Source organism: Falco cherrug, chromosome 6 (genome assembly GCF_023634085.1).
Source record: "Falco cherrug isolate bFalChe1 chromosome 6, bFalChe1.pri, whole genome shotgun sequence".
NCBI classification, from domain to species: Eukaryota; Metazoa; Chordata; class Aves; order Falconiformes; family Falconidae; genus Falco; species Falco cherrug.
In genome coordinates, this window is record NC_073702.1 from 28,301,682 (window position 1) to 28,422,039 (window position 120,358).

At 43.3% G+C, this 120,358-nt stretch overlaps 2 protein-coding genes across 3 annotated transcripts; both read left to right on the forward strand.

Moving 5' to 3' along the window:
* The first annotated feature begins 5,695 nt into the window (after window positions 1-5,695).
* Window positions 5,696-59,185, forward strand: TAF1B (TATA-box binding protein associated factor, RNA polymerase I subunit B). Of its 2 annotated transcripts, none has more exons than XM_055713873.1 (15): window positions 5,696-5,790; window positions 6,722-6,820; window positions 7,320-7,407; window positions 10,375-10,472; window positions 10,761-10,856; window positions 11,464-11,593; window positions 14,993-15,149; window positions 22,005-22,104; window positions 43,610-43,757; window positions 45,865-46,042; window positions 46,349-46,395; window positions 49,121-49,211; window positions 49,661-49,731; window positions 51,868-52,093; window positions 56,268-59,185. In XM_055713873.1, the coding sequence occupies exons 1-15, from the start codon at window positions 5,773-5,775 to the stop codon at window positions 56,458-56,460; spliced, it is 1,740 nt and encodes a 579-aa protein (XP_055569848.1). In that variant the 5' UTR covers window positions 5,696-5,772; the 3' UTR covers window positions 56,461-59,185. The 2 variants fall into 2 exon arrangements, with proteins under 2 accessions (XP_055569848.1, XP_055569849.1); XM_055713874.1 differs by having other exon boundaries at window positions 5,717-5,830.
* On the forward strand, window positions 56,279-108,226 carry GRHL1 (grainyhead like transcription factor 1). Its single transcript, XM_055713875.1, has 16 exons — window positions 56,279-56,382; window positions 68,568-68,754; window positions 71,779-71,849; window positions 73,418-73,808; window positions 74,622-74,698; window positions 75,523-75,679; window positions 76,194-76,305; window positions 77,291-77,385; window positions 90,253-90,411; window positions 96,054-96,141; window positions 98,369-98,508; window positions 99,914-99,951; window positions 100,054-100,142; window positions 101,941-102,026; window positions 103,795-103,859; window positions 105,052-108,226. Exons 1-16 carry the CDS (start codon window positions 56,378-56,380, stop codon window positions 105,164-105,166), a joined length of 1,875 nt encoding a protein of 624 aa, XP_055569850.1. The 5' UTR covers window positions 56,279-56,377; the 3' UTR covers window positions 105,167-108,226.
* The last annotated feature ends 12,132 nt before the right edge of the window (window positions 108,227-120,358 follow it).

Genomic DNA, 120,358 nt, shown 5'->3' on the forward strand with positions numbered 1-120,358 from the left:
ACCAGTCTGAAGCAACCATTAAGGATAGCAATAGATATCTCCTGTTTACCAAAACAATGTTTGAACAAAAGGGAAAACTACACCCTGTTAAGCATAAAGGATATGCTGGGCCTGTCTGTTAAGAATGACTTCTCGGGTTGTTTTCACATGCTACTTGCTTTGTAGCATGCGTTGGGATATTAATGACTGTTCAGCTAACAAGGATTTTGAGAGTGGTATCTTTTTTGAAATGTAATTTAACTTGGAGCTCTACTAGTGTGTAACTGATTAAAAAAGCTTCTGGAGCTGAAACTTAGCTCATTGGAAGATGGGTAAAAGCATGTAATACTGCTCAGTGTTCAAGTCCTGCTGGGGACTCAGTTGTGTCACGACTCAATAACCAGACTGATTACTAGTGGATTACCAACCATTTACCTCAGCAATGGCTTCTCCAGCACCTGGAGAATGACTCCAGCAACACAGTCCCTTCTTTTTTCTGTGAGTTTCTTTAGATATTTAAGGTCTACCACTCACAGAGACTTTTTAATATTTGTGCTTATATAAAATTCATTTTTAAGATATCATCTAATGACAGTATGTGCTGAAGATAACGTTGCTGCTGCATAAAGGTACTAAAAAAAATCAAACATCTCTTCTTTCGGTAAGAAATGGATGGTATCTGCATATTGGTACTGACAAGCAGCTCAGGCTTCATCATGAGAAATGATGGGAGAGAAATGGTAAACGAACCTATTGCAACCTCAGAACCAAGACCGCTCTTTACCTCTGTGCAGGAACAATGACTGGTGAATACTTCCAGTTATGTCTTATGTCCATCGGTGGTCCCACCTTTGCTATTTCTCTGCTAATGGAGCATGGGCATGTATTTGGGCTCTAGCAATCCTAATTCTCAATGTTAACGAATGACTGCAAGAGAAAACAGGCCTGTGACAGAAATCTACACACCATGATTCCAAAACTTATCAGCACTTTTGAGGTCTTAATTAATAATATGCTGAAAAATTCCCTGTGAACCCTCCCCCACCCCCCCCACCCCCCACCAGGCTGTGTAGGACATAACAAGTTCATCCCTTTGCTTGCCTGATTCTGCTGATTTCATTTTTCTGACAGTCTTACACTACTGCCTGCCACTGTCCACAAGTGTGTTTCTTTGCTGCCTAGTTTTAGTCAGCAGAGGAGCTGTCTGATGCACTGTGCACTCACTGAACATGCGCAGATGTGCATGTTTACCAGATTAACAACCTCCAGGATCCCGTTGGATCTGAATTCCTAGCAGTGAGCAGCTGCTCCCAGCAGTATTATTTGGAGCCCCTTCATGAATCCCAGCTCCACAAGGTGGCTCTCGATTCCTTTAAAAATACTACTGTGTTTGTGGATTAAACACATCCAGGAATGATCTGGAGAACAATTTCCAGGGCTCTATGGACACACAATGCTATAGTGGAACCCAAGATCCCCTTTAGTAGTACATTGTGTATTTTTCTTTCAGTAAAGCTGGAAACTAGACGAACTCTAACCCTATTAAAGTATTACAATTTGAAGGAACATTTCACATTAGCTGCTCAATAAAATCTGTAAAAGGAGAAAATAAATTCATTATACATGCCTGGAATGTGAAATGGGACATTCAAATACCCACTGTCTGCTCTTTTCCTTTGTGGCTGCTAAGATCACCTTCTCTCCTAGAAGTGTCCTTCCCCTACTCTGTCTCTGTAGGATCAGGTTAACATAGTCACCCGGTACTAAGGGGTGCAACCTCTGCTACTATGGACAGAAAGATAGCAGCTTGGTGGTCCTCAGGAAAGAGATCCTGCCTTTGAAGGCCAGGACCCCCAATGAGGCCTTTACTTGACTCCAGCCAAGACTTCAGCATCCCCAGGCAGACCTTCCAAATCACTTGCTGACCACATGTTAGCACGGCTTCAGATCACACAAGGAGGTTGAACCCAAAGAGTTCATCTTTGGGTTCAACCTCATCTGAATGTGAGGTCCTCCGCTGTGGTCTGTATCTCCAAACACTCCCGGCTGGGTGATCATCACAGGTGATTACCAGCTCTCTGTGGCATGTAGAGTCACGGGCAAAAATGGAACAAGTGGCAACACAATGTACCCTTGTGAGACAGGCTGGGCTGCAGCACATGTGCAAAATAGAAGCTGATGGTTTCTATTTGATGAATTTGCTGATTCGCAAATCCCAAATTCGGTGCAGAAGACTGGATAAGACTGCCCTCCCTCCTGGGTGCAGTATTGCTGCTTTTGGTAGTCAAGAATTCAGTTTCATGCTCCCACATGTACAGCTTAAGAAAACCTGAGTAAACTTTGGGGGGGGAAAAATTATCTGCTTTCTGTTGTTTTGGTTGTTTGAGGTCATATTTTTAGGCTTTCCACAGCAGGGCTAGAAATTTATTTTAAAAATAAAATTGGAGAGCTGAAGCTGTATAATAAACACTAACTATCGCAAGGCAACGCTGGGTGTGTCTAAACTGTAACGTTAAATTCATTCTTCTTGTCGCTTCCTTTAAAGCTCCACTGAGCTCTGCCCCTCCCTGGTTATCCTCCCCTGCCAAGCTTGCTGCAACCCCTACGCTTTGCTGCTGTTCCCACCTTTGTCCCTTCTCCTGCTGGCTCCTTGCACAACTGTCTCTTTGTGCCTTTGCCTCCACCACCCTTCTGCTTGGCACAGCTTTTTCCCTTGACCCTTTCTGTAGTGTGGTCTCTTCTAAAGATCTGGAGCAAAGCCATCTGCTTTTTGTTTTCCTAATTTGCCTTTTGTTTTCTGTTTGTCTTAAAGCATGAGTTCTTCCACAGAGAGATGGTGCAAAAATGAAATTATGGGTGCTAATTAATGAGTTTTTTCTATAAACTTGAATCTGTTAGATCTGCCCTGTGTTCATCTGCACAATCTCTGGAGCAGTTGAGGTTGCTTTTCTGCTCTAACTCCTTGTAGTAAGTGTCTGACAATGGGTAAAGATTCCGGGGAGAATCTCTGCTACGGAAGTTTGTATCCTGGAGCCAGCACAATTTCATGAGCAATATCCCAAAGGAAAGGCCAAGGGACATGTCTTTCCATCCAATGTGTAGTTTTTACGTTTTCACATGTAGAAAGTCTGCAGTCAAGAGCCAGAAATGTGGCATCAGCAATAGAACTCGGTTCATTAAAAATTCAAATCAATGGAAACAACAGGACGTATTATTTATCTAAGCCTCAAATCAATCTGACTACTATGCATAATGATCTTAATTAGAAAAGTGAGCCAAAGCAGGAAGACAGTCTGTCTCCTGGCTTTGAAATTATCATACCCCTATCAGTACGCTTGGGTAACTTGTAATTAGGGACAAAGGTTACACATAATTTTGTATGCTGAAAAACCGGTTCTATACATGTCATTTAAAAAAATATTTAAGAAATAGATATTAAGGCTTGCTACCTTTATTGTGCTTTGATTTTTTGCTCCTAGATTACTAGCCTGCGCTAATGAGTTGATGGTCTTAAGAAATACTGATAGAAGCTTTCCATTTATATAGAGCCTGGACACTAGTAAGTAACTAGTAATATCAGTATTAGTCTTCGTACAATTTCCCTTCCAAAGTTTGGTAGCTTTTCCTACCTGTTTCACTTGCATGGAAAATGCAGCTCAGACAAGCAGAGTGGGCTGTCCAAAAGCAGAGTAAGTGCTTGCCCATTCAAAAAATTTACTGGCACATTACACCTGTATGCCGAGAATTACACCAATATAGCTCCCCATGCAGTCACCCACACTTTTCTTCTTCTTATTATTTTCTTGCTTACCTTCAACTGCTGCCATTGCATATGAAGTGTTCTGGTTTTGACAAATTGGCAGAGACCTGTGATTACACTTTCTTTAACATTTTTTTTGACTAGCTATTATTAGAAAACAGAAGACCTAACTCTGAGGCCCTGTCTCATCAAAGCAGTCACTTCCATGCCTAATATAAACAAGTTCTTCAATTTAGTTAAATCTACTGAGCAGGCCCAGTGCCTGCTCACAGCATCAAGCCACACAAGAGCACCACTCTCAGTAGGAACAATGCCTTATCTTTGGAACTGGAACACAACTCCTGTTTTATCACAGATACAGCTACCCTGATTTTTTTCAAGGTAGTATTTAATCTTAGAAATTCAGTAGAAAAAGATCAAACTCCTTCTGCCACACAGAATGGCCTTTCTTTCCCAGAACAGTATTTCCACAAACAAAAACCATGGAAATTAAAATCACAAGTAGGATCTGTTTCATCAAAGTATATGCTACATTTCTGTGAGGCTGACAATCACCTTTTTAACATGTCAGGAATTATATGCATAATGCTCTTTAATGGGTGTTACAAATGTTCATCCCACACTGAAAAAAGATCACAGTTGGTATGAGTAATAACTTTTTTCTTGAACATAAACAATTACCCTCTAGCTCTGTACATATCCTCCAACATCAATATAACCACAGCTGTCAAGGCAGCCTCACCTCTTTCTATGTATATTTTAGCTTTAATTTTTTCCCATGCTTTCACTTAGTGGACCTTTTTTTTTTTTTTTTTTTTTTAAGGGGCCTAAACCTGTTCTCCAATTTTGTGGGCAAATTCACTGCAATAACAGATCTTGGTGTTTACACCTCTTTAAACATTATTATTAGTGTGCAAGAAATTAGAGACCTACATCAAGATCTGGAGGTTTGGGGTTTTTTTTTTAATTGAAAGCGAATTTCAGATCATAGTTTCCCTCACTGAAGGATCTCCAAGCACTTTACATAGTTAAATGAGTTCTTGTGGCTTCCTTTTGTACGCGCAGTAGCAGCCCCCTTTCCAACAGCTTCGGCACAGCCTCAGCGGTCACCTGCTATGTGCACTCAGCCAGGGTGATGCGAAGGTGGGGATGCAGGAGCTCAGTGCAGAGGCCTGGCGGTGGGCTAGGGCTGAAGCAGCACGTGTCTCCTCCAGTCCCCAGGACACCGCAGCAGGGAAGTGCCCCACATCCCCTGGAAGCACCCATGTCCCTTCAATGAAGCGCCCTGTGTCCCCTCAGAGATGAGGTGCCTGTGTCCCCTCAGTGAAGCACCTTATGTCCCCCTCAGAGATGAGACACCCTATGTCTCTTCAATGAAGCACCCCATGTCCCCCCAGAGGGGAAGCACCCTGCGTGTCCTCAGAGGTGAAGCACCCATGACCCCTCAATGAAGCATCTAATGACCCCTCTGAGGTGAAGCATCCATGTCCCCTCAATGAAGCACCCTAAGTCCCCTCAAGAGATGAAGTGCCTGTGTCCCATCAGTGAAGCACCCAGTGTCCCCTCTGAGGTGCAGCACCCATGTCCCCTCAGTGAAGCACCCAATGTCCCCTCAGAGGCGAAGCACTCACCTTCCCTCGGTGCCACGCCCTCCCCCCGGGGCCTGTATGGGCCCCTTGGCCACCGCGGTGGGCCCAGCGCCAGCAACACCCCCCCGGCGCCACCTCAGCCCACAAGCGCCGGAGCACAGAGGCCCCTCAGCGCCTTCCAGCCGCCCCGCCGAGAGCTCTCCGGGGAGGGGAGACGGGACACGGCGGGACCCCGCGGCGCCCGCCGCCAGCGGGAGATGGCGATCCACCGGCCAGCTCCAGGCCTGGCGAACACAGCGTCCGCCCGCGGCACCCAGGCCGGGCGGGGGGGCGGCCTCGCGGCGGGCCCGGAACGCAAGTGCCGGGGCTGCAGTTTCCAGGCCGGCCCGCAGTGCCGGCACTCGGCGCAGTTGCCGCGGTGTGTGCCCAGGGGCGGCTGCCGGCATGGATGAGGAGGCCACGGTGGGGGCCGGGCGGCTCCGCGGCGCAGGGAACGGGAACGGTGGGGGCGGCTAGTTTCGCTGGGCCGGAGGGAGCTGGCGGAGCGCGGCGGCTGCGGCCGCGTGGGAGGCGCTTCCCCGCCGGGCGTTCAGCGGCTGCGGGCTGTGGCCGGGGGGGTGTCCGGCGGCGCTCGGCGGCTCCGGCGGGAGAGCGGAGGCGCCGCTGGGCGCTGCCTGCCCCGGCACGGCCTGGCCCGGCCCACCCTGCCCGCCGGGCAAGGCCGGGGTCCGGAGGTGGCGGGCGAGGCCCTGCCCGGACCCCTCGGCATGGCGGCCGTGGGCCGGGTGCTTCGGCCCGGCCGGGGGCCGTGAGGGGCCGCGGGGGTGCCGGCCGTGCCCGCCGGGCGTGCAGGGGGCTGTGCGTGCCCAGCACGCTCGTGGGGCGTGCTCCTGAAAAATGCCTTATTTTAATCTGTACGTTTCCCTTTTTTCCTCATCCTCCGCCGGTTTCTCCGGGAAGTCTCTCTTTCTGGCGGGACGGCTCCTCATCGACTTGTGCAGGCTTTCTTCGGCTGCACCCGTTTCTGCACAGCTCTGGGCATTTACCCTTCCTTCCCTCTAACGCTCTCGGCCTCCTGTCCCAGCTCCCATTTCCAGTGGTGCCTTTTCTGAAGCTGTGCCATGTGTGCACTAGGTGTGCGTTATTCTGCCCCATGTTCTCATGTCCGTGTACACAAGAGCTGATGCTTGCCAGCTAAAATTATTTGTTCACAGTTACCTATGACTGATAGCGAATGCTATCGTTAGTTGTTATCAACTAGCACTAACGTAAAAGGCCTAAATATTCATCTCTATGAATAATCTCAAAAGCTGAGCCAATAGCCTAGTGATAGTGCTGTTTGTTTTACTTAAACATGTTTGAAACTCTTGTGGGGTTTTTTTTCCCCTTTTAGAGAGATTTTAATGAGCGCTGCGCCCAATGTTCGGAAGTGAACTGGGGTCTCACTGACGGAGGCCGGTTTTATTGCAGATCTTGCCACAATGTTACTGAGGTAAAAAGCTAAGCTACTGGCCTTGGGAAAGGTTTGGTTTGATTGCTTCTTGGTTTTAAGAAAATACTAGGTTTTTTTCTTCTTTGGCATTAGGAGTTAAAAGACTCCTAATGAAGTTGTTGTTCTTTTTCATGCTTTACTTGACACTGTTTAAAACTAATGTTGCTTAAAATCACAAAATTTTAAATGAGCCACCTTAAGAGGCTATGTTGCTGTGGCTGTAGTGCCAGCATGCTGTCTAGATGCCTTAAAAGTATTGCCTCGGTATTCCACTGTGCTTTAGTACAGTACCAGTGTAGGCAAACCCTGATGCACATCACCCTTATGTTCAGGATAGTAATTCTGTATTTTTGCAATTTCTGAATGAGGAGTTCAGAATGTTCTGTCTCCCTTTAATTTGGAAATTTGAACAAGTTCCTCTGTTATGTTTATGGTGGGGCAATCTATGGATGTTAGGCCTGGCATTTTTTTATTGCTAAGATATATTCCTGTTTTGCAGAGAACTAGAGAAGTTGTAAACACTGATTTTCTTTGTAACGCAAGAGTCCAGACAATCTCCAAAGGTTTAAGAAAGAAGGAAAAAAAGGGTATGTATGAGCTTCTCTTTGTATTTTGCATAAGAACATCTGTTCAGCCGAGGTTTACCTAGCCCATTGTATCTCTGATGGTGACAAAAAGCAGATGGCTAGGAAAGACTGTAAGAAGAGGAACAAAACACACCTCCTAGATGCTGTCACAACCTTCAGTGGTCACTTTTGTTGACTTTCTGAGCCATAGGTGACCTCTGTGAGCCTGGTGGTGGGTTGTTTTTTGGATTGAACAGAGCTTTATGTTACTTGTTGCCACTTTGATTTGTGGAAGCTAATGCTCACTGAACATACTGGTGGAATGCATTCAGATGTGGTGATCCCTTTGTTCCTTCCTTGTGAAAAGTTGTCTGTCTTTGTGAGGTGTGATGGTGGTCCAGCTCTCAGAATGTCAGTATGGCTTGGATTACAGGTACTTGGCCCTGTAACCTATGCACAAACCTACACAGAAGAGATTTTGAGCAGTTACAATAGCTAAACCAATATTACGTCTTTCATCCAGAATCACTTCTATACTTTTAATTTCATGATTCAGAAGAGCAAGCAGTAGTCATTACATATTATGATACATGCCATAAGGATGTTATGGTAAGGCTGCTACTGGAGCTATATATGTATACTGTGATGGCTGGATAGATGTTTTATTGTTGTGGCCATTTTCAAAAAGCAAAAATGCATTACAATACCAAATGAAGCATGAGGTTAGCTTTGTCTCCAATACGGTGATCTATCTTTGCTCTACTGTGGTGGCAGTGGATTGCTATGTTCCTTCAAAAAGAACAATTGTGTGGAAGTGAAGGGAGGAATGGAAAGAGGAACAACCTTAACACCTTCTCTTGTCTTTATTCTGTATTGCTTCTAAAGTCTGAGCTGTGTACCACTTGGTGCTTTTTATTTCTCCTGTTAGGAAGGTCATTAGCCATCCCCCAGGCTTCTCAAGAAAGAAATCCTTAGATTTGCACAGTCCCTTCTGTGAGTGCAGTTACATTATATTATGGCAGCTTCCATGCATGAATAGGAGTAAGCTCAGTCTGTGGTTAAAGCCAACATCATTGTGGTGGTTTGACCCTGGCCGGATGCCAGGTGCCCACTGAAGCTGCTCTGTCATTCCCCTCCTCAACCAGGCAGGGAAGAGACAATACAGTGAAAGGCTCATGGGTTGAGATAAGGCAGGGAGGTCACTCAGCAATTACTATCACAGGCAAAACAGATTTGACTTGGGGAAAATTAGTTTAATTTATTATAGTTCAGATCAGAAAAAGCACTTTTCCCCACCCCTCCCTTCTTCCCAGGCTTAACTTTATTCCTGATTTCTCTGCCTCCTCCCCCAAGCGGTGCAGGGGAACAGGGAATGGCAGTTTATCATCAGTTCATCACATGTTGTTTCTGCTGCTCTTTCCTCCTCACACTCTTCCCCTGCCCTAGCATGGGGTCCCTCCCACGGGAGACAGTTCTCCATGAACTCCAATGTGAGTCCTTCCCGTGGGCTGCAGTTCTTCACAAACTGCTCCGGCGTGGGTCCCTCCCACAGGGTGCAGTCCTTCAGGCACAGGCTGCTCCAGCCTGGGTCCCCCATGGGTTCACAAGTCCTGCCAGCAAACCTGCTCTAGCATGGACTCCTTTCCCCACGGGTCCACAGGTCCTGTCAGGGGCCTGCTCCAGCACAGGCTTCCCGTGGGGTCACAGCCTCCTTTGAGCATCCACCTGCTCCAGCATGAGGCCCTCCATGGGCTGCAGGTGGGTATCTGCTTCACCTAACCTCCATGGGCTGCAGGGGCACAGCCTGCCTCACCATGGTCATCACCACAGACTGCAGGGGAATCTTTGCTCTCGTGCCTGGAGCACCTCCTGCCCCTCCTGCACTGACCTGGGTGTCTGCAGAGTTGCTGCTGTCACATATTCTCACTCCTCTTTTCCACTGCAGTTTGTTTGCGCAGATTCCCCCCTGCCCCCTTCTTAAATATGTTATTCCAGAGGCGCTACCACTGTTGCTGATGGGCTCAGCCTTGGCCAGCATTGGGTCCGTCTCGGAGCCAACTGGTATTGGCTCTATTGGAAGTGGGGGAAGCTTCTGGCATCTTCTCACAGAAACCACCCCTGTGCCCCCCCTCAAAAAAAACCCCACAAAAAACACCTTGCCATGCAAACCAGTTACAATCATTAAAGCAGGGCAGAAACTTTGGGCAGGTAGCTTCTAAGATGGTAAGATGCAAGGTGTGATTGGAAGGAAAAATTAGAACAAGCATGGAGGGAATGAAAAGGAAATTGAGAAATGCAGAGAAAATTTCTAAAACAAACAGCGTATAGAAAAGGAGTTATAAATATAGAGAGGTACGGGTGAAAAGTAAACATAATGTAGTCTGAGGGAATAGTGAATAGATTGGAGCAGACCCACTCCTTATGGAAACCATATTGTGCTAAGATTTGCTAGAAGCTCAGAATATCTGAGAAAGTTTCTTTCATTTAAATGTGTATGATTCTGTGAGAGAGAATGGTGTAGAACGGTGAAGAACGTGGTGATATTGGTTGGGTTTTTGCCTGACTCACCACTGTGATGCGTTCCAGTTTTCTGTGCCAGGGATGGGAAAGAAATGGTCATATTTAAGTTTTTAACGACACCTTCTCAGTTATTTTGGAATTGGTCACTTAACAACTCTCCACTGGATTACAAATGCCACACTGGAAGTTAGAGTGAAGTATGTTATTCATGGGAAATGTGTAGAGAGCACTGATTGTTCAATAGCTTTTCTTCTTCATTAAGACTGTGAATAAAAGGAAGTTAATGGAGTATTCAGTGTAGCTGGTCTATGCTTTAGTATCTGAAATTATTAGAGACACATGTCTCTGTCCTGTTACCAAGGGAACAGAATATTAAGTAGAAATAAGTGTGCATAAGGTTAAACAAAAGACCCAAAACAATACAAACAAAAAACCCCAACATACTTTTTTTTTTTTTTTTTTATTTAGATGGAGGGTATGAATGGTATGTTTGTGAAGGCTTTCAGCTTGTACTCAAGAAACAAGCTGAAGCTTTAGAAGCGCTAGGAGTATGCCCACAAATGAAGGTATGTAGGTGTCAATGTGAGTTGTACACACTGTGTGTCTGTTACAGGAGTTGTTAATTTAAAAGTCATTTTTAAAGTGAATTGAAAACTGCATGTTTAAAAACATTGAGCTTATAAAAACATACTTAGTTTCTCTGGTAATTTTAGAACATAGTTTGTAAATCACAGTTAATAAAATTAGAGCTGGAACATTATGCAGATTCCCAGGTTAAAAATTGCACTCTATTCTCTCAGCAATTAATGACCTTGTAAACTTTGTACTAATCACTATCCATTTGTATTTATCAGGATGAAATTCTGTGCACTTTTTGGAGGTGTTACCTTCAGAAGAGCAATCAGGCATATTGCAACAGACCAGCTGAGGGAACTGTCAAAGCATTATCAGTAAGTGAAAAGCTCAAATCCCATGAGATATGTGGTATCTTTTTAAAAAGCAGCAGCAGAAACCTTCTTTATTCAAGCTACATATCTATCTTGTGCTAATGTCACTTCAGTATGAAGGATTTCTTCTAAACTGGGTTCCACGTGTCCATTTTGTTTAATTTTTTTTCCTGTTTTGAGAGACAGTTACTTCTCTGAGTATGGAAAGCTGCTTATTTAAAAATAATGCTTTGTCTTGGCATGGATAGTCAGTAGATAGAGCAGAAATTGCAATACAAAATGCATCATCAACTACCATCCTTGCCTGTCTGCTCTCCTGAAGTTACTTATTTCATCAAGCTTTGATTCTGTATATTGCCAACTTTCTGGTCATTCTAGCAGACTGAAATGTAATTAATACTAGAAGTCTTTGTATCTTTGAGAAATCCCTTAAGAATGCTTTTTTGCAGGGTTTATGTATTGGTGATTCATAGAGAAAGTAAAAATGTGAACAGTTTGGGTTTAAACTTAATTTACTGTTGCTCTTGAATCTATTGTGCTTTATTTGGTTTCTTCAGATTGAAACAGCAACTAACAGTAGATGAAACGATGACTTATTTACAAAAAACAGGTATGCAACAGCAGTACTGATGTGGACAGCGAACCAGAGAGATCTAGCCTTCAGTTCTTGTCTGTCTCTGAAAGTGAGGGGGATTTACTGACTGATTGCAGCTTTGTCTCATCGGCTGGCAAGATCTCAGGTAGGAGCAATGAACTGAACTATCTGGAAAACATTTTTGTGTAGTTTTTTAATCTAAATAAATAAATATATTAAAAAATGTATTCATGTACAGTGAACTGGAGGAACTGGTTGGAAAGTGTGAAGTTTTCAGTCCTGTTTGCCACTAGAGTACTTTATATTCTACCAGAAACTAGATTACTTCCAAACCCCGCCCAAGGAGACGAACATTGAACAGGACCTGGAAATACAATGGGAAATGCAGGAGGAAGTTCTGTTTTATAATGAGTTTACTCCATGCATCCTGCTTGGAGCGATAAAATATTGCTGTTTTATCTGCAAAGCTAGATGTTCACAAACACAGCAGCTTTAAAGAATAAACACTTGTTTAGCTAATAGTAGAGCTTCCAGTCATGATTTTGATGGTGAAAAAGCATGAGTGTGTTCTTTTGTGGGGGGAGTATTTTTTTTCTATCTAATATTTAATTAATTAATATTTAGCTTTCTAATTTTTTTCCTTACAGTGTTTTTGGTACTTCTGTATCTTTTGTGTCTGCATTCTTTTTACTACTTTCCCTATAATGCCTATCAAAAATTTTAGCATTCCATCAGTTTCTCTTTTCTGGTCACAATATCAACCTGAAAATATTTACAGAATGCTAAACATTTTAATTAAAATGTTATAGAATATTGCAGTGTTTCATGCTACTTGGGCAAGTGTAATGCCAGACAATGCTGCAATGTCAGGTGCTGGAAGTACATTTCAAGGCACATTTGAAAGCTTTTGTTTGTGTTTTAAACTTCTGATAGGTTTTGTTTTTTACTTTATTCTTTGCTTGCCTTTTTTCTTTGTCTCAGTGTTTCTTTTTCCCCTGTTATGTGCTATCCTCTTTACGTCCCATTTCTGTTCTGTAATATTGCCTGTCTGCTTTCACAAGAATGCAATTTTGTTCTTTCATGTTTTTCTCTTTATTTTGTGAAGTCCAGAAATGGTAATTGTATCAGAAACTTGATCTGCAGCAATTAAAAAAAAATAAGACATTTTTAAAAACCCAAACAGAATTAGAGAGCGGAAAAAGGTGCAAAAATGGTGACACAAATATTTGTGAATATAATGCAAGTACCTTGCATCCTTATATATTTAAATAACAAAATTTTCAGGTAAAGAGTCACCTTATGTTTGTACGTGTAGTCAGTGGATCTTGGGTATTATACAAATACATATTATAGGAAGAGGAAAGAATTGAGTGAAAAATTCCTAGTGAAAATATTCCACTGATTTTTTTTTTTTTCCTTTTTTGATGTCAGGAGGAACTCCTTTCTTCCTTGGTAGTTCTGCCTTTTGGAGTTAAGTTTCTTAGAGTTTTAGAACAGCTAGACAGTCTTAAGATAGGCTGTATTTTAACATGTTCTTGGTCTGTTGTTTCAGAGGTTGAATTCAGCTTTAAGTAGTCTATACCAATTTCACTAAAAGCACTTGAAATTAGTCAAGGGTTCAAAGACACTAGAAGCACAAAATTGGTGAAATCTGGTGAAATCAAACAAACAAAGACATTATTTTGTATATTGAAATTTAACACAAGTAATACTAAACGTGTTTTAGTCAATTAGAAATTCTTGTGCAGATTCATAGGTTTCCTTTTCTGTGCTGTTTTTACTGAGCTGTTATTGCTACAGACTGGAAACCTCAACACCTGTTTTTTTCCTAAGAGGCTTGTCTAACCGGCAGGCTCCTTTTTTTTTTTTTTTTTTTTTTTTTTGTTATTTTTGTGCAGGGTTAATAGCAAATTCTACTTAGTGTAGCACTGAGATATTGCTAGAGAAGCCTGTTAAACTCTTAAATTATTAGATGTGTGTAACTGTGTGTTGTCATGCCTTGCATAAGCTGGAAGAAATAAAAGGAAATTGTGTGCCATCATTAAGGCCACAAATATAATGAGGATTATTTTAAATTGAGTTGAATGTGAATTTAATAGCGAAGATTCAGTCACGAAGCTGGCTTTAAACAGAAGCATCCATGTAAAAGGTGAAACCGTTGACTAAAAGGATTAACTGATGTTCCTCCTCCTGTCTCTGATGCACCTATACGTGACAGATGTCGTAGGGTGCTCTCATCTAGACCTTGTCTTGGCCTGTACCAGGTGTGTGGTGGGGCCGGTTCCTGTAAGGTGCTGCGGTGTCTGTGGTGCTGCTGGCCGCCGGTTTGGGAGCCGGTAGGTGGCATCAAAGACCAGTTCTGGCTCAGGAACACGGGATTTGCAGTGTCTTCATACTGCCTGTCAATGGGTGCTGGACCCCTACCACTGACCGCTGTCGCCTTACAGGCTTGGCTGTCACCTGCCAGCATAACCATGGAGCTGCCAAGCTCTCTGAAGTCTTAAACTGTTTTTTGCAGGCTTCTTGCCATGGCCCTGCAGCTCCCAGCTGGGGAGCTGCGGATCGAGCCATTGCTGTTCCTGTCTGAACAGGTGAAGAATCTGTGGGGAAACACAATGAGAAAATCTCTACAGAATTGATGTTGGTATTTTGTATGGTGGGCTTTAAATGCATTTTCATTCATCCTAGCTATGTAGAGAAGAGACAGTTTTGTGGTTTTAATTCCTCCTTTCCTGAACTCCCAAGTTTCACTGCTGAGAAGGTTCCTAACTCATAAATCACTCTACTAAATGAAATTTCTCATTGCTGCTTCTCTTAGCTTTTAGTGATTCATCTCAGTAAAGAAGTAGGGAGGTCTAGTTGGTTGTTGTTGTTGAATATTTTTTTCACCCTCTTCACCATTTGCTACATTTTTGTTCTAAAGGTGTTTCTTTGTAATTGAATTTAGGTTCTTTTAAAAAAAACTATCTGCATTTCCACATTAGAGATTACATGTACACGCCTTAACCTCAGTAAAATTTCTGCGATGTAAATCATTTTCTCATTAAAGTCCCAACTGTATTGAAGTTGATGTTTTAATCCCCAACTCTGAGGCATTGATTTAAGTATGTCATATTTTCCCTTGTTTCCTCACTGTTCCCTTATCTCTCAAATGGAAAGCAGTATTTCCAGCCCATAAGTACTGCTAGTTATATGTTGTATAGAAGTTAATGTCCTTCTAGAACTCCAGGTTTAAGTGTAGTTCCCCCAAAAATGTCGGTTTTGATGGGTACCAGAGGGAGTTTTGTCTCTTTGTGTGATCCACTGTCTTAGTCAAGTGAAGTAGCAGTTTATGAAACAGGTTGTCATCTCATATTGTGGTAGGTGAATACAGTAGAGTTAAGCTGTTAACTACCAAACTACTCAAAGTAATGATTTCAAAATATTACTGATTGCTGAACAAGGGTCCCTGTAGGTTCCTTTATCTTGTTTTCTGTATGCCACGGATCATGTGTATATCATATCAATTACTTATTTTCTTTCCTGTTTTTAACATAAACCCAAGAAAGCACCTCTGTGTGCTCTGGATCAGTAGATGGTAGTTTGTATTTAATGAAGAACCAAAAGGAGAAACTGAGGATGACGATGCCAATGACCCTTTCATTTTGTTACATGGCCTTACTCTGGTTGAGAGAACCAATGACGTTATCTGATCTCTTAAGGTATGAATACTCTCTTGTGAAATATTTGTTGCTTATATAAATAACAATTTTTTTAAAAAATTAGATCTCTACTATTGCTCTCTTAGTAATTTGTTCAGTAATAGTGAGAAGTTCTCTACATTTGGTTGTCTTACCTTTTCTTTGACATAACGATTCATGCAGCTGCTTTTGGAGAACAGTCTCCTTCAGTGATTGCAATGAATCTCGAAGATGTGTAAGGGATAAGGTTTTGGAGTTAAAGAAAGTTTTTACCCTTCTCTTTCAAAATGTCATAAGATTCACTGTATGGTCACACTTGCTATATTGATTTTGTCGGCATGCCAGAATAAATGACTAAACATTCTCCAGAACTTACAGCAGTGTCATCATACAAACAATACCAGCAGTCTATAGTGATCTGGAAGGTAGCTAAGTAGCTTCACGCAATGGAGTTGGGCAGAGAAATTAATGTAGGAAGCCCTTTTTTGTTTTCTTGTCTTTGTATCTGTAATTATCAGAGTTCAGAACAACACAGCTTTAAACATAGTAGAAATAAAATGTTCTAATGATAGGGTTTGATGCTAAATGGAGACCATCAAACTATTGCTGACAATGCAGTTCCCTTCTCGCCCCTACAACAAGGATATGAACACATTCCTTATTTACTTAAGGAATTAAAAATAATTCAGCAATATTTCTTGTTTGCAATAAATATTTTAAATCAGGCTCAAATAGTTTAAATTCAGGAATTCTTAGATTTTCCTTGGAAGACTTTTTGTATACTGATACTCCTTTTTAACAAGTGTTGAAATACTGGGTATTGCTAAAAAGATGGTGAAAAAATGTTACTTCACCAAAATTTATGGAACAGAAAGACTCAAGTAACTACATTGGCAAAGCAAACTGAAAACTTGGACAAAATAAAGGAAACATTGATTCAAAATTCAGTTGATACGGTAGATTTCAGTTCTTCAATTTTTATTTTTCAAATATATAACCTGTAAGCTAAAAGGCAAGGCACTGAGTACATCATCCCCCACCTGTGGTGCATATAACTAGTACTGCTGCTGAAGGTGTGATGCGTCCAAGGGAAGTTTACCCCGGAGTCTGATCTTCCATTGTGGCCTCTCTCCCCCTGGAGTGCCAGCTTCCACCTGTGCTTTTCTAGCTTTGTTCAAGCTTTCTGAGAAGGATGGGTATTGAAGAATCCTCTTTTGCAAGTACTTGTAAAACAAGGGGAGGTTTGTATGTCTCGAAGTACAGTATTTAATACTAGCTAATTTATTTCTATGCAAAACTGTGTTTAACCCTTTGATTTAACTTCAGGGGGTGGCTGTTGCCTTCATCGATCAGAATTGCACAAACTATTGCATATTTGCATAACTGGATATGCTGTTGCATAAAAGATGCTTGTAAAATGTTCAGCAAAATGCCACAGTATTCAGAATTCAAACTAACATCCTACAATACAGAAGTATTTATTGAGTAGATTAAAAACTAGTAGAACTCAAAGGTAGTTTTCAATAAGATTTGTTACTGACTACTGTCTTCCTAAGAAAATTCTGTAAAAGTGATAACTGTCATAGCATACTCTGTATTTTTGTCAATGATTAGAAAATAAATACATAAATCCTGTCTGGGATGTTTGCATATGGCAAAAATCCAACTAGTAAATTACAATTATGGAGCAGATGGTTCACAGTAAAGAATTATTGCTTAGCCCATCCTGTTTGGAGAGAAAAATGAATGATTAAACGTCTATTCTTTGGTTACTGTATCTTGGAAACTGTCTCTGGAAAGCATGTGAGGTAATAATGAGGCAAATACATCTGTTTTAGTATGGTGGTGTAGTCTGGAAAAAAAACAAACGCAACCAAACAACAACAGCAAAACCCCCCCAACTGTCAAAGTCAACTGTTAAGAGGAAACGTAGATTGTGTTGTTTGCATATTAATGGTATATTGTTGTATTTGGCACTTTAAAAATTGGAGACTGCAGAAAAGATCCAGGAAAATGATTCAGAACCTGGAGAACATCCTTTGTGCTGAGATCCTTAAGAGATGAGCACATTTGTTTCAAAGGAGTTAAAGGAATCATAAAAACAGTAAAAAAAGCTGGAAAAGGAGAGAGAAAAAAATTATGTACAAAGTATAGCACAGAAAGGCATAATCAGAAACTAATAATTGGAAATTGAAATAAGATTATTTGAATGAGATACCATTTAATTAGATACAATTTATGGGTATAATACTTTTAAAAGTGGGTAAATCAGAATGATTCAGTGACTTTAGATGCACTGAACGTATGAACTGAATTAAATGCAGAAAGTGATGTGTAAAAGAATGTAATTTGTATTGCAAAGTTTTACCATGATACGATAGTTATATAAGACCGTAATTACATTATCATGCTTCCCTCCCTACCCTTAAGGTCTTTGCCTTTCAGAAGTTTGATGAAGAAGGAGAAAGAATTTTAAATTGCATGAACTACCATAAAATACTTGTTTTCTAACTTCTGAATATTTAAGTTCAGAAAATCAGACAATGTTCACATTTTTGCATGCATTAAGATATGCAGATCAAAATAGCGACAGACCAGAGATGAAAACTATTCAGAGAAAACATAAAGCATTACCTTTTAAATCTTTATAGGCAAATTGTTTTATTTAAACCAGCTGAATTACAGTTGTGTTTAAAGTTCTGCCTTGTTTTTTCTTCAGTTTGGTTTTCTCCCTACCCTGAAGTCAGCTGACTGCTGCTCCTCCCTTGTGATACATGCTTAGGCACTATAGTAGGGCAATCTGCCAGCTTTTAAAGGATTTACAACACCAAAAATACACTCCTCCTTGCTACTTGACACACTTAACAGAAAAACACTACAATTACCTCCTCTGATAGGAACATTTTGGTTTAAAAATAGCATATTTAACAATCTTCTACTCAACATTTTGCAACACATTAAATCCTTTTCCATTGTGAAGAGGTTGACAGTACTTTGTATGCTGCATATTATTTATCTAAATAATAAAATTGTTGGCTTGCGGAAAAAGTTTCAAGATGCTAGATTTTGAGATTCTGAGAACTAATGCCTTTCAAATGAGGTTATACCTAGCTGTGCTGGCAAGACTAAACTTGTAATTGGTTTGTGGCATTACTGTGTGGCTTTAACAGATGCATCATTTCCTCGTAGCATGCAGAAGACCTAGGATTTTTTTCATACTTGTGCCTTACTAATGTATGCTGCTGCTGTAATTAAAAGAACATGGACTGTGTACTGTATCTACTAGTCAAATTTTCAGGCACTTCACTGATAGAACATAGTCTTGCAAGTGTTTTAATCATCTGTCTGTTAAATGAAAGGTTTGGAAGATCAGACAGAAGAAACTGAAGTGCTCTTCCATATCTGGGGTTTTGGAGTAAGTGTTAAAAACCTGAATCATCAGCACACTGTATTCATAACAGGGTATTTAGAATGTAAAAACAACTCTTAACCTGAGAGAAAAGCATTATTTTGTATGGAAAAAGTAATTTCAAGCTAGGAAGGATGTCACTATTTTTTAAACAGTTGCAATGCTTTGGCTTGGTGTAGCCAAGTTAGTGAAAACTTTTTTTTTAAAAAAAAAAAAAATATTGGTGGACATTGCTTGTTTCTTGCAGTTTAAAGATGTGGTTCCAGCATCAGTTTAAGCTGATGCAAGTTTCTGTTGCTATGGTCCTGCATAAACATTCCTGTTCTTTCTCTTGCCCTGAGTACTAGAATTAATCTGGTTTATGGTACATTAGTTGAAAAAAGTAGATCTGTAGAAAACTAATTTTGCAAAAGAAAGTTTCACCAGACATTTTAGTGCAGGTTAATTTGCTTCGTTGCAGTTCGTTTCCACCTTGTGCTGGCAGTAATGTTCCTGCAGTCAGCTGAGTCTGGAAATCTGTATGGTTGGGATCAAACCCTGGAAAACAAAAGACTAGTTCTCAATCTAATCCTTTGTTTGAGAAGTCACACAAGTGCTTTTGTCAGCAGGGAGGAGTGTGTGGCTAAGGGTTGAAGGGAGGGTGGGATTTCTCATTTCAGAGGCAGCAAGCTGTTGGGGTGGTTTGGCTGCAATCACCACTACACCACACCCGAAGGAAGGTCCTGATTGTTTGTCCTCTTCCAGGTGCTTCTGTGCTGGCTCAGTAGGTTGCTGCTCTCACTGTCTTGGTACCAGCTCTTCAGATCTGACAGCTAATCGTGTGATTGCACCTTAACACGTGTCAGCCAAAGCTTATCATCAGCTGAGCCAGTAATGGGTCACTGTTGCTGAAAGAGGAAGGTCTCGCTTCCCTTTCTTCTTTCGTCCTGCCTGAGTGATGCATCCCCTTCCCTCTGCCAACTCTTGCCTTTGCTGGAGCCATCTGTGAGCCTCCTTGGTTTGTTAAGATGATGGTAAAGAAGCCCTTCTTTCTGGCAATAGGGTAATCAGTGGTCTTTTGCTGCTGTTGTGAGTTACCTTTGTGGAAGAGCTGAAAGAGGGTAGATTTAGATTACCTATTAGGAAGAAATTCTTTACCGTGAGGGTGGTGAGGCACCGGCACAGGTTGCCCAGAGAAGCTGTGGATGCCCCATCCCTGGAAGTGTCCAAGGCCAGGCTGGATGGGGCTCTGAGCAACATGGTCTGGTGGAAGGTGTCCCTGCCCATGGCAGGGGGTTGGAACTAGATGGTCTTTAAGGTCCCTTCCAACCCAAACCATTCTATGATTCTGTGAAGAGGATGGTGAGCAACAGGAACACACAGCCAGAGCAGGAGGAGGGAAGTACTACTAGTTATGTTGAGCTTTTAGGTTGGCTGAACACGTTTTGTGAAACCGTAGCTCAAGTTTAAGTTCTTCAATTAAGTGAAGATGACCTTGACTAAAATGAGCTAAGGAACTGACATGCAGGCTGCTTAGCAGATCAGGTAGGATGACAAGGACAAGCAACTGGTGCTGGGTTTGGAGGATAACCTCGCCAAGTGTGTGGATCAGTGCACATCTCCACTCAGGGTGGGGAAACAGTATTTACACTGGCTGAGGAAAGCTACTGAAATTTTGTTAGCAGAAATGTACGTCACACAATTTGATTAGAAGGGATTGTGCAGTGACTTTTACCTTCTTGTTTAAGAGACTAATATGCAGAGCTTCAGAATGAAAAGTATTGGGCAATGTGATTTTTCAGATTGCTGTTTTTTCATAAATCATTATAAATGATGGGTTAATTCTAACTGAGAGAGGTTTGATTAAGAAATGCACTTTTCATTTTAATCCCAGTTTGAATTCAACTTTTTAATTAAACTGAAAATTCAGTTTAAAATGTTTTTTAAAAAAACAGAATGTAACTGTAAACTTTGCAGTAGCTAGCCTTTAAATAGAATTCTAGTCAACGTCGATAGATATACACTGCATAACATGATACAGGTGGTGATTAGGACACTGGGCTGGGAGAAGGAAGGTGAGCTTGTGAGTTGCTGTAGACTCGGGAGGGAGGTGAATCCTTCTCAACAGTGTCTGCTCTGTCAGTGATGACATTGTTCTGCCTTGCCTTTCCCCCCCAGCCCCGCTTTTTTTTTTTCTTTCCCCCTGCCGACACATTTTGAATGAAAGTGGCACGTTGCTGTGCTTTATGAGGAACTCGGTGTTTCAGCTTGTGGGATTGGATCCAGGTAGCGATTGAAGTGTTTAGGTACTGCCCCACACTGGGAACAGATGCAGAGCCCAACCTTATGGCCACTGTAGGAGCCCAGGAGGCACTTGCACAGTTTGTAGACTAAGAAGTTACTAACCCATGTAGCAAGATCAGAGAGATACTGTGCAGGTGACACAGCTGGCAGGAGACAAAGTGGTTGTCAAATCTCTGGTATTATTTACAGAGCAGAGTCTTCTCTGAAATGTTAACTTATGCAAGTTTAGTATTTTCTTTTAACAAAATTGTTTTGGAGAAGAGGAGACAGGCAGGCAGTTTTAGCTTAGTTCTATGGGAGACAGCTACTGTGCTTTAATCTGGAATGAGATCAGTGTCTGTTCCCTTGTGAGGACCCATACTTTTTCTGTGCTTGCTTCGCCTGGTGTCAGTGTCAGCTAAGCTGGTAGATAAGAGCAGGGGTTTGGTGTGGGGGTAGCTTTTTATCTGGTATCTGGTAAGTCCCATCATATATATATTTTTTTTTCATTACATATATATTTAAAAGTCAAGAAAAATCCCAAATAATACTGTCAATTTACAATAAAACTGACTTACCAAAGCCAGTTTTTAACAAAAAATGCATTGTTTGAGTGCAAATAAAAAATAGATTATTTTAGTATTTATCAGTATACAAAATAATTTCTATTCATACCCGAATAAGACTTTTTTAAAAAAATAAGAATACAGATGTAATTAATGGGATTTCAGTTCTGTGTGTCTGCTCATCATTCTGTGACTTTCCTCGCTACCATATTACCTGACTCCAACTCCTCCAGCAGAATGTGTGTGTTTTTAAGTAAAATTTACTTAAAGCTTTAGAATTTTGGAAAAAAAAGAAAAAAATTCCATACCATTCAAAGGAGGCTTAAAGTGGTTTCAGAAATGCAGTAGCTGAAGAATGTGCAGAACAAACTCCATGTAAGCATGTTGATTGTAAGCTTACTGCCATAACATTGTCATTTGTCAATTGTATCTGCGCTTAAACCTAAAGGCCTGTTAAATAGTTGAACGGGATTTTGTCTGATGGAGCATTTAGGGGTGTGTAACTTCAGATAGACTTGCTTAGGCAGTATAATACTGGTGTTATTTCAAATCAAGCTGATTCGTATATTAATTTTAGAATAAACATATACATTTGTCATACTAAATACTATTTTGATTTGATTTTCTTTTTTAATGCAGGTTTGTTGTGGAAGGTCATATTCCATATTTGAATGTTTTTCAGCATTTTCCGGAGAAGATGAAATTACACGGAGTTGATCTTAAGATCTTTTGTGTAGAGGTAATTTTTTTCTTAAAGGGAAAGATTAAGAAAAATGACCAAAACTAGTTATCTTGTGGTATATCCATTTTTTTTGTCACTTTACTAATAAATAAATTAAATATATTCTTATGTTGTAGAGTTCATGTTTCACTTTATTGGAGCCTGTGCAGAAACCAGTGCACCCCATGACTTAGAGCGCTTTAATCTTTAACCAGTCTTATTAAGCTGACTAGCTAAGTTAAAATGAAATCAATAAGTACTTACGGAGAAAAATGTATTCAGAACTGCTCTTGAAACACTCAGAAATAGGATTTGGCTTCACGTCTAAGGGCAATGTAGTTGGGTTTTGTGCTTATTTAAAATGTCTCTTGTATTTGTTTGTAATTGTAATTCCATATTCTTTTCATAAATATGGCTTAGTTGCTACCTCTTCTGTTTCTTGATGTACTGGTTGAAATATATCAAACCTAAAATCTACATAAGGCCTTCTAGAAGCTGAATAGTCATGGACAGTCTTAAGTAAAATGTAAGTTTCCCTTATCTAAGGCTGTTACGTATTGTTATAAAGATTGCCCACTGCTGTCTGTATTGCAGAAAAAAAGTTTATTATGCATTTTTGAAGTGTGCAAATAAAATCTTAGCTTTTAAGAGCAGAAGGCAGCAATTCTGCTAACAGGAAAAGCTAGGTTTTAGTCTGCGATGAGGTGTTTGTAGCCCAAGCCGTCAGTGGTGATGCTGCAGGTAACGTTACTGTTCTCCATTATGGAGTTTATACTCAGCAGGTCATGAATTGTTCAGAAGCTAATTCGTAGCATTTTATTTTTTTTAAATACCACTGCTATCCTGTCTGGATAAATAATAATTATGACCTTAACTTTTAAAAATCAGGAGAGAAATTTAATATAAAACCTTTTGATTTCTTTTTCTGTCTTAGATCCTTCCTTAATAGAAAAGATACATTAGGTTGAAATGTGGGTGTAAACTTGGTTTTTTTTAAACTCTTTTAATTCTCAGTCTCTCTGCCTTCTTTGCCTCCATCCTTTGAAGGTATTTTTGTCTCTGAAAAATGGTTACACAGAACCTGTATTCTGGCCTGACTAAATAAAATACCGCCCTCACCCCCATAATCCTACAAATCACACAGATAAAATTTTCGTATGAATTGCAGCTGCAAAAACTTGTACCATGTCTCAAAGTGGGAGATCTGGTTTGCAGAGGAGATGACAGTTGCCCTTGGATAATCCTACTTATTTCTTTTGGATAGAGCTGGTTTTGGCATGCAGGATGATCTGATGCCAATCCTGAAGGTGATGTCATCAGTCCCTATTAGCTTACTTTCTCCCAGAGCTGTCTGTTTGGATTATTCCACTGTCCCTCCACAAGCACACTTCCACTATGGATTGTAACACATCCTGATGTGGGAGCAGGACTTTACAACTTGAGAGCCACAAACTGGTCAATTTAATCTTGTTCCACCTTTATATAAAAGAGGAAGTCTAGCCACTTCACCCTTTGTATTAAACACTTCTATAGCATATATGCCCATTACTTCTTTTCACAAACTGGGAAAAAAAGCCCAAATCTGATTTATTGTTTTTTCCTACTGTTGCTTATGATGAGCCTGTATCTAGTGTGGTCTGTTATTTAGCTTACAGGAAATTGCTGATCCAAAAGCTGAATTTGCGTAACTTTTGTACTTCCATCTTGCTTGTCTGTGATACTAACACCTGCACCCCTTGCTTCCAAAATATAAATAGATATACATACCAACCAAGTAATCTCTTAACTTTGTTTTCATTGAGATACATAGGTAAAGTTCTGTAAGGTTATTGTACAGTTTGTTTTCCAGCCACTGCAGTATTATTGTGACTTCCTCCTTCTAGGAATATCTGCTCCCTACTTTACCTTCAGTGTTCCTTTAGTAATGCATCCTCAAGTGCATTTAGTTTTAACATTTTTGACTACATCATTGGGCTGATAATTGCAAAAACCTTACTAGCCGTTTCCTACATCTTATATTTCAGAATTGATATTGCTGCTCATTGCAGCTCTGAGATTACCAATAGCTTACTGTATCTAGTTTTGACATCTGAGTTTTGAGAAATTCAGGAGATGAGGTTATCGTCCTGGAGCAGGAAGTCAGATTGTGTAATACTCCATCCTGAAAATACAGCATGCATTCTTTTCTCCTTGGTATTCTGTATGTAATATTCTGTAGACAATTATCTTCAAAACCTGTATGAGATTATGACTGTTAATAACCAGGTAGTTTAGATGCTCTAATGCCATTATTTGTTGTGCTTCAAGTCTGGTGAATATAAGCTGTAAACATGTTCAGAAATCTTGGTAACTGACAGAACTATTCAGTATGTCTCCTTTTTATTTTGAACAGACTTCTAGTGCATTTAATTGTGTCCTGTGCTAATTCCCTGCAGCCCAAATTTGAAACAAGAAGTAGTTATGTTATAGTAGCTTGAAGGATTTGAAGTCATACTAAGTGTCATTTGATCAGATGAAGCCTAACTTGGTAAGGCTTATCTTGTATGAAAACATTCTCAATGGCTTAAAGTTGGGTTTGGTTTTTTTCAGTAACTATTTCCCAGATACCCAAAATATGTTGAATTTGTACAAGGTTGAAGTTGTTATAGCTTTAAAAAAATAAATGCAGCAATGATTACAAGGTAAGTCACATCTACTTTCTATCTTTCTATGTAGTGACATGTGTATGTGCACAAGAGGTTGTTTTATACCTTGTCATTTAGTAGTATTTAGCATGCAAGTAGTGTGACTAGTCTCAAGCTTTCCGGCTGATGAACTTCTGTGCTGTGTAATATAGGAATGGAGTCCGTATCACTGACAGTTTTTCCCTGTCCTGCGTACCATTTAGCAATTAGAGGTGATTGCAACATCTGTCATACAAGGAGAGACTGAGAGAGATAGTTTTTTTATCGCTGAGAAGGCTGGGGGGGCATTCGGTAATACATGGCAGGAAGGAGCAGGGGTGGAGTCAGGCTCTCCTCTCGGTGGTGTGCAGTAGAAGGACAGGAGTCAGTGGGCACAAACTGAAATACAGGAAATTTCGTTTAAACATAAAACTTTTTTACCGTAAGGGTGATTGAATGGTGGAACAGGTGGCACTGAACCATCATGGAGTCCACGTCTTTAGGGATGCACAAAACCTGACTGGACACAATCCTGAGCAACTTGCTGTAGTTGACCTTGCTTTGAGCAGAGGCGTTGGACTCTATGATCTCCAGAAATCCCTTCCAACCTCAAGTATGCTATGATTCACATGGTATAGTATGCCTCATATTGTTTCGCATTTTCAGTGTAGGTGGCAGATAAGCCCTTCATATTCTAGTAATGGAACAGCTAATAAGAAGGGCATCATTCTTCATACTGTCCAAAATGAACTTGATTTAAAATACCTGACACAAATGTTACCATATCTGGACAGCTCTGTCCAGAAGTCTGGGAGCTCTGGGCACGACTGCCTCACAAATAGAAAAGAGCTTCCACTTGTCCGTATTGTCTTTATCATGATGCATAACTGTTAGACACGTGTCAGGTCCTAGCTGGAGATAAGTGCTACCTCACAAGTATTTTAGGAAGGATAAAAGTACTTCATAAAAGATCTTTGTGTAGAAGGAGTTGTTTATCTTCCATGTGTGTTTATCTTTCCATTGTTCCGAATCTCTTTTCTAAGCCTTCACTTGATTAGTCATCCTATTTATCCCTTTCTTTATTAAAATAATGTGTATGTTAGAAGTTAGCCTTTGGTAAATGGGTTTTACCTAAATGCACGATCAGAGAGTTCACAGGGTTTGCCTGTGAACAGCAGCAGTAGCAGGATGCTCCTGCTTGGTTCTTAGTTCAGAAGTGCTAAGTTCCCAATACAAGAGAAAAAAAGCAAGTTTTCATCTTACTCTGCAAAATTTTTTTCTAAAACAAGTATTTTTATTTCATTTGATTCAAACCTTTATTATGCATCAAGAAAGAGTAAGATACTTAAATTTTGGGGTTTGTTCTATGCAAGAGACCAAGGTTTTTTTCTTTTTATTTGCAATTTATTTCACTACAGTAAATCCTGGCTGGTCTTGAGGCTTGTGCCAGCAGCCAATATGTCTTTGATGAGCACAGTCATAATTTCTCTTTTATGTGGACGTTACCTTTCTTTCCTTTTCAATGCACACGATATCTGTTTCTTTAAAAGCCCGTTAGTGTAGGAGTTAAAGCTAACTTGTAAGTTAGTAGGAATATGTATAAAGTTCCATGGCTAATTTGCTTTCAGCTTGTTTTAATTTTATTGATAGTATATCCTCCGCTGAAGCTACCCACAAATTCCCTTTTCCATTTCTGCTTGAAGTAGGGATACATCTTTAAGATATGCACCTTCTGTTTTGCTTTTAGGCATTTATCTTTATCCTCATACAAAATCAATTGAAGTGTCCCTTTTCTCTTGTCCTTGCCGTAAATCTGTTTTTCCTTACATTTTTTAACTTAGGACTGTATACCTAATTATCTTTTATGTAAGTATTCTGTTTATACTTTAAAGTTGGTTCTGCTTTGCTATCTCGTTTACCTTTAGCTTTCATTACTTTTTATAAAAACTCATTACTTTTTGCCATATTTTACCCTTAATGCATTGTAGGTTGATTTTTTTATGCTCAACATTAATTTTTGGTTTTGATGCTCACATTCTTAACACATAAACGCAGACTTAAATGTACATTTATATATAGGTGAGCAGGTCACTCCCATGGCTGTTGGGCAACATGATTTACTAAAGCATTGAAGATAACAAAGACGTCACTTTGGAGTATGTGCTGTGTGCAACAGGATAGGTGTAGCCTCATAAATATCTTTCAGATCCTGTTGTTCCAAAGAGCTTTGGGAATGCTCATCTTTTTTGATGCACAAGTATCTGGACTTGGCGAGGAGCCCGATAATGTGATCTTATAGTGAAGTTCCCTTCTCTCAGCTTCTCCTCCAACTTTAAAATAATTCCTTTCTTCCTGAAGTTATTAAGAATCTCTCTTTTTCTCAGGGTTAGGGGTGCTAGGAGAAATTGAGCTTGGTGGGCATTAGATGAGTTCTGTTCAGAGTTGTCCACCAACCTGCCCTTGAAGATAAAAGGAAAGGGTATTTACCAAATTATTCTTGCTACTTCTGCCCTGGAGTGTGGTCATGGGATGGCTCCTCTGTATAGCCTTTCTCTTCTCTTTTTTTTTTTTTTTTTTTTCCCCTTTTTTAAACTATCTGCAAGTAGCTGCACAGTTCTAAGTCTGTCTGAAACCTTCTGTCTTTTACAAGGCCACTGAATGCTTCAGTGTTGACACACTGTGTTGTTGATATGCCTTGCTGTCTAGGAACTTATGTCTTAAAAATGCTTTTTTGTGTGTGTTATTATGTAATTCCATTCCTCTCAGTCTTCCTCTGTGTTTTTGGGGGGTTTTTAGTGTGGGGGTTTTTTTGGTTGGTTTTTTTTTTTTTTTATAATCCACTGAATATTGCTGTCTATAACAAGAAATGTACTTATTTAGACAGCTTTTGAACTTGCGGTGTGAGAAAATTAATATCCAAGTTACTTTTCGGTTGTCTTAGTTTATTGCACATTGTTATTTTTTTGTTTCCTTTTACACGTCCTACTTCCAACTTAGCCATATTAACAGAAGCTTTGCTAGGTTTGCATTCTGCGCTGTATAATTCACCTATTTCCATTCCTAGATGTCTTGATTCTTAGACAACTCCTACAGTTACTCTTCAGATTTTTACGTGATACAGAAACGCTTTCTAAACTTCCAGCTGAGGTGGATTTTCATTGACCGTAGAAAATTTTTGAATGCGTCCTGGTAAAATGGCAGCAATATGCTGTGCTTGTCAGAAGTCAGTGCTGTGGACAAAAGAAGAATCATGAAACTCAAAAGCATGTCAGGATTTTCTCCCGTTTCTCCCACCAACCAAAAGGCTTCTTATTTCTTTCTTCTCCCTGATAACTTTTTTTCTTTCAGGCTTAATAGCTTGTCATTGTAATGTGTATTTTTGTCTGTGTTAGATTAAGCCAGTAGCTCTGGGCAGCTTTCTATTGTGTTCAGTTTAGTAAGAGTTTTAATTCATGCTCCATTATGAACTGATGTTGGCTTTGAGGGGAAAAGGGAGAGTTTGAAAATAAATGTTTCCTGCCCCCCAAAAAAGTCTAATTCATCCAAGGTCTTCCTTTTCCTTAAAGTAACCTGTGATAGGTGTTGAAGTAGGTACCGTAATGTATTTATGAAGAAGACTGAAAAACTCTAGCTCTTTTGAGAATATGCCACTACAGTGTGGAGTCTATTATTCTGTATGATGCTTTGGATTTATTTTATTTTATTTGAATTGGAGGAGTATATACCTTGCACGCATGCGTTCACACACCCACGGCCTCCCTAGCCTGGATTATTAAATTTCTTACCTTTTATTTAGGAATGAAAGGCTTTCTTTAAACACTAAGAGATGATCATTCTTCTCTGTGCTGTCTGGAAACTTTCCAATCCTTTGCTTTCTTCTTTTACAGTATTCTATAGCTTGTATTTTCTTTTTGTTCTTCTCTTCTATTTCTTTCTTTACTTTTTTTAAATTTTGCTTGATTTTATTCTTGGCAACACTTTTGTATCTGTATTTCTCTGCCACCCATCCTTCTGTGTCAGTTTCAATCAAATCTCACCTGCTGAGGATTTTAGAGATCAGATTTCTGAGATGAATTTGCCAAGATACTCCTCTGCTATTAAGGAATGCTTCTGTTTTGCTCCTTTGTTCTGCACACTTTGCTTTCCAGCAGAGCAGCTTTTGAGTTTTGAGTACAATTAGGAGTTACGGTCTTCCAGTGAGACTTTATGGTAATTTTGATATGGGTCCCTTTAGCTATCTCATAAAGCAGCAAAAAGGTTTTTCAGAGCAGCTCCTTGTGGGAGCCAGAGCTTCAGTCAGCTCTCTCCTCTCGTGACCTTATGAAGGTTGCTTGACTGACAGGATATTTTTAGCTTCTATTTTTCCCATTACAATTATACTATTTTGTTCAGGATCTGTGCCAAGGTAATCATTCTAGAGTTCCTGAATCTCCCCTTTTAAATTTTCTTTAAATACTGTATATTAATGTGGAGAGTCCTTTGATGTTTAGAATTTCTTAAGATTATTTAAAAAACAACATTTGTGTTTCAGAGAGCTCCTCAGTTATTTCCTTGAAGCTTCTTGTGTGTAAATTATCTGGGCCTCTCCTTTGTAAGCTACTCAGTTTTATCAGATACTGGTTTGCTTTCTTGCAGACATAATTTTTCTCTTCCTTACATATGATTTTAATGAGATGGATTCATATTCTTTTTCCAGTTACTGAACAATTTTGCTTTTTCTTCATCTTTGTTTCATGACTTACCCATTTACCTGTGTCATTGAATTTCAGGATTTAGGGTTGGTTTTTGGTGGTGGTTTGTGGGTTTTTTTTAGTTTCCCTAGTGCTTACAGCTTAGTCACCTTTACCTCTTGTTTCATTGCAGAATATCTGTAGTGCTGTTTCTTGCCTTTTTTTATCCAGGGGATTGTGATTGTCTCTGAGCATTCTGCAGTCAAATCCCCCCTCTGCTTCAAATGGGAGAGCCTTTATTTGTGGTTTTCCATTTATCCCATTATCCCACAACAAAAAGAAGCATATGAAAGAGCTGCCAGGGAGCGTAGTGACCTGCCAGGACTGTATTGGAGAGGTTTAAAGCGTGTGCTTTCATATCTAGGAACTACATTTTTTTGTATTGTTTACTATCCTGCTTGAGAACATGGTTTAAACTCGGGATTTGTATTCTTGTGCTACTACCCAGTGTGGGACGTGTCTTCCAGGTTCAAAATGGTGGTGTAATGTTAATTGTTTATGTTACAATATAGTTAAATGTTGCCGAGTTTTACTATAGCAAGAAAGTTAAAGATATCGAACCTCAGATTTAGCCCCTCTTTCTGGTTCTCTTTGTAACAGGCACCATTACAATTTATATAGTGTTATTAACACTTGCTTTGTAGAAACATTTTTGTCTTGTGACCATCTAACAACTCAGTTGCTTGGTAAAATCTGGTTTGAATTAAATGGGATGTGCCACAAAAATGTTACTTGAATCAATTCAGCATTGTTCAAGCATAGTAAAAGCCATTTTGTTTTGTAAATTTAGCTGACAGGTTTAAGTAGTTTAAGATGCCTCCTGATTTGGATTTCCCTGTGAATGTTGGGGGCAGAGCAACTGTCAGGTAGCCTGGAGGAAAACATAAAAATGGAGGGTTTCTCAACGATTAAGAAAAGACGACTGTTCAATATGTTGATGATTACCCACTGTATACAATCAAAACTAGGACTTGGTTGTAGTGTTCAGCTTTCGAGGCTAATGGATCAATTTTAAATGTAATTTGCCATTCACTCCTTGTTAATTTCTAATAATCTCTGCCTGCTTGTTATAAAGTGTGAAGGTGTTCGTATAATTTATACTGCTGGGATGGGTTGAATAATTTGGCTGTGCTCTGACCAGAAGTAGCATCAGTATTACAGGCTTCTTGAAAACCAGTTCTTTGATTTTTTTATAGTACTGAATAACATGCGGAAACTGTCTATCACTTCTGTATCTAAGTGTATGCTTGGCTTATTCATGTTGGAAACACTTGTTTGCATTTTCTTGTTAGATACTTTGAGCTGCCTCTCTGTTTTGTTTTGTTTCCTGAAGTCAGGAGCATATCACAAATTCATAACATATTTTACTGTGTTTGAAATGCCTAAACTTAGACAGATAGGATCTTCCTTGGGAAGCTTTGAAAAGTAGCTACCTTTCTCACTTACTGAGAGCATTTTTATTAGATAACTTAAATGTAGATACTGAAGAAGGATAGATAAAGAATAGCAGAGGGACTTTTGTGAGAGTGTTGAAGCTTCTCTCTTTTTGCCTACACTCAGCTCTTTTCTTGGAGAGCTGGGCAAGCTAGTAGAGTTTGCATGCCGCTTTCACTCACAGTGGTATTTCTTCCCACCTTGCACTGTGGACAAAGCCCAAGTACTTTTTCATCATTCTTTCGAATACAGGGAAAAATTAGCATCTTCTCACACAGTGAAACAGATGAGCGGTGAACTTTATTGCAGCACAGGAAAGAGTGAGGTCTGTACTCAAACCATGAGGTGCTCAGGGAAGATCACAATCTTTGTGAGGATGACATGACTTAGGAATAGCTGTAGAGCATGCTGCTTGTACCTGCCTTTCTCCAAATGTAGAGCCAGGGGCTAGAAGTCCTGGGTTAACTCTGAGCTTATATGGCATAAGCTTATATGAACCTGTAATATTGACTACTGAAGATCCTTAGAAATCTCATGATGACTGTTTCTAGCGTTGCTAAAAATAGAGGTATTTGTCCTGCTTTTCAGGCTAATGCCTCCCTCAGGTTTGCTAGTATCACTCCTTGATTTGTACGCTGAATTGCATGCAATGTGGCTGAGTGCTTTTATGCAGCAAATATTTCATTCTTTGTGACTGTTTTATATCAAAGATGCTATTTATGGTACTATAATTTCATCAACTTAAAAGCAGAAGGATTAGCATTTGCTTCATTACAGAGTTTGGGTATACGAATAGAAGTTTGTAAACTTGACAGTATGTCTTAAGTGCTGGTGTTTCTTTAGTTGTGGGTGTGGATTTAGTCTCCTAATTATAGTACTCTTCTAGGAGGAGCAGTGAAGTGAATCACTGTTCTAGGGCTTTATGTTTTTTGTCCCACTGTCTAAGGAGGAGTGAAATTCCTCTGTCTACTTTTGTATTCTGAATATTGCATGAGGTCACTGTACTGAAATTCTTACTGTAGAAATCATTTATACCATTTGGTAGACTGCTTTGATATTGCTAATTTGATAGGTGACAGTAGATGCATTCTCTAAACTGACATTGTTTTGAATGTTGATGTGTTAAATAATTTTCTAGTCTAAATACGGTTTTTAAAATAAAATGGTCTGATGACCATTTTTTATGAGTAAACCTTGTAGAAAAAGTGAAATGCGTATCATTGATGCAAGTAAAGGCCACCTATACTTGCAGAAGTAATTTTTAAAGAAGAATGATAATTCTAAGCAAAAATATCCCTCTGCAAACAAAAGTATACCTACATATATACATATAAGTTGCTTAGTCTTCATCATTCTATTCAGTCTTGTTTTTTCACTTTTGTTCTCTTCTTTCCTGATAAAATTCTTAATCTAATGTTATGAGCTGTTTGGAACAAGTCTTGAAAAAATGCTGCCCTCTTGATCGGATTTATTAAGGCAGAGGAGAACAAAAAAAAGGGTCAGCTTTCCCCATTCTGTATCTACTGAAATATACAATCTGAGCTTCACAGTTATGACAACACAGATGGAGCAAACACAACTTGAAACTTCTCACATTTTCTTCTTGTCCAACAATTGACTTAAGAAAATACCTTGAGTCTATTTAGAGAAAATAGTAGTAAATAAAGAAAAATTGAGAGGGAAGGAGACCTACAAAGACAGATATAATGCAAGTTTTTGGGTTTTTGTGTGGCATCATTACAGTGGGTAAACATTGCACACTAGTTTTTGGTTTTCTTAAAAAAAAAGATTATACTTCATTGACTGATGAGATGCTATTAAAACACACAGATACACTTATTTTTCTATCGGTGTCTGTTCTGTGTCCAAGCACACACATGAAGTGCATGTCAATCAACACTTTTGTCCATGCTGCTGCTGTTAAATTGAATGTGATTAAAGAATACGATCTGTAGCATTCTCTGAAAAGCTGGTGTTATCAATGCTGTTACGTTCACCTACCAGCCTTATTTTAAATATCGGCGTGATCTTTCTGTGATCCCTTCATGATGCTGTTTTTGAACATGCAGTTGTTGCAGCCCAGCTACATTCGAATTATTTTCTAATAATTCCTGACTTGTAATAAAGGAATGGAGATCAAAACCACTTTATGTTAATGTATAAATCTACTATGCATCCATATCTTAAATACTATATGGAATTCTGGTTGGGTTTTTCGCTTTACTTAACTTCAGTCTTCTCAGAGTTGCAGAACTAAGAGGTACAGAGAGTCACAACAAGGATCATCAAATGTAGGGACTGTTTTCCTACAAGAAGCAATTAATATTATCTACTTGCCTTTCAACCTAAAGAAGAAGTGACTGAGAAGAAGATGTGGTGATAGTTTGTAGAACGTGTTCAGGAGGCAACTGTTCAATGTCTCTTCCAATACAAGGACTGGGAAGTGTTGGAAAAGATTGCTGGTCTGCAGGTTCAGAATCAAACAGCAGGAAATGGGGTTTCATACTTTTTGTGGGTAACTCATGAGACTCCTTGTGTTAGGATGTTCTGGATGTTAAAAGGGCCAGATAATGACTGGACTAATGCCATGAAGGAAAAGGGATCTGGAACTAAAAAATGCAGAGATCACACTGCTGACTCAGCCACAAACTGTGAAGCTGGACAGGCGTTTGGTAGTGTCGTGGCTTGCTGGATTCATAAATTCCTCCCTACACCTCTCTCACTCTGGGTGCAAGGTTAAATAGATCGTTGTGGATTGATGTGGTATAGCCACTTTTTTCTTGTTCTGGGATTTCAGTTAGGGTTTCAGTTTGTGGTTTATGTGTTCTGGGGAGACTTTTATTAAGATCGTTAAACTTCACTTTTCATTAACTAGCTATCTCACAACAACTCTTTTTTTAAGTCATAGTTCAAGTCTTCGTTAGGTGAACTAAATACCGTCCTTTAAAGTTTCAGATTTAGAGATCTGGGTTGTTTCTTACTCAACTTGAAAAATGTTGAGAAAGGATTAAATGGTAAAAGTATGCAAAATCATTGCTTAAAAGGGGTATCTCTAGCCTATGGCAAAGAATCCAAAGCAATGAAAACTACAGTTTTCTTAAGCAAAAACATTTCTTTTTGAAAAAAGATTTTGTGTGCTTAGATTTTTCTAGTGATCCTTGGGTTTGTTTTGGTGGTGGAACTAAAGGAAATGTGTGTTTAAAACCTCACAGTGTAAAATTCCTTCCTGTTGAGTAGTAGTGATGATCCTAACACCAGAAGGAGGAAGGAACGCTTGCAAGAAGTGTGGCCCAGAAATGTGGCAAGAGGAGAAACATGAAAAGCCATATAAGAGTAAATAAATTCTAGGTCATGGGAGAGCCATCCTGGAACGGCAGAGATGGCAGCTTAAGGGGTTTTGTGCTTTATCTGTAATATTTCTAAACAGGCTTCAGTTCTATACAGTTCTCTTTTGGCCCTAAAAGTAAGCACAGGTCTTGCATTTGTGAATAGACTAAGCTAATGCTATCTTCTCTTCATGTCTTTGAATAGCGATTAACGTTCTAAAGTTAAGCATATGGAATTTAGGAATTACTGGAATGAAACTGCTTTAGCTTTTAGCTGAGACTGATGTGTAATTGCGCTAGGGTGTAGTCATTAATCATTTAATCTTGTATTGTTTCTAAACAAAGATAGCATCTTAGTTTAGTGTGCAGAACGTAGTGAGCTGCTCTGTATATCTTTTTCTTTTCTTCATTTAATGGGGGGAGTTTAAGCCTGCATTAGTGCACACAACGTGACGCCAGCACAGTTGCAGGGTATTTGGTTCTTTCTCTTCTCTTGATGCTGATCATTCCCCCTCCTCACATGATGGTGCCTTCAGCTGCCCAGTGGCTGTGCCTCCAGGGCCGGGCTCTCAGGGTTGGTGTTGTGCTGCTCTGTCACAAGGTGGAAAACTGGGACAGAGAGGACCTGCCTGAGGCAGCGAGGTGGGTTTGTGGGACCGTCAATGAGGAAACCTGAAGTTTTCCTAAATCCTGTAAAGTTGTCCCTGTATTTAATTTTTTTTTCACACTGGCTTTTTCAAAAGGATTTCTTATCACTTAATTATCTGTTACTGGCCAATAACCATGTTTTCAAGTCATCACGTAGTTAATAGGAAACTGCTGCAGTTTGGATTGTCTCACACACCAGGTTTGGGTGGATTGTATAGTTTAGTTTAGGTCTGATTCAAACAAAGTAAATTCTGACTAAATCTATTAATAAATTCATGAATACAGGTCAAAATGTTTGCTCTGTTTTCTCCCAGAGTGTTCAGACTGGAATGACAGTGGCTTTCTGCTTCCCTGGAAAGTATATCCACGAGGCTGGCTTTTAGACACGTTCCTCTGTTTGCTGAGGTCCTTTTCTCAAAATGTTCAAGGTCTGATGTATAAGAGCCTCTTTTCCCGACTAAAATTTGAATGAGGTTAATTGCCATATGATTTTTTTTTAGTGGTAACTATTTAAAGAATTCAAATTAATACAGAAACTGGTGATTCTTGTTTATTTAAAAAATATTGTAAGAGGTATAAAATTCTAGCCATACAAATTCTTCTAATCATCTGTGCTGCTTTTACTTTCCAAAATAAGCGGTGATTCCTGCTTTGGTCTGGTGGTGTTTGAGATAACCTTGTAATCTTAGTTTTCTTGGGGGTGGGTCTCTTTCCACCTGTGGGAATTTTTATTTTCTGTCTAACTCTGTGGGGTTTTGTGCATTTTAACAGGTGCATGCAGTACTTGTTCAGGATAGAAGGTAGTACAGAATGAAAAGAAGCAAGGGTGAAGCTTTTATTTGAAAGGAGAGGGGAAAAAAAAAGCTGAGGAGGAAGTTCACTGCTGAAAGGGTTATTGTAATCAAGTTTATCATGGGAGCTTGCTGTTGTGTAACAGAAACTCTAGCTTGTCCATACCTGTCTTTAAGCATTACTTAATGAAGAAATAAAACAAACCTACCAAAATATTTATGAACTCCATAAATTTTTTTCCCAGATTCTTAGATTTCAATACGTTGTGACAGTTCAGCTCCTTATTGGATTACTCTCTCCATTGTAGAAAGACTGAATTTTTAGAAAAGTGGTATTTGTCAGTTAGCTTTTGAGCATGATCAGGCTAACGCTCAAGCACATGTCTCTCTCTCTCTTGGTTTAATAATATTGAAACTCATTTATTCAAAAACCACTTTAGCCAGGAATCATGTAATGAAAAAGGTGTCTTCCGCTGAAAGCAGCCTGTTAAAAGGTCTGCTAGGCATCCAACTAAAACCTCTTATTTCCCGCCCCCAGTAAGGGAGTACATCTGTACTGGATGTTCAGTTAGCTTTTTCTCTTGTGTGTGGGTTGCTGGCTCGTCCACATGCCATCTGGAATTCTTCAGTAAAAGCTGCCTGTGTCAGTTTAATGCGGTCCAATATCCTAGCACACCTAGATATTTTTTTTCCTCTCAAAAATGCATAAACATTGTTTATTGAGTCATCTTCTAAAATTAGTCTTTTTTTCTATGCAAAGATTTTTCTCATTTCCTCTGCAACAATGATCAGGAGTAGCCTGGGTTTTTAAGATGTGGTAGGTGTTTCAGCTGAAACTGTTTCAAGGGAGATAGCAAGAGAGAGGCTGCCAGTGTGACGTGAATGATTTTCAAATGTTATCTTGACTTTTTCTTTTTTAACTTTGCCTATTTGTTGCCAGGCAGATAACTTGGGCAACCTATTTGCCTGTCTTCAAGGTGGACAAATTGATTTTGTTTTCCTGTGTTAATCTTTAAGTTATCCTTTCTACTTGATGGCAGGCTCGTAAAGCAGCAACTTTAATTGTGTGCCTGCTCTCTTTGGGTCTTTTCTAGTGGAAGAAGTCTGACAAGCTGTGTATTTCTTAGCAGTTACCTAAATGGAGTTGTAGCAGTTTCACCTGTCTTTATTCTTGTCTTTTGGTTCCCTTTTAATAATTCCAGGCACACCCTCTCGCTGTTACCTCACCATCTGTGTGTGATTCATGGATATCAGGGTTTGAAGAAATGTATCCGCTCATTTAGTCCACATAAGAATGGCTGCACCGAGTCAGACTCGAGGCTCATTGAATCTGGCCTGTTTCTAATAATGACCAGGGAAAGGATGTAGGAGCAGGGTGCAGCGGTTCTCTCCCATGTACTTTCACACTCACCAGCAGTTAACAAGTCTGGGACATTTCTATACAGCAGTAGTAAGGGTGCTTATAATGTCATAGAATTGTAGACTGGTATGGATTGGAAGGGACTCTTAAAAGATTCCTGTTGAACGTTGCATACATCTTTTCAATATACCTTATGCTCTGGCAAAGAAGGCATTCATGAAGAGGTTACATAGAATCTGTGCAACAGAGTTGTCTACATTCATTTTTTTTCCAGTTAGGTTAGATGGCAAAAAAAGTTTTCATGAGTGTTGTTTATTTTCTAAAGCTTGCTGTATCCATAATAATTCACAGTGTTAAAACACACTTAATGTGTGTGATGGCTGTTGTATTGGTTTGCTGCTGTTCCAGGTAGGATGGTGGTGGTCCCTGAGAGGTTAGGCAAGGGGGGGGAAATAAAAACTCGTTTTAAAAAAATGCATCAGCAAGATTCATTGGAGTGTGTGTTTGTATGGGAGGTAGCCAGATCGGTGGTACTGTGAGAGTAAACTAAAAACATGAAGAAGAATAGTCTTTAGTAATCTAGGAGTTTGGGCTTGCCAACTGCATTAAGAAACTAGTACGGGGCGATTGGTTCGCAAGGTCACTTCATTCAGTTTTCAGCACGAATTTGGGTGTAAACTTCACAGCTAATACAGCTATTGCCTTTACTGTCAATTCTTTTATGTAATGTGGCTGGTGTTATCCCACATCAGGCTTATGCTGCAGACAACCAGCTAAATCTGAACCAGTTGAGCAGCAGAAGCAACGTAAGGGGAACCAGGCCCCATAGGGCACTCTGTGTTTGTTGTTGGTACCTAATTTCACCTTAACATTAATGTTAGCTTGGGTTCCTGGGAATGCAGGCTGCATTCAAAGATGTTTACACAAATTAGGGCATACATTTGTTTATTACTTTTACATAAAATACCCCCCTTTTTTTTTAATGGACGTGCCTTGCTTTACGCTAGGATAGAACCAAAATTCTGGACTGTGTTGCAAAAATCCCTTCTTGAACCCTCATCATGATGTTTTCCAATGTTAAATTGCTTGCTTAGTCCATTTCCTGAGAAGTTTGGTATGCTCTTTTTCAAACTTGATCTAGGTTGAATTTGTTGTCTTAAAAATGATGGAGCCTTGCCGGGTTTGGGATAATTGCAAGCATATCCAAACTCTAGATGTCACAGATTCCCAGACATCTACAAAAATCCGACAATGAAAAAATGAAGTTGGACCTTATTAGATTTCAGTATTAAATGGTCATTAAAAGAATCGGTTTGGAATGATGTGCACTGCTGAATGTGAGCAGCACAGGTGAAGGCAGAGCCTTAGAGAATGTGCAGGCGTGGGAAGAAAGGGTTCCCAGGATGGAAATTCACAGGCAGAAGGATGACAAGGAAGGAGGGAACTGTGCTGCAAAGAAAGTACTGAACAGGAGAGGAGTGTGGAGGGGGAAAAATATGAAGGGGAGAATTTAAAACAACTCTGGTAATTACTTCTTTTCAGGAAGGATAGAACATTTTCACAATAAAATAAACTGAACTGTGGCTATCTTAAGCAATGCCTGCTGGGGTATTGTCCTGATACAGAAGGAAGTGGCCTATACTGTCATCTAAGAAGAGAGTCTGTCAGACCACATTTAAAGCGAGAAACTATGGAGCCTGCAAGTTAATCTAGAAAGCCAGCCAGTGCATACTGTTTTCTTCTTGTTGATCAGCAACATTCTGATATTGTCCAAACAAGTAGGAGAGGCTGCAATCTTGGCTTACCCAAAACAATTACCTGTTACTATGATCTGATTATCATGCTAATAGTTTGGCTCATCTGCTTCTGACAACCAGCTTGTTCTTTTCTAATACAGGTGAAAAATTCTGTGTAACTTTGAAAGATAAAGGCAACCGACTTAAATAGACTAATGAATATTTATCAGCATGAAAATCTTGTTCTAGACACTTCTTCACCAACTCAACAGTGTGTATTTTGTTCTCCTGTGCTCAGCAGAAGTCAGGGGTGGCAGGGAGAAAAGTAAAAAAATTCTTCTCAAGCAGTACTGATCTTCTGTACCACTTTCTGGGGAAGAACTGAAGCTACCTTATTTGTCACATGTGGGAATAAGACAAAGATTTTAAAAACAAAGCTGTTAAGAAAAGTTCTTGGTCACCTCTGTACCCAATCTAGACAAGTTATAGACTGTCAGCGTTGTTGATCGGTCCTGAAGAAATCCCAGCTTGCGAAACACCTGAAAAGGCTAACAGGTGGCATAACTTTAAAAGGATTTTCTGTCAGTCTTCCTGAAATTATTAAGTGCCCTCAAGGGTTTGTAACTGTGTTTTATATGTGGAATGTTTCCCAGGTTCTCAAAACAAGGTGAGAGCTCAGTAACTCCGTGTGCTGATGGACAGGGGAGTTGTCCTGATATTTAACACAGAAATACAACTTGAAAATATGCAACACAACATTTTTTAATTTATGATTGGATAAGTGAAAGTTACACTTGGAGAGTGTGTGGCGTATGATCTAACACTGTCCTCTCTTGTCCAAGTACTCCTCCCTTGGGGTTTAATCACGGGGTGCTGGAGGCAGAGTTTTTTCACCTGAAGGAGGGAGGCCCCAGCTCTGGATCTGCTTTCCTAGTTAACTTGCTGGTTGACTTTCAGTGCGACTTGTTTTATCAGGTTCTTTTCTTCTGGCAGAGATACATAGCTAGGTAGAAGGTGATAACTTTTAATAATTTTGAAGCTGCTTGTTTGCTGTATCTTGCTTTTTCTTACTGTTGTCCTAGCATTTACTATGTTGGTAGTGTGAATTGTGGGTGTTCTTTCTGTTTTAACCCTCCCAGTACGTATGAAACTTTGCAGAATAAGAGATTTGCTATATGAACTCCAGCTCTTTCAGAATTAAACAGAGCATAAGTAGGGTATGTGGTGACTGGTGAAAATTACCAGTGCTCAGTTACTGAAGTAGTAAGTCTATAGTCTCCTCAGTCCTCAACCTTTCAGCCTTCAGCCCTTTGCTACGATGTGCTCAACTGAGATGTGATCTTGTGTTGGATCCAGTTTATGCCTGCAATGTACAGTTCACGAGATTACTGCATACTTCTGGAAGTGTGGTGTTCCGTTCAATTTGCATTGTCATGACTCAGCACTGTGTTGTAGAAACATGACTACTACAGTGAGTGTTTTTGAGCTTAGGGGGTTAAGCCCTGGAAAGTAGCAATTGATTTGGTCTTTCTGGTGGATTAGTATGCCCTTCCTAGCTCTGCACGTCCCAGTTGTGTTCATACCTCTTTCTGAACACACACCTACTAAAACCAGTTTTTGTCTGTTAACGCTTTTTAAAATAAGCCAAGTGATAGCTCTTGTTATCAATTTATATTTGTAGTTTTTACACCACTTGTGTTTGCTCTTCAAAAAAAGAAAGCATAGTTGTCATTGCAAAGCAGAACATTTTCTATCCGTTTTGAAAAAGAACTGAATTGCCTTCTCAAAATTGCAAACAGAAGCTTTGAAACAGAAGTCGGTGGTGGGCATGAAGAGGGAGGGATGATTCACTAGGACCTAGGATAGGAAAGTTGTCTCCTTACCCTGATGCAGTGAGAGAAGCTCAGATATACTGTCATACAGGCAGACATCTGCCTTGAGTCCTCCAGTTTAAGACCTATATAAAGTACCTCTGTGTTAAATTAGACTGTTGAGATAACTTCACTAGTGATAGTTTAATGTTTGAGAATGAGAATGCTTCAAATGACTGAATTCCCAGTGTCATAATTTACTTTCATCTGTGATACATTGTTAAGAAGCTACTAATTCAACTGCTTTTCATTAAAGGGAAAAATATACTTCCTGAGTATCTAATTAGGAATAGTATTTATGTCATGCTTTTATGTGAATTATCTCGGACTTTAATTTTTCTCCAAATACACTCAAGAGAAGTTACATATGATTCAGGTTTTGTTCGAAGATTGTTTTGGTATTCAGTTCAGTACTGCTATTTAACAGACATGGAAGGTACTGTGAGCCCGGTCTTTTGTATAAGTCTGGTAATGCGTGTTTTTCTTGTTTCTCAAGGTAGTCCTGTAGCAGTCTAAGCCAATTTTTAACACTGTTTAGAAAATATAATTAACATGATACAACTTCCTAACTGTTACAAGAAGTTGCATGTGTAATAGTAAGTGACAGCAGAATTACTCATTTGCTTATGCATGTGTTCATGCAGTTAAGCAAGTCTGAACTGCAGTCTGAGGGGAGATAATTTAGAAAAAGAAATGGAAATGTTGGCAATCATACAAAACAACAAGATTTTAGCATTGGCTACACAGCTTGTATTAAAATAGGTGAAACCATATAATTGAATAAAAACACATTATTTCAGTATTATGGTTGTTGTAAACATGATTGCTCTGGTTTTAATCTGGCCTATAAAAAAAAACGCCAGAAACCGGAATTCTTTCTTGTTCAGGAAAGTTTTGAACCTGTGCACAATGTATTGTAACCCCCTGCTAAATTCCTGTTAAAGGAAAGTACCTTCTGCAAATATTGACTGCATAAAATATGAATACATGATGAATGGCTCTGCCACCAACTAAAGCAGAAAAACTGTTGCTTTTTATATATTTAAAATGGTAAAGTAGCTTGAACAACTGAAAGTTATTACTTCGACAGGTAAATTCAAGTGGTCATTTAAAATACAGAGAATTAAGAAAGTTTAATGAAACAGTTCAGGCATGAAGAAATGAGGGTCAAATGTTACAGTCCATACTTACACAAACTTCAGGTCCTGCTGAGTTCATTATGAATAATAAGTGTGTCAAAATCTAAGTTGTGTCCGCCTCTAGCAGCGAAACTTCAGTAGAAGTTGGGAGAACTAACATTCTTCATGCAGTCAGTAGTTTTGAAAAGAGAATCGCTGATTTATTTTCATCAATACACATGCAAACATGGAATGAATATAAATGAAATTACATTAAAGATTCCGTGGAAAGGTTCTAGAGAATGTGAGCCTGCTGCTGAATGGGAATGGGGACATGGTCACAAATACCAAGAGAAGGCTAAGGCAATTAATGTCTTTTTTTCTCTGTCTTTGCTGAGAAGAGCGTCCTTCAGCAATCCCAGGTCCTTGAAGCCAGTGGGAAAGTCTAGGGGAAGCAGACTCACCCTTGGTGAAGGAGGAGCAGGTTAGGGAATAAACAAGCAAACTGGCCGTGTCAGGGTTGGTGGGCTGTGATGGGATGCTGCCGCAAGCCCTGAGGGACCTGGCTGGTGTCATCGCAAGGGCACTGTCAATAATTTTGGAAAAGTCATGGTGACTGGGGGAGTTTCTTAAGGACTGGAAGAAAGCAAACATCTCCCCTGTCTTCAAGAAGGGCAGGAAGGAGGATCTGGGGAACTAAAGGCCTGTCAGCCTCATATTCATCACATTCTTGATACATAATGGCATAAATATGTGTTGTGGAATAACCGCAGACAGAACACATGCTGGGGGGCTGATCAGCTGGAAAGCAGCTTTTCAGAGAAGACCCCAAGAGCTCTGGTGGAGAAGATGCTGTGAAGATGAACGTGAGCCAGCAATGTGCCCTTGTGGCAAAGACCAACATCATCCTGGGCTGCATGAAGCAGCAGATCAAGGGAGGTGATCCACCCTCTCTAGGCAGCACTGGTAAGACTGTGAGCATCTGGAGTGCTGGGCTCCCCAGTGCGAAGGAGATACAGACATAGGCTTAGTCCAGTAATGCGCCGTGAAGATGATGGAGCGGAGCATCTGACAAACGAGGAGAGGCTGAGACAGCTGGGGCTTTTCAGACTGGAGATGGAGAAGAGAAGGCTCAGAGTGGGTGTGATGTGATACCTGCAGGAGCGTGCACAGGAGGAAAACCAGATCCTCCTTAGGGTTTTCCAGTGATAGGATGAGAGGAAATGGGCACACACTAAAATACAAGTAATTCCATTTAAGCATAAGGAAAACCAAAATCTTTTTTTTCTTTTGTACAGTGAGGGTGGTGAAACATTGAAGCAGATTTCCCACAGACCTTGTGAAGCTGCCATCTACATAGATACCCAGAATCTGTCTGGCCATGGTCCTGGGCAGCCTGCTCTAGCTCACCCAAGCAGGGGCTTGGACCCAATGATCTTAAGTAGTCACTGCCAACTTCCACCCATCTGTGCTTCTGTGATCTCTTAGCTTTTCAGTGAGTTCACCCTCAATTGTACCTGTATTTTTTTCCCCAATTCTCTTTCAGTTTTGGATCATCTGGAGATGTATTGATCACTGCACAGAAAAGATAGTGGGTTGGTTGCAGGTCTGCAGCAACTCTATTTGTTCCTTATTTATGTCATGGGCTTTAAAACTAGCACGTTCCTCTCTGCAGTACAGCAGTCTGGCTCCATTCTTGCATGTGTGTTTAGTCATAGAGAGTGCTAGAAGAGGCTGTTAATTCTGTATTAAATAATGCAGAATGTAATGTCAATAACTAATTTAAAATAATTAATCAATGCAGTAATAGAGCTAATTTATAACATCCTCTAACCCTGTCTTTCAGTCCTGGCCTGCATATGAAGAAGTATACAACAAAATGCTAGAGCTTGCAGCCTTTTTAGACCTACCTCGTTTTCCAGATATAACAGACAGCTGCTTTCTTCATCCAGACATGTTGTGCATGAAGTACTTGATGGAAGCTAATTTACCTGGTAAATATTTTCCCAAACCTGAACTGATAAAATTTTTCTTTGGTTTATGAGACTCTACCAAAAAGACTTGAATAACTACTTTAAAAGTGCCTACACTTTTCCTTCTAATTTATAACCATTTAAGCCTGAACTGAAAGATAATTTCTATAGAAAGCACCTTCATCAAACATTTAGAGTATGTATTACAGGCCCAGATATGCAGGGGCACTCTGGTGCTGGCTCTCTAAGACTGGAGTGGATACTTAATTTCAGATCTTTCAGTATCCACGTGAACTAAGAGGCCCTAACTGAATTCATGTGATTTATTAACTTTAGCTAAATGATTCTTGAAGTTGGGACCTGATTGCTTAGCACTGGAATTCTCACATATGATATTGACTTTATATTCTATAGTATTGCATATTAGCATTAATTTTAATATTATCAAGTGATGCCATGTGACAAATCAACTGCTCTCTCAATTTCTGATTTAGTTTTGAAATTGCATATTGCATAAAAATTGAATATTTTTGTTTATGCTAAAATTATATCTTGAATATTGAATTGCCAAAGGAAGTCCAGTAAGTCCTAATACGTGAACTGTCTGTTGTGCTACCATGCTTTCTATCAAATACTGCTGTCACTGAAGATGAGTTGTACAGACAAATAGCCTGTAAATTAATTATTTTTTTTCCTCAGAGCATTCCAACTGTTAATAGTTGGGGGGAGGGGGCATTGTCTTATTTTTCAATTAGTTACATTGAAAAAAGCTGCTTGGCTTTTCTGTTTGCTCACAGTTGGATAAAGGGAAGATAACCAACAGATTTAGGGCTAAAATTCCAGAGTAGAAATTCTGATTTTGTAGTATTACACCAGTGTTGTGATCCTGTAGAGGATCACGTTATTTTTCAGATTTTGAAGTATCAGTTGAATAAAGGAAAAAGCTAGAAATTTGGTATTTTCAGATCTGATACAAAGAAATACAAAGCTAGGTACTTTTTGAAAATTACTGTAGAAGAAGATACTGTCCTTTACTTTTTCCTTGCAACTAAGTTTTTTATCATGTAGAAGCGTTTTTTTACAAATTGAAAAAGGACTACTGTTGTTGTCTAACAATTAAAAAAAATAAACAATGAATTGTCAGAGTTTTGTGGGACACTAAATGCTAATGAAAAGGCCATTTTAAGTATCTGAAGTAACAGAAAATATACTGACGTTATCCGTGAGAAAATTTGGTTTCCAGATTTTACTTAACTTTTACTGTTATGCACGAGAGAATTAAAAATCAGTTCCTACTGAACTCTGTAAGCAGCAAGAGAGTATAAAGTATAGCTGGATTAAGGTGGTTCTTAGTCATACATTGCTAACCTTTGTGGAATCTGATGGTGATGTAATCAACTCCTGTATTTCTTGCTGAACAGGAAAGGTGAGAAATTTGGGGGATTTGTATCTGAGAAAAATAAGCATAGAGTAATAAGAGACTGTATAGATACCATACTGCTGCTTTTGGAACTGTAGTTGTATCTTTTTGACATAACCCGCACTAGCGGGTGCCATTGGGCTGTATAGTGTAAAGCCAGTTTTAACCTAGGCTGGCATTGTCTGTACCTTAGCCAGGTTTTGTCGGGGTAGCAGCAAGTGCTGCCCTGCCGGGATTAGGCTGCTGTCCATGCCCAGCCAGCTTCTTTAAAACTAGCCCCTGCTCCTCTTTGCAGTACTGAATCCATCCTTGCATGGGTGTTTAGTCAAACACCCATGGGAAAAAGTTTGGGACAAGTTTTTGGCTTTTGGGGATTTTTGAAACTGTATTTATGTAGATTTAAGATAAGCTTTCTCATCACAGTGCTCAGGGTGTTACTTGAACGATGTTGTCAGATCATCAAAAAACTATTAAAAATGTGATTCCCTTCCTCCCATGTGAATATATGTCAGAATTCTTTTCCATGTAAGCACAGTGAAGGTTGCCTAGTTTTCTTAAAAATACTTCTCAGCCTGAAAAAATTTGCTGTCTAATGGTCCTGAAAGTCCTAAGCATTATTTTCTCCAAATGACCAACATATTTGCACTGTAAAAGTATTTCTAGCTTGTCTCACCATGCTAATTTTAGAATTTTATTTACATTAATCAGATGAATTGCATAATTGGACTTGTCGAGTGGTGAAAAAGATCTGTATTGGAGAAGTGGATTTCCTGACTCTTGTGCCTGGAAATAAATCAACAAGAAAAGTGAAATACGATGTTCTTGCTGCCGCAGTTATTGTAGTTGTGCTCAAATTACTGTTTTTATTAGATGATAACTATGAATGGTAAGTGTACAGGCAAATCTGTAGCAAAGCCCAAATTTCAAATAGCCCAAATGTTTGTCTGGATCATTCTTTCTTTAGTAATATTAAATTTGTAGTATTTGAATTTTGATTAATTTCAGTAGCATAAAACATACACGTGAAGGCATTTTAGACATTAAATATTACTTATTTTTGAAATTCATCAGTTTGAATCTGAAACTTGGAATAAAATTAGGGTGTAACTTTTGATGGTTGTATTTGAACTTCCTGTAAGAAGTGCAGTATTTGGATCTACAAAATAGCCTGACTTTTATAATTTTTTTTCAGGTTACTTTCAGACTTTGCTGAAGAAAGAAATAAAAATAACAAAGAAGGTATGTAAATATTCTATTATAAGCAGTCGTATGATTTTGTAAATGAAATGACTTTGTAATCAAGCTTAGAAAGACTTACTATGTATCTTATTGATATAAAAAAATGTGGTTTTGTCATTTATTCTTTTAAGGTAAGTCTTCTTTCGAAGAAAACAGTAGATCCTGTTCGTGTAAAAACATCTCAGTTTACCTGCATAATTCTTATTTTGCTGGGTAGGGCAGTTTGGAACACATTTTACTAGGTATCTTTCTGCTTCTTCTTGTGCCTGTTTGCCTCTTGTTTTAGGATTTCATGCATACTAGTTGATACGCAGTAAAGAACGCACTTTGATCGTAAATAGCAGATACTTATTAGGGGCATCAAACCACGTTTATGATAAAATCCAAACTTGTTTAGTCTTGTTAAATAAAATGTCTTAGTGTGTAACGTATTTCAGATGTAATCTATTTTCTTAGTCCAAATAATCCTGAGAGAGTGTGGAAAAGCTAGCAGTAATTAAGATAGAGAAGATAATGGTGTGAACATGGTTCTTTGAGGGCAAAAAGACCAAACCAAAGATTAGAAATCTTCAGGAAGATGTTCCATGGCCTGATCCAGATCACAGCTGAAGATAAGATCAAAGATGTATTAGAGTAGTTTATCTTTTAAGCCTTCCATCCAGTTTTGGGACCCTTCTGTTACTTACTAAAAATTTAAGACAGTAATAAAACTGCACGAGCACAGTTACTGCTGTATCTAGAGGTAGTCATCACTGTTAACTGAAACTGGTAATTCTCATTTTCAAGTGGATACTCAGACTTATTTTGGATCTTTGTTGGGGTTTTTTCCTTTTTATTTCCCTTGAAAATTTGAAGTACGTAATAGTGACAAGAGTAGTTGTGCAACTGCTTACAAGCTGAGGCTCAAAGTCATTAATGGCTTAATGGGGTTTCTTCTTTATTAACAAGTCTCGTTGGCCTTGGGAGTGAACAGTCTGCTTTTTTACTTGAAAATCTGCTATGCAAAATGACCCATATGCTCTGTTATGTTGTCCCTATCCTTAAAATGTTGGAGACATGGGTGATGGTGAGAAGCTGCAAAGAGGAACTGATGTGAGAATTTCTGTTAGAGCACTGATCAGTGCCAGAGCGCAAAACTGCCTCTGGCATTTTCCCGAGTTAGCATGCTGAAATAAATAATGGTTAATACCGAGTTTTAAAGATTCAATTTATGTTGACTCCGTTCTCAGTTTAACTATCCTTTCTCTAGTCATTTCTTAAATTAAAAAAAATAGTATTTCAGCTCCTACAGTTTTTCAAGACCAACTAGAAGCTGTACAGTAGACAGCTGTAGTGACCTAGCGTGTTTGTGTGTATGTGTTCCATGAACTGCCACAAACACAGTATGGTTTATGTTCAAACCAAATCTGTGCTTGAGTTGTATATATGTCTGTGTGTATCACAGGGCTGTGTATTTTCCAGTCAGCTCAGCTATCTGAACGTCAACCTAGCAGTACTGGCCAGGTAAACGGATATTATAGTGCAGCATCATGTCTCTGACAATGGTTTTGCTAGTCACAGATACTTAGTAATTCATATGAATTTTAATAAAAATTTTCACCACCACCACCTCCCCCTAAACTGCCCTCCCAGAGGTTTAAGAGTACTTAGTTAAACCTCTGGGTTTAAGGAGTTCGTCTCCACACCTTTGAATTTTAAGAACTACTGAAGGGTCTTTCTTCATTTGTCTGTTGCTGTATTTCTGTCCCGTAGCAGGGTAGTCTGAATAGCAAAAATGCAGAAGTGGTGTATAAGTTTGATTTTAAGAACAGTATATTCATCTTCAAAACGGTATAAACAGCTAGTTGGCAAAGCTAAGCACGATGCAAGCATCACATCCAGTGCAGCTGGGGTGATGGAGAAATGCAAAGCCTGGTTAATTCACAGTGCAGATAATCCACCCATGGGTAATAAGGGTTCATTATATTTTAAATATATAAATCTACACCACAGTTCTGTTCGAAGTTCTTACACTTACTGTACCCAGTTGGTCTACTTCAGTCCTGTGCCTCTTTAGAGCATCGATCATAAACATGCTGCTTGAATGCCATATGCCTTCATATTTTTGCATGTGCGGATAAATATCTGTTCACATATCAACGAATGAAGTTACTGTGCTCAAAAACACAGAAAGCTGATACCAAGTCAATACCATTGTCTAGTATATTTTTCCAGCCCTGTAAGGTTTCATGGGTAGTAGGATAGACATAGGTAGCAGGGAGTTGATGAAACTGCTTGAAATTTTACATCTGAGCTTGTTCAGATCTTACTTGTTTAAGTCTAAGCTTGATGTATAGTTTCATTAATGCCTTAAAGTCAACTTTCAGACAGGCGAAGGACACTTCACACAGTGGATATCAGGTTTATTTTGTAGAGAGGAAGTAGGCTCTATGCTTAACTTTCAGAAAGGAGGGAAAAGATTTGAACTGTGCTAAACCTATGAAATCTCTTCTAAGCTGAGGGGCTTCTTTGCACTTGTAATGACACGCTGTTCTGTCGCTGCATTTCTACATTTCTCTTTCTTACAGAATTGTTAGATCGAGTATGTTTTCTTTAAGCGCATGAAATTCAGGATAGGTTTGTGTAGAGGTGGAAGACACAGGGTGTAACTGTGTGGAGACCACCTTCTGTGTACTACACATTTCTTTCACTTCTTCCCAAACTGAAATGTGTATGTTTTATTCAGGTAGTCCATATTTTGAGTTCAAAAAGTGGTACAAGGTGATAAAATGTTCCTTGGATGTGAAGCAAAAGAAATTAGATGAAGAAAACGCAAAGTAAGAGGTTTTTAAGTACTTTTTTCTTTAAGGCAGACAGTTTTATGTGAAATCCTGACCCCCACAGAAATTAAAAAGGTTAGGAATTTGCTGCACATTTCCATCTATCAAGCTTGGGTGAATAGAGCAATTAAATCCCGATCTTAATTTTCTGTTTACATTCATAATGCTTATCCAGCACATTAATTAAATGTGCAATTTCTGTGACAAGTAGCTTACACAGCTGAACAGTTAACTCATTACAGTAAATCTAGGCTTACATGCCTCAGTTTGCCTATTCTGAAAAAAGACTTCTGAGGTGCTGGGGAGGCAATGGCTTTTAGTAGCACTATTAGATTATTCTGATTTTAATTGAATAGCTCCAGCATTATTTGTAAGAAATTGCTATTCTTTTACTTGTTTGCTCCAGCTTTCTTTTTCTTAATAATTCTTATGTCTCTTACTGGTAGGCATCTATGGAGATGTGAAAAGCCACTGTTTTATTCAGCCGAGAAGAAAGCTAGAGTTCTTAAGAGAAGACGTGAGTAAACATTGCTTCTTCCCAGCAACACAGAAATCTTTTCCCATCCAACTTTTCCCATCATAGAAAATCTGCAGCCCTGACTGTGATAACATTTACGTCTTAAAATACCTGTTCTTCTCTCTTTCATCTCTGGGTACAATTAATGTAGTACTATTACAAACCCGTGGCTGGAATTCTTCAGACATTTTCCTCATGCTTAACTGAAGCTGCCTTTGCCAGCCTTCCTAATGACCTACTGAACCACATCTCAGAATGGGTACTGTGTCCTCGTCTTCACTGGTTTGTCAGCTGCCTTTAATATAATCACGATCTTCATGAATTGTTGTTGGTTTTCCATAGCTTTCCTGTCCCTTTTCTCCTTTACTTCCTTGGTATGGATATCCCAGTATATCCTTCAGTTGACCTTGCATGTCCCTGTTCTCTCCCACTCCTCCTTGCAGTCTTCTACAGAAAATGAGGAAGGCTTGTCTGAACATGACTTTACTTGAATAGCTAGCTATATGTGGTCAGAATGCAGGTACATCTATTTCAGTAGCTCTAGAAGTACTTAGAAGAAATTACTGGGGTTTAGGTTGACATAAAAGCAAACAGAAAAACAACAGAAACCCACTTATCTGTGGAAATACAGGAAACCAGAATTTTATTTAACCAAATTAGATCTGAAGTGCCTCGTTCTGCATTTAATAGTATCTATTAAGTAACAGATATTTGGAGAGAGGTGTTCAGTGTGGCAGGTGATGTTTTTTTCCCTTTACGTACTCTTCCATTTTCTGGAAGTGACTGGTTCAGGCACTTCTAAACAAGTTGTATAATTTTATTTGGTTTGAATAACTCATGTTGGTTTTCTCTTTCAAGGATGCAATTGGGATTTTTTTGAATATTCTTAATCTTCAAAATTTGATAGAGGTCATCCTGCAGTCAAGTCATGTTCCATGGAAAAACATGTTTATCTTTGTTTATTTCAAGCTGATCATTTGCTCAGATGCCCATTAATTCCTGTATTTATAAGAAAAAAATAATAATTATTTTTGTTAGTCACTTTCTGGCACTCTAGGTTCCTCTTCAGGCTCTGCTTCTCTTTGAGCTAGAAGAGGACCACTCTAGATTACAGAGCTTTACCACTGGCTATTGCAAGCAGGAACATCACATAATGCCATTGTAGCTGGGCGATACTAATCTTAAACCAAATTTAAAATAGCAGAGACAGAGAGGGCCTTAGAACACTTACGTGCCAGATACAGGTTTTCAGAAACCTTCCTCAGCCTTTGTTTTTGATTGTAGATCTTAGTGTCCTCTTGAAAGATAAGCTTCCCAGTCCTTGGATTACTTCAGGATGTCTTCTCTGCTTTTTTACCAGTTTATGAATGAGTTTGCTCAGGTACAGTTCGTCAAAAGAAATTGGAGTTCCAACAGCAGTGTTTTTTAAACTGCTTTTTATCCTAGGAGAACAAGTCTTAGGTGGTCATATTGTGTGTGTTCATCTATCATCACACCTTCTTTGCCTTCTTAGCCTCAGTAACTTCTGAAAGTTTGTCATTCTTTCACTAGTAGTGGGGAAAGGTGGAGTAGTTCTGTTGGTTTTTTTCCAACAAAATAGTTTTCTGCAGCAAAAATTTCACTATGAAAAGCTTAACCTTAAGTCTGGATGTGTACGAAACCAAGCTTCCTTAATTCTGATACACAGGAAACTACTTAAAAAATCTTAGCAGGTCTGAGAGAGAGCATACAACCAGGTAAATACAGCAAAAGGCATCCTGGCATGTGTTTTCTATCAGCATAAAAATACAGGCAGTATCAAATGGATTGCACAGGTTTTACTTGGGGGAATGGTTTTGGAGTGCCCCAGTGTTAATGTCATTAGGTATGAAAGACATGGCATTTTGAATTATCTTTAAAAATCTTTCCCTAAAACATGTGACAGAGTTGAGCTTTAAATGGGGGAGAGAACATACAGGCCTTTAAGGTTTCTCAGTATTCAACGCAGAGGTTTAAAGAAAAAAAGAAACAGAAAGAAGGGGGGGGAGGGAAGACACAAATACCCTGTTTTCTTCCTGTATTAATCACCTCTAAAAAATATTCTAATACTTAATACTTTTGCCTTGGTGGTTTTTTTTTTTGTTGTTGTTTGTACAGAAATGGTTGTGAATCTACAAAATCAGTTTGGCAAGCTGTCTGGTTCAGTGCAACCTGCTGAAAAGCCAAATCCTTCAAGTTTTCAGTTAAGTTGGTCTGAAGAAAACACAGATGGGAGCTGTTTTCACGGGCATAGCCTGAAGGGAATTTTGCAAGAAAAATGTGGTGTACTTACAGCCATGAACTCTGACTATTGGCTGTGTACACTGAAACTATGTACTGAGAAGTAAGTATTCAAATTTTTGTTAAATACATTTTGGAAAGTTCTGAAAGTAAAGAGCCATATATGTATTTTTTACAAATGACAGGTATGGGGGGGTGTACACAGCTATGTATTCAGATATAGTTAAAATCATTTGTAGAAAGAGGTGTGTGGGAATGGTTCATCTTGGATTGGGAGTAGACAAATTGTAATATGAAGAGTGATCAAAGTGAGCTTTTGAGAAGAGAGGAGATGAGACAAAATTAACAACTAGAGTCACATGGCAGGAGTAGCAGCTAGATACAAATACTCAGTTTACTTCCTTCTTCACAGTATTTTGGAAAAAACTTGCGCCACAGCTCTCCAGACAATGGGAAAATGGTTCTATTTGCTTTCTTCCTGACCCCCCACAAAACATAGGAAATGAATTTTTTAAATCCTTATACTGCTTTTGTGGTGGCCTTGATCAAAATTAAAGTTAAAATTAGCAGTCAGAGTTCAAATAAGCAGGCAATTAATGCCTCCAGAACATATTTTTTACAAAAAAAATTACAAGTGAAAAGGACTTTAATACTATTTCTCTAAGCATATCGCCAATCAACAGTTGTATTTTTTGCAAGCAGAAAAGTAAAAGATGTATTTTACTAGAAAAGTAAAAGAAATATGGGAAAACATTTTTTGCTACTAAGGAATTTTAGTGTCTTTACTAGAGAACCGTTCCCAAATGAAAAGGAATTTATTTCTTTTCCCCCAATTATGGGTATATCAAAACAGTTGTGCTATTTGTTAGTAAAATTATTTTCTTTAAAGGACCTAAGTAGCAAGGAGAATGAGAGTCCAGCTAATCCAGCCTTGTACAAAGTTATATGGATATTTAACTATTTGCCTGATTTGTTTCTAACTCTCACTCTTCCTTTAATACCTACTCCTCTTGTGTCAAATTCTGCAGAAACTGGTGAGTTTTCTAGTTGGTGGGTGCTGGCAGACAACCATGGCCAGACACAGAAAGCAAAAGCCCTGCTGAGTGAGCGTAGGGTGTTAGGCAGCAGTTAGTCCAAGGAGTAGGAAATACCTAAATTAGTGTTTCTCATAAACTCCCTAGTTTAGATGAGTAGTGGGTGGTGTAGATACAGCTTCTGGGTCATACACCAGCCTTTGGTTCTGCCATTGGTTGTATCATGAAACCCTAATCCAGAAGAGGTATGTACGGTGAGTATCAGTGAAAAAGGGGGACTTTGCAGATGGCTTGGATTTTCCTGAGTTTCTCATGTGTGCAATTGGAGCATGTTTTTCAGAAGGGAGGCTGGGTTACGTTAAAAGTGAAATGAGATTTCATTAGTGCATTGAGTAACATCTTAGATATTCAGAAGTATGTAACATGAAGATTTATGGGCATGCTGAAGAGAGAATAGCCCCTACAGAGTCTTAGTGATACATTCCTGATTTTTTAAACATTAAACATTCCCCATGAAAGTAACTGGCTTTTACATGTACGCAGTCTTTTCTGTCTCTCAGTAGATTTGTTTGCTTATCCTTATTTTCTTTTTCACATTACCTTTCACATATCCACCATGACAGAAATGGGCTGGAATAATGTAAGCACAGTGTTATATTACAAGAGCTTTGGCTGTGTGGATTCATTCTTTTGTATGAATAAGAACCTTTTTTTTTTTTTTTTTGAAGGGAGGAGAGGTAATAATCCTTTTACCACAAATTTGCGTAAATCTTATGTACACACTGAATGAGTGGATATTTTGCTGTATGTTTGTGTGAATAATCTTTCATGCAAAGTCTGTTTTTAAGCCTACATTTTCATATGTAATATATTAAAATGTTAATGGCAAACTGTCACAGCATCCATGGAACAAGATTTGAATTTAAATTCTTACCGGTTAAATTTCCCATTATATCATTTGCAATGCAAGTAGTTAATTATACATCTGACACTTGTTTAACTTTGGAAAACAACATCTACTCCCTCAGATATGAGGGCTTATCCTGTGCAAGTGTGTATGTATAATAGAACTAAAAACAAACGTACAGATTCTCTTTCTCTAAAAATAAGCGTAGCTTAACTGGGACTGCTGAAATGCTTTAATTCTAGGACTAAAGTATGATTTCAGTGTTGGCAAAGCTGAGATCAGCCAAATAGTGAAATGCTTTTACATTTTCTTTTATTTTAAAACTTTCAGTTTCAAACTGGATTCTAAATTGATTTGGTATAGAAGATTAGGCGATAGGCATTTTACGGTTGGACATGATAATCTTAAAGGTCTTTTCCAACCTAAATGATTCTGTGTATAATGAGGTATTACAATGTGTGCAAGATGTTGACGAAAAATGGATTTCCCTTAATATTTAAATTAAATTAAATTAAATTTAAAATAGCCTGGAAATTTTTTTTGGCTCTTCAGAGATGCTTTTAGGGTACAAAATAGCACAAAAATAGCACAAGAAGGGGCAAAAATGTGTGTGTTTAGGTGCTTTTGTGAAAAGTGTAATTCCAGCTAATCAAATAGGTGCTTTACCGTATTGATGTAATTATGCATTTGCCTCAGAATATACATCATCAGTCCCCTGCCCTCCCAGTGGAAACTGAGATTTGACACCTAAATTGTTACAAGAGCTGTAACTGCTGAATCTCAGGGTTGACTAGAACATAGCAAGGTGTCTTATTTAACCCAAAAATTAAGATTTGATGCAGCCAACGTTTCTCAATGAAGTTTGAATTTAGCCAGCACATTGGGTTGTGGGGTCAGCTAGTTCATTCTGATGCCTGTGAAATGTCCGATTTAATTTAGTTTTTCTAGGAAGTAGCTGGCAGCTTTCAGGGAACATGAGGTAGGGCAGAGGATGGGATGTAAGACGTGAGAGACCTAGTTTTAAATTTCCAGTCTGCCAGATTTTGGGAGGCTTTAAATGAAGACTCTGCTCCCCAAAGCGTGGCTTGCATGGCACTCCAAGGCGGGTCTGTCTGTGCCTCCAGTTTGAGGTAAAATGTAAATATTTGTTGGGCCAGAGGGAGCAAGCAAATGATTCTATAGTCTAGTAATTAGCACACTTGCCCATAAATTGGGACAGACAGATTCTAGTCCTTGTTCTGGTGAATATTTAAGACTGCTGCTCTGAATCAGACAGAGGGGAAACTTTAAACTCTGCCGCTCCACATGCCAGGGCAGTACCTAGTAAGCTGGAAGATGCATAGGACTTGGGATGAATAGCACCTGAATCCCCATATCAATGTAAAAGATTTTTTTAAAAATTGAAACAGCTGGAACTTCTACTATTTTAAACTTCCCACTAATAATAAAACCAAATTTGATGCTAACCCAGAACAGGGTGTTTTTACAACCTAAGTCGCTGAACTTAATGTTTACAGAGCTCTCTCTGCAGTCTGTCCTCTGTGTCATCTTTTGTTCAGTCTGACACTTGTTACCAGCAAGTCCAGTTTGCTGTTTTCATTGTATACTTCATCAATAAAATGACCTCATCGTTTTCATTAATATCTTCACCATGAGAGCTACAAAATAATTAAGCAGAAGGCTGCTAATGGCACTCATTACTTTCTGTCGACCTGGTCATTGTTTGCCCCAGTGTTTCCTGTGTTACTCTACTGACCTGAACTTAGCTTTTCTCTTTCGTTTTTAGACAGGTAGTTTATATTTAGCACACAAAGGCAATGGACAAGAAACAGATGGGTTATAATCTCATGGCATAGTGTCAAGAAGAAGAGAAGGGACCCTGTGGAGAGTGTGGGCAAAGAACACAGAAAAGAGCCTGGATGTCTTCATTGGATAGTCTTAGGAACTTTAAAAATAGAGTAAGGTAGCCATTTTCACACTTTGCTACGCTTGCTAAAAGCTGGCAGAACAAACACTGGTTCATTTTGGTCCTGAAAGGCAAAGAATGTATTGAACTGGTTGAGTGTGATCCTGATTCATAGTGCAAGAAGCTCTACAGGCTTTTCCTTCTTACTGTGTCTGCACCACCTCTGAACATGTCTTGGTCCAATCCTCTACTTGAGGGTTTTGCAGGAGGAGATCACTTCACAGAATCGACATTGTAGGCCAGAATTGTGATTTATGTTGTTGGAAACATGTAGAATTTTCCTGTAATTACAATCGAAAATATGAATGCTAGCTAAATACTAAATACACTTGTAATTTCGGGTGCATTTTTTCCCCCTCTTTCTTTTCAGATTGTGTGGTCATCTGGCTCATTACAGAGAAGTGGACTTCCCCCAGAGTTACCATTTTGTACTAAAATTATTCTCCTTTCTTCTGAGGATACAACCCTCTTATATCCACGATGAGGTCTGTGCTATAGAACAGAAACTTTTTAATAAAAAAGTCTTTAAAAAGCCAAAATATAGTGCAGGTATAAGGAAGTAAAAAGACTAAAAATAACAGTATTAAACCCTTGTAAATTAGTTGGTTGGATCCCAAGCCACGGTATTACGTCTAAACCTACACTGATCCTTTTGCCTGCATGGAAGTTCTTTGTTAGGATAGTAGCGCTGAGCTCTACTACTGTACTTAACTTGTAGTGTCATTTTATCTGTATTTTAAGTCACCGGTCTTCAGCTGGGAAAGTTACCAAGGTAACAGTTTATCACAATTTATTTCCTCACTTTGCGTGAGCGCCAACAGGAAGCTATGAAATTTGCCATTTTTTGGTATAATTGTATATATTGTGGACAGCACATTAAGATCTAATTACACTGTGAGACTTTGCAATTAAAATATTATCTATTTTTTTACCTACTGTTGTATGGCAGCAAATATATTTTGAGAAAGTTATGTTTACTTTGTTGTGAAATAGTGTGTTAACAAGTACAAGGAGCAGTTGGTTGATGTTTTCACTGCAGTGAGTTTTTTAGTCATTGTTTCTAAACGGACTGTTCTGGAGCAACTCTGGCACTGTTTTCTAAATTTGCTAGCATCTTGTGTATCTCCCAGTCTCCTTTTTATGTCTGAGCCTCTCATTCAAGTTAACACTTTTCAGGTCCATGTTCCACTTCAGGCTTCACAGATTTTGCAGCTACTTTTATACCTGGGACTGCCCATCCTATTTCTTGTGCAACGGTGACTGCCAGGTTTTCCTGCCATTCTTCTTTTGCAAGGCTACTGTCATTTGAATTTCTTCTGACTGCTTTATAATCCAGCATCTTCAGTAGCTTGTGCCTCAGCCATTCTGCCAGTTTCTCATGTTCAATCTTATTTATGCACTGTGTTTTCAGCTATCCCAGACAACGTGTAAATGAAGTTGGGTGCTGCCACTACATTAAAGACACCATAACATATACATATGTTGAACAGAGATGTTGAGTAGATAGCCAGATGAATAATGCTGCTTTCAGTTGAATTAAATAAAATTCAGTGATTCCGACCATCAGTATGGAGTACAGAAGTTGCCAAATATATTTGATCAAAGCCAAAATCAACAGTTGTTTCTAAGCTTTATTATAAACAAGAAAAAATGGTGTCTGCAGACATAAAAGAGTAATACCTTCCTTCCTGAGCAAGGGCTTCAGTGAGGTGTAATCTGGGAAGGTAATCAGTCCAACGAGTAGACTCTGAGTGTGATGGAAGGGTTGTCTAAAAATTTGAAACAGGTGAATAATAGGGGAGGAGAAATGCTGCTATACCTCTCTGGAGCAAAGTGATAAAGTAGTGTTTCGAGCATGGGTAGAGCAGACAGGACTATTAAAGGTAAATTGTAATAGTCAATTGGAAATACTGGCAAACCAGGAGGCTTCACTGGCTCAGCAGAGGCAGGAGGTAATTAAGCATGGTGTCCTGATCTAAGGTGATAAAGAAGACACACTTCAGGTGGGAGTTTTTACTTTTTCAGGTATTTTAAGTAGTTATGGTAGAACAGGTATTGAGAGCAATGGTCCTATAGTGTGATTGTAACATGCAAATGAGAAGGCATAGTTTTAGCCATACAGAGCTAAACTGTGCTTGACGGGGGAAGAGGAAAGAGCAGACTGAGTTGTTAAGTGTTCTATGTTTTCGAGATTTCATAAGTAGCTATAGTTCAGTATGTCTAAATCTGAGGTATCTAGCACAACATGACAACAGACTTTGACGACGTGTCTTGAACTGATGTTTACGTTAATGGACTCGGAATACAACAATTTGAATCTCATCTTGTGTCTAGTGTTTGTGTTTTAAAATTAGCTACCATCTATTATGTTTGACCTTACCTGAGTGAATTACTAAAGTTTGTAAATATTTGGTAAAATTATTCATTCTTGTTCTGGATTAGTATTTGTATCAGTTAAAAATCTACAAAAGTGTAATACACATTGTCACTGTTTTCAACAATGCTTGCTTAAGCAACTGAAAGTGTCTTATTCTTTTTCCAACAATATCTGGTAAAGTTTTGAATTAACTATCTAAAAGACACCCTGTTAGACATAAAGGTTTCATTTAATTCAGAAGTCTTTATTTGAAAGACTTATGCACTTAATTATAGGTACACCTTTCTTTTAAAAGTACTGTACTAGTAAAATCTCAGCTTCATAAATTAAAAATACTGGGCTCATTGTTACATTGTTACAAACGTAACAAAGCTCCCTTAGATGTTAGAATAAATTAAGGATGTACTTTAATAAACTGGAGTAAAGCTTGCAGTTAATCATCAAGAGCCATGTGCCTTCTGGACACATAGGTTAAGAGTCAGATTTAAAAGTAAAGGGTGTGCCCCTAAAATACTTAATGTTAGTTCTATCCAGTTTAATCAATCAACACTTATGTTGGAGTAATGATGTTTAAGAAGCTGACGAGCCACAAAGAGTGCCTTATCTTCAGCGAAGTGTGGTTGAGAGCTCTCTTGGGACAACTACTTTGGGTCCAGTTAATACAACCCTGAGGTGGAGCCACACTGGTTGAACAGACAGCTACCGGCAGATAGCTGAAGGCTAGGGTGTCTGCTGCAATTCAGCAGTTCCAACCACCTCTTCTATCTACTTTTAAGTTACAGCTCCTTTCTGTAAGTATTTGCTGAAAATGCCCAAATAAAGCTCAGCTTTCTGATAGCTACTTTTTTGTACCTCTTCCCATGAAAATTTTAAATAAAGAGAATCAGTTTGGGGGGTTTTCTTGCTTTAAATGTTGAATGAGAGTTCTTAAGTATAAAGGCAAGTGGGTTTTTTTTTAGATTGAACTTTTAAAACAGTATATATTGAGAAGACTTAGAATAGTTAAACAATTAAGTTAGACAATAGCAAGTCAGTTATTCTGAGACCTTGATGTGCCTTCTTAAGTGAATTTAGGCTTTCTCCTAGTTTGTGTGTTATATTTTAACACACCGGGTTTTTTTCTTAGTAACCTTGCTTTATGAATTCTCCTAATTAATGCAACCTTTCTGTTGTTTCAGTGGAGAAATATGGCAGATATCTCATTCTCTTTTGAAAGATACAGCCTTCAGCAGAATCGATGTTTTACCTTACTAGTAAACCTTACTAGTTTTTCACTACTGCAGTGTGACTGCATTGTCAGTATCAGCTTAGACTCAGTCTTTTTTTCTTTTTAATACATTTTTCTTTTTAAAGGTTTTACTGTTTTCCAGATACGAAGGAGAGATGTTTGACTTTTCCCTTAACCTCTTAACGTGGAGTGTGAGGACCCTGAACCCGATTTAACCAGGCAATGAGAATCAGCAAAGCCCAATGCCTGCAAGCGATGGTAGTCTAATTTATTGGCCATAGTGTGTTGTACGGGCTTCACTGTCATTACATCTTCCTAACCCATTTTTAGCATGACCCCTGAAACGGTTGGAAGATTTGAGAAAGCTTTGTGCGATGTTGCAGGCAACAGAATGAATAACTCTCTTTCTCATAACTTGGAAATCTCAAAGCTTCCTTCCTCAAAATGACTTTTCTCTCTTTATGGACAAACAAGACTTTTGTCGATGGTCCTGAAAAATTATTTCAGGGTATTTGTGGTAAGTTGTCAAGAGGGTGCTTTTGCAGGGCTGGAAGTAAAAGAGCCAGGACCCACGGGGATTTTGGGATAAGTCTGAAAATGTTAAGTCCCTGAATAAGGTGTCTTCTCCCTAGTTCATCTGTCCTTTCCCCATATCTGGTGAAGTTTTATGCTGCTTCATAGGTGGAAAGAGTCAGGATAGTTCTGCTTAATGAATCTTGTATTTTGACCCAAAATGAGATGGGCTTCCCAGCACATATGATCATACTTACTTCCTGGCTGAGTATGTTAGTATGTAGATTGGTCAAAGCAGTATCTCTTGCTGCATTTGCTCATGCTCTAAATGCAAAATGCTTGCTTTCCAGTACCTCCTCTGGGGTTACTGGCCTTGTTGCTCCTCACATGTGAAGCTCCTTTGTTCTTGGCCAGATTAGATGAGGGACAGCATAAAGGGGATGCCAAGATGTGGAAACAGGCATACGTGAAAGAGCTTTCCTCGCTGCTGCTTGTGATGCTGAAACAGTGAACAAGAGAGTAAGGATTGGCAGAACGGGAGATGATGAATGCTTGTGTTCTCACGTGAGGGTGTAGCTGCCCTTGTACAACTGCTAATGGCAGCATTTCCAGAGCCACAATACTCCTCCCCGATCCTCAGCATTACGCTCTGCCTCCAGCAGTTGACATCAGGTAGTTTTAAAAGGAAATACAAGCACGTTCCTCTGATAATCTTGCATGGCTGCTCTGCATCGTAGGAATATTCTGTGTCTGCTCACAGACAACCCTGTTGTTCTAGCAGTGGCTTTGCTCAGACCCTGCCGTTGCCTCATCAGAATGCCACCGAGTGTGTTTGGTGTGTATGCTGTGATCCAGTAGCTTGGTCTCGATCCTGGGCTGCTTCTGCGCTGCCTTTTCATGGCGGACGCCTGCAATGGCACTCTGACAGGGCTGCCTGAGGGGTGCGGAGCAGAGGCTGCTGCAAGAGACAAGGGTGAAGACAGCACCTCCTTACAGGCCCAGGGAAGAGCGTCCTAAAACTATGTCCAAGTGCCCTGGCTCTCAAGGTCTAGATATTGAACTGCAGAGCTAGTGAGTTCCTGATGAGCTGTCAGCTCCTCACAAGCTAGACAGGCTTCACGTCCGAAGGCAGGCTGGGTCCCGTGCTTCTCTGAGCGTGACTTCGACCATGGTCCCGCAGCTCAGTGCAGCAGGGCTCGCTGTGACCGCCGCTTGCAGTTTGCTCTGACGCTAGGGTGTGAAGCAATCCACCTGGCCCTGGATCTCATCCACACAGTAAGTTGTGCTTACGTTTGATACAAAACTGTGACAAAACATTTTTGTTTACTGAACTGAGGTCTGTGGTGTTCGTAACTCCTAAGCGGGCAGCTGGGTGGCTTCCGTGCTGTGGAGCAAAGCAGATTAGGCAGAGAACAGCACGCAGTGAAAATGCTGCACGCGCTGTTCTCTTGCTGCACTGCTATCAGCCTGTGTGGCAGGACCTGTGTACGCAGAAGTCAAACCCAGAGGAAGCGCAATATTGAGTAGAGATGATAAATGCTCAGTGAGACTGGATAACATGCTAAAGATTTTATCATCGATAAATTTCAAGGTTTCATGCTGACTTTTAATACACAGGGTGCTGCAAAACTGGTTAATTTATGTTTTATGTCCTCAGTCAGGCTGATGGAGCTACTGTCCTGCCTCTGAATAATCTGTGTGCTCTCAACAGTGCCTACGTTATCTTTAGTGCAAAATGCAGAATCAAAAGGGGAAGCTTTAAGGAATGCCTGCAATGTTGCGTATAGGGATGTGACTGATGTGAAAAGTGAACTCTTTATTTAATTTTCCCATTCTGTATTTCACTCGTTATGCTTTCATTTGTTTATTTACCCTTCCCCCCCCAGCTTTTTCCATCTTCCCATTCCAGCCCCCTTTTCCACTGTCGGTTGTCTTTCCATTTCTTCCCACTGTGCCTGCTTTCACCTCACTTCCTAGGGAGTTCATGAACCCCTGCCTGGGCTTTTTTTTTTTTTTTTTTTTCAGCCCTTTGATGCCTTCAGGCTTGTTCTGTGGGGGTCAGTGATCAGCTTCAGGCTTTCTTTTCCAGCTCTGTCATTAGTGGACCACAGGCCTGCTGCTGGAAAGAAAAGCTCGTCTGGTGTGCTCTGTAATGGCGAGTGTAGAAGATTCACTGCTCTTCACAGCCAGCTCTGTCACCTGGCCCTTCCATCTCAGGGGTTCAGATTAAGTGCAAAGTATTTTGTTTTGACTCCCTGCTGCATTTTGTGAAATCAAAAAGTACTGTTACAAACATGATGCAACTTGTTTGTTTATTACACAGGTGTGAATGGCCAGTGCATGTAGATGATAATTATCGGGTATGAGATTTTAAAACCTTATTTGTTAGGTAAGTCATAACAGTAGCTAATCCTTGTCCAGAATAAATCCCAGGTTCTCTAGATAGCGATGTCAAAAGACAGACTGGGGAGAGGTGCAAGCATGTTGAGACAGCGCTCGGCCAGATGGTTGCAAATGGCGCGTGAGTTCGGTGGGGTTCCTTGCGTGTTTCAAGTGGAATCCATTCAAAAGGGAAAATGAATAGGAGAAGGGAAGGAGAATACTGCAGGCAGGCCTGAGGCAGAGCGAAAGGTAAAGGGAAGGGCATGAGAGGTGGGGGAGAGCAGTGACATCAGGGTGAAAGGGCTGAATGAGGAAAGAAGTGGAAGGAACGCCAGTCGGCGCATGGCAAGGGAAGCCCTGCCAGAGCGCTGCCACACGAGGCTGGCATAGCTTTATGCCTGAGCCAAAGCTCTCCTAAATCCCTTTGCGCTTCTTGCCTGATTTTATTCAGCGATGATGCAACCCAGATAGTGACATCACAGAAATACACCTACAAGTGGTGTTACAGAGTCTAGATTGTGACCGGCAGATTAGTCAGTGGTGTCACAATCCGGTGTTTATATCATTGTCTCCTGAATGTGGAAGTGATCGCTATGTCGATAACTAAGTTTTCATCAGCGGATCAGGCTGTTAAGAAAAGCCATCCCTTTTGCAGAGGCAACAGTTTTGACATATTTGGAATAAAAACATGGTAAATTCTAGTTCAGTAGAAATACCAAGCGTGGCACATTACTAAGATTTTAGCAGTTTGGGTGCAATGTAAACATGTGACTGAACTGCAGCACATACTGCATCTGGGTCACTTACAGCTACAGGGTAGTATTATATTGTTAATGAAAAGTGTGCATGTGTGCCAAAATGCAGAGATTGTGTCTGCACATCCTAGAATTCTATGAACAGAAGCAGGGAGTGTGAGGAGTGAATGACACCTGAGAAAGTTAGCAGTCCTTCCCAGTACTTCCCATTTTGAGCTGGCTTTGTAACTTGTATCAGAAACGAAGCAAGTTACACTTGCTTGGAAAAATTTAACTTTCTGACATCTTTATTGGATTACGGGGGGGGGGGGGGGGGTTTGTATGAGAGAACAGATAAGAAATTTTCTTTGTGTAATCTCGAATTAGATTTAAAATGGGTTAAAAATACAGAATACCTTTATTGCATATAATGAAGGACGATTTACATCAGTTCACTTTGTAGGGCAAGATTCTACTTTGGTATTGATATTTATCTTTTGCCATCCTAGTGGCAACGTCTGCAGATCCAAACAAAACATTTTTTTTCTAGAACACTAGTTGTAATCCAGTCAGAGGATATTAAGCAACTTCGAGGATTAGACCCTTAGTGAAAGTTTGTTCCTTTTAGTTTCACGTTTCCTTCGGTTGGCTGCTTGAATTGTCCTTCTATAATTTTGCACTGGAGTATATCCTGAACAAATGGGGAAGAGATTCTGACCTAGAAGGAGAGACCTCTTATTAGCGTACATACTTTTAAATTACAGTAGCTATCTGAAGCATCTTGACATATGATAGAGAGCGTTGTTGCTATATGGGTTTGATTCAACTTGTTACTTAAACAAGCAACCTCCCACCCTTATTTCTCAAGGAGAAACTTTTAAGATTTTTTCTGATTTAAATCAATCCATGCCACTTTGGAGATACCCAGTGTATTTGTAATGTTGCTGCTGCTGTTAAACCAGAGGATTTAGGTGCGTTTCCAGCAGTAACTCGGTTGTACGCCCAGGCGCACCTGTGAGGCGCGGAAGGACGCCGGGACCCGCAGTGCTTTGGTATCGCAGTGCTGGGGCGAACTAACCCGCCCGGTGTCGGTGTCAGACTTCGCTAAAAACGCGTTGAGCAGAGGAAGAAGAAAGGAGGTCACGTAGTGCGGGAGAGGGCGAAGGGAACCGCGTTTTTAGCGCGGAAGAGATGCCAGGGTGAGTCCCTCGCCCAGGGCCGGGCCCCCGCGCCCCAGCGGGGAGCCCCCGCGCCCCAGCGGGGAGCCCCCGCCTGCCGCGGCCGGGCGATGAGCACCGGGGGCTCCGGTGCCAGCGCCTGGCCCCCGTGAGCGCAATACGTGCAGAGGGGACGGGGGTAAACCGGGGGAAGAGGGGGTTTCCCTCAGGAAAGCGGCCTGTGACAGCGGGGTGCGCCGCCGGGCCCCAGGGAGGCCCCCAAGCGCGGGGGAGCACCTGCCCCGCGAGGTTTTACTCTCCCGGACTGGCGCCGTCGCCCGCGCTGTAACGCGGCGGGTATCGCCCGCTGCCCGGCCCGGCCCCACGGGCCGCCCCAGCCCTGCCTCAGCCGCCGCCCCCCGGCCCCCGCCGAGCCCCGCACGGGCACGGGGCGCCGCCCCTCCCCGCCCGGCCGCCCAATGGGGGCGCGGCAGCTCCGCCCCGCGGCCTGCGGCAGCCAATGGGAGGCGTCGCGCGGCGCCCGTCCACCTGCGGCTGCGGGAGCCACCTGAGCGGGCGAGAAAAGCCGACAAAACCCGTCGGTGCGGCGGGCTGCGCGCTGCTCTCTCCGCTCGCCCCCGCCTCGCCCTCCCGACCAGCCGGGCCAGTTCTGCCGCCCGCTGCCTCCGCCAGACATGACACAAGAGTACGACAAGTGAGTGACGGGGTGGGGAGCGGGTCCGGTCCGACCGGTGCTGCCGCCCCCCCGGGGGGGGCTGCGGCGAGAGGGGCTCGCCGCCCGGGGCCCGATCTCCTGCGGGGCCGGGCCGGGGGGGGGAGCCGCTCTCCCCGGCCACCCGCCGCTCTCCATCTTCTCCGAGGAGTGACCGGTGGCTGCGGCGGGGCGGTGCGAAATGGCGGGGGGGAGGGCGAGCCCCCGGGGGGCGGAGGGGCCCGGCGGCGAGCGGCGAGGCAGGGCCGGCTTTGAAACCCGACACCGGCAGCGAGGCGTGGGTCAGCGCCGTCGCCGTCCGCCCCCCGCCCCGCCGCGCCGCGCCTTAAATGCGGGCGGCGGCGGCCAGCGGGCCGCGCCGTCGGGAGGAGCGGGCGCCGCCGCAGCGCCGGGCTGCCCCTCTCCGGCGGGCTGAGGGAGGCGGGCGGAGCCGCAGCGGTGGGCTGTGTCCCCCGCCCCCGCCGGAGCCCCGCGCCGCTGCCCGGCGGCCGGAGCGGCCCCCATGGATTTCTACGAGGCGCACCCTTCCGGCAAGGTGGACTTCGGCAGGTAAGGGGGCGGCCGCGGCCACCCCCGCCCCGCCGGCGGCCGAGGGGTCGGCCGGTGAGCGCGGCCGCAGCTGCCCCGCACGGCGCGGGGCCGGTGCCACGAGTTTAAGCCGCGCGCGATGTCGGTCGCTGCGGGACGAGCGGGCGGCGGCGGCCGGACCCCGCGCGGTGGTCGGTGTCACCGCGCTCCTCCGGGACGGCGGCTGCGGGCGGCGTAGGGGAATAGAAAACGGGGTATGCGGAGCGGTTTGAGGACCCGATCACAAAATTACGTTGTCTTGAACGGCCGGTGACTGGGATGCGCCCCGTTCCTAGCGAAAGCACAGCGTTCTTACCGGAGCGGGTTTTTTCGTAACACGCTGATTCTTCTAGCAAGAGGACGCGAAGGCAGCCGCTGGCTGTCACCCTGTGATTAGGACGTTTCATACGCGTTTTTCCCTCCGATGACACCGAACGGATGAGGCCGTAGCAGGTCCGGTCGTGGCACGTCGGAGGCGGCGGCAGGAGCGCTGCCCCGGCGCGGTGGGTGCGCGGGGCGGGCCGGGGTCCCGCGGCGCCGCGGGGGGATGACGGGGTGGGGGTGGGGGGCTGTGAGCGTGGGAGTAGATTCTGCCATGTCAGCGCAGGACGTTGTGGGGTTTTTGCAGGCGAAGAGAGAAAGACTGTCTGCTTTTTGTAACGTTTCTCTGCAGCTTTGGCCATGTAGGACGTGGAGTTCAGAAGTTACTAACGCTGCAGTAGGAAACTTATTTCCAGCCTTTGCTGGACACACCTACTACTCTGCGAGCAGATCCACATGCTGGTAATCTGGAGACCTAAAGCTTATGGAAAATAAACGTTTACCTCCTTTTATTAATATCTTCTCATTTTTCTGGGGGAAAAAAAAAAACAACAAAAAAACCCAAACAAACCACAAACACAACTGTGGTTCTGTTCAGGGATCGAGTTACTGCCAAGCCCGGCGCTTCTCTCGCTAACTGCAGATAATTCTTTCCACGCTGCTTTTAGGGTGGTAGGTTACCTGTAGGGCAACGCGCATTACACTTAGGTGTTGCAATGACAAAGAAATCACAGTAAAATACAAAGTTTTTGCATTCGCTACGTTTCTGGTTGGTGGCTGCTTTAGTCCTCGATGTTCTTGATTCTCCCTTGGTTCTCTCGTTCCTTGTGAACATTGTGCTGCTGCTGGACGGAATCGGCTTAGTGGTCTTGTGAGCTCCAGCGGGGCTGACTTAGCCCTGTAGCCTGGCAGGGATGGATCAAGTGAACCGTACCCAGGTTATTTCAGTTGCCTTTTTCTTCACGAGTGTCTTTAACTGGAGGATTTACCCATCTGCTATGGATATTCAAGGTTTCTTTTATTGCATTGTGTAAGAATGGGAGCTTGTACCATGTCGCTAAAGAAAATTCTGCATTGTCTTCTGCTGCTTGCCACATTTGGATAGAAAATGGATGTCCTCAATACCTGAGGTGACTGCGTTTCGGTATCTGTGCCAGTGTGTACGCAAATATGTAGGAAGACTTAAAGAAAGGGCTTGGTGCAAGGGCTTGTCTGTTTTTTGTCGTCGTTAGCTTTTTTTCCAACTGTATAATACTGATTTATAGCCACAAAGTGCTCTTACAAGTCCTGGAAACTCCCACTCGCTTGAAGTGTCTTCAGTTCAGCCAAGCTGTTCTATTGAAGCTCTAGACTACTTGTGTAAATGATAAAGGATCGAACGTGTAAAACGTGTAATTTGCAAAGTGCTTCGCAATCTTTTTGGTAGAAGGTGGTGATAAATGTAGGATATTGTTAAGCTGATTAGAGTATTTCACAACTTTTTGTATTTGTAGTATATTTTGATCTCTGAATGCATCTGGATAAATGAAAAGAATGCTTATCTACAGAGGGAAGGTGGTGGGAAACTGCTTTTTGTGGGCTTTTCTTGTTTGGTTGGTGTCTTTTTAAAAAAAAATATTTATTTTAAGCTCTTATCAATTAATTAACAAATGCTGAGTTTTGGATTATTTAAGAAAATAAACACCCCTTCTCTCCTCACCAATCTGTAGTAACACTTGCACTGAAAATAAAACTATTTGAACTAGTTTAACATTCAGATTTAAACAACATGAGCTTGAATTGACTTGAAAGATGAAGTGTGTATTTTACCAATAGAACCAAAATCTATTAAGTTGTCTAAGCTGGTAGGATAACATTTTTTACAGATGTCCGATTTTCTCTTGTGAGCAGAAGGTCCAAGTAGTCTTGGAGCTCTCTTGGTCCCAGCAAAATATATTTTTTTAATATTTATGTACTACAACATAAAGGGGAAAACTCCAGTTTTTCTCTCCCCCCCCCCCCCCTTTTATTTTTTTGCCTCCTCTCCTCCCCCCCCATTTGGTGAGGGTGTTACAAACTAGTGCCACCACTTACTTCAGCAGTAACCAGGCAGTAAGTCTTTAGGCTTCCCTCCTCAGAAAAATTCACTGCCAAATTGATTTGAGGCCCCTTTGACCAATTTCCTTGTCTAGTCTGTAACTAATGGGCAGCTTCTAGGTGGCGCTTTTAGATACGCTCTGATACATATGGGGAAAGAGATATTTTGTTAATTCACATGTATCTAGTTCCATGCGGGAACTGGAGCAGGTTGTGGCTTGGTAGTATTACATAGGGTGTAATAAAGGTTTTGTAGGTGGTAGGCCAGTGGGTGCGTGTAACTTTCTGGGTTGGATTCAGAGCGTGAGGAGGTCAGTTCTGCTCTTGAACAGCTTTGCCCCTTTATATAGGCTGGTGTAATCCAGCTGAGTTTGGTTAAATTAATCCTGATTTACACTGAGCATGAGTGAGATCAGAATTAAGTTTCTGGGCTTTTTGTGTTGACTAATCCTTCCAGCGCACTGAATCAGAATATGAACCCTGTGAAACTGGGGCAGCTAATTTTGAAGAACTTCAGGAATGTTTTTCATGCGTTCTAACAGGTGGCTTTTTTCCCTTTCTTCTTTTTTTTTATGATTCAAGTAAAAGACCCGTGTTGGTTCTTCAGAATGACTCTCTCTACTCTCAGAGACGTCCTTACACCAGTGAAGATGAGGCCTGGAAAACCTTTCTTGAAAATCCCCTTACAGCAGCTACCAAAGCTATGATGAGCATCAATGGTGATGAAGACAGCGCAGCGGCCCTTGGACTGCTCTATGATTACTACAAGGTAGATTGGCGTGGGTATGCTCTGGCAGCCAGCGGAGCTCTTGTTCCACCTGTGGAAAAGGTGTCATTTGCTAGAGGATTTTTACAGAAGCTTTGAGTAGGTCTCAAGGACTTTAAACTATGTAGCTTTTAAATGGAAAAGGTTCCATGTTCCTTTTTCTGAAAATTAGTTTAATTTTAGCTCGGTAAAATAAGATCTCCTGGATCTTAACATAATGGGTCAAAAACTTCAGTAGCACTCTGCCTGTTGACTCCAGGCTCTGCAGGAGGCAATGTATTATAGAAATAGTCGTGAAGAATGAGACTTGGGTGCATGTCACTGGCTGAATGTGTACACACACGGAGAAAGACACTTTGCTGCTTTTGCTCACTTGATCCCTGTTCTGGTGGGACTGTTGGCTTTTGCTGGGGCTTTGATGTGCTACCTTAGTCTCAGCTGATACTAAGCTGTAACTACAGGTTTCTGGTGGTGTGTGTGGTGGAAGCGCCCACCTGAAAGAGTTGCTGTCTGCTTTCTTCTAACCTTCAAGTGAGCTTCAACTGCTGTAATCTGTTAATCCTTTGACAACTGTTGCTGTCTTCCCCAGCGTTCACAGTCTGCTTGGAGACATAAGCCTCCCTAGATGCTCACAGGTGAACTGAACGCAGTCAAACAGATAACCTTCTAGTTTCTGGGGGATACATTTTGCTGAGCTTTCTTTCCTAAATACTAGAAGTCTAAGTCAAGGTAGTTACCTCCAGTCAAAGTTGGGGGACACCAGCAGGTGTTTCTAGGCACGGAGGCATCCTGATTGTATTAGACACCTGCATTATGGTGGCCTGGCTCACCGGGTGGAGATGCCTGCTTTTCTTTGCTCAGCATGCAGGGAAGCCAGGAGGCTGACTCTGCTCGTGTGCCTGACCCTTTGGCTAGTGTCTCTTAACAGTAGTGAGTGCAATTGCCAGCCTCAGTATGTTCTTCAAACATGAGGACAAGTTGCCTTGTGCATACAAAATCCTTGTCTACTCTTTTAAGAGTTGAACATGTCTTACGTATCAAAATATTCTTGTAATGCTTAATATGGAGATTAGCACTCCACACACACACGACAAAATGCCACAGACTCACTGATGTGGATGTTATTCAGTTAGTTGTGTGAGAAAACTGGCTTTCTGCTTTGTGCCCATGCTTGCTATGCTTTTGGGGAAAAAAAACCCAAAACACTTTCACCGGAATGATTTTAATCCACAGGATCAATTTTGATTTCTAAACCTGTACATTACAAAGAAAACGTTGATGCTGATCCTTCACGCTTGGCAAAGCAGAAGGGATTTGTTGTACATTAATGTCTAATTTGGGGTTTCCTCTTATGTTTGAGTGTCAGTGGGCGTACAGAAGAATCAGTGGAAGAACACGTATGCCGCAGACTTTGGTGAAGCAAAATGGTTAGATGTTGAAGGATTTATTGAGGGCTGTTATGAAGTAATGCTAAAGGGACGACGTCTAGGCATTTCTAGTACGCCCCCTCTGCAATATTAAAGACAGCCGATGAGATCACCTTCATATTAAAAAAAAAAGGCAAACCAACAAAACCAAGCAACTCAAGTTTTCTTCCATTTGATTAATGGGCTACAGTGATAGCTCAGGTGTGGTTAATGAGGCCTTATGGGGAAACAAACTTTTGATCAAAATCTAGAGTTTAGGAATATTGGGCAAATGTAGCTTGGTAGACCCTGGTTTTTCAATGACCAGTTAGTCGGCCTCCTAGCAGTCTTAAGCTAGAGGTTCTCCAGTTTTTGGTGGTTATTGTGGAAAATCCAACAATTCTGGTGTTATTGGAGATTTCCAGGTTATGTAGAAGAGCCAGGACTTAGGTTTTAACTGGGGGCAGTTTATGGAAGTGTGCTGTTCACACAGGTATGCCATCAGCGTTTGAGTTAGTAGCAAAGTGGTGGTTCCCTGTGTTGCACCCGAGCTGGCAAGCGTGGGCCACATCTGAGCAGGCTTCAGTGAAGGAGGGTGGTGGGAGTTTACAGCTCCTTACACCAGAAGGTGTATGCTTTGCTCATTCAGCACGCATGTTGAGGGTGACAAAACTCCTGGGCACTATGTGTGGGCTTGCAGAGGAGCTTGCGTGGACTTGCTGTGTGCTCGACCTGAGCACCACGGGCTTGTGCCAGCAGTGGCAAGAACTGTTAGGGTGCTCCAGTGAAATGAGCTGCCACAGGTCAAAGAGTTGAGCTTCTTCCGTATGCCTTGGCTTTGCAGTGCAGCCAGGGAAGTGGCACGTATCGGTGTGTGGACAAGGTGGCTTGTGTGACTGACCTTACGGTATGTGGTGTTTTCAGGACAAATCCTGTCCATGGTGTAAAATATGAGGAGTGGTATTGAGCCATCTTAAATACAGAGCACGGGTGGTTGCCTTTTGTTTATAAAAGGTTTAATACAGTTTGGGCCAGTGTGTTGAATGTAGCCGTGCAGAGAGATGAGCTGTAGCATCCCGATACACTTATTGGACCTGGGCCTCCCCAAATCCCCTGATTCTCACAGAGAAAGGAGAACCTTGAGTGGTTTTTGAGGAGGTGACCTAGAGAGCAAGAGTTCTTGAGGGGGGGGCTGTGGAGCAGCATCCTTTCACAAGCCATGAGCACATTTAGCAAGCTGAACTCTGCCAGCCTGCAGAGGAGAAAACCTGCACCACCAGTGCAAACCCTGGGCATCTCCTGCTGGTCCTGTTCACCCTGATGCTGGTGCTCCAGCCAGGGATGGACAGTTTTCTGCACTGGTCTTCCCACTGCGTGGTGCTGGCAGGAGCCAGGGCCAGCACAGTGGGACAAGTCAGCTACACAGGGATCTGCAGGGCCTCACCTGGGGCGAGCCTGGCATCCCAAAGCTGTGTGAACATCAGTCACGCTGCAATGCTAATAATGACTGGTATCAGAAAGCAATGCTTTCTTAATTTGATCAGATAGCTGTGTTTTGAGAAGATAATTTTTTTTTATATGGGAAGAAGAATGCAATTGTAGTGTGTCTTGTATTTCCCAGGTTCCCAGGGAGAGGAGATCTTCAACAGCTAAACCAGAGGTAGAACATCCTGACCAAGACCATAGCAAAAGGTATTAGTTTTCATTATTGCATGCCTGCGTATTGCCACCAAAGCTGCTGAAGGAGAGTAACTTGCTGCGCTGCAGTGTTGTGCTGGAAGAGAGAAATTATTTGCTTTTACGCTGTGCCCCAAATTACTGTGTGGCCCCAGGAAACAGAACGGGAACTGGGCCATGATGTGGAGAGCTGAGGCACAAACTGCTTCTCATTGCCATCCGTCTGCTTTCCGTGTACTGCTGTCATACAGTCAGCATAGCAAAAACTGCTCTCTTTAACACCAGGCACAGCCTGGTAGCACAAGCACCCCTTCCCAAGGCTGTGGAGGTGGCCAGTGACCCTTTTACTTTTGCACACGGTTACCTCAGTTCCTCACTGCTGATTTTGTTCTCGGGCACCAGTGGCATTGCTGCTTTGTGCGTGGGCTGATAGGGAAGAACTTGAAAGTTCTTGTGATTTAATTTGGTTTTGTATTGTTTGTGGACTTACTTTGTATCCTCTGGAACTCCTTTCTTTCTTCCTCTTTGTCCTCTCTGGCTTGTGCATCCCAAGCAGAAGATGGTATTAATTAGGTAAACATTATGAATGTGAGGTTTATTCAACCCAGGCTTCCACTCCTATCATCTTCTTCCTTTGGACAAACTAGAATGCTTTAAGGATGTGAGGTGAGGTTTTGTGGTCTGGCTGAGCAGATTGAACAACTTGTTGAGAAGAGCAGTCTGGTTAGCAGCCATGTGTTCCTACTGCTCCCCTCGTACCAGTTCTGATCTTTAACTGACCCATAACCTAGCAAGGGGGGAAAAAAAGTGGCTAGTTTTCTCCTAGTGGAACAAGCCGAACTGGCTCACCAAAGAGACGGGGGAAGGAGATGGGGGAGCGTCAGAATTGGTGCAAAGGAGAGGGCAGGACCATGTTGTGGGGAGGGAGAAAGGGAGGGCAGACTGACGCGGTGGCTACTAGCCGTGAAGTCAGCTCAGCCACAGATCTTATTGCTGTCCTGGCAGAAATTAGTGTGGTGGAGTGGGAGGTTATGCAAACTTCTCCTGGGAGTCTTGGTGTGGATTTTCTTGGGGGTTTGTGCACGAAAGAGGGATGTAATTTCCCTATTAGAGCTTCCTGGGTGGTGTGCAGTCCTAGAGCAGAGGAGCAGCAACTGCTCTCAGTCCTGCTCCATCTCCCAAGAGCAGTTTTATGGAGCCTGCGTGTGCTGATGTATGGTGGGAAGGGCCTTGAAGCACTTGGTTTTGGACTGCCCTTTTCCAAGCAGTGAGGATCTGGGCTGTGAACCCTCACCTTTTTGCTCCAGGGTAATTCATCTCCAAGGTGGGGTTGTTAGCAGTGGGTGAGGTTTTGGTTTGTTGTTTGGTTGGGGTTGTGATTTTTTTTTTTTGGGGGGGGGGGTGTTTTTGGTGGGGTTTTTTTAATGAGTTTCTCAGCTTTTCAGGTTAGGATTGAGCTGTTCTGCACAAGCAGGAGAGCTGGTATCAGCTGTCCTTGTCCAAAAAGCTGAGTATTTCTAGATCTTGTTTAATGAGAAAATGAGCTGTATAATTTATGCTTTTTTTTCCTTTGGCCTTTAAAGGAACAGCATCCCAAATGTGACAGAACAGTCTCTCATTTCTGCTGGAGAAAACAGAGTCCAGGTTCTGAAAAATGTGCCTTTCAATATTGTCCTTCCACACACGCCCCAAATGGGCATGGACAAGAGAGGGCATCTTACAACCCCTGACACAACAGTCACCGTTTCAATTGCAACCATGCCTACCCACTCCATCAAAACAGAGACACAGCCCCATGGCTTTGCAGTGGGCATCCCACCAAGCGTCTACCACCCGGAGCCCCCCGAGCGGGTGGTGGTCTTCGACAGGAACCTCAATCCTGACCAGTTCAGTTCCAACACCCAACCTCAAAACTCCCAGAGGCGAACGCCAGATTCCACCTTCTCAGAGACTTTCAAGGAGGGTGTGCAAGAGGTACCAAGAGAGGCAGTCGCTGTGTGTGTGTGTGTGTGTGTGTGTGTGTCTTGGTCTGCGTGGAGAGATCCAGTTCCATCTTTAGTTGTTCTTATGTGAGCCAGATATCTGCCCAGTGATTTAGGAATAAAAGACTTTTTTTTTGCAAAGGTGCAGAAGTACAACTTGGTAAATAAAACCTTCCCAACATGAAATCATTATCAAAAGCGAATGATTAATCTCACTGGTGACAGAGCCTTTGGCTTGCAGAGTGTGGAAGTAGTTATCTCGATCCACAGAACCAGGCCAGGTTTTGCAAGAGTTCAGCACTCCATGGCACTTTTGCAGGTACTGAAGCGAGGTGACTATGTCTGTGAGCTTCCTTACTGCCAGCTTCAAGGAGTGGTGTGTGTCAGTGAAAAATGGTCAGTTTATTTAGGGGCCTTGAGCAAGAGTCAAACCTGGATGAAAATCCGTGTTCTTTTGTTTTATGGTACCAACTGAAAAAAACCAGCATAACTGTGTTTTGATTTTTAAGCCAGACCTCAAGGAACTGTGTAGCTATAACTGTTCTTTGAGATCTGGGAAAACTTGTAAAATGTTGCCCTAAAGCTGGCTCAGAAGCTTGTGAGATGTTGTGCTTAGTTGACACCCAAAAGGTTTGGATTAAAACTCTGCTAAAGTGCCCTGTTTGTACAGACAAAAAAATCAATTGTTATCTGATGATCAATTTGCCTGCCAGAGGTTCTGTGGTAACGAGTATCTGTTTAATCTTGACTTTTCTTGTTGTTGCTGTGTTAATTGTTGTGTTGTTTTGCTTTGTGTCTACCCCAGGTTTTCTTTCCTACTGAACTGAATCTCCGGATGGCCAACATGAATTCAGAAGATTATGTTTTTGACAGCATTTCTGGGTAATGCTTTAAGGCCCCTGTTTGCTCGTATCTTGCCTTTCTCTCACAGTTGTCCGTGAGTGAGCAGTACGTCTCATGCCCTTCTGTGCTGAGTCTCTGTCAGGCACTGCAGGGGCTGTGGATCTCAAAACCGCAACAGTGTCTGCTCATTTGAATTTCACGGTTGAAAATCCTACCTGTATCTTTAAGGAAAAGTGCTTTAAGGGAAATTACCTCCAGGGTTGGAAATACTGCCCAGTTGTAGTCGCTGTCCTTGTGCCAGCTCTCTGTCCCATGGGACGTTGCAGTGTGGTCTGTCAGCTCTGCGGTGGTGTCAGAGCTGGCTTCTAGCTGTGTCCCTCTCCCTGGTCAGCTGGCACTGCTCTCTCCCTGCTGGAGATCTACAGCAGGAATAGGAAGTATGAAACTCATCTGAACTCTTAAGGGAGGGGAATAAACTAGTTGTTTGGTTAGTTGCAGTTGACCAAGAGGAAAGAGGAGAAGACGGTGGCCACTGAATGGCTTATTAGCTTGTGAATTTAATTTAATTACTAATAGATATTCTGTTCCATGAAAGTAGCTTGCTGCTCTTGGTCTGAATAGGGAGCTTCCAGTCTTGCCTGCTGACGTGTCTTGGGATTTAGCTTGCCAAGAAGTTCTCTTAAATGTTCATTCGTGAAGGAAATGGTTCAAAAAGGGGCTCATCCTGTTTTCCAACTTCCTTGCCTGTTGATGGCTTAGTGAGTCAACTAAAGAGTTTGGAATTTCTCCAAATTAAGATGTGGAACATTTAATCGGCTTTCCAGGAAAATGCCTTAGCAATCACTGCCCTCTTCGCTCTGTAGGAATAATTTTGAATACACTCTGGAAGCCTCCAAGTCCCTCCGACAGAAGCCTGGGGACAGCACGATGACTTACCTGAATAAAGGTCAATTCTACCCGATCACGCTGAAAGAAGTCAGCAGCAGTGAAGGAATCCATCACCCCATCAGTAAAGTCCGAGTGAGTGGCAGCTCTTGTGTTTTTTTGGGGAAAGAGGCTGTCTACAGTGGTAGCCTTAAACTCTCCCAAAGTGCAGCAATGTAAACCAGAGCATCAGCACTAAGGCCAGCTTACCTGATGTCTTACGTCAGTGTTCGTTCCTTTGCTGTCCACCTACTTCCAGACCAACCCATCCTGGCTCAGTCTGTTAAGAAGTGGTGTCAGCACTTGTCTAAAGGTGGTGCAATGCCTGGAATGAGATCCTTGAACTCCAGTTAGGAGAGCAGTTCTGCTCATCTCTGTTTATGACCCAGAAAGCGCTGCTTTCCTGTTTGGCAGCCATGTGCCAGGTACACTGCGGTGCGTCAAGTTGGAAAGCCTAAAGCAGAAAACCTGATACCAACAAGATTGTCCAAAACAAATGTACTCTCTGGCCTCCTTCCTCTTTCACGTGTTTGTGGGTTTGGGTTTTATTGGTGGTGGTTTTTTGTTTCTGTTTTTTTTTATTCTTACCCCCCTCCCCTTGTCCTTTCAGAGTGTCATCATGGTTGTATTTGCAGAAGACAAAACAAGGGAAGATCAGCTCAGGCACTGGAAATACTGGCACTCAAGACAGCACACAGCCAAACAAAGATGCATTGACATAGGTAAGGAACGTTCACTGCTGATGTCAAACTCCAAACCTAATTCCTTGGCAAGATTTGTTTTTCTGCTACAGCTTTGTTATTTTAAGGAACCTTTGGATGGATCATCTCTGTGCTGTCCGTAGCTTTACTGAAAGCCCAGAAAGAGCTTTTGATTGCTTGGAGCTAATGCTGTAGTTTTTAGGATTCCTTAAGGAGGCTGGTTTTTGGAGGATTTTGGTTCACGAGCAGGCTGAGTTTAGAGTTTTGCATTGGGAGATCTAACACACCCCCTGCCTCCAGACTATGGTTGCTTTGCAATATCTTGGTGCATGTAGCTAAATTGCAGCTTATAAGAGTCTGTGGCTGTCCTAAATATTGTGTTTCTTCAAAGCACAAGATCCTTGTAGAAATACCTCAACGCTAATGATCCTCCTTCCCACAGCTTTGCTCACAACTGGTCTTTGGTACATGTAAAAAAAGAAAACACTGCAAATTTCCACTTGCCTCCAGACAAGGCTGGGGCTGGCTGGCTTCCAGTCTTCTCTGGCTGAAGGCTGGGTTGTACTCCTCGTCCCTTCCTTCTGTGAATAAAAGCAGGGATTAATCACTTGGCACTTAAAGTAGACGCGCATGCAAATCTTTGTTTGTTGTTGAAGGAGTTTTATTGAGAGCTTATGCCCTTGCTGTACAGGGTAGAGTTTCCTGGGCATAGCAGGTTATGGCACAGGACATGCAGTATTTGGGACATCTGCCTTTTTCACGGGAGTTTCTAGTTTGGAATTTCTGCCGAGTCCCATTTCCCTCCTTCCTCCTCTTTGATTCTCATGGAAAAAATGGAAAAAACCCAACATTTCCAGCCTTTTTAATGATCCGTTCTTAAGTACAGTTCAGCTTCCTTTGCTCCTCAGGGGTTGCTGAGGAGTTGCAGTTTCTGCTGCTTTGTGTGATTAAAGACTCCAGATGGTATCGCCTCTTTCTCTCCCTCATGCATCCTTCTCTCTAACAGCGGACTACAAGGAGAGCTTCAACACCATCAGTAACATTGAGGAGATTGCATACAACGCCATATCCTTCACTTGGGACATCAACGAGGAAGCAAAGGTAGGTGACCATGATCACCCTTTTAGTAGATTCGAGGGCTGGGGGAGGGGAAGGGTGTGTGGCCTACCTGGTGATTAGCATGTAACAAGTTTGTTTACGCTCTTAACATTAGGCAAAACCTTCTGGCTATTTCTTAAGAGGGTTTACATGTGCAACTGTGGAGAGCTTTGCAACTGCTTTAAGGTTCTTGGCAGAACTGCCTACCTGACAAACAAGTACTGACAAAAGGAAGCGCTGAGCATTTCCAGGGCAGATGAAGTGGTGCAGGAGGTGTGATGGAGCATAGCTAGGCTTGGCAGTGAGCACAGTCTCCTGGAGGATCCCTGCGGGAGGCTGGGGGGAGGGGGGCAGCTCCTGAGGGCGTTAAGGCTGTGGCAATGGGCTTGCCTTTAGCAGAAGAGGGAGTAGCTGCTGCCTTTGAGCTCCCAAAGCATGCATTGCTGAAACCACAGATCCCAATACCCAGTGACCTATTTCAAGTTAGAGCAGCCTCCTGGTGAACTCTGGTTTGATCTTTTTTCAGAACTTTGGGCACTACGGTAGATGCATAAGTATGGGCAGCTTCCCTAGCTAGTAGCTAACTGCAGCTGTTTGAAGCCACTCCAGCTTTTGAAAAAGGCTTGTGCATCTTCTGGGTGCAAGGACAGCAGGTGGAGTCATCTCTGTTCTGAAGGCATTTCCCATCGGTTTCTTGCTGGAGCCAAAGTACAGGAATTTTCTTTGGAGAGTTTCGTTGCTGCCTGGGTTTTTGTTAAAAATTGGGGAAAACTATGGATGCTGCAGATGGCCATGTTTAGGGAGAGCCTAGCTTAGGGGGACATAGGACCTCGCAGCAAAGGTCTTTCTCTGGAGCTGTACATGCTGCTACGCTCTGCAGGAGGCACAAGGGGTGTTGTCACTGCACAGAGCTCACTGTCACCATGAGCTTTCCTCTTTGCTGCACAAGGGCTGTGGAGAAAAGAGGCACGGAGAGATTATGTGCAGGTTGCTCTTGGGTTTCAGCTCTGTGAGAGGTTTGGGGTGCTTGGCAGGCAGCAGCGAGGAGCCGTGTGTGCTGCTGCTGCTGAAAGTGCTGTCTTGCAGCATGCGTGACATTACTTGCGAGGCTGGTGTTGGGTGCTAGCCTCCCCTGTTCACCAGATTTTGCTTCAGTGGGGTTGAGAGGGATGGCAGCGAGGGCCTTACCTGCTTGGAGGATGCTAAAATGCTGACCTGAGTTTTTTGAAGCATGAAGCACTTTGCTATGTGAGCAAGCAAATGAAGCTTCAGAAGGGCTGCAAAAGGAGGCAGTAAGTGTTCCTGAGATGTTATCCTGCTGCCGTAACCAGCCTGACGTTCAAGGTACCCAGGTAAACGGTGTCTGCAAGGTACTCGAGGGCTTAGGATTTGCACACAGGGATGGACTGTGCAGACAGCAATGATTTCAGGTCCCCAAGGAGTTGGAGGCACTTAGCAGCTCTGCAGCTGCCTGTCCGCTGGCTGAGCCATCCTACAGCAGTGGGGATGGGCCACTAACCCAGGAACAGGGCTTAGACCTGGTGCTGAGAACGCTGTGGCTGCCCCAAGGAAAGCCATTGCTTCCCACCAGTTGACAGAGGCCTGCCCTGTGCAGCAGGTGCTTATGGCCCAAGTACTCCGCAGACCCCTAAATGAGTAGTTTCAACCTATAGTGAAGTTGCCAATAGCAGCTTGCAAAGGTCTAAATACCCTCATGGTGATCCTTCAGCTCAGGGCTGAACTTCCTGGGCTAAGGTGGTATGGAGAGGTATGTGGGAGGCCAAACTAGTTTTGTAGCTAGATGGAAATTTGCTTCCAGATTCACAGTCTCGGTGTGTGAGATCCATACGGTTTGAGTATTGGTTTGTATGAACCTGCAGAGGGGACTGTTAATACCAAGAGTGCAAACGTTGGCTCCTGGGATCAGAGTCATATTCAGACAAAAATACTCTGGACTTCAGCGTTCAAAGAACTGGCATTTTTAGCAAGTGCTCTGTGTGTTTAAGCGTCTAACTTTATTTTACTTTATTTTACTTTTTTTTTTTTTTTCCCCTCTGAGTGGATGTGTTTTGTCAATGATTGGATTTCTCACCAGTAGAGCTGTAGTTCTTTCTCAACTCTTGTGATCTTATCAGTAGATGCCTGAGCCAATTTCAACAATTTTTATTGCATGGTTCATTTACCTTGCATGCTCTCTTTTATTTTCCTTTTCTTCCCCCCTCCCTGCCCCTCAGTCTTGAATTATATGAAGAGAGCAGGGCATAAGAGCACTGAGTCTTCGATGCTGCAGAAAGTCCTCCACAGTAGTAAATATAGTGTCTTCTGTGTAATAATTGCAGCAGTACTGCATAGATGGTAGGTTTTATCAGCCAGCAAGCATTGATTATTAGATTATTAGAAATTTGCTTTCTGAGCCCTGAACCTGAGCCAGGTGATTCTTGTGGGGGTTGCTGCTTCTCCTGTTTCCCTCTTGCTGTTGCTCCCAGTTTGCTGTGGGAATGATTTGATCCTGTGCAGCAGTGTGAAGTGGGAGGTGACGAGGCTCTTATGTCTGGAGTTTCTGATGTAATTCCTCATTTAGGCACCCAGGGCTCCGGGGATGTTTCAGATTTAAGATAGAAATAGTATATTATCACAAGAAGTTCCCCCTAGCAGCTCTGGGACCAGGTACTCGCCGTTCTTGTGCTAGCCCTCGTGGGGATGCACAGGAATATCGTACCTCTGCCGCTTTGTCCGTGCAGGAGGTGTTACCTGCCCGAGAGAGTGCTTTGCCAGTCTGCCAGTCCCCTTGGGGCGCTTCGGGGATTTTGTAAAACACAGCTTTCTGGTGAAGAAATGCTGCTTTTGGGCAATACAGGTCCCGTGCTCCTTCTGTAGCAAGGCAAATGTGCGGGTTTTGCAGCTCGGAGTTGGGGAATAGAAGGATGTTTGAGATGCCCTCAGCAACGCGTACTTCCCAGCCGCGTTGTGCCGGGAGAGCCGAGGGCAACGCCGGGCCTTTGGACGCTGGACATAGCAGGCAGGTCTGGCTCTGCACGGACGGGATTGTCGCACAGCTGGCAGCGCTGGCGTGCTGTTTGTGAGCCGGTGTGTGTAGAAACCAGGAGTATTTCACGCGTGACGGATTTCCCGCTCTGGGGCCAGACGGTGTCCGTGGGTTTTGGAGCAAATGCTGTTTCTCTCTGGCAGCTCCTCTCTGCCCTCTTCTGTTGCTTTGGGACATCACAGGAGCTGCTGGCAGTGGCCACCTCGTAGAAGAGTGGTGGGTTAAGGATTTTCTGACCTTTGCAAGAGTGTGTTCAAGGTGGAAAAGAGACCAGGATCCAAAGCCCCCTTGTTCTGAGACAGTGAAGGGAGCTGAGGGTGGGGTGGAAGGCCAGGCTTCGAGAGGGACAGGCGGACTGCCCTGAGATCAGGAGGAGAGGGGGGTCAGGGTTGGAAAGGTGGACAGGAGACACTGTGGAGTGGGGAAGTGGGATTCAGGTGGACTTCCAGGTGTCTGTGTTAGAGGTGAAGTCTGACTCCCACCACCTGACAGACTGGGGGAGGGGAATAATTGGATGGGGACACAATCATGCTTTGTGAGAAGAAAAGGGGAGATGTTGAACTGGGAAGTCAGTTGACGAACTGGTGAGTTGTTGCATAGGATATTTAGGAAAGCCAGTACACTTACTCAGCCTGGAGCCGTCCTGGTTGGGTGGAAGCGTGGTCTGATGAGTCTGACAAAGATGTGTAGCTGATACTCGCTTGCATGCAACAGGTAATGCTGGAGTTACCCTGAGGCTTGTGGAGACTTCAAACAGTTTCCCACCCTGTCCCAAATGTCTGCAGTGTTGGGCAGACAGCCGAGGTGGGGTTCTTCTCCTGCAAAGAAGCCTTTAGATGTCTGAAGGCAAGCTCATCGTCTTTAGCCTCTATGACTTCATTAGGGATGGGGTGTCTAGAGCTGAGATGGAGTTTTCTATGGAGGTTCTGCCCCTTCTTGTTGATTGAGCAGGCTTGGCTATCTTTAAAATCGGGGGATTTTAAAGGTAGGGAAGGTAAGGAAGAGGAGTCCTGTCCCTGCAGCCTTTTTTATGTCTTTGACCTTCATATGTCAATCGGTAGAAGCGTTTATAGGTTCAGGCCGTGAGTTTTTGAAGCTGGGAACCATCTCTCTCCAGGTCTGTACAGTGTACTCATTTCTCCTTCTCTTGGTTGGTACCCGTTAGAGGTCTTCTAATGAAAATTGCCCCTACGTGCATGGTTAAATGCATATTTCTTTCAAATGTTTCCGGCTACTCTTCGTAATGTTGTCCGTTGTCCTGTTACCTCTGTTGTGTTACCCGTTAGGCTGTGAAGCAAATTCTCTATCCCATAACTCTGGCCTGGGGACATGGCCTGCTCTCAGGTCAGTGACAGTTGAACAATCTGGACAGATCAGTTTCCCCAGGGTTAGCTGGCTTTGCTGGATCCTGCCTTGTTGGAATCCTGTCTGAGCTCCTGCCCCGTGGAGCAGGAAAGTTGGGACCTCTTGTCCGAACAGGGCAAGGTGTCGCCTGCACGGTGATCGCAAGAGCCTCCTTGCCCCATTTTTGTAGTCCTAACAGTGCGAGGACCCTGCTGTTGTGCTTGGGGCACCCCTTCCATGCTTGCCCATGGGTCCCTTCTGAAACTAGTGTTGCTTCCAGTGGCTCCCAGAGAAGGGCCCCCGTGGAGGTCTTCTGTCTGGCTTGCTTTAGGCTGGATGGTGGGACTGTAGCCAAAAATGATGTCACTGTACATTAAGGGCTCTATTGTCCTCCCACTCCTTTCCTCAAAAAAAAAAAAAAAAAAAAAAAAAAAGGCATTGTAAGCCAGATGCTGTGTGTGAAAAGACCCTTTCTACTAAGAAGGGATACGTGATGAGGCTGTAACAGGCATTTTGAGCTGCAGAATATCATGGTAGAGCTTTCTGCTTTCTTTCCACCAAAGGAAAGGTACTGTGGTATCTTTTAAGTGATATCCTGAGTGACAGAGCAACTAAACAATGCTGCTTTCTTTTTTTTTTTTTTTTTTTTTTGTCCAAGAAATGTGGAAGTGTTCCATATATAGGTAATTTGTGGCTAATTTGGGTTGGCCTTTTGAAATAGCAAATCGGGCAACGAGAGTGGTCTTCTGGCAGATCCTCATGAGTGTTGAATGAAGTTCTTGGCCAGGACTTTCTGTTCAGATGAGCTGTTTTTGGAGAGGGTGGATCTCTTGCTACAACTTGAAATAAGGCTGGGGTGTACACCACTGATTTATTATTTTAAGAGTTTATTCTAGCATAATCCTCACTTGGTGTTCACTGTAGGAAGAATTTCAACTTTTTTGATTGATGAATATTGCATGCATTTATATGGATGCCATTGTAATGAAACAGCAGTCATATGCCTCATTAGAGAAGGTGTTGCCACCTTCAGCAGCATTGAGTAGGTACAGGTTTGGCTAGTTAGAAATGAAACTATGAAATGTGATGAGTCAAACATACTTAAAGAAAAGAGATTGGTTTGAAGCCAAGGCTGCAGACCACAAGTACTTTGAGGTGCAAGTACACACAGCTTTTGGAGCAGTGACATAGGAAAGTCATAGCAAACATTGCTTGCCTGCCTCTTAGTACAGATTTCTCCCTACTCTGTCCTGGGTTTTCTTAAAACCAAGAATGCATTGCCTTTGATTTAAAGTGTTGCGAATTAGAAGCAAGTTTTCAGCTCAAGAGTTTTTCTTCAGAACTTGGTGTGCCAAACTCCACCATCCGTCTGGTCTTCCAACCAACTATGGAGCTTTTCTAAAGCTGAAAGAAAAATCTTCCTGATGGTAGCTTTCCTATAGAGAAAACTAGGAGGTGATCCCTGCCACACCACACGCACCCTGCCCTTTCCTCCATTCCCTTTATATCTGATGGCAACACTTCCTTTTCAGCCATTTTTGTGCCTTTATAGATTTAATTCTTTTAGGTGGTTTTTTTTTTGGGGGGGGTGTTTGTTTTGTGGGTTTGGTTTGTTTGTTTCGGGGGTGGTGGTGGGGGTTTTTTGGTGGGATTTGTTTTGTTTGGTTTTTTTACATATTGCCACTTTCTTGCCAAACTGCTCTTTTTTACTTTCTTTCCGACCAACCTAAAAAAAGCTGACACCTGGCCCTGGGCCTTTATCTTATCAGAGTGTGGGGTGGGAGGTAGCATCAGTAGGACTGGGAACCTCTATAGCCACATTTCCCACGTGTTGTGAGCACAGACATTCCTGTATTTCCTTGCCTCAGAACAGGTTGGAATAACAATTAGTCCTGCTCTTTGTGAGCAGGCATATGTATTTTCCTTTCATTACCATTCATTTTTGTCTTGTTCATGGAATGAACTTGCTAGGAGGCTGTTCTTTTATCTGGGGCTGGGTCGTATTTCCCACTCGGTGTTCCTTGGCGTGGCATGGAACCCTGCGATGTGTTTTGTGTCAGTCACCCGAAGTGGGCTTGGTAAGTTTGAATGCAAACTAACTTCCCTGGGCTGTGAGCAGGATGGTGCTGGGTCTGGCTGAGTGGAGCTGGAACGGATGCGGCTCTGTGGCGCATCTGCCAGACAAGCCTTATTTGGAGCGTCCGATCCCAAAGGCAGGAGGGTGGCTGAGGAGCCCACAGGTGCATGAATTGCCCAATTTTTTAATCTCTCTTTCCTGGCTTGCCTCCTGCTGATGCAAAACCTGCGGTGCATGTGGGAGGTGAAGAAATGAATGTGAGAGCAGTGAGATTAGCCACCTCTCAGGTGATCTGTACCAAAGTGTAGGGGTTTTTTTTTTCTTCTTCTTTTAAAGACAGAACAGTCTTCCCAGCGCTGCTTTCTTAGGATGTGCCTTTGCGGATGTGTACAGACAGACCTGTGCTTGCCCTGCCTGCACTTCAAGCTGCCTGGCTGTGACCCAGAGCCGATCCTGGAAGCCACGTAGCTATGTTAGTGCAACACAGTGCCCAGGCTGATGGCTCTGCCTCTTGCAAGGGCTTGGAGCTGGGCCGGTATAACATATAAAGCTTTTGGGCTGGAGGTGATTTACATCTAGCCAGCTCACAGCATAAATGAAGCACACATGGACAAATCTCTAGAAAAGACCCTTTGTATTTTCCCTTTTATTTTTATATTTGTCCAAGCTTTTAGAGAAACCATATGCTTTCAGCCGTCAGTATTGAAATAACAGCCTTTGAACTTCCGGATAATTTTTCTTCGGTGGAGGGTTGATAAATGAGTTGTGGAATTTGGGCCTAGGGCTGCTCCTTCAGCTAGCCAGCAAGGAGTGTGTGACCACGCGCTGCATACCCCTGAATTGCACGTGCATCCGTGGGAGACCAAACAACCTGGGAGCTGCTGGGCTGTGCATTGACATTCCCAGAATTCCTGCTGGCAGCTGGGGTGGGGAGCGGCTGTGTCCTGGTGTTGCCATAGCTGTGTAGCTTCCCGCTCCCTAGTGTTGGATGATGCATGCCTTGGTTCTCTGAGGGAGTCTGCGCAGGCAGAGGCGGAGGGAGCTGGTTTGTGTCCTCTGGTGCCAGCCCAACTCCTTTTATTTAGGTCTGATGGATCCTTCACCTTATCTGTTCCTCTGGTTTTTATTCTGCTGTTGTAACCTCACAGGCTCCTCTTCCTGCCGGTTCAGTTGAGGGTTTCTGTGACCCTTTGTCCTGCAAAAAGTGAAAATAACTTGTAGATCAAGTCAGCTGCGCAGTGGCTGCTGCCCTCCCCTCCAGAGACCACAGGAATGGCCTTGCTGATCCAAAGGAAAGCAAAGCAAGAGGCAGGGTAGGTCCAGCAGGTCCAGTTGTGCAAGGGCTGTGTGTGGCCCCAGGCTGGTCCGCAAGTAGGATGCGTGGTGACTGGTAACAGGGGAGACACTGCCTTGGTGTTGGGGAAATGGTCCTAGGACACACTGGAATCCCTTTGCTTACTGCGTTTTGGGCAGAACACTGAAATTATTTAGCCACCAACAAGAAAAACAATATCCGACTGCATTCCCTGGAAAAGTTCATTGTGGTTTAACCTGTCCCTGGTGGCTGTGTTGTAGACTCCAAACTGTGTTTTGTACAAACACAGTAATCCAAAACCAGAAGCATCCTGACAATTTTAAGTTGAATATAACATTAAAATGAGAGAATTTTGCCTACTAGTGCTGGAAAAGAGCTGAAGTTTTTGTCTGAGTTATCAATAGAGAAAGAAATACCCAATGGACTTGGATTATTGAATCATGTCTTCATCCTCCAAGTACAAAAATATAATGGAGCATAAATAGGAGGAGGTGAATTCAATTTGCCTGTCTTCTATTGAAATTAAAGCCATGTGGAGCAAGGTGAGCAGACTGATAGTCCCAAGTCTATCTGTGTAGGATCTTACCCGGAAGGATGTACAAGACTCTGCACGATGGTGAGATCTGTTACGTGGCCATTACAGTCTCACCCATGCTTGCATTTGCTGGGGACTGGCCAGAGTTTATGGTGTATACCCATCTGAGTTGCTTGCCATTACCTATGGCAACCCCAGACACTGTCGAACTGTACCTACGTATCATTCCTTTTCAGCTTTGCTTTGCAGTGAGTCAGAAGAGGCTGTACAAGATGACATTTTGTCTAAAGCTGCTGCATATGTAGCCTTTGGACTAATCAAAATTGCTGGTGCTTTTTTGTGTGACAAGAGAGCACGGTATCCAAGATAAACTGAGGAGAAGAGATCTGGGTATGCAAGCCTTCATTTAAAAAAGGCATCTTTCATCTCGCTGACAGCGAGGTTCCTGCAGTGCTTTGATTGCCCTTTAATTATGCCTGTTTTTCCTGGTTTGTTTGAAAGGCAGATCTTGTTAGAAAAAGGTGCTGTGTGGAAAGAACTTGGCTGTCTCTGCTGCCCTTCCTTGAGGGCACACAGCAGAGCTGCCGGATTAATTTTTTTCTTCTGCATTATTAAAATGGAAGATTGTTTCTCGTAGATTTGAATGTAGGCACGGTGTGTTTCTCCCAGGTTAGGCAAGGAGGGGTGCAAGTGGTCGGGTGCTTAAAGCAGACCAGGAAGTCATGAGGTCTGGCTTCTTCCCACGCTGACTTCCAGCATGATCCTGGAGGAGGTGTTTTAATCCTTCTGCCTTTGGTCTTTGGTTGTGTGCGGCTGGGCTGCTGCTCATCTGCCCCAGAGGCTGCAGGAAACCCAACCTGTTGTTGGGTGGAGGAGGCTCTGTAGGGTGACTGTCAGATGGTGGGGGGTTAGCAGCTCATACCAGCTCATGGGTTTCACGCTGTTCAGTGTTTTATCTGAAACCTTGCCATTGTGGAGCCATTAGTCTTGATGAGAATGTCTGCTTTCATCAATAGCAAGAATTAAAAAAAAAAAAATCAACAAAAAGAAAAGGAAAATAAAACCTGGCTTTAGTTGGAGAGAAAAGCCTGGAAATATGATTGAAATAGACTAAAGGCTTAACTGCCAAGCAAGCGAAATAACTGGAGAACAGGTTTCTAATCCTTTTAGAAATCTCAGTTTTAAAGAAAATCTGCATAACTTTTGAGGGCTTGACTCACGTTTGTAAGTGCTCAGGCTTGACAATGCTCTGTTTTTAAATGCTGTCTTTATGTTGAATCTTGGGAGGTGAGATGAAATATATTTTTTTAAGTAACAACAAATCTTAATATAGCTGAGAATGCGGAACTGCCCTTAGAAAAATAGGTTGGACACATGAAAAGGAATCTTGCTCAGCAGGCTGAAGACGCAGAGCAACTTCTGTGGTTACGTTTTTCTTTCTTCTGGCAATTTTGGGGTGGGGATGTAGCTGGCATAGTCACTTGGCCTTATGTTTCTTTTCTAATGCAAGTCAACTCTTCTTGAACAAAAAGCACCTGGCTGAAACTGTTTTCACTCAGAGTGGAAAAGCTGTTTGCTAAAAATCTGTTTTTGTGGAAATTGAGGCAACCTGAAGTTGCTCAAGAATAGGAGTTACAGGATGGGTAGGGAGAAGATGATGATCCTTTTGAACTGACATGGTGTTATATGAACAGAAGACAGGCTGGCTCGCTGTTGCTTCAGAGAGGTGATTAGGTTTTTAGTTGTCATCTCCTGCCCAGAGTCCCGAAGACCTAAATGGCATGAAAATGAAGTCAGCTGCTTTAAGCCAAAGCTAATCAAATGAGGAGACTTTAAAGTAGGAGGATAATCTTTGTCATCTGATAGGCAATCCCAGATTCCCATGGGATACCCACGCAGCTCCACCGTAGTAGCATGCATCTGTCATGCTGAGACCAACCCCTCTACCTTCAGCCCAGCATGCTGCGTAAGCTTTGTGTGGCTGACAAGCCATGAAAACTGAAAATGTGGACCTGGATTCTCAGAATTTGCACCAATTGCTAGGGAACTGATGGCTGATTTTGCACATTGGGTCCACTGGGTATCTAGCTGTGTGAAACTCAAATGGGGCATTTCACAGAAATTTTGGGGCTGGGTTGGACCTGCTGGCATGGCTGCTTGGGCATATTTTCTTAAAGAATGCAGTCGTTTCCTCAAACAGAAATGAGAGTTGTGTGTGAATATTCAGTATGGGTAAATACATTTAAAATTAAAATTAAAAATGTAAAAATATGCAAACACCAGAGTCAAGGCTCTTTTAAAAAACAAAACCCCTGCTCAAGGAACACAATTATTCAAGTTGTGCATACATCTGATTACCTAGCTCCGAAGTGGGTGAAAGCAGCTCTTCAAACTCCTTGAAGCTTTCCCCCCGGGGTGTGCCAGCACCGCAAGCAAAATGCCCTTGTAAAGTCAAAGGTAGCAAAAAGGGGGAAGGGGGGACCAGGATAAATGGTAGCAAAGCCATCATTTGGGTCAATTTGGGGGAACGTTGAGAAGGGCTGATTTTAAAAGAATTTTCCTGGCTGAGATTTGAGATGTATTTAATGCTTTGAAAAAAAAGTCATCTTGGAACAACGTGGGTTTGGGATGCTGAGACACAGGCTGCAGCGCGAGCAGGCATTGAGCACTGGCTTCCCTTTGGTGCTGCTGTCCCTGCGTGTTTTCCTGGCTCGGGCCACCACGGAACAAGCAGCGCAGGTCAGGTTGGCTGGGGATGGGGCTCTGCTGGCGTGCCGTGCTGGTGTGAGTTAATGTCGTTTCACATGTTTCCGTGTCCCTTTGCACAAGCGGGACCCAGCGGGGGCATTGCCAGCTCTGTGAGATGGTGCGTACACCCAGGGGAAGGGATGGGGACTGTTTGCCAAGCTGGTGTGCCAGCAGCTGTCTCCCCGCTCCGGGGCAGCTGGTGCTCACAAGGGCTGCGAGAAGTTGCCGGTGAATCTCAAACATTCAGACAAGTTATTGGAGAACATGCTTATCTATCTTATTCTCTTCTCCACCCCCCCACCCCCAGCTTTTTATACTACTGTGCTATATATGCAGAAGGGGAAAGGAAAGCTTACATTCCTACTCTGGTGGTAGTTATTGCATTTCCATTTCCCCTCTTCTGTTAAAACTAGTAACGGGTGTTGCAGAATCTGTGCGAAGAAGCATGGTAAGCATTTTGCAAAACGACAAATCCACCCCAAACCCCTAAACTTTTCAAAACCTACCTTGAGGCTTTGCAGCGCCGGGACGGCGCCGGGAGGTGGCACTAGGTCACCGCACAGACTGTCGCATGGGGTCTTTGTGGTAGTTGCACATGAAGTAGGCTATCGGATAGTGGGCTAGTACTGCAAAATCTCTGGGAAGGTGCTTCTGGCTCCCAAGGCTTTGATTATTTTTTTTTTTCTTTAAAGCAGTAGGTTGCCAGCCTTTATTCTTGGGGCAGAGAGGAGAGGAGCTATTGCAGGTCTTGGTAGCTTGTAAATTCCTGCTAATTAATCGTTGCAGCTTCTCCTGACACATGCCAGTAATGAGGACTGTGTCTAGAGAAGAGTCTGGCACGCAGCAAGCCCATGTTCTGGGTACAGAGTACTCTGGTCTGTCTGTTCATGTACACAAAATAATATTTCTTCCTTCTGTTAAGTAGCATTGGACTTGTTATCTGGTTGTGGTTTTTTGTGGTTTGGTGTTTGGGTTTTTTTGAGGGGGTGTTAAGGGTTTTTTTGGTGGTTTTCTTAAGGCAGTTATGAAAATGAAATTAGATATGTTAAATTCTCTTAATTAATTTTCCCCATAATTCAGTTTCTTTAAGAATAATGAAAATACTATCTTCTCCTTTTGATCTGCACATTAACAGGGTATTGTAGGTCTTACTGGGGAATATTCAAAATAGTGTTCATCTTCTTAAGTGTACAGCCTGAAAACTCTTTCACTGAAATAATAGCATTATTCCTGTGTTTAAAGGTAATGTGTTGCCTAATATTTTTTTAAAAGCCTTTAATATCATTTACAAAAAAAACCAAAAAAAAAAAGCCCAAAAACCCCACAAACCCCAACCAAGTAGTTTCAAGCATAATCTGTGCTCATAGCAGTTTACATAAAACTCATGGAAAGGTTTGTTTTAACTTGCAACATAAAATTTTCAAAGTATGGTTGTGGTCTTACTGAGATGGTAAAACACTGGGCAGTGAGGATTGCATGTAGGAGGATTTCCCTTGCTAAAAGTTTGATAATGACATTTGAGATCTGTTGGGCAGAAATATCTGGGAACGCTTCGTGGCGTCTTCATGAAGTTCAGAGAGTTTGTTGAAATCCATTCTGGACAAAGTGGCTTTGTCACCTGTAATGATTTATACAAAGAAGACTGTTGTACCACTCCCTGGGGATCTTACCTGATCTCTCAGAAGAAAGAAGGTCCTGCCTGTAGTAGCGAGGACCAGCATTTAAGTCATAGCACTTACAGAGTAGTCCCTCGCTCAGCAGCCATGTGTGTCGCTGCTGACGGGTGCTGCTTTCTTTTTCCACAGGTTTTCATTTCTGTGAACTGCCTCAGCACCGATTTCTCCTCTCAGAAGGGAGTTAAAGGCCTGCCCCTGAATCTTCAGATTGACACCTACAGCTACAATAACAGGAGTAACAAACCTGTCCACAGAGCCTACTGCCAGATTAAAGTCTTCTGTGACAAGGTAAGCTTGGATCGATTTGCGACTTTCCCAAAGTGACTCTTTGGGAAAGGCTGTTCCATGTTTTAGCAGCTTGGTTTGGGGTTTTGGTTTTGCTATGGTTTGGTTTTCCTTTTCTAATTCCGCCACTTGCTATTTTGGCCCACTGAAAACTCCTGTCTGTGTTCAGACTTTGCAAGGAAAAAACTTCAGCCCTTTCTACTTGGCTTATATGATGACCTCAGATAAATTTGCTGCTCTCAAAATGCTCGAGTGCTGAGAAGTGCTCCTGAGCACTGACTTTGGAGAAAGGTCAGTCAGTGGCAGAAGGCTGACAGTTGGTATTCCAGGCACTGGGAAGTCCTTCGGAGTGCCTTCAATAGGAGAAATCATTGTAATTGATAATTAATTGGAGCAAGTGGCTTGCCTTTTTGCTCAAGCTATTTTATGTTTGTCCCTTTAAATTTCTTTGTGCATTCTTACTGCATTCGTTATTAAAAAAACCCAAAACAATGAACTGCACATCTTTTGAGCAGAAAACGTTCCTGTTCGCACTGTACTGCTGTGACATACAGCAGTATAAGGAAGCCCATTTACAAGCTGGATGGGTGCTGTAATTTCACTGCTCTGCCTAATGCATTTAGCATGCAGACAATTAACACCTCTCCCAAAGCTGCTGTTCACCAGAAGCTGTGAGAGAAACGTAGCAGGAGCTGAGCTGCAAGCAGTTGTAAAAGCTTAATTGAGTTTGCAAAGAAAGAACATTTCCCAATCTGTGTAACCTGTTTCTGCCTGAACAGTCTTTTGAAGGATCAGAGCAATTAATGTGCAATGTTGTTCTTTCCAGAGTGACCAAGATCTTTCTAGGCTGGGATAAATGCTGTCTGGGCTTCTGCGGTCCTCCTTTTGATTGCTGTAAACCACACATAAATAATTTCTTATTTTGCTGCATCCTGCTCGATCAGGGCCTCTTATTCTTTGCATCCAGATTTTGTCATCTTAGCATGGACTTTTTGTGAGAGATATTTCAAGTACCTCTCTGTGGAGCTGCAGGTCTGAGATGGGCTCATAACCCCCACTCTGGAGTCCCGTGCTAGCTTTGAGCAGATCACACTGTGTGATCTTGCCTTGTCATCCCCTGGGATGCTGCAACAAAGATTCATCTCGTGCCCTTGCTCTGCCCCCACTTACCTCCTGAAATATATGGAGCCCTCTACAGTCTGCCTCTGCTGTAGCTTCTCATTGATTCATCCTGCCGTGTTTTATTGTCTGTCTATATGCTTTTAAACAGGCCCCTCTGCTTTCCTGCATGGTTGGGAGGAGCTGCCTGCCAGTTGAAAGCTACTTAGTCATCTTCCTTTGAGTGTCTCCTGAGATGGCTCCTGTTGTGATGATTTCTGCAAAGAATTTACTAGGGAGTTAACGAATGCTCTCCAGAGCTATCTCACAGACTTGCCAGTAAGCCTAAGAGGCTTGGGTCTCGTGGGCTTTCTTCAGGCCTTTTTTTTTTTTTTTTTTCCATTTTTTCTTCTTTTTCCTCCTCTAAAATGAGACTGAGGCAAATGTGTCATCTAAAGCTCTTTCACTGTCTGGGAGTCTTATTTGTTATCACCCTGTATTCTCTATAACACCAGTGAGTATAGACTTGCTGCAGGGAAGCAGGGGCTCTCTTACTCATAAGTCACCCAGTCAATTATTGATACTGTGCTAAAATTACTGACAGGCTTGTGCCAATGCTCATGAGACAGATCAGTTAATAAAAGGGCAGATGTGTTGTCGGTACATAGCTTAAAGGAAACCATTTGAGTCTACACCATAAACTTCAGCAAATCTGTAGTAGTACAGTAATGCCAGCGGATCTTTTTATTTTCCTCTGGGATTTTGACCTTTTTACCTGCTTTATTCCTTCAGATACTTTGCGAATTGTACCTGAATTAAGAGGGAGGGAAGGAGAAAAGATTACTTTTCTGTATTTAACCTGACTCTTGTTCATTCTGTAAACATGCAGCCAACGTGAGGTTGGTGTGTGAAGATCCTGTAATATGCATTTACAGAAATGGTGTTGAAGTTTGCTGCCTTTCAGATCCCGTCCAGGTCCAGCAGTGAGAGCTGGGGACAGAGGCCAGCAACCTGAATACTGTTTGTCACCATGTTGAATTAAACTCTGTACGCAAATGCTTGTTTGAGGTGTTGGGCAAGTGCTCCAGTGAGCAGACCTGCATCCTTACAGCTGCAGTTACTGACTCATGGTGGGTCGACCCCAGCTGGATGCCAGGTGCCCACCAAAGCTGCTCTGTCACTGCCTGCCTTGGCTGGGCAGGGGAGGGAAAATATAATGAAAGGCTTGTGGGTTGAGATAAGGACAGGGAGATCATTCACCAAGTCATGGCATGGTGATGGGCATGGGCAAAACAGATTCAGCTTGGGGAAATTACTTTATTGCCGATCAGAATAGGGTTATAAGAAAGCAAATCTTAAAACACCTTTTCCCCCACCTGTCCCTTCTACCCAGTCTCACCTTCACTCCTGATTTTTCTGTACCTCCTCCCCCAGATGGTGCAGAGGGGTGGGCAGTGGGGGCTGCAGTCAGTTCATCACATGTTGCCTGTGCCACTCCTTCCTCCTCATGCTCTTGCCCTGCTCCAGAATGGTGTCCATCCCACAGGAAACAGTCCTCCACAAACTTCTCCAAGATGGGCCCTTCCCATGGGCTGCAGTTCTTCACAAACTGCTCCAGTGTGGGTTCTTTCCATATGTCATTTCCACAGGGTGCAAGTCCTTCAGGCACAGACTGCTCCAGCGTGGGTCCCCCATGGGGTCACAAGTCCTGCCAGCAAACCTGCTCCAGCCTGGGCTCCTCTCTCCATGGAGCCACAAGTCCTGCCAGGAGCTGCTCCAGCGCAGGCTGCCCACGGGGTCACAGCCTCCTTTGGGCTTCCACCCCCTCCTTCTTCACTGACCTGGGTGTCTGCAGGGCTGTTCCTCTTGCATATTCTTGCTCCTCTCTCTGGCTGCAATTGCAGTCACACAGCAACTTTTCCCCCTTCTTAACTGTGTTATCCCAGAGGTGCTACCAGCCATCACTGATGGGCTTGGCCTTGGCCAGCAGTGGGTCCGTCTTGGAGCCAGCTGGCTCTGCCTCTGTTGGACATAGGGTAAGCTTCTGGCATCTTCTCCTGGAAGCCACCTCTGTACCTCCCCGCTACCAAAACCTTGCCATGCAAACCCCATATGCTCATAGACCCCAGCACAAGCCACCTTCTCCAGGTTCCTGTAAGAGCACTGGCATTTCAGGAAGAGCACCCATTTTCTTCCCTGCTTTGAATCTTAGGTAATCAGTCAGCTGGTCCTGAATGTTTACAGGACCGTCCTGACTGTAGTATCCACACATGTTGCAGTACTTAATGAGTTTGTCCTCATGTGGCCACTCTTAGCTGTACAAGTGCTGTTACCCATGTTTTCTTTGTGGAGGACCAAGTCTATAGTACCCGTAGGGGAAGGAGCTGATACTTGTTTCTAGTTTTTGGCTGCTGCCTCTGAGACCAATTTTCTTCATGTGTTTCTGTCTTCTCCTTCACACTTTCTCTGCAGAAAGAGGGTCTGCAGGTGCCCAGGACATTTGGTTTTCATCTAACTCTATGTGGTTTCAAGAACCGAGTAAAGCAGTATGGGGGTGATGGTGCCATCCTGTAGCATGTTACACCACAAGCTTCGTTCAGGCTTGGCCCAGCAATATTTGGGCTGTGCAGGAATGGGGTGTCCTGTAGCCTGTTCATTAGATGAAGAAGTTGGGGAAAACTTTTTTCTTAAAGCTTATGTATTCCTAATTGCAGAATACAGGATTGCTAGTGTCTATTCAAAAGTATCTGCTCCTCGCTGTGGCGGAGCTCTGCTGGCAAGGCAGAAAAGCCTGGTATCAAGACATAACCTTTTTTTTTTTTTTTTTTTTTAATGTGGGATTTGAAATGCATTTACTTGGGCCCCTGTAGCCTGGAACAAATTGACTTTTGAGCAGAACTCTCTGGCTGTGGGTATGGGAGGGCAGAGGTTTTATCAAAAGATGTATTCTTGGTGGATTAGCACATTCTCCCTGAGGAAGCAGGTGCTTTTCTGTGGCACAGCGTTTGATTAGCAGAATTTATTATTTCCATGTGAAAGGTAAAAAACAGATCTGGAGCCAAATCTGACCTTTCTGCTGTTGAGCTGAGATGATGTGATTATTCTGGTAAGGGAGGTTGCAGAGGGATGGTGGTCCTGCTGTGCTGAGTTTTAGGTAGGATGTCTTCGCTGTAGTGGGCTGTATCAGCTTTACTGGGGGCAAGCAAAGCTGGCAATTCCTGTGTCTTTAGTATAATTTTTTCTCTGCTTTACAGCAGTGGCCTGAAGCTGCTTGTGTCCCTGCTGTGTTAGGTGGGAGAAAAGGTGATGTATGTTAATGCACATCAAATGTCTTGGCCAATTTTCCTTTTTATTGCTAGTGCAGACGTGCCCACTGCTACCTAGCAGGCATAGGCATCCTGTCACCTATAGGGTATTAATTTACTGGAAGGTTAGGAAGGCTGTTGCCCTTCTCCGATGCAATGCTAGGCACCATTTCCCACCTCGTTGCCACGTGCTTTTTGACTTCTCATTTGCCATAGCTAATCTAGCCTTCCCCCAGCACTACACAAGGATGTTGGCTATGTTTTGGCAGCTTTGCAGAGGTGGGAATGGGAAATAATGACTTCCTGTGGCCAGGTAACTGTTACCTTTTACCTTGCTTTGCGGGAGGGTGTTGGCAGACAGGTAGAACTTGTGTATACCAGTTTGGGCAGTGATCTGGTAGTAGCACCAGGATTGAGTACTGGGGATCTACTATGGGCTTATGACTTCATGCACCTGGCAGCGTGACATCCCTGACTTAACCAAGTCACGTACGGCACCTGGGCAGAGCTGGAGGAATGCATGTAATTCTAATACAAACCACATTCTGTCCTCTCTGTCATAGCGGCCTGCACCTTGCAGAAAATATGGTGCCCTCCCTACTTCTGCTTGGTTTGGAGGGCCAGGAACTGTGCGGGCATGAACCCAGTGAGGTATCTGTGGATTCCGTCATAGCCTGGCCCTGATAAAAAAGAAGAAACAATACCTGCTTTAAAATGGTGCATGTCTGCAGCTTGAGATCAGTAAAGGCTGGCATAGCTGCTGCCAACTGGATGTGCAACGTGCAGGAAGGTATCTTGCACTTGGTGATACAAGTGTGGTGTGACTTTTACAGATCAGGATTTGATGATGATCTAGTGAACTCTTAAAACTGAGGGAACTTGTGAATTTTTTTGTTGCTGCTGTTTTGAACACTTCAGATATAACCTGATCTCACACTTCATACAGTTGTAATAGCTGTGGATATCTTTTGTCATCATATTCTTCATCTGACTTGAAAGAAAATCCAAGTGTTTGTATCTTGGATATGGTTGTTGAATTTCATTAGGTGACTGGACTCAAAGGTAAACAGATCTCAAGTTTGGCACATTTTGGCAAACCAGCAGCTCAGGTACCATGGAGCTGACCTCCACAAACACAGCTCTGGAAGAATCAGTGTTCCTGCCCCTGCAACTGAAAAAAAGCCAAAAAACTAAAAAGACCTTCTGTCTCTCTCTCCCCTTCCCTTATCTCTTGTCTGGCAGGGAGCAGAGAGGAAGATCAGGGATGAAGAGCGAAAGCAAAGCAAAAGAAAAGGCAAGTGCACTGACCCCAGCTCTCAGCTGAATGCCTGTAAGTAGAAATTACTCCATCAGTATTTTAAATATGAGAACTTATTTTGGCTACAAATAGCCTGTGCAGTAGACCTTAAGTCAATTTTTATTCCCTATGGAATAACACTTGTTTTAAGCATTGCTTGTGGAGTCATTAGTTGTGCTTTGCAATATACTGGGTCACTTAGGACTTGACTTCTACATAGTTCTTCCTGTCCAAGACGGGGTGCTGCTACGTATTCAATCAGGTATGGGTTTTAGCAGTTGAAGTGACAGGGTGAGTGTGGGCTTCTTGGGCGCTGCTGGACCCCTGCAGCTCCAGTGAGCAGCAAGAACTGGAGCCGTTCCAAATGTTTCCAGCTTGATCCTGAACTTGGGCTTTAATGTATGCTGAAAATGTATTTACAACTCTGCAGCAAGGCAGTGGCAGCCTTGGGACTGAGCCTCCAGCCTCCCAGCCCTGTACCCACTCTTTCAGAGTAAATGGTCCTTAGTAAATAATTTCAATAGAAGTTGTTTCTGGACATGTGAAGGCCTCAGCACTGTAATATGTAAAGGCTGTGGAGCTTCTTCCTGCTGAGCATCTTTCCTTTAACTGCTGCAGATGACCGCAGCAGATTCTGCGTTTGGATGACTAGTTATTCCCCAGCAGAGCTGCTTAGAGGAAAATGCATCTTCTTGGTCTTCCTTTGCACAGGGCGGGTGCATGCTCTCCCTTGTTCTGCTCTGTGTGCTTGTCAGAGCTGTGCTATTAATGGTCCAACTGGTTCAACAAGCATGCACCTCAGCTTGCTGGGCAGGATTTTCCTGACAAAGCAGGTACAGGCTGCTGGAGCAGCTACAAGAGAATCCATTTGCTCAAGGGCAGTTGCAGAAAGGGCTGGGGTTTTTTCCCAAAGTACATTGTGAAAGGTAGGTTTAGCACACTTAGTGTTTTACAAATACAGTAGCCTCAACAGCTCCCAGAAGATTACTGCATGCAGCCCTTTGTGTAATGGCTGGAAAGTATGGTTTCAGCAGAGATTTCCAGCATCTTACAATTCTACAAAAGCTGCTTTCCAGTATGAATTTCCTAGGCTTGGGCTTAGCCTGATGATGTGACCTTTATTTCCCTGGAAAGTACAATCCGTTGCTGTTTAGTTCTTGGTTGGGAAGTTTTTGATTGCTTTAAGCCATAAGCTTTTATATCCACCTCCAGGCTTACAAATGCCATGTGCGCATGGACTCACCAACAGCAGAAATAGTTTGTGGCTTTTGGTCAAAGTTATTTTTACAGGGATGGAGCAATCTTTAAATAATAAGTTTTGCAAAGAAAAAAAAAAGTGTATTTTCCACTGGGGACATGAGAAATGAAGCATTTTGTTTGTGGTTGGTTTGACCCAAAATTGAAATGTTTTCACTTGGTAAAATGAAGTCTTCAGTTGGGGTCAGCTTGACACGAACGTCTCTGAAGTGCAGTTTAAGGCACCTCCTGCCTCGCTGTCTCCCAAGGGGGTCTTTGTGGGTGAAATCTGTCCCCTTGGTGGCTTGTATCACGTCAGCTGGTGTGTCGTGACTCTGTGGGAGACAGTGCGGGTCCTGGTGGGGGTCGAATTAGGGTCTGGCAGCTTGAGGTGACCAGGATGAACAATGAGTTGAACAAAAATGTAAAATCTGAAAGTGTGGAATTGACATGTAATTCTACATGTAGCATCTTGCAAGGAAGAGTATTTGTACTACCTCTGTAGTGTGAAAGTGCTTCTGTGCTGCTGTCTCTTTGAGAGGCTTCTAACAGGAACCACGGGGGTTGCAAGTTGTCTCTTTGTTTGCCATCTTGCTGCCTTCCCGGTATGGGAAATCCAATGACCTTCTGAGGGAATGGATAGGGAGAAAGGGGGAGGCTTGGACTAGCTTTTGCCCTGTTCAGATGGTTTGTTTGGTACATGAAAGATCTAGGTTCCTATGTTGGGGTGAATGGCCAGACCATTCTCCAGCCCAGTTTAATGTATAAACAAAATCAAGCAACTCACTTGGAAGAGGTGGAGCAAAATTCTAATAGCTCTGTGAAATAAGCTGTTTTCTCAGGGTCCAGACCCTCATCTGGGGTGGACAACCCAGGTTCAAACTCCTCCACCGCGGGAGCTTCTCCCTTTGACCCTGACTACAGAGTACTCTTACAACAGTGTATGTGCCTTTAAGTTATATAGGAGAGCCGTAGCCTCGTCAGTGCCTTCACTATCCTTTATTCCAATCTTTGGTCTCTACAGTTTCTGATGTCAAAGTGCCCATGCTTCCCTCACACAAACGTACGGACATCACCATCTTCAAGCCCTTCATGGATCTAGACACTCAGCCTGTCCTTTTCATTCCTGACGTTCACTTTGCAAATCTTCAGCGTGGGGCTCATGTAAGTAAAGCTCGTGGGCGTGGGGATAAGGAGGCTGTGGGATGTATCTGCAAAAAGCCTGGGATGCTCTGTGTACGTATATACATATGAAGTGCCAGACTGTCTGCAGTGATGCTGTAAACAAACACAGGCTGAGTCTAGTGTGAGCAAGAGATGTTGCTGTAGATGCATTGGCTGGAGTTAAATGGGGATGTTTTCTCATTAAATTATTTTCCTGGGAACTCCTGTTTCCATGAACCTGAAAGGATTTTTCCACAGCATGTCTAGTTGAGAATTCATTGAATGAACTGCAGACTGGTCGTCTTTTGTAAAGTCCGTTGAGTTCCTGGGGCGCTGCTGTAGACCACGGGCTCCTCTAGCCTGTTGCTGCAGGGTGAAAATCCGTTCTGTGGAACTGGGAAGTGTGTCAGCTCTGTGATCCGCTGCCAGAGTGCCCTGCCTCAGCATTCCTGGAAAGTCCCAGCTGACAGGAAACTGGAAGGGAAAAAAAACTAGAGTGCAACCAAGTTTCAAAATCTTGAACTTTGCTGTGCTGGGAGTTCTGGCACGCTCTAACGTAATCTAAATCTTACTTTTTAAGAGCCTTGCCTAAACTCCTAGCAGGGATAGAGATTAAACTTGTATCTGTAAGGCTGACTTTTCCACCTGTTTTCCTACAAAGGCTCTGGTTCTGAGGTATGTCAGGAGATTGCATTAGTCCAGATAGAAAGCTGGTTAGCTCTTGTATGTTCCTGTCTCTCTCATCAGAGATCCTTTCATTTCCCTTTTATGACAAAGTTAAAGGTGCTCACTGGCTTTTAGAAGATAGGGCCAAATGATGTTTCGATACAGGATTGAAAGATAAGAGAAAGTGAATTCTAGTTCTGGACAAAATTTTCACAACCTTACGCACAAGTATTATTTGTGTATTAAAACAAAGGCCAATATTCCTTGGACCAATGCATCTTACTTCTAGTAGTGTAGTTGTGGCTGACTCCCTACTTGACAGCCTTGGTTTCCCCTGTGTCCTGTACTGATGCGCTTGTGAGCGAGTCAGGTGGGTGAGCATCCGCCTCTCTTGCAGCTCCTGCAGCAGCTCAGAGGCTCCCTCTCCTTTAGCTTTATGCTGTTGGACCTCTGCTCACGCCAGGTGCAGCAGGGTGGTGGTTCTGTGCCAGTGACTGACTCTCTAACACAGACGGAGCTACTGCTAAGTCACTATTCACAGCACTTAGAGCCATGGGGAGAGCGTTGCTGATACAACCGTGTTACACCAGCTAATGTGTCTGTCCTTATGCAGTTTTGTTTTGTAGCGTTTAGAGCCCTTTGTAGTGTTTTTAAGTACTATGTAAAGTTCTCACTAGCTAGCTAATTCAGCCTGTTTTTTTCTGTGTATGTCAAGAAAATCTCCCCTTTGTTTTAAAAGGTCCTTCCTGTTGCTTCAGAAGAACTGGAGGGTGAAAGGTAAGAGCTGCACTACTTCAGCCTGCTGAAGTCCTGCCCTCAGACAGAGGGGTAGGTCCCTGTAATTGTACTGCCGCTGACTTTTTGCCCTGTCAATGACAGCTCTAACCTAAAGAGAGGAGCCTATATCAGTGAAGAGGACTTCATTGCTACTCCGAATAAGATGGCCAGAATAGAAGAACCAAAAAGAGGTATTATTTTTTTCTTCCAGAGACTGGATTATTTTATTTGTCCATCATGATAGAGAGATGCAGCTGATGTTAGAGAGGGGTTTTGTTAATTTATTTTGGGGTATGCTTCAGCCTGATTTTTCTGTATTTGAGTAGTAATAGAAAGAGTTTGTATATCAGGATGTAGTTTAGCTCCACAAATCTTTTACAATGTCAAAATTCCTGCGGTTTTCTGCCAACTCGGACACTAATTGGCTTTGAGCCTGTAAGGAAAGAGACTCGGAGAGGTGAGCACCTTACCAATCTCCTTGGTGAATTGGGGGAGAGAATTCATCACATAAAGTCCTAGAGAAGATTTCAGAAGTATTTTGTAGTAGATTAAGCAATGAATGCCAAGAACTGTTCTGGGTACAAAACTGTTGCATCTTTCAAGGTGCTGGAAAAAAAGGCTGTTCACTGCTGAGAGCCAAACTGAGAGAATATTCTGCTTATTTTTAACCTGTTGTCAACCTTTGCAGTTTGATATGGGATTGAATGTTGCTGTGGTGTTGTGGAAGGAGATGAGAGGTCCCTTTGGGGATGGTGTAGAGGATTATCTGCCTGACGACTGTTGTGTGGAAGGACCACCACAAAGCTTAAAGAATTAAAAAAGGGAGGATTAAATTTGTGATGCGGTGAAGATTAAGTCTAGTGAATCTGACCTTAATGGGGGCTACATTTCTGTAGTCTGGATAAACTGGTAAGGAAGGATGGATTTTCTAAAAGGAAATCTGACTTCTTGGCTTTGCTATATGCCATAAAATGAGACCCATGAGATTCTTTCTCCTTTGGCTTGGTGTATCATCCAACTTGTGCTGTAACTGAGAGTGTGTGTGGTGTTGTCAGGTTTTTTAAATCTGTAGTCCTTCTTTTCTTAAACCTGCTTTTAGCAGAAGAAATCCGTCAAGGTGCTGTGCTGTCCTGAGTTCACCTTCAACTAGATACGCCAGTATTTGTTCCCTGTTGCAGGTGTGTCAAAGCTGTGGCTGATGAACCCTTGTAAATAATCCAGGCTGCAGTACCTAGTCATTAGAAGATGGATTAAAGACAGCAAAGCCGTTAAAGGTCCAAGCTTTCTTGCTCTCATGGCTTATTCCTCAGCCGTAATGCAGTTTTTAATGAGGCTGTTGTTACGTACAATGACTCTCTGCTAGTTTGAGAATGCTAGGGATGCTTACCTAATTTGGTTTCTTACTCTTTCATTCCCCTCCTAGCAGGACACGAAGTCTGCATTGTATGTCAGCTGTGGTGGTATGAGTATTACTGAAACATGGCAGGGGGTAGGAAGAGAGATGAGACAGCGTAGGAGGAACAGAGGACTGTACAAATCATTTAAAAATGAGGAGGTGGCCAGGATGGTTTCACCTGCTGTGGTAGCATCTGTCAAATCCTATTATTTTGTGAAGTCTTACGGCAAATGACCTGTGAGATACAGAAGGACCCAGGAGCCTCAAAGCTCCATGTTTTGTGTTCCTCCTTCTCGTGTTTCAAATATGACCTTGTTTCAAATAATAGAGAAAATATCAAGTAAGAGCAACTTAAAAGTATTTTGACAGTAAAGATGTTTGAGCATGTCATATTTCTGTGTGAAAAAGTATGGTTTGAGCTAATCTAGCTACGAGTGTTTGTGATGCAGTCTTCAATGCACATTGAATGTATGTATGTGTATCTCTTCACAAGATCCTCAGTGTATGTTACTGTGTGCTTAGCCACTATCATATACAGGTATTCTCTGAGGAGCAATTATGCAATTAATTCCTCTCTCCAATTTGCTTTTCAGTGTTGCTTTATGTCCGAAAAGAGTCAGAGGAAGTCTTTGATGCACTAATGTTAAAGACGCCGTCTCTGAAAGGTCTAATGGAAGCAGTAAGTAATAGGTTTTACAGTCCTTGCCTCCAGTTTGAGAAAAAGTGAGTGTAGTCCGGGCTGGCCAGTCGTCAGGCACTGGGCAGTCACAGGAGCTAGGCTCTCGGTCGCAGCTTGTACCCCTGTGTTCCTGCACTTCTGGATAAGAAGCGTAAGAGTGACTTCCTTTCAGTCACATGGAAATGAATGTAAATAATGCTTTAATTTGTTATTAAGGGACTTCAGGAAGCTTCCCTTTTAAGTACCTTAGTCCCCGTCTGTGGGGTCTGGGTGTGAGAAAGTGTTTCTGAGCCTTCCTGAAAATCCAGGTGTGTCAAGTTCGGTGACTGCACACCTGAAGGACTCCCAAAATGACAGGCACGGGAATGGAAGGCTCCCTTCTTATGCAAGCTCTGCTTTGGCCAAGTTGCAGAAGCAGCCTTGTAGGTCTTTTCCAAGCTACATCAAAAAACACTCAACAGACTTCCACTATGCATGTCCCTCCTGTCAGAGAGGGTATTTCAATTGCAAGATGTAGTGATTTCCAGAATGTGTTTAGTGGCTTGAGTTTATTTTCAGTCTTTCAAAGCCTTATTTGGGGGCTTCTGCTCCCCTTTCATAACCTGCTTATGAAGAGCTCCAAGCCCCAGCCTCTGAATGTGCTTGAAGACTTTTACATATCTGTGCACACATGCGTGAAATTGCTGTCTGGTGCTTGACTTCCAAAATAGCCTTTCACTATCCCTGCTGCTGCAGTGCTGCAAAGGAAACACAGAGCTTAACTCTGAGGAGTGGTGTAATGTTTGGCACAAGCTCAAAACCGACGTTTCTGGCTGTCTCTTTGTGATTTATGCTTTGTCGATGCTCAAGAGGATGGAGGCTTTGGGGCTGTACAGCTGGGTCTTGCCATTGGCTTTGGGACCCACAGATGGTTCTATAAGCTGAAGCTCTCTCTTCCTGGCTGTGGAGCTTTACCAGCACAGGCAGGCTGGAAGTGGGGGCTAATGGGGAGGGGGATTGAAGGCTAGGAAGTCCTCCCTTACCTTGTGTGGTCCTGAAGTGAAGCTGCATCCTTGTTGTTCAACTTGGACTTTTTAAAGCAAGCGCCCAGAGCTGTAGCCTGGATGAAACCCCTGTACTTTTGCATACTGAAATGGCACATTGTTTGGTAGTTCCTGTCAGTGTGTGAGAGCAATTTGCCAAAGTAAACTGGCTTAAGGTTACTGACCTCGTGACTTTCTGGAGATTTGTACAGTGAAGTGCCATGGTTAGTGGCTGTGGTTTCACGTTGAGGTCACCCTGTTGGGTAAAGGGGACACTGCTGATCAGCTAGTGACCTTAGCAGCAGAGGTCTTCACTTTGTTGCTGTTTTCTTCCTGCATCAGCCACTGTGATGTCTAGTTTTCACTTGATCCCTCTGGCACTGAATTTAAAAATGTTTTTCAGTATGCTAAGAGAACAGACAGCCGCGAGAAAATGAGAACCAGGGTGTGGGGTGGTTTTTTAATGCATGGGCTTTTTGGTGTGGGGGCAAAGCGCTGCTGAATGGGAAGTCAGTAGTCAGGTTTAGAACTTAATTAAACTTTTTCCACAGAAGTTGGCAAACTGCAGAGGGGTTCTCCTCTGTAGGTATATGCTATAGTTTAGGATTTAGTATTGCTTTTATAGAGCAGAGCAGTTGTTCTCATCTGCAGGCATTTTTTTTTTTGTTCTTTTCTGTAAGATAGTAAGTGGAAGACAATGCCAGCAGCCTCCTTGCTTCACCAGCGCTTGCTTTATTTTGTTCTAGATATCTGACAAGTACGACGTTCCTTTTGATAAAATAGGAAAAATCTTCAAAAAATGTAAAAAAGGGTGAGTATGTACCTATTCAGCAACTGTCTGAGAACATGAACTTTTTTCCTCTCAAACCTGAAGGCAAATCTGCTTTATAATTCCTTTATGCACTGTACATATGCAAATGCTATTTATGGATATGTTCACGCAATGTACACACATTCCAATGTCATTCATAGAGCTGAAGACCGGAAGGGTCCTATAGAAATATGTGGTTTGACTTCCTGGGTAAATACGAGTCACAGAACTTCTCTGAGTTAATTGCCATTTGAACCAGAGTTGATCATATCAGGAAAAAGAGTTCAGTTTGTTTAAAGACTCCCAGTGATGAAGAACCTACTTCAACCCATGTTAAATTGTTCCGGTGGTTAACTGTACTCACTGTCTCTGCATTTGGTTACAGTTGTTAAACCTGCTTGTCATTTTGTGGGCTAAATTGAGGAGAACTTTATTGCAAAGTGCCCATTCCCCACAGAGGCCATGCTCCACTGTCTTTTATTTTGTAGCATAAATAATGGAGTTCCTGAACATTGTCTGCTTTTGTTTTTCCTTTTAATCTCTCAGTAGTTTTCTTGGTTTTTCTCTAAAGTCACTTTGCTGTCTCAGCCCCTTCCCCAGAGCCCTTCTGGCCAGAAAATTAGGTCCTTTAATCACCTTTGGAATGTAGTTTCGAGGATTGTGCTCTCAGAGCAGAATTACTCTGCCAGAATAACTGCAAATGTTTCAAATTTATGGTAGTTAAACCACTGCTGAGGACCGCTATTGCAAGTGTGTGTGCACAAACACACAGGTATTGTCCTTTCTGGCAAATGAAAGGAGTGGCCAAGCATCAGCGGTTTCTTCCCTGCAAGCTCTGTAGGGTTTTGTGCTGGTTGTTTGTAACCATCAAACCAATCAGTTCAGAGCCCCAAGGCTCCCCAGGTGCCTGCATCTTCAGAAGGATTTTCTGCCGGTTCCAAGATATCTCTCCTTCCCTGATCCAGGAGCCAGACTTACACTTTTATTCAGATCCTAAAAACATGGCTGCAAGCCTTGATGGAGGGTTTGGGTAAGGACAGCTAGATCTGCTGTGGGAAGCAACAAGTCAGATAGGTGAGCGGGGATCTTGCGTTACCCCTGGACAGCCCAGGCTCTCCGAGGTTTGAGGGTGCCTTTGCTGTCTTGGGTATTTAGAACTGTAATATGTCCCTGACTGACTTTATTTTTCCAGAATTCTGGTCAACATGGACGATAACATCGTGAAACACTATTCAAATGAAGATACCTTCCAGTTGCAAATTGAAGAAGTTGGAGGATCTTACAAGCTCACTCTGACTGAGATCTAAGATCACAGATCCTCCGTGGGTTTTGAACAAAGGTCTCAAGTGAACATTTTCCCATAATTTAGTATGTTGGGCAAAACGCTAATCACCTTCTCCAGAAGAAAGCCAGGTGGTGACTTGTTCTGGGGAGCAGAGCAGTGGTTTTGCTTAATACATTTGTGTTTCTGTTCTTTACAAAGAACGTTGTAATGCTCATGACCTTATTTGCACTTGAAATGAGCAAGCAAAGATCAGCAATTAAATATAGAGCATGTATAAAACACTAGTAAATGAGGGAGGGGAAAACTCCTGGAAGGTGGCCTTTTAGTGTGGTGATGTCTTATTTATCTATTTGGTAACCATGTTTGAGCCTGTTATCAGCTAATGCCGTTTTATTGGACTGTTTTCTGCTAGGTAAAGCTGCAAAACTACTAATTGGTACTAGCAGGAATTGCGTGCAGGTTAGAGAAAAGTCTTTATAATGTTTACTCGTGAACAGGGCAGACTGTTGAAATCACTTGTGTCATTTGGAGGGAATGTAAAACTGCCTTGCTTATGAAGAACTCGCCTTAGTAACTGTGTGAACTCTCATCAGATGAAGCTATATTGTATATAAGTGCAATATATTTTTGAAGGTTTGTAAATGTGTACATACACGTGATATATAATATATATAAATATGGTGTTCTGTATATACCGTGAATATATGCAATGAAGCCCATCTAAAAGGATGCCATATACAGAGAAAACAGATATTTAACGTAGCTATTTAAAAAACAGACAAACCCTTAACACGCACCAAAGGTGAGCACGTGTTTGTATGTTCACAGAAGGCACAAGAGACCTGCTTGTTCAACACGAATCTTCCTGTCTGGAAAGAGAAAGGTACTGGCTCTCTCCTAAACCGTCCTGCACAGCCAGGTGACGGCAGTCCTGGCTTCTCCTATGAACTGCCACTTTGAGCCCTGAAACAGCTGCGTAATGCTGCCCTGGGAGGTGATGTGGGCCAAGTCTGAGAGCTGAGTCCCAAGAGGAGCTGAGCAGATGCAGTTTCCTTGGAATTGCGCTTCTGGGGGTTGGGAAGACAGTCTCCTGGAGGGTGGATTTTTTTTTTTCTGTAGCAGCGTACTTAAGGCTCAGCTGGATGCTGCCCGCAACAGCAGCTCAGACTAGATAATACCCATGCGTTGCAGCCAGCTTGCAAGGTCCTAGGATGCTAACAACTGGAAGTGCAGCCACAAGGCTTTTGAGAGAGGAAGGTGGCATCCCAGCTTAGCAGGCCAAGCCTTAGCAGGAACTAGGCTGCAAGCAGGCTGGGTGTCCCTGGTGTGTGTACATCGCACTGACCCGCTGCCGAGGCGGAGAGATCAAACAGGGGCAGCTGGTAGCAGGTGTCCTGAACCTAGCCCCAGCTGGGAGTGCCAGATACCTCCCAAAAATACTGCTCTGCAGTCGATGGTACAGTATTTACTTATGTGCGTGTGCTTATGAAGGAAAGGCACCCTCTGGTTAGCAGCAAGTGAGAGAGGAACATCTAAGCAGCACTCGGATGGAAGGTGGCAACCTGCGTTGCAGGGTGAGTAGATGAGCATGAGCACCAGGTCCAGTGTCAGTGCTTTTGTTAGGGATCGGGGTAATGAGAGAGGTTTATCGTGTTTTCAGGCAGCACAAAGCTGCACATGCCTCACCTAGGACATGAAGGTTGATCAGGATAGGCTGGAGAAATAGTCCAGAACAGTAGGATATGATTCTACTTAATGGTTAACAATTCTACTTAACAGTTAACGAATTGTAACGGAACATCGTTCAGCTGTGTCATGCTGCTGTTGGGAAGCGGGAGGCGAATGCCATGTCGAGTTGATAGACAGGGGCATGGCTTGCAAGAAATAGGAGCCTGCCTTTTGCTCTACTTGGCATGGCCGAGGCCTCCGCCGGAGCGTGGTGCCCTCCCAGCAGAGCCTAGTCCTATCGGGTGTCCTGAGAGGCCAGACCGCCTGCTCCTTCAGCCGGAGCTTGTGGCTTCTGAGGAGGAGGGGCTGGATAAGTTGCCTGGTGAGGGGTCATCTTCAGAAGGGAAGGGTGAGGGGAGCAGCCTCCCGTGACATGGAAGCATTCTCCCTGTCCATCACAAGCACAACAAGAAGCAGTGGGCGTAAATTGCAGAAATTCAGGTTGGGTGTCGGTGGTTTTCTCTGGTGAGAAGAGCAGGCTGCCCAGGGAGGCGGTGGAGCTTGATGTCAGAGGTCTTCAGAGCCACTCTGGGCAAAGGCATCTCTGGACTGAAAGATACAGTTGATTCTCCCTCGGTGCTGATACAAGGTGGTCACTTGAAGTCCCTCCCCACCATATTTTTTTAATGTTTTATATGAAATAGAGTATTTTGGGAGTTGTATTGGGACCAATCCTGAGCTGGTTCATAGACCACTCATTCCCCCCTCCTCCCTCCTCCTCCACTGATGGGGCCCCACAGAGGCTTTGCCACCGCGCTGGGCACCACCTGCTCCCCTCTGCTCTGTGGCCAGAGCCGAGCAAACTCCGCGTGGATGCATCCACGGCTGTGGGGGTGCGGAAGGAGCACGCTGCTGAAGAGACTGGGACCTACACACGCCACCCTGTGCAGGAACCCACCGCCGCAGAGCAGCGTGGCCGTGGGACTTGTACCCAGCCGACACCAACACACCGCTTGGGCTTCCCTTCATCAGTCACAGGAATAACGTTACTATGGCAAGGGAATTTTTTTAAAACCTGATATATAGAATACATATATATATTTACACATTTTTATCAAAAAAGGAAGTTTTATTACAGAAACTCAGTCTAGGGTCAGGGAAGTAGATTTAGAATCTCTGTAGAGGTAAGATTGACATGAATGTTATTTCTTTTTACTGCTTAATGAAGTATGTGAACTAAATCTTGACGATTGTTTTCCACTCTAAGATATTCTGGGACACGGGTCTTGTAACAGTAGCAGCAATGTCATGTATGTTTTATGAAACTGATTTTTTTGTTGTTGTTTTGCCTGCTGTTTTTTAATTGAAAATGTATTTTAAACCAAGCTATTAAATTTTATATGTTCATTTCTAATGATGAGCCTTTTACATAAAGGGGACACAGCACATGTGTTTTCTATTTTTCCTTTGACAGGGGGTCTACAAAGCAAAATCCCCAAATAATCCCACCGCCAGCCTTGCTCTTATTTCCATATAAGATGCCTGATGGTCAGTGCTGGAGGTCGAGCAAAAGCCTCGAGGGTTGTGCCACCTTGTGTGCCCTGTGCAGCGGTGGGTGGGGATCTCCCGTCACTGTGGGTGTGGAGGGGACAAGCTGTGGTCTTCCAGCCCTGCCAAGGCTGAGGTGCTTTGAGTAGCTGCCAGGGCCACAGGGAGGGGTGGGTGTCTTTCCAGGAGGAGCTGGTCCAAACCAGGGCTTCCTGGGCGGTGTGTGGGGCACAGCGGGTGAAGCTGCAGGCACTGACTTTCCCAAGATGAAAACACTCGGTTAAAGTCCGTGCTAATTCTCCAGGGTAATCCTAATGTCACTGTTGCTCTAATGTCTGGAGCGGTGTTCACGTCTTTTGTTTTTTGGTTGGGTTTTTTTTTTTTTTTTTTCCTGTCAGGAAATGTCTCTACAAGCTTTTGCTTTGGCTCCCCACCCCCTGCAGCGGTTGCAGGGTGCTGCCCTGGGGCGGCTTCTGTGCCGGCACCTTCCCAGTCGCTGGGCTTGCATCGGCGTGCCTGGGGCTTGGTGGGGAACCGCGTGGGTGGCAGATTTCTGTGCTAGAAAAAGGCTGGTAACGCTTTCTTATTTCTAGTTCTTGTACAGGCTGCACTTGTGGAGTTTGTGTCCCAGATGTAGGAAGGTGCTGCAGGGCATCACCTGGCATGTCATGGTGTGTCCTGGGTGATGCAAAGGTGCTGGGGGATGCCGAGTGTCATCTCCACCCAAGCTGGTGCCTGCTGAAAGGTTGAGCGGGGTTTAGACCCTGGTACAGTTGGTTTGCAGCATGGTGGCCATCCCGCAGCAGACATCGGCGTGAGGCTGGATCTGCTGTGGGGCTGGCTGCGAAACGGCTGCTACCCCCTCTCTGGCCGAGGGATACCTTCGTCTTCCTGAGCCTTTACATGGTGTGCGTGTGCACCTGCGCCAGCCCTCTCCTCCTGCAGCCCTGTCAGCCCTTTCCTGTTCAAGTGAATTTAAAGAAAGTGAAGGTGAAATCCCGAAGCTGCAGCTTTGAGCTCCCAAGCCAGGCAGCCTTCCAGCGAGATCCATGCTGCTTCCCTGGGGCGGCACTCAGGGCTGTAATAACACATTTAGTTAAGCTTTTAAGACCTGATCTTTTTTTCGTATGGGAAAGCCAACTTCTGCAGCAGCCTCCAGCTTCTTGATGGGTCTGTTTGTTCATTGCCAGAGCTTTTTCTTGAGGCTTTGCAAGAGCAAGGAGCTTACGCGGTCCTCTGTTTTGTTTTGGTATTTTAAGTGATTTGATTTATTATTATGGTTAAATTATTAATACTAGATTTTAGATCACACCTCAACTAGATTAATTGGTCCAGTGAAAAAATACGAGCTCTTATAACTACTTTTGCTGTTTGTCCTTGGACAGTCTTACCCCACCATACCACAGCACTCTTTGTTGGATACCTCTGCATAGCTGACAGTACTGTAGAAGGGATATTTTGGCTTTTCTTCTTGGCTAGTTTCAGTGGCTGGGGTGGTTTCAGGGTTTTGGTGTGTCTTACAGTCCCTTGTTTGCACAGGGCAATGCTCCATTATCCCATCAACCTGTTTGCCTGCACACACAGCTTGTGGATGGATGGCATGCCTGCTGGCTTAAGCGTTATTTATTTTGTCATCTCTCCAGCATGGCCATCCTGCAGGCTGCAGATGAGTGCACAAATGCCAGCTGGTGACCAGTGTCAATGGCATCGAACTTGCATGCTCCTGCTGCAGCGCTGGTCATCTCCAGCAGCATCCCAAGCCTGGCGCGGGCCGGCAGGTCTGTCACCTCCGCTGCAGTTCGATGGGTGGGAAACACATGCCAGGCAGGGGAAAGGTACATGGTGGAGCCTGGCAGCAGCTCGGAAGAGTGGGAACATGGTAGAAAAACATCTGTCCCTCTTGGGGATTTGATACCTGGAGGTGGGGACAGCCCCAGGCTCAGGGATCGATGGCAGCGAGGGATGAGGGAACATGGTGCGTGGGTGGCTGGCTGCCATCAGGCTGGAAGAGACGGTGTGAATTGGAGTGAAATCTGGAGTGGGGGTGAAGTGAGGAGGGGAAAGGTGGGCAAATCCGTTCCTCAGCACCAGGGAAATGAAGTCCCACGGTTCCTCAGTGCCCTGCCGGTGAGGGGAGCTGGATGGAGCCCTGGCCAGGCAGCGCTGGCCCTGCTGCCCTGTTGAGTCGGCACCCACAGTCTCTGGGGTCAGTGGCTTAGGGCAAAGAGGCTGCAGTCCTGCCACTGCTGCTGAGCAGCTCAGCTTGGGCCAACTTGCCCACTCCAGCCATCAGCACATGCCCAGGCAGAGCCCGGTCCCCTGCCTGGACAGGTGCATTGGCTAGAGGGGCTGCCATCAGTGGGGACCCCTCCTGCTCGAAGGGGTGACTGGGTGACCAGGGACAAGGGCACAGGAGCGCAGGGATTGGCACTGGGTCTGCCAGGCAGCTGTGCCAGTGGCGCTGGGGTTGTTGCCAGCACTTGGTTTGATGCTGCTTTTAATTCTGTCGTGATAAGGTTTGCTTGTTTGTTTGTTTTTTAAAGTAAATGATTACATGAGCTTTGCAAACATTAATAAGTAAATAAAATAAAAATGATTGCTCAGTGGTCAGCTCTGCAGGTCACGTTCTCCACAGTCTCTGCTCCATGATTCTTCTTGTTTGAAATACTTTGCTTTGAGCCTGTCAGCCAGTGCTGCCCAAGGGCTTTTGAGGGGGCAGCGGTGCTGGGTCCCCCATCTTGTGGGTGTCAGGGCCCTAAACCAGCCTTTGCTCACCCACTTGCTTCTGCTCTGTGTGCTTAAAAAAGAGCCCAGGTTGCAGGCAAGAGGCTGGTCGAGACTTGCCACGTACAAAGCCTCAAGTCAGGATAATGCGTGGAGACAAAAGGAGACAGTTATAAAATCAGCAAGCTGAAAAAATAGAATCTGTTGCTGCTTAAATCACCCCTTGCTGTGCCACGTGGCCGTTCCCAAATGTGCTGGCACCTCATGGCAGTCCTGTGCGGAGCTTTGCCTGCGAGTGACCCCCAGCCTGGCCTCGGCAGGGGCTGAGCTGTGCCCGCGGGGATGCTGCATGCCTCTGGCTTCCCGGAGCACCACAGGGGCCATGGTTTCGGCGAGAGAGGGGCCCAAATCCACCAGATCTCTGCAGAGGCACAGCTCATCCCTGCTCGTCCGTATGTGCTGTGGGGCCAGGGACCATGGTGCTGCCCCATCCATGGCCAGCAGCACCCTCAGGACCCTGTGCTGACTTACTGCTTTTTCAAAGGAAGATTTTGAGCCCTCACCCAGGACTGCAGAAGAAATTTGGAAGATGCCTCAAGAGGAAGATAAATGAAGAAGATGATTATGACCCTAACCATTCTCCTTTGCTTTTTGTTTTTTTTTCTCTTCAGGTCCATCTTCCAATTCCTAAATGCTTCAGGTTAATGTTGCTCTTCAACACCATCACATCTTGCAAAATTTAATTTCTTGGCAGAATTTCCCCCCATCGCCCTGTCTTGAAAACCCTCTCTCTGTGGATCCTCAAGGATTTCTTCACGCTACATTACATCTATCCATTACCCCGCTGTTATTTTGCTACGAAGGTACATCTTGAGGCTTTTAGGAAGCATATTCAAGCTCCCTGACAACGGTGCTGAGGCGGATGTAAATACAGCATGACAGACTGTGAGTGCCATAAAGTGCAGGGGTGGAAAACTGGCTGGGGGGGACCTGCCTGGCTGCAGCAGCGCTGGGATTTCATGTCCAGGTGAACAGAGAAGGGGGACCTGGCCTGACACTGGTAGAACTGGGGAAAAAATAAGCTCTCAGCTGGACGAGTCTGTCTTTGGCAATGCAAATTTGGAAATGCAAACCTTCAGGTTAATGGTATTCAGGCAGGGTGTTCACAGCTCAGTTTATTTTGGTCAATCACTTGGCTTGGGAAAAAAGTAGGGGTGGCGTTTGTGGAACAGAAGGAGCTGTGGCCAGGGCTCAGTTCAGCCACGATGCTGGGCATCACCAGGTGTGTTGGGAGAGTTTTGGGGTGAAAGCAGCATGGTTTTTCCCAGCCTGTGTTCTTTCCCATCTAGCAGAACTGTCAATGTTCATCCTGAGGCTGCTCTTCACAGGGTCACTGCATGGTTGATGTTGGGAGGGACCCCTGGAAGCCATCTGGTCCAACCCCCTCGCTCAAGCAGGGCCACCCGGAGCATGTTGTCCAGGACCATGTCCAGGTGGCTTCTGTGCATCTCCAAGGATAGAGACTCCACAGCCACCCTGGGCGACCTGTGCCAGTGCTGGGTCACCCTCACAGCGAAAAGGTATTTTCTGACATTCAGAAACTCCTCCTGGGTTTGGGTTTGTGCCTCTTGTCCTGTGAAGGTATGTGGTGGGTCTCCTGGAAGAAACGGTGCCAAGAGATCAGAGCGATAAAGTGGTGACTTTGTTACAACTGTGAAAATAAAATGTACCTACTGGTGCTGGGGTGTCTCAGAAAGGACAGTGGAGACTCAGAGAATGGCATGGCAAGAGCACCTAGGACTGAGGCTTGAGCCTAAGTGGGAGGTGAGACAAGGAAGGGGTGCACCTTTCTTTGTGGGTGAGATGGGAGGCTTGAACATGGGATGCGAAGAGAGGACCAGCAGACGGATGGTGATGCCAGGTATTGGTGTTACAGCTCCATGCCCAGGCACCATGCTGTGAGCCCTGCAGCATCATCCCATACGTGTCCTGACAGCCCCAGAGACTCAAGTTCTGTGCAGCCCATCGGTAACATCTTCACCAGGCCACAGCTGAGTGCCAGGCAACCCCTTACGGACAGCCTGGAGCTTAGCCACCTCCCAGTACACCCAACATTTTCCTGCTCAAGCTACCATGGACTTTAACTAGAGATGGGCTCCACTTCACAGACATCACAAGATCAAGGTAGTAAGATCAAGGTAAGAAGATCCTGGATCTCGGGGCTTTGCTCTGGGCAAGTCTTTTTTGCTACTTTCCTCTCCCCTTTCCAGCTTTCCGTTCCCTAGGCTAAAACACTGAGTGCTGAGGAAAGAGCTTGGTATTGAATATGATGTAAATGAGTTTTACTCACAAACTGAATTAAAACTAAGGAAGGTGTTAAAGGAAAAAAGCAATCCCAGTGTTTTGAGTGGAGTAAGCCATCAGTGTTAAACAGCTTATTTCACCACCGGGAACTCAACCAAAACCAGCGCACCCCCTCCTGGGCAGCACCCCGGCAGCATGGGATGCCCACCAAGCAGCGAGGAGGTCTTGCTGTGCCTGGGAGCAGGAGGTTATTTCTAACAGAAAGCGCAATCAGATTTTACAGGGAAGGACAGATAGTACGTGAAAACTGAGGGGACAGGAAATCTGTAGTGGGAAGAAGGTGGCTGAAGCTCCTTCAGCTTGAAAGCCCTGAGGAAACGTTGACCAGCAAAGCCCTGCAGGGCAGAAAAGCATCGAGTATTTCACCTACTCAGCAGAGGAGGAAAATCAGACCCTTGGGGATATTGGGGATGACAACTGGTATGTGAAATGTGGATTTTTGGCATTAGGCAGTCACCTACCTCTCCCCTCATCAGGTGTGTTGGAGGGACCTAGAGACCCTAAGTACTGCTCGAGGGTCAGCTGTGGATCCTGGCTGTAAGACTTGGGCAAAGTGATGCAGCCCGAAGGAGGCAGCACGTGCCTGGCTGCTGCACCTCTCCCACCAGCCTCCCCCAGCAGCCCCCGTGGGGCGTGCAGCTGGGGGCACCCCCGGACAACACCCACACCCCGAAAAAGCACCTCAACGTGCAGTGCTGGCTCATTGCTCTGCTCTGTTGGCAGCACAGAAGGATGCCCAAGGGGAAAGAAATTCAGCATGAACAGTGTCGCCCGTAGTCTGGAGGGGAAAATGGCGTGGCTGCAAACCAGAAAAGCTGCAGCCCAGCATTAGAGCCCGAGTTTATTTCACATTAGTCATCTTGTTGCGTCCTCTTAACATCTTGAAGCACTACAGTAGCAGGGAGGAAGCGCACGCCCCAGACTGACGCAAGGATTTACCCATGCTGTGGAAAAACATCAGGACTCCTTGTCCTTTTTACATAAACAGTGTAAAACTAAGTGGGAAAGCTCCTTTGAAGGGAGGCGTTACGATCTCTGCTGTGCAAGGAGAGTAACAAGTAAGTCCAAGCAAGCACCAGTTATCAGAAAAAGCATCAGTTCCTACTCAGCAGCCCAGACTGGCAGGATGCTTTATCCAAGCAGCAAGCAGGGTATGTTCTGCTTCTGAGCAAGTGGGTTGGGGGAGACTGAGTGATCCGTGACCAGCAGGACTGATGGAGAAGTATCACAAGAGCAGGATTTTCTGTTTTCCAGCTCCTTGCCTGGGCCAGGGATAGGATACGGAGATTGCTGGGGTGAGACACCCCCCCATAGACACTAGGACAGTGACTTAAACTGTTAAGTGACTCAATTGCTACTGACTATTCCCCCCAAAAAAACCCCAAAGATGCACAAGAACACAGGTGGCTTTTATTTTCTCAGCTCTTAATGGAAAACATATTTGTCAGCAGTAAAATCCTGTATTAGATTGTGTTTGTTGGATATATACAGTCAATTGTAAAGCACAGCGTTGATTTTGGCACAATATATACAGAGGGCACTCAGGGTGTATAATCAGTAGTTTCACAGTTTGAGGGCAAACACTGGGGGCAGAGATTACCCTTACAAGCAATTTCACCCTCAGCTCATGCCCTCCTTTCCTTTAGCTGCCATGAAACAAGGCTGTGCCCTTGTCCCTGGCTTAGCCATCCATCCTGCCATTGTGGCATTGGAGAGGGACACGGAAACCCTGTCCCCTGTGAGGGAGCATGGCCTGACTCAGCTGGAGATGACATGATTTTGAAAGCACTGCTGTTTCGCCTGTCAAGCAACATTTGGGAGGGCAAAGGAGGGTGTCAGGTGAGTGCAGGTGGAGACCCTGCAATGAGGGGCAGAGAGAGGAGTGGGTGCAGTGCAGCCCAAGAGAAATGGAAGAAGGAGATGCCATAGCCGCACTGGTTGGAGAGGAGTTTATTTATAAATTTAATGGGTTAGCGATCGCATCTTGGTTTGGATGTCAGCGTAGTGTGACAGCTAGCTGTCATGGGGAGGATTTCATACAGCAAAATTTGCAGCGGCACTCGCTCAGGCATCATTTCAGGCACTTACAATGTGATAGGAAGCAGCAAGCGAAGCTGAGCATGCAGGGTGGGGGTAACTCAGCTTCTGGCCCTTCCTCATCTACTGCAGTCCCTGTGCATCTGCACGTGGCAAGGTGGAGAGGACCGTGTTCCCTCCCACTGCGCTGGTGGCCCCACAGCCAGGTTCTTCAGCTCTGGCTGGGAAATGTCTGGAGGCAAGCAGAGCTGAGCCTTGGTTTGTGTGAGGACATCCATGTGCAGGAGGGCAGCAGTAGAGGTGTGTTTGGTGCCGAGGGCAGTTGCTTGAAGGTGGCCATCTCATCTGTCCCCTTTTCTTCTGTCACGTGTCCTCGTGCTTACTCCTGTTCAAGGATGCCCTGATTGGTCTCCTGCCTCTCCTCGGCCTCCCCATCTGTCTTGTTTTCTGTGATGGTTGTTAACTGCAGCCCAAGATGGTTATTTTCTTGTGTGGATGTTCCTTATTCTTAACGTTTTGCCAAGAGAGGGCCAAGAAGGGAGAGGGAGAGACTCTTTCTGCAGGGCTGTGGAAGGGAAGAGTGGGAGACACAGCTCCAGGGAGGAGCAGGGGAGGCTGCAGGATGGGCCATGTGGACCAGGGATGTGTGAGCGATTAATTCCATGGGAAGCACAAGGTCAGGAGTCACCATGGGATGGGAGGAGAAAAAGTACAGATAAGGCACTAGCCCAGAAATAAAATGGACAATTATTTTAAGAGCTGCTTAGAAGCGTGACCCAAGACCACCTCTTCCAACCAACACATGGACCTTGGCCGAGAGCCAGCGAAGAGACAATTAAACACATACGATGAGACAGCTGGACACCTGTGATCAAATTCCCCCACCCACAGCCCTCCCTGGGGCACCGTACTGTGCTCAGTGCTGCACAACTACTCGGGAGCTTAAAGACAAAGCCCTAGAGGAGGTGGCAGTGTTGGTACTAGAGGACCTTCTCTCTGACTGTGAGGACACCATGGCTAACTCCATGTCGGAGGCTGCTCCTGCCCGGTGGAAGTCTGTGGCACCGGTCACCCCCCACTGTGAGTGTGAACTGTGTCTGGTGGTCCAGAAGTTGGTCTCTGGTCACACGGGATGTCTTCCAGCATCCAAGTGCTACATGAAAACACCTCAGAGTTAAGAAAATGTGAAAGATGATTCAGGATGAAGCACATGTCTGCACATAGACTTGATACCTGCCCAAGCAAGTTGTGAGATGACCAAAAGAGGGGAACATCTGTCAGCATTACTAACGCTTTAATATACTGTGTGTCAGAAAACACACGTGGGTTTAGCTAACAGTAATATTGAGGTCAAGAGAACAGTGAAAACGATGAAGACATCCACTTAAGCAGAACAATAAATAAATAACATGTCATTTTTATTTTTGCTGGTATTTGAATCCATCTTCTGGTGCCACTAAAATAAGATCAGGGCATGAATAGCAGCAGTAGAAAAACCAGATGGTGCACTTGAGCGAGCAGATGGTGCACTAGTGTGTCATACTTATTACTGTCACTTACTTTATTATTTCTGTTATGGTGGATCTCTGGATGGTCCTCACCTGTGATCAATCTTTGTGGATTGGATTTTTTTAATTCAGTAAAACATTATGTTTCACATACCCAGAAAAAGTCTATTTGAGTGGTGATTCCCCTCTGTAGCGCTGCCAGGTCTCAGGAAGCATTTGATGCAGTCAGTGTTTTTTCAGGTAGAAACATGTTTTTGGGAGTGGAGGAAAAAAAAAAAAAAAAACCAAAACAAAAACCCACCAAAACTGGCAGCGTGTGTTTCTTCTGTAAGCACCCTGGATCCAAAATAAAGTGGGAAACAGTTTGTGTGGCTCTTCTCTCAAACCCTTTCCTTTCACCACAACCTGGCTATGTCTCCTTATGCTGTTCTGGCTGCTTACCCACTCCTTGGATGCTTATCCACGTACTGAAAGTTCAATCTGTTTCTGAAAGGGAATACGAAAGGCGCAGGCAAGGAAAAAGTTGACTTTTGACTCACACCAGTTGGGGATGGCACGCAAGGACTGTGCTTTTCGTCCTCCCCTTGGGCAAAGGCTGCTGTGTCACAGCCTGTCCCTGCTAGCAGACACGTACGCAGTTTGCCGGGGAAGGCTGGGGCTCCTTGCCCAGCAGCAGGGGGGGATTTGTTGCGCTGTTCGACAGCCCGAAGCCATAAAGGAGGTCTCCTCTTCGGCAGCTGGCCCACATGCAGTGTGACAGTGCAGACAGACTGCACGTTTGCGCTCCCCTCCCCTCTTACATGCTGTCTAGCACCTTGCCTCTGCCGGCACGTTGGGACCGTGTCCTGTCGGCTCTGTGATGCTGCTGGGCACGGCAACAGGCCGAGAGCGTCAGCAGCCAAAGGCTGAACGGTCTGTACGGCTGCGCCCGCTTGCTCAGAAAGAGGCAATCCATGCAAACGTGCTCACACAGACTCTCACTGCCAGCCAGGGCCAGAGTCTGTATAAAAGCCCCTGGCTTTATCATCACTCTTGCATTCAGACTTTATTTTAGCAAGAAATTTTCCTTGTTGGTCTGTCTGCTTTTGTTTCCTCTCCTTTTCTTCCTTTCCCTCCTCTATTCTTTGTGGTTATCCCTTATATCCCTTCCCCACCCCCACCCCCCCACTCTCCCCCATTCTTCACATATATCCCATTATAACTCTCTGACTGTAAATCCCTTCTATAACTCTGCTATTCCCCCTGAGGTCAGTGCGTTCACCCTCTGGGTGAATGCCTCTGGTCCTGCTCCCGCCCTCAGCCAGGGGCTGCTGCGGCCATTTCCATCAGCTGGTGACAGGCACCACCTGGCAGAGCTGCCTCATTTGCTTTGTGGTGTTTTCTTCTCTGGTTGCTGCTGACAGTCCAGCAAGTACATTTTGGGGCAATGTGGGGCTGTGTCAGCTCCGACTGCTCCACCCTTCAAGTGCAGAACAGAGGAGGGAGAGGGGATGGACACCCATCTTACATGTGCATCGCACTCTTTCATTTCTTCTGATGTATCTTCTCACATCTCCTGCACGGGATAGCTCTGATTGTAATTATCTGTATTTATTTGATCCCGCCCCATTCGCTAAGCTATTTGTCTGCTACAGTAGCCTGCTGCTGTATTCAGCCAGACCAGATGCCGCTGCCAAATTGCACTAACTCTAAAGCTGCACCCCGGACAACTGCTTTGGTCTATTTTTAACTGCTGGTAAACACTGGGAAAACTGTCTGAGCCCATCATATTCTTCCTCTAGTCTCTTTTCAATTGTTTATTGTGTAATTATCTGCAAAAAGGCAATGGGGGAAGAGCTGCCTGTGTGCCGTTTTGTTCTTTTCAGTCTACAGTATGAAATATTTTCCCTCCTACTCACATGCAATGTTTGATCCTTTTCTTGTCATCCCAGCCAAAAGGATAAGATAACCTGAGTGGAGCCTTAACCCTCTGCTGAAGCAACTTACATCTGCTCGTTCCTGCATCGGAACAAAGACATTGTCTATCTTTGACAAAGAAAGCCTTTCTCTGAAGTGTTTGCCAACAGTCTGAGTTAAATAGGCCTTTATAAAACCAAATGGAGAGCCAGATCTGGAGAATACCAGAGCAGCAGCAGCACTGCAGGGGCAGGCTAGGGGACAATGGCTTTGCTGGGCTGGGGGCCGCATCACTGCAGCCAGGGAGGGCAGGGGCACCGGCATCCTGCAGCCGCTGACGTGTGCAGGCTCCTCCAAGTTCTTTGGAAAAAAGTATTGGGGTGTTTGAGCCGTGGTCCAGGTTACCAGCTTCAGGAGGGAAAGCACAGCCAGCGTGGATCATCCTGATGAGCACACCAGTACGTTGTTCAGGAAGCTGTGCCACTGGTTGAAAGCCCCAGGGAAGTTGATGGGTGCAGGCAGATGTACAAAGCAGCAAGATAATATTAACTGCATTAATATTCACCTTAGTGCAGCCTTGAGAAAGGAAAGGGGGGAAAGGAGGAGAAGCTCTAGGCTGTTAGGGCTGAGGGCTCAGGTGCCATGGGGTTCAGACCAATGCTCTGCCACAGATATCCAATGCGATGATGAAGAAGATGCTCCTTCGTCACCTAAAACTGCCTCAGCTGGCAGCAACATAACAAAGCAGACCAGGAAATTTTGGTAAGAGCTCTGGGGATTTGTACTGAAAAACTTCATTGCCGTTTTTAGCTCAGCGAAGGCAACACGATCAAACACGTTTCCCCCACGGTGCAAGTCAGAGTACAGACATGTACCACCACTTCTAACTGGCACTGCACGCACGTGTTGTCACGAGCACCCCTGGTCCAGCAATCTCCACTTGGGGACTCAGAAGACGGGGACAGTCTGTGGTATGTGACATGGGAAAACATCCTGCTGGGAGCTGGGAGAACTGATCCACTCTGCTTCCCTGCAACTGCTTCTTCACTGGCGAGGCTGCTGTGCTGCCTTCAGATGCTATTACTAAATTAAAAATCCATGCTGCAAATGACTAAGGCTGTGTGTATAAGCGCTTTAAGCAGAAACTGCATGTGTTTCAACAAGCAGCAAAGAGACAAGCACAGCCGCTTCTCAACTGCAGTGGAACTGGAGAGAACGCAAAATAGAACCGCACAGTATTTTCCTAGTTTTACAATTCCTTAAAGGTTTCCCTTGAAATGGGACCGTGTGAGAGGCTCTGGTTTTACAAGGAACAGCTAGTGATTTATATGAGACACATACCTTGTGCCCCCACTGTGCCACCCTCAATCGTGCTTTTTAGTCACTGACAGCATTTTCTTCGAAGTTGTTTCATTCCCTGTCACACAATCGATTTCCTTTGGCAAACAGAACTCTTTAATGTTAGAGCT

Excerpts from the sequence above, each read along its gene's own strand:
- TAF1B (XM_055713874.1), top strand. The coding sequence starts at position 5,777 with ATGAGGAGGCCACGGTGGGGGCCGGGCGGCTCCGCGGCGCAGGGAACG. Across the intron at positions 5,831-6,721 it reads CGGCGCAGGGAACGGGAACG|AGAGATTTTAATGAGCGCTG; the intron begins GTGGGGGCGGCT and ends TTCCCCTTTTAG. Across the intron at positions 10,473-10,760 it reads GAGTATGCCCACAAATGAAG|GATGAAATTCTGTGCACTTT; the intron begins GTATGTAGGTGT and ends TGTATTTATCAG.
- GRHL1 (XM_055713875.1), top strand. Across the intron at positions 76,306-77,290 it reads ACAAAGATGCATTGACATAG|CGGACTACAAGGAGAGCTTC; the intron begins GTAAGGAACGTT and ends TCTCTCTAACAG. Across the intron at positions 99,952-100,053 it reads GAAGAACTGGAGGGTGAAAG|CTCTAACCTAAAGAGAGGAG; the intron begins GTAAGAGCTGCA and ends TGTCAATGACAG.